This window comes from Staurois parvus, unplaced genomic scaffold, assembly GCF_062004578.1.
Source record: "Staurois parvus isolate SC_StPar_1 unplaced genomic scaffold, SC_StPar_1.0 ptg000511l, whole genome shotgun sequence".
Classification (NCBI taxonomy): Eukaryota; Metazoa; Chordata; class Amphibia; order Anura; family Ranidae; genus Staurois; species Staurois parvus.
This window is the reverse complement of record NW_028318307.1, coordinates 2,039,934-2,184,112: the sequence shown is the minus strand read 5'-3', so window position 1 is coordinate 2,184,112 and position 144,179 is coordinate 2,039,934. Positions and strand designations below refer to the sequence as shown.

General features: G+C 45.9%; 1 protein-coding gene and 1 pseudogene across 2 annotated transcripts; one reads left to right on the top strand and one right to left on the bottom strand.

Annotated features, from left to right (window-relative positions):
- Positions 1–10,899: 10,899 nt before the first annotated feature.
- On the bottom strand, positions 10,900–21,011 carry LOC149451897 (uncharacterized; annotated as a pseudogene).
- A 41,354-nt stretch (positions 21,012–62,365) lies between these two features.
- SOCS7 (suppressor of cytokine signaling 7) lies at positions 62,366–134,891 on the top strand. 2 transcript variants are annotated; one of them, XM_089690031.1, is made up of 10 exons: positions 62,366–63,071; positions 111,280–111,344; positions 111,438–111,542; positions 111,731–111,832; positions 117,230–117,360; positions 117,443–117,611; positions 118,554–118,682; positions 125,404–125,539; positions 128,254–128,405; positions 133,335–134,891. In XM_089690031.1, the coding sequence occupies exons 1-9, from the start codon at positions 62,494–62,496 to the stop codon at positions 128,372–128,374; spliced, it is 1,536 nt and encodes a 511-aa protein (XP_089546157.1). In that variant the 5' UTR covers positions 62,366–62,493; the 3' UTR covers positions 128,375–128,405; positions 133,335–134,891. The 2 variants fall into 2 exon arrangements, with proteins under 2 accessions (XP_089546157.1, XP_089546158.1); XM_089690032.1 differs by lacking the exon at positions 111,731–111,832.
- The last annotated feature ends 9,288 nt before the right edge of the window (positions 134,892–144,179 follow it).

Here is a 144,179-nt window from a genome sequence, read left to right as displayed (position 1 = left end):
GTACATAGCAGAGGTTCAAGGTTCTTCCTAACTATACAGGTGGCACAGACACAAGCATACACCCAGGGCCACTGTTAGATATCACGGGGCCCCGTACAACATACCTGACAGCCCCCCACCGCCAGAGAAAATATCCAAATTATATTTATGGTAAAAATATACTAAAAACATTATTAATTGACATAATCCCAACCATATTCCTGTGAAATCTAAATGATAAAACTGTACTGGGTTCATAAATAAAGCTGTGTGTGTAATTGAGGTGTAATGGAGGTCTTGGGGCTCATTCACACCCATGCTGTGGCCTGTAGAGTGGGAATCAGTGGTTTGTTTTTGTGGCTATTGCCGTTTGCAGGCAACCTATGTTACACAATGGAAATGCTGCAGGTTATAACTTGACAAGCATATGGGTGCAGGTGTACAGCCCTGAACACAGACAGTGAGCATTCAGGGCCACTTCCCCATGCCTTCACACCTGTCAGATGACAATCTGTGTTCATACAGCTGCTGTGTCCCCATAGTGTAACAGGTGGCTCCAGTCACATGAAAAACCCCCTCATTCATGCTGTACAGGCCAGAGGACCTGTGTGAATGGGCATTTTTTACTTTTTTTTCCTCAGCTCATTAATTTTAATGGGCTGCCTAACGTGTGGGAACATGCAAAAATACTGCAGGCATGTTATTGTAAAAGTGTGTTGCACCTAACCGCACAGTAGTAACGTGGTGCCATGCGTTTTGGTGGCTGTGAATGCATTTGTGTTTACTAGACATGTGAAGGTGCAATTAAGTTTTCATCATGGTACCTGCGCACATCTACAGAGGGCATTGCATTTCTTTGCTGTGCTGGACAATGCGTGCTCTTGCATGCGTTTCTGCACCACAAATGGTGTGAACAAGTCCTAAGGGCCAGTTCACACTATAGAAACAGTCTAGATGTGTTCCAGATGCGTTTTTGCATGTACTTTTTTGATGCATGTTTAGGGTGTTCCAGAGCATTTTGGATGCGTTTTTGATGTGTTACACTGCATTTTGGATGCGTTTTTTGTGTGTTCCAGTGCATTTTGGATGTATTTTTGGTGTGTTCCAGTGCAGTTTGGATGCGTTTTTGACGTGTTCCAGTGCATTTTTTTGTGCATTCCTGTTAATTTTTTTTCCCCTCTCTTTTTCTAAAATTTAATTAGGGACATGTGCGTTTTAGTGCGTTCCAGGGCGTTTTACCGCGTTCCAGTACAGTTCTATGCATAAACAATGCAGCCTGTTTGACTTTTTTGGCAGCACCTGCAACACACTGGAACTGCAAGCGCTGATGTGAACTATGACATTGACAACCATATAACCTTCTTTCTGTGCGTTTTGGATGAAAAAAAAGCAACTGAAACACATGTAGTGTGAACTGGCCCTAAAGGTTATTATAGGTCAGGGAACGGGACTGACCAGGAATTGTGAATTCAATCAGACTAGTGGTGAGATACAATCAGGAATCGTATAATAATGTGAGATTTGAGCTGTGGGTGATAGGAAATGAGACACATTAACAAGATCAATAAATAGTTAAATAAAAAGAGTGGGGTGTGATGCATAGATTTGCAGATGGAACAGGTGATGACAGGGAGGGTGGGGGAGGGGGTCACGTTGTATAAGGAGACAGGTTTAAGGGCTCGTTCACACTTGACTTTATTTCTAACTCTTGCCAAACGCCCCTATAGCATTTGACAGGTGTTTGGGAAGCGTTTTTTACGCTCCTCAAATGCTCCCCAAACGCCCTATGTGCGGTTTTGAGGCATGTGATAAGCATTTACCAAGCATTAAAACTGCACCACAAATGCCTGTAATGAAGTTAAATGGTATTGACGCTCCGAAAATGCCTCGCAACCACACCGCAAACATCTGCCAGGCATTTGAGGAGCAGCACCACAGACTTGATGTCAGGAATGGAGATTTTTATTTATGTATTAGTGGCATACATAAACCAACATCATCAATTTTAAATATAAAAGTACAAAAACATAAATAAATAAATAAATACATAACTCAACCAAAGAACCGAAAAGTCCCAAAAAGTCCCTGGGGGAAGAAAAACAAACCAATAATAAACTTAGCCTTTATAGCTATAACTTAAAGTCCATCTCCTGAAAAGGAAACACATAACTATACACTTATATACATATCCATAGGCCTTTATGGCCAGAAACCAATAAAGTCCCAAGTCTCTGGGGGAAAAAAAAAAACAATAAATGATAAATGTAGCCTTTACGGCTCATAAAGCAAATAAAAAGTTCCAATCTTGAAAGGGAACACTTAAACTTATATACACTATATACGATATGTACACAAGGGCCTTTATGGCCAAGACCCCTGCAAAGGAAGGCACAGGAGAAATCTCCCAAAGGAGCCTTTATGGCCCAGCACAGACACATAAACATTTTCCATACTAACTGCTGCTTGCAGCCTTTATGGCCTAAACCATACAGACTATCAACTGACTAACATAGCAGAATATATACACTGCAGGAGAAGGACTAAGGAACCCGCAAACCTTCCACGTCTGACCCCTACAACCTACCAGAAATGGCTACCAAAATAAAACTGAAATGCAAAATCTAGGGAGTGAACAGAGACTGAAACCAGGGACAGATCCCACCACCCGAGATCAACAGACCGCAGCAACAGGCTTGATGTTCCTCCAAGCCTCCATCCAAGTCCTGCACCGCAGCCTGTCTTTCTCAAGACCCCGAATTTTCCCAACCTCACCAAGGATGTCACTCACCACCACCTGAACAGGGAGGACCTTCTGCCAAATGGAGACCTGACACCGTGCCATCCAAGTGTAATAGCGGGTCACTAAACTGACTAAGAATAAGGTGTCCAAATCGAAGCCCATGCGACGCTCGAATGCTCCATACACCCACTCCGCATAAGACATGCGATGGAGGAAAGGAACACCTAGAGCCCCACCCACCTCTTTGTACACTTCCACGTTAAAGGGGCACTGAAGCAAGAAGTGGTCCATAGTCTCTACTTCACCCCCACACTCCGACCTCAGACAACCACGGTCATCCGGAGGACGGTACTTCAAGTTACCCCTCACGTAGAGCCTGCCGTGGAAGGCGAACCAGGCCTGGTCCCGCAACTTCAGGGGGATCCACTTCAGATTTATCAAATGCAATCCCTCCCCCAAAACATGGCCTGGGCAATCTCTCAAGGCCAGCGGTGCATGGAAAGCGGACACCACAATTCTCTCACCCAGGAGCCTCCTAGGGAGGGACTGGACCTCCTCCGCAGTCACATGCCACCGCCGGAGTAACTTCAGGCACGGGGCCACATAAGCTTACCATGCTTGACCCGCAGGCTTCTCACTGGCCCGCCACTCTCCCAACTGCGCAGAAAGGGTCCAAACCAGATCCGGAACAGTCCTACCCATGCAGGCGGTCTCTCTGCCAACATACTACCAAAGTTATGCTTCAAGAACATAAGAGAGAAAAAGACAACCGGGTTGACCATACCTAAGCCACCCTCCCTCCTGGATGAGTAGGTCACGTCCCTGTTAATGAGGTTCAGCCGATTCCCCCATAACATCTGGAAGAAACAACTGTAGATCCTCGTATAGAGTGAGGCAAACAAAGCTGACATACAAAAAGACAGGGAGCAGGAAAGTCTTGATCAAATCAACCCTTTCCCTCAAGGAGAGCCGCCACCCCTTCCAGCATCTCACTTTGATCTCGGCATCCGACAGTTTGGTCTCCCAATTTAGCTTCTGTAGTCAGCAGGGCCAAAAGTGATGCCCAAAACTTTGATGTTCGGTTGAGGCACCGGGAAGGTGTCCGGGAGTGAGAAGCTCTCACCCTCCCTACCCATCCAGAGGACTTCACATTTATCCTGGTTGACCTTGGAACCTGATGCCTCGGCATACTGATCCATCACTGAAACCACCTCCTGCGCCTCTTCTGGTCCAGAGATGAAAACAGAAACGTCATCAGCATAAGCCACAACTCTCAAAGGCGGATCTCCAGTGGCACCCACCGGCACCCCGCTCACTGCCCCACCATCTAACCTCCTGACAAAAGGGTCGATGGCAAAGGCATAGAGCAAGGGACTCAGCAGGCACCCCTGGCGCACCCCAGATCCAACCTCAAAGGGCTGCCCAACCTATTCACCAACATGAAGCTCTCAGCCCCTCTGTACAATGTCTTCAGCCAGCCGATGAACCTCCCCTCCAAACCATACCGGTCCAGGAGATGCCAGAGGTACTCATGATCGACTCTATCAAAGGCCTTTGCCTGATCCACTGCCAGCAAGAACTTTCCCCATCCTTCAGCCTTACACCGCTCCAGAGCCTCCCAGACAGCTAACACCGCTGTGAAGGTACTCCTGCCCTGGACTGAGCAATGCTGCTGACGAGAAAGCAAACCGTCTGCCACCGACAACAAGCACCAAAACAAGATCTTCGCCAGAACCTTTCTATCGACATTGAGAAGGCTGATGGGGTGCCAGTTCTCAATAGCCGAAGGATCCTTACCCTTTGACAAGAGGATGACTGCAGAGCACCTCATGGAAGGAGGGAGAGATCCCTCATCCAGACAGCTGTTATACACTTCCACGAGACGAGGTGCCAGGCAGGACTTAAAAGCCTTAAAGAATTTGGCTGTCAGGCCGTCTGGCACAGGAGTCTTTTTAATGGCCAGACTATCAATTGCTCTGGACACCTCTTCCACAGTAATCTCCCCAGTCAAACTCGCCAGAGGGACATCACTATCCAGACCAGGCGTGGATTCCAAAAAGCTCAACATCCTTGTCCGGTCAAGGTGCTTCTCACCCAGTAAATCCGCATAAAAGGACCTGGAGACTTCCAGAATCCCTGACCTGGATTTAGCCAGGGACCCCATACTATCCCTCAGAGCAGAGATTGCCTTAACCGCTGCACTCTGTTTGCAATTCTGGAAAGGGTTGGGTGAGTGGTATTTCCCATAATCCCTCTCCAGAACCAAAGAGGCACGCCGATCATACTGGAGTTTCCTAAGGAGAAGCTTTCCCTCTGAGATTGCCCCCAAATCTCCACCGCTAGAAACAAGGCGATCGAGCTTCCTCTGCAACCACTGGAAGGCGTTATACTGTTTAAACTGACGTCTCTTACTAATGGCCTTGAAAAACCTGCTGATCCACACTTTAGTGAGCTCCCACCACTCAGACTTACTGCCGCAGAAATCCAGCACCGTCTCCTGCGCCTGAAAGAACTCCTTGAAAGATCGTCTCACCTCCTCGTCCTCCAGCAGAGACAAAGTCATTCTCCAGCTGCCCTTTCCTCTCAGCGGCGTGTCTGAAATATTCAAGGTGACAGACAGCATAAGGTGATCGGAACACTCCACCGACAGACACTCAGATGCCGAGAAGGAAGAGTTCTCCTTCAAAAAAAAACCTGTCTATCCTACTCTGGCTATTACCTCTCCTATAGGTGAAACCCGTGCTGTCTGGGACACTTTGAATCCAAGCGTCAACCAGACCTGCCTCCCTGACTATAGTATTTAGAAAAACGCTGTCATATCCCAGCCTGTCAGTGAAGCCTCTCCTGTCCTTGGGCCTAGTGATGGTGTTAAAATCACCTCCAAAGACAACCAGCCGGGATGTAAAGAGGTAAGGTTTAATCCTCGCAAAGAGGTTCTTCCTGTCCCACTTGGACTGATATTGATGAGCCGTAGCTCCTGCCCCCTTACGAGAACATCCAGAATCAGACATCTTCCGACCTCTACCTCAATTATCCGCCAACACGTTACCATGCCGGTAAAAAGCACCGCAACTCCGCTGTAAGGCTCAGCCGCAAAAGACCAGTAGGAGTGCCCACGCCTCCACTCCTGCTTGGCCAGATGGATATCAGCCAAGCTTGACAACCTGGTCTCCTACAAAAAGAAAATATCGGCTTCCAACCCACTGATCAAAAATAAGGCTGTTTCCTTTCTTCTTACAGACCGTAGGCTGGCAACATTAATGGTTGCCACCTTTATCGGAGCAGGAACTGCCATTAAGATAATTGAGAGGGACGTTTCTTAACCCTCCTGCTGACTTTTTTAGTAGGGTCCCTTACTCTCTTCGGAGACCCTCCTGCCTCTTCATCCTCCATCGGGGAAGTGGGATCAGACTCGCCCCCCTCCCCCGACAAAGCCCCAAACTGGTTTTCCAGGGCCACCTCCCCCACCTCCAAAGAGGAAACTGACCCTACAGAAGAAAGCACCGGCCTATTACGCCTACCCCCGGCCACCAGGGACCACCCCTTCTCCACCTGGGCCCCCACCGGGACAGAACCCTGAGCCTCTTGGGGCTCCACACCAGACCCCTCCCTCCGCCGACGCGGCAAAAGCACGGGGGGAGAAGCCACCACAGAGCCAGACTGACTCTCCACCAAACCTGCCCCCTTGGCAGCCTCCCGCAGCTGCTTCTTATTCCTAGGGGGGGACAGGCACACTAGGGGGGGGAACCGGGGACTGGACCAGAACAGATGAAACAGAAGGGGCTGAAACAGAGAAAGCCACACAGCTCTCCAATTCCCTCGTAAGGGACGCCACCATAGCAGATGCTGCCTTTTCCAAAGCCACCCCTGAGTCCTCCGCATCCATGCAGGCAAATTCAGCCTCTAATTCCCCCAGCGGGAGGTTGTGGAGGGCCTCCAGGCACCGGTTGTAAGAGTGCCCCTCGGTACCACAAAGGTTTCACCGGATGGTGTTGCAGTCCCTTGCTAAATGGCCAATCTCTTGACACAGAGAACAGCGCACTACTGGGTAGGTGGCTGCGAAGTGCCCCTTTGCCCCACACCTGTGGCAGACCCACGGCTGACCAGGGTAAAAGACAATCAGGCGGTCTTTGTCCAAAAACGCCGAGGAGGGAACATGTTGAACCACATTCCCGACCACCCTCAGACGAACAGTAGTCGTCCACCCCCCTGTCCATATCCCCCGGTCATCCAATATCTTCCCCAGGAGTCCTAACACATCCCCATACCTCCCCAGCCAGACCTGGACATTGGAGGCAGGAATGGACTCATTACGGACCAATGTGGTAATCTTTTTAACCAGGGACTAATGAGAGAGGAGCCGGGGGGTCAGACCCACCCACCTAGGGCTGTACACAAAAGTGGCCTCATAACGCTGCCAAAATAAGTCCAGCTGATCAGGTCTCACAAACGAGACATCATACTCCCCGTTCCCAACCGGGGTGATAAAAGCGAAAATCTCGCTTGCCCGGAACCCCATTTCCAGGATCCAATCTATTACTTCCCTCCTACTAAGGTGGGGACCCTCCCCTGTCCACTTAATCTGGACCACATTGCGTCTGGCTGCAGATGTAGGCAAGTTATCTGCCCTTGCCCTAGCTGACCCCATGGGCCCAGGACCACCCCTAACCGCCGCGGAATAGTTCAAAGCGGGCTTAGGAGCACTTATAACAGGGGAGCCTGCTTCAGGAGGAACCACCGTACTGGCAACCAAGACAGGGGGCACAGGCTGTGAAGTAACGGGACCTCGGGGAGCTGAAAGGTGGGTATCACTCACCCAGGCAGGGGAGACCACCTGGACCTGACCCACAGAAGCCTGCACCAGGGACCCTGAAGTTGAAACCCCCTGAGGAGTACCACTAGGCTGCACTCCCGCGGCCTTCACAACCCCTGAGGGGGCAGGGCCCAGAGGGACTAATACCGGGGAGACCCCTGACACATCAGCAGATACAACACTCGTTACCCCCGTGCCCGAGGTCACCTCACCCGATTCATGAGCAGAGTCCTGTCTCTTCTGTCCAGCGGGTAGCTCCCCAGCCTTGGTGAACACATCCTGGGAAATGCGTTCCAGCCGCACAAACGCTGCTCGCTCTCTGGCCACCGGCTTGGCGGGCCTACGCGGGATGACGTCACTTCCGGCGTCCACTTCCTCCTCCTCGGAAGTGAACCGGAAGTCCATGTGACGCAGTTCCGGCACCTCCTCCACCGCAAACTGGAGCTCGCCCACTAGCTCCGCCTCCTCCATCTGCGACCCCCAATCCATTGGACGATGCTCAGGGGGGAGGGACTCCAATGATCCCTCATCCACAGACTCCTCCTTATTAAGCACTTCCACTTCCTCCACCGACACAGCGGACTCGACCAGCCCCTGTCTCCTCTCTACTTCCAGCAGCACCTCCGATAAATCCTACACAGAAGAGGCCTCCTCCACAGGACCCCGCACCGCCACCACCTTGCGGCCTTGAACCTCGCCTCATTGAGGTACCTCTCACTGAGGGCCCCACTTTTGCGCTGCAGCGCTGTCACATATCGTTCCTGCTGGGAAACCTGGAGCACCAAAGCCTCCAGGCCTGGCTTCATTGCCTGCCTCTTAGAGGACCACACACGGTCGTAAGAGGCCCGCATCTTCTTAAGCTCAAGAGACAGCTTCTTGAGTTTAGCCTCCTCATGCTCCACCAGCCGGATCCGAGCAGCCACTCGCTCCTGATATTGGGCATAGGTTTCCCCCTTCTTTGGGGCTGTTCCCAGGTCCTCCACTGCTGGAAAAGGGAGGCTGGTACTAGGCCTCTCTAGGGCCTTCTCCTCGCTGGACCCAGGCCCAGGACCCTCCATCCCGTCTGGGCCGGGTAGATCCCCTGAGGTCCCAGGCTTTGGGGTCTTCAGGCCAGCAGATCCAGACCCAGGGACCGACATCCCACCTGGGCTGGGTTGGGGCAGGCAAGCCCCAGGCTTTCTGGCCTTCCTGGAACTCTGCAGAGCTCTCCTCTGTGTGACCACACCCGTCAGAAATGGACTCACCACAGGTGGTGCTGGAGTTCACCTGCCTTGTGGGCTGCAGTACCAGTGCTGGCCAGCGGGTGCTCTCAGCACCCAGAATCTCACTCCTGCAATCAAGCCATCACCTGAGGCTGATTGCAGGAGGTGTATTTAAGCAATGGCCAGGCCTGCAGTCAGTGCCTTGGTGTATTGTGCCCATGAGTCCCTGTGCCTGATCCTGTCGTCTGCCTTCCTGATCCCTCTGCCTGACTCCTGACTTTGATAGAACTCTGCCTGCACCAACCCTGGCTATTCCTGACCACTCTCCAGCCTGCTCCTTTGGTACCTTGTCTGCCTGATTGTTCCTGCCCCGGCCCATCTGACTACACTCTGCCTGCTCCTTTGTGTCTTGTCTGCCCGATGGTTCTTGACCCGGCCTGCCCAACCACTCCACCTCACCAGCCCTGACTGCTCTTGTCTGTGTACATTCCGTTATCAGTTGGAGGTTTAGTTTTGTGTATATTGTGCATTTTATATTTGTGTATAGCCTTTAATAAATTATATTGTTACACCATACTTGAGCCTGCGTTTCCCTATGTCAGTTCACACATCTCTGGTCATACCGGGAGCCCTGCCACTTGAATGGGAGGCTTCAACTCCTCCTGGCTCGACAGGAGACGCTAGTTTTGCCGTGATGCAATGCTAACGCTTCAGTGTGAACAGCACTGTGTGCTGCCATGTGCAGAATTTTCATAGGCGTTTGAGAAGCATAAAAAATGCCTGTCTGATGCCTGCTGACAAAGCTAGTGTGAACGCAGCCTTAGAGAAAATAAAGTTGTAATGAAATATAAACAGAAGGAAAATTGAAAATTTCAAACTTGTCAGAAGAAAAGGACGCAGGTAAGATTCACTCCCTTTCCACTTTCTAGTCAGTAGCCAAAATCTTAATTAATTGATCTATATTCCTGGCACTGACAGAACCCTGGAAATTGATCTCCATATTTTGGGCATTCACAAATGTCAAGGAGCTTACAATCTAATGCAGGCCATAGATGGGTCGAAAGTCGCCCGAAAAAAAAAAATCGGCCAATTTTTGCACCGTTAGTGGGTTAATTGGTCGGCCGTTTAATCAGGGTTTTGGCACATTTTTTTTTTCTATTGGTAAAGTTGGGAAGAAGAAGAATTCCAGTCCACTATTATATTTTACATGAAAAGTCTTGCGGTTGCAACAATGTATCTATTTGTATCCAAATAAAAACATCTGTGTCCGACAATGTTGCAACTGCAATACTTTTCATGTAAAATATAATAGCAGAGCTCTCTGCAAGGGACAGAAGTAAAAATGCTGGCCATAGATGGGATGAAAATCAGACAATTTTTGTGCTGTTGGTGGTAACATCAGCTGATTGAACAACCAATTTTTTGTTTTCTTACATATACTAGGCCCAATTAACCTAACAGCATGTCTTTGGAGTATTGGCAGAAACACACCCATGCAGAGAAAGCATGCAAACTGAGATGCAGCCATGACTGGTATTAGAACTCATGACCCACATGCTGTAAGTTCTGAGTTCTAACCACTAAGCCACTGTAGGAGACAGAGTTTGAGCTGCAAAGTAGAATAGTTATATTGTTTAAAAATAATGATAAAGCGAGTGCTGGTCAAATTAAATAGACCACTAAAATGGTATTACAGAAGATCAATATAAATATAGGTATAGATATGAAGGTAGCAGCTAGCACTCAGGGTATTGGCAACAGTCCCAGAATAGAAATATGTTAAAATAATAGTGCAGTGCTATAAATACATGATATCAATCATCAACGCATGTAAAATCCAAAAAGTGCAATAATTTATTTATTTTAGGTACTTTTATAGTGCAGTCAATTTATGCAGTGCTTTACACATATATTGTACATTCACATCAGTCCTTAACCCTCAAGGGGTGTACAATCTAAGATCTCTAAATCACATTCATACACTAGGGCCAATTTGGACAGGAATCAATACACCTACCAGCATGTCTTTGGAGTGTGGGAGGAAACTGGAGTACTTGGAGGAAACCCATGCAAGCCCAGGGAGAACATGCAAACTCCATGCAGGAGGTGCCATGGTCAGGAATCAAGCCCATGACCCATTTACTGCAAGGCAGATGTGCTAACCATTAAGCCACTGTGCTGCCCATTAATGATGATTTAAACTGGTAAATGATGCACAAAAAAAGTTCATATAATCATTCCTGAATAATGGAATGTCCTTCGTGTCAGAGTACCAACTCAGAGAGTGCCTATGAATGGCACGTGTGGTTTATTCGTGACAAACAGTGGTGCATGAACTCGTGAAAGGTAAACCACCCTTGTGACGTGTGTATTACACTATTAAGCACCTTTCTGGCTCCTGTGGCTGAGCTAATTCCTCCCCTTACCATTTTGGCACCCACCCTGATGGATGGATGGATGGATGGATGGAGCTGGATGACTAACCCATAGCTACCAGCATACCGCTGCACCCCCAGATTTGTGATGTGTATAACCCATGCGCATTAATACCTTAACTAGTTGCCGACCGCAGATAGCCGAATGACGGCTGCACTGCAGCCGGCCAGTTCTGAGTGGACGTCATATGACGGCCTCCCAGAACGCGCTCTCCTGCACTCCCCAGGGGGCGTGCACCCGGCAATCTCCGTGATCGCTGTGTCCTACGGACACAGCTGATCACGTGATGTGGTAAAAGGCCAATCACAGCGGCCTGTTACCACGTGATCAGCGGTGTCCAATGACACGCTGATCAGAGGGAAATGCAAGTGCCGGTTCTCGGCTGCACTTTCCTCACACTGTCAGATTGTGAGGAAAGTACTGCCGAGAACCGGCAGCTGTCAGAGCGGGGATCGGCACCGATCATCAGGGCACTGATGACCAGTGCCCTGATGATCGGTGCCCAGCAGTACCACCCGAAAGTTTCGCCCACCTGTGCCCAGCAGTGCGCCCACTAGCTCCGCCCACCTGTGCCCAGCAGATCACCCACCTGTGCCCAGCAGATCACCCACCTGTGCCCAGCAGTGCACCCACCTGTGCCACTCTGCAGTGTCACACACCTGTGCCCAGAAGTGCCACCTACCTGTGCCCAGCAGTGCCACCCACCTGTGCCCACCAGTGCCACCCACCTGTGCCCACCCACCAGTGCTGCCCACCAGTGCCACCCACCAGTGCCACCCACCAGTGCTGCCAGTCAGTGCCACCAGTCAGTGCCCAGGGGTTGTGCCAGTCAGTGCCGCCAGTCAGTGCCCAGCAGTGATGCCAGTCAGTGCCGTCTATCAGTACCCATCATCAGTGTCACCTATCAGTGCCGCCTATCAGTGCTGCATATTAGTGCCGCCTATTCGTGACACCTCATTAGTGCTGTCTATCAGTGCCGCCTATCCGTGCCACCTCATTAGTACTGCCTATCAGTGCCCTTTAGTGCTGCCTATCAGTGCCCATCAGTGCCACCTATCAGTGCCCATCAGTGCTGCCTCATCAACGTACATCAGTGAAGGAGAAAAAATACCTGTTTGAAAAATTTTATAATAGAAACAAAGAAACTTTTTTTTTTTTCAAATTTTTTGCACTTTTTTTATTTATAGTGCAAAAAGTAAAGCGCCCAGCGGCAATTAAATACCACCAAAAGAAAGCTCTATTTGTGAGAAAAAAATGATCAAAATTTCATATGGGTACAATGTTGCATGACCGCGCAATTGTCAATCAAATTGCGGCAGCGCTGAAAGCTGAAAATTGGCCTGGTAAATAAGGGGGTATAAGTGCCTGGTAGGCAAGTGGTTAACATAGAATAGTTACATGATTAAAGAGAAGGAAGCTATATCTTTATATTGGGAACTTAGAACTAGACATTCCAAATTATTTGAGATATAAGTGTGAAAATGTTTAACATTTGAAAATAGAATGTATGACATTCATTAGTAAATGCATTAGTTGTGTGATCATTTTGGAGAAACAGCAAAAAAAAAAAAAGATATAATAGGTGTACTTTTTATGTTACATTCTAAGTATTCTCTTATGCAAACAGAAAAACACCAAAGGTACAAAGTCCGCGCTTGTGCGCCATCAAGCGAACATATCCGGTATTGCACCTAAAAATGTGCCAGACGCGAGTCCACATTTACTAATAGTAAAGTAGACGTTTGTCAATGAGATTGCTAGATGCCTCTCAGAAGACCGTCAGGTCTTGATTGATTTAACCACTTGCCTACCAGGCACTTATACCCCCTTCCTTACCAGGCCAATTTTCAGCTTTCAGCGCTGCCGCACTTTGATTGACAATTGCGCGGTCATGCAACATTGTACCCATATGAAATTTTGATCATTTTTTTCTCACAAATAGAGCTTTCTTTTGGTGGTATTTAATCGCCACTGGGCGCTTTACTTTTTGCGCTATAAATTAAAAAAAGTGCAAAAAATTTGAAAAAAAAAAAAAAGTTTATTTGTTTCTTTTATAAAATTTTTCAAACAGGTATTTTTTCTCCTTCACTGATTTGCGTTGATGAGGCGGCACTGATGGGCACTGATAGGTGGCACTGATGGGCACTGATAGGCAGCACTAAAGGGCACTGATAGGCAGTACTAATGAGGTGGCACGGATAGGCGGCACTGATAGACAGCACTAATTAGGGGTCACGGATAGGCGGCACTGATATGCAGCACTGATAGGCGGCACTGATAGGTGACACTGATGATGGGTACTGATAGACGGCACTGACTGGCATCACTTCTGGGCACTGACTGGCGGCACTGACTGGCACAACCCCTGGGCACTGACTGGTGGCACTGACTGGCAGCACTGGTGGGTGGCACTGGTGGGTGGCACTGGTGGACAGCACTGGTGGGTGGGCACAGGTGGGTGGCACTGGTGGGCACAGGTGGGTGGCGCTGGTGGGCACAGGTGGGTGGGCACAGGTGGGTGGCACTGCTGGGCACATGTAGGTGGCACTGCTGGGCACAGGTAGGTGGCACTGCAGAGTGGCACAGGTGGGGGCACTGCTGGGCACAGGTGGGGGCACTGCTGGGCACAGGTGGGGGCACTGCTGGGAATGGGTGGGCGGGGCTAGTGGGCGCACAGCTGATCGGAACTTGCGGGGGTCACTGCTGGGCACCGATCATCAGGGCACTGATCATCAGTGCCCTGATGATCGGTGCCGATCCCCGCTCTGACAACTGCCGGTTCTCGGCAGTACTTTCCTCACGATCTGACAGCGTGAGGAAAGTGCAGCCGAGAACCGGCACTTGCATTTTCCTGTGATCAGCGTGTCATTGGACACCGCTGATCACGTGGTAAAAGGCCGGTGGGATCGGCCTTTCACCACATCTCGTGATCAGCTGTGTCCGTAGGACACAGCGATCACGGAGATCGCCGGGTGCGCGCCCCCTGGGGCGCGCAGGAGAGCGCGTTCTGGGAGGACGTCATATGACGTCCACTCAGAACTGGCCGGCCGCGGTGAAGCCGTCATTCGGCTATGCGCGGTCGGCAAGTGGTTAATTGAGTCTGCCTGAATGTTCAGAGTCTGCTGGTAGACTCAAGTCAAGTAAATCAGGGCCTTTTTGTTCACAAGAAAAAAAGCTGTAGTTTTTGCTAGGAAATTATTTTAAACCCCAAACATTATATATTTTTTTAAAGCAAACACCCTAGTGAATAAAATGGTGGGTGCTGCAATTTTTTATGTCACATAGTACTCAGGCAGCGATTTTTTTTTTTAAATACACTTTTTTTTACTTTTAATGCACAAAAACAATATATTGGCCAATTATTTGGTAAAATATAAAAGATGATGGTATGCTGAGTAAATAGATACCAAACATGACATGCTTTAAAACTGTGCATGCCCCGTGCAATGGTGACACACTGCATACGTTTTTAATATCCATAGGCAATGTTTTAAAAGCCTTTACAAGCTACCATTTTAGATTTACAGAGGAGGTCTAGAGCTAGAATTACTACCCGTGATCTGACGTTCGTGGCGATACCTCACATGCATGGTGCACTGCTGTTTCCATACTGGCACAGGGTCAAGGCTCGTGTACGCAGGTGCGCGCATGCACGGGGGGGGGGTGAGGGTACTTTTTTTTTTCTATTTTGATTATTATTTTGATTTTTTTAATTATTTTTACACTGTCCCTCTATTTTATTTAATTTTTTTTAGCACTTTTAATGCTATCACAGGAAATGCAAATATCCCCTATAACTTCAATGGGCATTGTCATATATTCTTTTTTCAGAATGCTGGGTTCTATTAGACTCTAGATATCTCCTCTACCCTTACATTATCTAATCAAACCAGGATCGGTGTGATCAGATGCTTTCCCAATTTACAAATGGCGCTGTTTATATCCTGCGAAACTGAAGTGATGAAATGCTCGTAGCTTCTGATTTCTTAGGCTATAGAGATGATTGGCACCATTCTGGTCTCCAATCAGCTCTATTGTTAGCTGGCAGATACACCGGCTGCATTCTCAGGTTCCCCCGATGGCACAGGACTGCCCGAGAAGGCCGTGGAAGGCAGCGGGGGAGGGGGGGCATTGTCTCCTGCTGCTTGTAAAAGCAATCCTGCAGCTAAATAGCCACTAGGATTGCTTTTACATGAAAGCCGATCGCCAGCTGAAAAAAATGACACCAGGATGATGCCTGCAGCTGTAGGCATCATTCTGGTATAACCATTCAAATTCCAGTACCAGAATGTCACTGGTCCTGGTTGGGTATATATGCTCTATGCTCTATGTTCTATTTTTTTTTTTTTTTTTGTATGCAGCCTGTGGACTGAATGAAAAAAAGAGAAGACATCTCTGCCAAAAAAAAAAATTGTGTGGTATACCCACCATTAGAATATTCCTACCTCCATCCACCCACTTCTAATGGTGGGCACACATTAGGTCACACTGCCACATGCGCCAGTTCCAAGATTGTACAAATGTCTAAATAGTGGCACGCTTCAATAAAAATTGTCCACGTATAAGTGGTACCCCATATGGAAAAATGATGACACCAAGTCCCAAACTATCTTGTAGTGTAGTCTGGGCATCTGGGGGGGCTCTACGTGACTATCTATTCCCTCGTAAATCCGAAACTTATAAGTATAGCCTGTTGTCCTCTCACAGGTCTTCTACATCTTTACCCCATATCTGGCACACTTGCGGGGGAGAAATTGTTTGAATGCAAGGCAGACAGAAAAATTAATGAGGGACTCATTAACGCAGATTTTTTGCTGGGGAGTATAGACATCTGCAAATTTTTGGTTAAGTTGATTTGCGAGGGGCTGAATTTTGTGGAGCCGGTCAAATTCAGGGTCACCTCGAGGACGTGTATTGTTGTTGAAATGCATAAAACACATTATACTCTCATATCTATGCCTGGCAGCAGAAAACACAGGCATATGATGAATCGGGTCTGTGGACCAATACAAACGCAATTATTTTTTTTAGTAATGCCCATGTTGAGGGTTAGGCCCCAAAAAAATATAAATTCGAAGACCGTAATGGGTTTCCATGCGAATGGTCTGGCAAGGTTTGAATTTTGGTTGGCGGCGATACATTGTTGTGCATATAAAATGCTTTGATCCACAATCAATGCATACAGATCTTCCGTGAAAAACAGCTCCAAAAAAATCAAGGGGAGTAGTTAAATTTGCTATTTCCACCTGAATTCCGGGTTGGGCAGTGAATGGGGGAAGTACAAGTGCTGCAGAATTTGTGGGCTGCCAATCGGGATTTTCAAGCACATCCGGAAGGATACTTTGGGCTCTACGGCCTGTATGCGAATTCTTGGTGGTTGCGGGACAATACTTGTGCTCGCCACCGCACCAGCTTGTACTGTACTTATGGGACTCACCACGTCGCCAAGTGATACTGCAGTGCTGGGTATTATTATTAAGATTATTATACAGGATTTATACAGAGCCAACAGTTTGCTCAGCGCTTTACAATATAACGGGAGACAATACAGCAACGATACAGTTCAATACAAGAGGGTTAGGAGGGCCCTGCCCCTTGGAGCTTATAATCTAAGAGATATTTGAAACACCAGGATGTACTAGACCGCTGGTGTTCGCCAGTTCACTACAAGGTAGCGGGGCACTAGTACTGGCACTCTGCTGCATATGAGAGTCATCAAAATTTATTGGCAAGTGCTAACAGAATCAGGTCTGATTCTGCGAACACTGCAGTTTTGTGTGCAATAGATCAAGTGACAGTGACCTACTGGCACTGCACTTGCTGGGGGAGAAGGGGGGTAAGAGTAGGGGATAAATGCAGGTGCTGGCAGGTGCCGTAGCTGATCCCGCTAACGCTGCATTTTTGGGGACGCTTTACTAATGTGAACGCTGGTATAGTGCTGATCTGATCAAACATATTGATCCGTTCAGACACTATACTAGCAATGGAGGTTTATTGTGTATGAGCGTCTTCCTGGCAATCGAGGGGTTAAATGTGATGACTGGTGTACTGATGGGCAATCTGACGCTATCTGGGAGGGGCGTGAAAACCATGGGAGCGCAAATCACGTATATATATATGATTTTGTGCACCTGTGCCGCCCTGTAGCAGTATTTCTGCTATAGGGCGGTCAGGAATCGGTTACAGAAGCAGTTTGTGTTATGGCGCTGCATCGCTTTAACTGACAATTGCGCGGTAATGCAACACGAATTGGGCTTTCTTTTAGTGGTATCTGATCGCCAATGCGTTTTTTTTATTTGCACTATAAAAAAAAGACCGACAATTTTGAGAAATAAAACAATATTTTGGACTTTTTGCTATAAAACATGTTCAGCAAAAAAAATTTAAAATCAAATTTCATCATAAATTTCGGCCAAAATGTATTCTGCGACATGTCTTTGCTAAAAAAAAATCCCAATACGTGCAAATTAATTGGTTTGCATGAACGTTATAGCAGGGCTTAAAATTTCAAGTCCTGAGCTACTAGCCAGACCTTAAGAGTTACTTGCCACCAAACACACACAGAGACACCTGTACACACAGACATGTACATACACATACACACACAGAAACACGTACACATACAGACACATGTACTGTATATACACAGGCACGTACAGACACGCATACACACAGATACATGTACTTAAACAGAAATACACATGCACAGACATATGTACATACATACTCAGACACATGTACGTACATACGCACACATGTACATGCACACACACACACATGTACATGCATACACAGACACACACACATGTACACACACACTCGCACGCTGTTCAGTGTTCTCTCTTCTCCCCTGAAGCCACCACTAGCTGACATAGAGGATCATGTGACCAGAGTGAGCTGAAATTAGGTGAACACACACACGATTTAGATGAGGACTAAGTGTCCAGTGATTATCTGCTCCTGCCCTAATTAATCTTGCTGGCTAGCTCAGGAATGTGCGCACATAAAGAAACTCACACTGACACGTTTGGTCTGTCAAAACGTCTCTAATTTATTGAAATGAAAAAGTGAGTTTATATATGCAAAATGATGCAAACATCACGTGAGAACAGCATAAGCATTATATTAGTCTTTGATTGGTCACTCTACACGAAAACAATCTTCTTCAGAGTATAGGCGTGATCTTGGTCGATGTCTTATCTATAGAAAGAAAAATATTCCTTTGTCTTCAAGTTGGCTCGAAGGGAGGGGTTGCTGAGCAGACATTTCTTGAGCAAGAAGGACAATAAATATACACACAACACAAATATATATTCATACAAAGCATTTAGAAATATAGAAGTATAAAAGTAGATATACATAGAAAAAATTTATATATTCAACAAGAAACCAAATAGGCATTTTATCATATCCATCACAGTCCCCCTTTAAAATGACTATTTTACTCTGTCCCTATAAAACCTAGCTCATCTGTCCTTATGTACCTTGGAACTCTTTTATGCTGTACGTTAGACAGGTGATGACTATTTCATCACCCCCCTTGCCACAGATTTTGAACATAAGAAAGTCAGATGCTGTCATGTACCTGATGGGAGACTGAATTGACAAGGTCGGCCTCACTTGTGTCACTAGTCCTGACCCCGCTGAGGTCGAAATAGAGGGAGTCTAGGACCCAGGGGAACAAGAGTGCCAGTAGTTGTTTGCAGCTCTTGCAGATGAATACCTTGGAAGGCTGAAGATCCTCTGATTTTGGCACAGGAGTAGCAGGCAGAGCAGGTTTGGTAGATTGCCAGGTGTGCAGCAGAGCAAGTCAGCTAGTGAGGACAAGAGACAGGAGCAGTGTCATGGAATAGCCAAGGTCATCAACAGTCGGGCAGTGCGGTACAGAATCAGGAGGAAAAGCCAAGGTCAAGAGCAGAGCCGAAGTCAGGAACCAGTATCAGGAGAGCAATCAAAGTCAGGTGAGGAACAAGCCAGGTCAGCAATGGAAGAATCGTACAGAAACAAGCAGGACACGGGGGGAGCTGAAGACCAGTCAGCACTGAACATGATCAGAGACACTCCTTAAATAGGCCTTCTGGTGCCAATCTTCGCCGTGCGTGTGCACGTGCGCGATCCCGCATTTCCAATCGCGGTTCGTCTTGCCGGAAATCCCTTACAGATGCTATCCCTACAAAATTGTGAGATTACTGTTGGCAGGGAGGGACCGTAATGGGGTATAAGGTTTTTCTTCATCTATCATATGGAGATCCTCTTGCTCCTGGTTCAGGAAGGTAGGTGTACTGTTGTCTACAGCTTTGCTTATCAATTTCTTCACACATGGTATAACACAGCATACAGCCAGAGCCAAGAAAATCAGAACTATTAATACAGTTATCCCTATTTGGGCAAGTATCTTTTGCCACCCACTCATCCAACTGAAGTATTGATCCCATGGGTCTGTGATCCCTGAATTCTTCTTCAACTCAACTGACAGGTCTTCTAATTTCTTTATAGCCAGAGTAACCTTACCAGTCGGGCCAGTATTGTCAGGAATATATGTACAACATGTTCCGGTTCCTTCTATCATTTTACAGACACCTCCTTTTTCCGCTAAAATCATGTCCAGAGCCATCCTATTCTGGAATGTCATGTAGGATGTAGGGGCTAACTGGTCAACGATTCCTTGGAGGGCATCCCTGGTGTAATTCACAAACCTCTGTTGGTTGTAGCATATGTAATTTATCCAATCTACATTTTTATTAACAGTTACCATGGGAATCAGGGATTGGAAACCTGCTTTTATTTGGTCTCTGGCTTTAAATTCATTAGGCACCCCCCTTGGGACTCCAATGGCATCTATATACACATGTGGTCAAAACTACCAGAAGGAGCTTTTCGCTTCCTCCTACGGCCAGGCATTGGGTCATGGGTATTTTCTGCTAGGATGTGGAGAGGCATAATGGCCTTTGCAAGAGCACACTCACCAGTCCAATCCCTTCCAATCTGGTTCTAATCTTTTGGTCCCCACAGATCCAGTATATGTCACCGAGAGACTGGGTCTGATTCTGCACCTTAACCCCTGGAATGCTGCTGTAGGTGGAACAATAACCTTCTGTAAAATTACCCAGAAACCTCCCTTTGCCTTTGTAATTAGAGTAACAGGTGTAATTCCCTGGATAGATAGTAATACCCTCTCCAGGCTTTGAGCTTTTAGTAACCATCGGATATTCCTTCTTCCAGTTCTCACATGTGGAATGGTTGGTGAATGTGTTGGTGAACAGGCTGAGGAAGCATTCCTCATTATCCCATGGGATTGTGAGAGGGACTGTACCTAAATGTGGCCTAGCACTACCACAGAGATAACAATTACTTTTGTTATGCTGGCTGGCACTGAACCTCATCCACTCAAGCCACAGGTTGGTATCAGAAAAAACAGTTTCTGCGGCCATAGTGTCCTCAAAGGTGGGATTTGTTATTGCCACCATGTCACCTATGGTACGAATGGAGGGTCTGAGGGGATTGACCACTGGTTCTGATGAGCGATACATGTCCTTTAGGTAAAATTTTGCTAGAGGTATACCATACGGTGGGTACCTGCCTAACCAAGTCCTGCATCACCAGGGATGGGATTCTCAATGCTTAGGACGAGTCTTTCTCCGTCATCACTGCACCCTGACTTCCTGATGGACATGCGTTTAATGAGGGGCTTCCCCACCTTATCTTTCCTATCTAAGGCACTCTGTGGTTGATACCCCCAACCTGCTCCAGTACTCCATCCCACTGATCCCCAATGGTCACAGTTCTGTCCCCAAAAATCATCCGTTATACACACGTATATCTGATCCGGGCGGGGTGTCATGCATGCCCGCTGTGCCCAACCCGGTCGTCTTTTGCAATATATGGGTATCATACTACAAAAATCAAAGGTGAACGCAGCCACTTGTGTGTTGGATGAATTGTACCAAAATGTGGTGGTGCCATTCACTTTAGTGTTGGCCACCTGTTGAGCACCTGTTTTTGTGATAGCCACCTGCTGAGCTTTTATCAAACTTATTAAAAAAAGGATATACAACACAATTGTCATGGTGTACATGACGCCTTTTCCTCAGGGGTTGGGACTTTCTTGCAGTAAGAGGTGTGCATCCAAGTGTTCTTCCCGGCCACCTTGACAGAAGTGGCTGTGGTCAGCAGAACTTGGAATGGACCATCATATCTTGGCTCAGAGAATGTTTCCTCACAAATTTCTTTACTAATACCCAATCTCCGGGTAATAGGCTGTGAGTTCCTGTGTTAGGAATGGACTGGCCAGCAATGGTGGGACTCACCTGCCTTTTGATCTGCAGTACCAGGGCTGGCCAGCGGGTGCTCCCAGCAATCAGAGACTCAACCTTTCAGCCAGCTAACACCTGGAACTGATGATACTGGTGTATTTAAGGGATGGCCAGACTTGCAGACTCTGCCTTGGTGTAATGTCAGGGCTCCCAGGTATGACCAGAGGTGTGTGACTGAAGCAGGGAAACGCAGACCTCAGATATGTTATAAACAATATAATTTATTAACACTAACAGTACAAACATAAACGCAGTGCAATACTAAAAATAATACAGTGCAACCAAACCACCCACAGATAACAGTACATACAAGCAAGCGTCGTCAGGCAGGCCGGGTCAATATCAATTGGGCAGGTAGGTACAGGGGGAGCAAGCGGAGAATGGTCGGGGTCACAGGCCAGGTTCAGCAGGTAGCAAGCAGCATAGTACAGAGGGTCAGGCAGAGGGATGGTCCGGGTCACAAGCCAGGGATCAGAACAGGTAGCAAGCAGCGTAGTACAGAGGGTCAGACAGAGGGATGGTCAGGGTCACAAGCCAGGATCAGAGCAGGAGAAGTCAGCAAAGGAACAGAAACAGGATGCAGGACAGATACAGGGCCCAGGACAAACACAACACCAAGGCAGAGTCTGCAAGTCTGGCCATCCCTTAAATACACCAGTATCATCAGTTCCAGGTGTTAGCTGGCTGAAAGGTTGAGTCTCTGATTGCTGGGAGCACCCGCTGGCCAGCCCTGGTACTGCAGATCAAAAGGCAGGTGAGTCCCACCATTGCTGGCCAGTCCATTCCTAACATCCTGTATCTGACTCAGGATCTGGAATGGAAGAAAACACTTGGGCATGGATATGGGTTAATTCACGTGATAATGCAGTCACATAATTAGTTAACACATCAGATTGTAATTGCAACTGGTGTGGAAAATAACAATGAAGTCTGGGGGCTGAGCCAAACAAAATCTCATAAGGGATAGGGAGTGTTCTCCCCTTGGTGTGTATCTGACACTGAATAGGGCAATAGGCAGACTGTCTGGCCAACTCATGACAGTCTCTTGGGCCATTTTTAGCAGAGTTCCATTCATTCTTTCCACTTTTCCACTACTTTGGGGGGTGATAGGGGGTATGGAACGCCAGAGTGACTCCTAATGCCGCCCATATTTCTTTGGTTACTGAAGCTGTGAAAGTGGGGCCCTGGTCACTCTCTATCACTTTTGGAAGCCCAAATCTGCATACAGCCTCAGTGAGGAGTTTCTTCGCAGTTTTAGCAGTCATGTTAGTTACAGCAAAGGCCTCTGGCCAACTGGAAAACATGTCCACCACCACAAGGGTGTACTCGAACCGCCCACTCTTTGGCATCTGGATATGGTCAATTTGTATCCTTTGAAAGGAGTATAGGGGTTTGGCCAAGTGTTTCTGTGGTGTCTTCTCTGTGCGTCCCGGATTGCAATTTGCACAAATGGCACATGTTCTGCAAAAATTGTTCGTCAGTGTGGTGATTCCAGGCGCTATATAGTACTTGTTGATGAGAGAGTTCATGAGGTTCTTTGACAGATGGGCTGCTCTGTGTGCCCACTGGACTACAGCTGGAAACATATTCCTGGGTAAACAAAGCCTCTTGTTGCACTCAAACAGACCGTCTTTGAGAACAGCTCCTCTCCATCTCCAGCTTTCTTTTTCTTCTGGACTTGCTGCTTCTTGTAGTTCCTTGAGGTAGCTTCTATCCACAGGTAAGGTCTGTAGGGTGAATATTGGTTCCCACTCTCTGGTCACCTCTCCTTCCATTTCTGGTGGTCCCATGGCTGCTCGTTTTGCCGCCAAATCTGCCAAAATATTGCCTTTGGCTTCTGGGGATTTTAATTTCCCGTGAGCTTTTACCTTTAGAATAGCTACTTGAGTGGGTAGAAGGAGTGCTTCCATCAATCATCCAATGGCTGCTCCATGTCTTGTGGATGTACCTGCCGCAGTCATAAATCCTCTTACCTTCCATATAGGTCCGAAGTCATGGGCCACCGCAAAGGCCTATCTGGAGTCTGTGTAGATATTGGCCCTTTTTCCTTCCGCCATCTGGCATGCTGTTGTGAGTGCTTGAAGTTCAGCTCCCTGCGCACATATTGCTGGCGATAGGGCTCTTGCCTATAGGACTGTATCTGCAGTAGTGACCGCAAATCATGTATGATATTTGCCTCCATCATCTGCATATCTGGAACCATCAACAAAGAGGGTGAAATCTGGGTCCTGTAGAGGTGTTTCACTCACTGTGGGGAGGTGGAAGGTTTCCATTTTCATCACTTCAAAACAGTTATGAGGCTCAGTGGCTCCATTATCCTCTCCACTTTCTTCATTACCTTCATTACCCCCCTCAGCAATTGGGAGCAGAGTGGCCGGGTTCAGGGTTTGGCAACATAGGAGAGCGACGTTATCAGGAAGTTGGAGGGAACACTGTAGTCTAAGATGCCTCGCTGTGTACAAATGTTTAGGTTGGACTTGGTTTAAAATGGCAGCAATGTTATGCGGCACCAGGAGGACGAGTTCATGTCCCAGAACGATATCAGAGCTCTTATCCAGCAGAGCTTGAGCAGTGAAAACTGCACGTAGACACGAGGGTGCTCCTCTTGCCACTGGGTCTAAACGGCATGAGTAGTAGCCTACGGGTCGTAGGCGGTTGCCATGGGACTGGGCCAATACTCCTGTGGCATGGCCTTGGCATTCAGACACAAACAGTTTGAAAGGTTTCTCGTAGTCTGGTTGATCTAGGGCTGGGGCTGAAGAAAGTAAGCGTTTTAGAGCCAAAAAGTTGGAGACGGCCTCTTCGGACAGATGGAAGGGCTCAGAATTGAGAGCATCGTAGAGTGGTTGCATAAACCAAGAAGCATCAGGAATCCATGACCTCCAGTAGGATATGAGGCCAAGAAAGGCATGGAGTGGCTTCTGGCCCAGAGGCAGTGGCAAGTTTTGGATGGCCTTAACTCTCTTCTCCGTAAGAGGCCTTACATCCTTGGTGTGCCAAGTAGCATAGTAAACTCTCCGAGGCTTCATCAGCCGTGCGCAGGTCATCAGCACAGAGGACAAGGTCATCCACATATTGGAAAAAGCGAAGAGGTATCTGCAGGAAGGATGCAAGGGAACGCTGAAGAATGCATTTGCCAGGTCCACCACGGTGAAGTACTTTGTTGTTGGAGGTACCCCTGTGAGTAGAGTGTGGGGATTTGGGACGATAGTTGTCTCTAAGACAGTGGCTTCATTCACTGCACGGAGGTCCTGTACCATCCTGTACTTCTCTGGTTCTGCTTTGGGTGTCTTCTTTTTCACCGGGAACAAAGGTGTGTTGCATGGAGAGGTACAAGGTATGAGTGCACCATTTGCCACAAGGGACTTGACCTGCTTTGAAATGGCCTCAGATTGCGCTGGTTTCAGTGGGTACTATGGTTTCCTGGGTAGGGGAGCTCCAGGCTTCAGTTCCACCATAATTGGGGGTACCTTTAAATGTCCAATATCTTCAGGTCCTGTGGACCATAGGCAACTTGGGATTCTGCTCAGCACATCCCCTGGGATGGTGGTGGTACAGTTGCAAGAAAAAGTATGTGAACCCCTTGGGATTACGTGGAGTTTTGCATGAATTGGGCATAAAATGTGCTCTGAACGTCATCTAAGTCACAACAATAGAAGAACACAGTCTGCTGAACATAATACTACACAAACATTAGATGTTGCCATGGTTTAATTGCACATAACATGTAAACATTCACAGTGCAGGGAGGAAAAAGTATGTGAAGCCCTAGCTTAATGACTTCTCCCAGAGCTAATTGGAGCCAGGAGTGAGCCAACCTTGACTCCAATCAGTGGGATGATATTGGATGTGTTGCTGACAGCTGTCCTGCCCTTAAAAAACACACACCTATTTTGGGTTTACTGGTTTCAAGAAGCACTGTCTGATGTGAACCATGCCTCACAGAAAAGAGCTCTCAGAAGACCTACGATCAAGAATTGTTGACTTGCATGAAGCTGGAAAGGGTTACAAAAGTTTCTCCAAAAGCCTTGATGTTCATGTGTCCACGGTAAGACAGACTGTCTACAAATGGAGAAAGTTTAGCACTGTTGCTACTCTCCCTATGCGTGGTCGTCCTGTAAAAATGACTGCAAGAGCACATCGCAGAATGCTGCATGAGGTAAAGAAGAATCCCAGAGTGTCAGCTAAAGACCTACAGAAATCTCTGGCACATGCTAACATTTTTGTTGACACATCTACAATAAGGAAAACATTAAACAAGAATGGAGTACATGGGAGGACACCACGGAGGAAGCCATTGCTGTCCAAAAAGAATATTGCAGCACGTTTGAAGTTTGCAAAAGAGCACCTGGATGTTCCACAGCACTACTGGCAAAATATACTGTGGGCAGATGAAACCAAGATTGAGTTGTTTGGGAAGAACACACAACACTATGTGTGGAGAAAAAAAGGCACAGCACACCAACATCAAAACCTCATCCCCACTGTGAAACATGGCGGAGGGAGCATCATGGTTTGGGGCTGCTTTGCTGCCTCAATGCCTGGACAGATTGTTGTCATTGATGGGAAAATGAATTCCAGAGTTTATCAAGGCATTTTGCAGGAAAACGTACCACCATCTGTCCGCCAACTGAAGCTCCGCAGAGGATGGGTGATGCAACAGGGCAATGACCCAAAGCATACAAGTCATTCAACAAAACAATGGCTGCAACAGCACAGAATACGCCTTCTGGAGTGGCCCAGTCAGAGTCCTGACCTCAACCCGATTGAAATGCTGTGGCATGACCTTAAGAGAGCGATTCACACCAGACATCCCAAGAATACTGCTACACTGAAACAGTTTTGTGAAGAGGAGTGGTCCAAAATGACTCCAGATCGTTGTGCAGGTCTGATCTGCAACTACAGGAAACGTTTGGTTGAGGGTATTGCTGCCAAAGGAGGGTCAACCAGTTATTAAGTCCAAAGGTTCACATATTTTTTCCTCCCTGCACTGTGAATGTTTACATGTTATGTGCAATTAAACCATGGCAACATCTAATGTTTGTGTAGTATTATGTTCAGCAGACTGTGTTCTTCTATTGTTGTGACTTAGATGACGTTCAGAGCACATTTTATGCCCAATTCATGCAAAACTCCACGTAATCCCAAGGGGTTCACATACTTTTTCTTGCAACTGTATGGGTTTCTTGCAGTGCCATTGTCAGGAATGGACTCACCATTAGTGGTGGGACTCATCTGCCATGTGGGCTGCAGTACCAGGGCTGGCCAGCGGGTGCTCTCAGCAACCAGAAGCTCACTCCTGCAATCAGCCATCACCTGAGGCTGATTGCAGGAGGTGTATTTAAGGAATGGCCAGACCTGCAGTCAGTGCCTTGGTGTATGTTTCCCATGAGCCCCTGTACCTGCATCCTGTTTGCTTCCTGCCTGATCCTGACTCTGCTTTGATCCTGACTCTGAACGAACTCTGCCTGTCCTGACCTCAGCTATTCCTGACCACTCTTCCGCTCGCTCCTGGTACCGTTTGCCGTTTGCTACCAACCCGGCCTGCCCGACCACGTTTGATTTGTATATATGGTTATCTGTTGGAGGTTGGGTTGTTTGCACTGTGTTATGTTTACCTTGCACTGCATTTGTGTTGTTTATTCCTTAATAAATTGTCTTGTTTACACTATACCTGAAGCCTGTGATTCCCTGTGTCAGTCCACACACCTCTGGTCATACCTGGAGCCCTGACATTACACCAAGGCCATTCGTGACCAGAAGTGGCTGCACAGGGAAGCCATCTTGGCTTGTTGTTGGGGAAGGATGCATCTGGATGAAGTTGTATACTTATCTTTGCTAGCAATAGAAGACAGAGAGTACTGCTGTCAGATTTTGAGGAAGTATGCCAGGGATCAGCTGCTAGAGTGCATGCAAGTTGCTCATTCCCTGGTAGATCAGGGCATGGAGTTTTCTGAGGTGCAGCCATTGATCCAGGTTTGTGCTGAGTTGGCTCTGTCCTGTACCCCTGAAAGCAGGGATGACTTTTTTCCCCCATTCAGTGCAGATCAAGTGGAATCACTGGTATCGTTGAAGGATGATCCAGATTGCTTCCATGAGCATTATGCAGCTTGTCCATCACATGTGCTAGTGGATTGCATAAACGCAATGCAGTCTTTGGTCAGACAGGCTATGTGTAAGCTGAGTTTTGTTCAACCAATACTACAGTCCTGGTCAGACTTGTTACACCCAGCCTCAGGCAGCTTGCAACAAACCAGTCCTGCTTCTCATCATTCCTCTGCTCAAAGCTCTATTCCTGCATTCCCGACAGCACCCCCGGTTACAGCCCAATATACCCTGCTATCTACCACATGTCAGTCCCCTGCTCCCACTCGCTGCACCTATCCTGCCTTTAACCCTGTAAAGAAGTCCTCTGTAGCAACTGCTCCCTCTTCTGTTCCATACCCCAGCTCTTCTCTGTCTTCAGCTGCTCTATCCGTTTACAGACCTGCGTTTACTTACAGTGCTCCAGTAACTAAAACCAGGAAAAAGCGAAAATTCTTTCCAACCAGCACCATCCTGCCAGTGTCCAGGCCGGTCGGCCTGCGGTCTGAGAGCCCGCCTTCTGTTGTCCAGTCTGGTGCCCCGATGCCCGCTGTTCAGCCTGATGCCCGGATGTCCAACGATCCAGTGTACGCTATCCAGCCTGATGACCTGATCCAGCCTGATGACCCTACCCAGCCTGATCACCCGATCCAGCCTGATGATCCTACCCAGCCTGATGATCCTATCCAGGTTGATGATCTGGTGCCCGCTACCCAGCCTGATGGCCCGATCCAGCCTGATGACCCGGTGTTCGTGATCCAGCCTGATGACCCGATCCAGCCTGATGACCCGGTCCGGCCTAAAGACCCGATCCAGCCTGATGATCCTATCCAGCTTGATGATCTGGTGTACGCTACCCAGCCTGATGACCCGATCCAGCCTGATGACCCGATCCAGCCTGATGATCCTACCCAGCCTGATGATCTGGTGCCCGCTACCCAGCCTGATGGCCCGATCCAGCCTGATGGCCCAATGTGGCCTGATGGCCCGATCCAGCCTGATGACCCGATCCGGCCTGAAGACCCGGTGTTCGTGATCCAGCCTGATGACCCGGTCCAGCCTGATGACCTGGTCCGGCCTGGTGCCCGCTGTCATGTCAGATGACTCGGTGCCCGCTGTCATGCCAAATGACTCGGTGCCCCCTGTTGTGCCAGATGACTCGGTGCCCGCTGTCGTGCCAGATGCCTCGGTGCCCGCTGTCGTGCCAGATGACTCGGTGCCTGCTGTCATGCCAGATGACTCGGTGCCTGCTGTCGTGCCAGATGACTCGATGCCTGCTGTCATGCCAGATGACTCGGTGCCCGCTGTCGTGCCTGATGCCTCGGTGTCCGCTGTCGAGCTTGGTAAACCGGTGCCCGCTGTCGTGCCAGATGGCTCTGTGCCCGCTGTCGTGCCAGATGACTCGGTGCCCACTGTCTAGCTTGGTGAACCGGTGCCCGCTGTCGTGCCAGATGACTCGGTGCCCGCTGTCGTGCCAAATGACTCGGTGCCCGCTGTCTTGCCAGATGACTCGGTGCCCGCTGTCTTGCCAGATGACTCGGTGCCCGCTGCCTTGCCTGATGCCTCGGTGCCTGCTGTCATGCCTGATGCCTCGGTGCCCGCTGTCGAACTTGGTGAACCGGTGCCCGCTGTTGTGCCAGATGACTCGGTGCCCGCTGTCGTGCCAGATGACTGGGTGCCCGCTGTCGTGCCAGATGACTCGGTGCCCGCTGCCTCGCCTGATGGCCCGGTGCCCGCTGCCTCGCCTGATGGCCCGGTGCCTGCTGCCCAGCCTGACGGGCCTCTGTCGGCTGCCCAGCCTGACGTGCCTCTGTCGGCTGCCCAGCCTTACGTGCCTCTGTCGGCTGCCCAGCCTGACGTGCCTCTGTCGGCTGCCCAGCCTGACGTGCTTCTGTCGGCTTCCCAGCCTGACGTTCCTCCGCTCACTGCCCAGCCTGACGTGCCAGCCCCTGATGTCCAGCTAAACTGGCCAATAACTGATTCCCAGCCTGCTCCTGGAGATCCTGTGTCCAGTAACCTGCCTTCCTGGGTTCTCCTACACAAGGAGAAGTCTACCAGCAGGAAACCCAGCCAGCCGGTTGACTCCGGCAGTAGAATATCCAGCCAGTTACCTGACCTGGGCGGTGGAACATTTTGCCCACTAAGGACTGTTTGGAGCATCCTGAGGCCGCTCCTTGAGGGGGGGGTACTGTCAGGAATGGACTCACCATTAGTGGTGGGACTCATCTGCCATGTGGGCTGCAGTACCAGGGCTGGCCAGCGGGTGCTCTCAGCAACCAGAAGCTCACTCCTGCAATCAGCCATCACCTGAGGCTAATTGCAGGAGGTGTATTTAAGGAATGGCCAGACCTGCAGTCAGTGCCTTGGTGTATGTTTCCCATGAGCCCCTGTACCTGCATCCTGTCTGCTTCCTGCCTGATCCTGACTCTGCTTTGATCCTGACTCTGAACGAACTCCGCCTGTCCTGACCTCAGCTATTCCTGACCACTCTTCCGCTCGCTCCTGGTACCCTGTTTGCCCGTTTGCTACTGACCCGGCCTGCCCGACTATGTTTGATTTGTATATATGGTTATCTGTTGGAGGTTGGGTTGTTTGCACTGTGTTATGTTTACCTTGCACTGCGTTTGTGTTGTTTAGTCCTTAATAAATTGTCTTGTTTACACTATACCTGAAGCCTGTGATTCCCTGTGTCAGTCCACACACCTCTGGTCATACCTGGAGCCCTGACAGCCATCAGAAGGGGAATGGAGCACAGTGCAGATGTGTCCTCTTCTTCTAGTGGTGATGAGATGACCACCTTACCATCAGGAGTGAATGTGATAAAGGCCTAGAGCCTAGATAGCACATCAGCTCCCAGGAGATTCAGGGGACACGTCGAAGACACGACGAACCAGGCCAGCAAGTCTGGGAATGGACCAACCTGTAAAGGTCGGGTAATAGGATTAGACAGTGGGGTTCCATCTACCCCCACACAGGATATGTCTATGTCAGAAAGGTATGAGTGGTCTGGCAGGTCTTCTGATCTGATCACGCTCCTGGCTGCACTTGTGTCAATTAGAAATGTCGCTGGGTGCCCTTCAATAGGTAAGGTCACTTTTGCTAATGGACCCCCTGAACCCGCTGAAGACACTGCTGAGATAGGGGATGACACAGGCTTGCCCACTTCCTAGCGCAGAAGATCCAGGTGATCTGCGCTGGGCCCAGGGGCTTGATGTTGCTGTTGTGACTGTTGCTGGTTGTGTGTGTCCTGGTTCCACTGTGGCCGTCGATGTCTGGGAGGGGCTCTGCAGTTTTCTCTTGTAGTGCCCTGGGCAGCCACAATTGAAGCAAATGGGCTTATTTTCTTCTGAGGCTGTTGGCCAGGTGTGTGTCCAGGGGTCTGCTACCATAAAAGGGATGGACTTCTTGGTAGCTTGTGATGATTCAAGGCCTTTTGCCACCAACAGCAGAGTGTCTAAGGGCACCACACGATACTCAGGCCTGGCCATGATAAGACCCTTCCGTATTGGTTCCCTCAACCCTACAACAAAGGCTGATGACAGCATCTGATTATGGGCTTTGTTGTATGCGCTGAATCCCAGGTCTGAGAAGACCTGGGACAATCTGGTATAGAATTTTTCCACTGACTCTGCCTTATCTTGGGTAATATCTTGAAGGGTGGTGGCTTGATCAGCCAGTCTTTCTTTGGCCCAGTCATGCAGTTGCGTACAAAATTCCAGTCCAGAGGAGAAGGCTTTGTCATTGACAAGCCAGGTGTCGTTAAGGCTTTGTGCCATTGGCCAGTATGAGTCTCCTGCCTTTATCTCACACAGGCTGACTAGGTCTCTCCAGGCTGTGGAGTATGTCTTTTGGATCTGAGCCATTCTGCGATAAAAGGGCACGGGCTGCTTTTTCGGGGTCTGGCAATGTGGTCACCAGGGAAGAAGCCTGGGACGGAGTAAAGATGACATACAACACCGGTGCATGTGCCGGGGGGGAGTCTTCCTGCCTGAGGAGTCCTTCCTGTCACCTGTGGCCTAAGAGGGGCATCTGGAGAGGCATATGCGGATAGCGTAGGAAGTTCCGGACCTGCGGCCTCCTTATCCAAAGAAGATATGTCTGACCAGGTTCACTCTGAGTGCAAATGTTTGCTCCCTTTTGGTCTATTGGGGACAAAATTGTCTCTCGTGGGACCAGCGGTCGTGTCAGGTTCAAGGACTGGCATGGTGGGGACATGCAGCACATCTGGCGGTATGTAGAATGTACCATCGGCTTGTAAGACCAGACACACTGGGTAGAGGCGGCTCACTCGAGACATAGGCCCTCCGGATGTCTGATTTGGTGTACCAAAATGGCCTCCTCCAGGAAGTGTACTGGGCTGAACAGGAAGCGACAATACAGGTGCATCAAGATGGCAGCGTCAGGAAGTGCACTGGGCTGGGCAGGAAGTGACAATGCAGGTGCAGCAAAATGGCTTCCATCAGGAAGTGCATTGGGCTGGGCAGGAAGGGCAGGGGAGAGGGCGGTAGACGAAGGGCAGAGCCCAGTGTCTGCAGACCAAATATAGGGCGGTGGGTGTTCCTTTGCAATATTAACAAATTGGTGGTATACATAAACAGTTTTCCCTCCCCGTTGCAATACCTCTTCTGTCCACTGCTCTTTGTGGATAGCCTTGGCTACATTATACCAAGCCTCTGCTGTCCTCAGTAAATTGTTAACTAAGACACCTCTCTTTTCTTTTATTAGTTGCTGCCATTCTTCTGGCTGTAGACGACCCCCCTTATCTATAATTCCACATACTTTCGCTAACTTAACTAATCTCCTCACATACTGTTCCCCCTCTCTCTGTGCAACCAGTTCACGTGTTAACATTCCTTTCTCTTGTATTTTCACCTGGTGATCCTGCCAGTAAGTCTATTCTTTTTCCACTTCCTTTAACAGACCCAGTTGTCTAGCAAAAGTGGCAGTTGAGGATTGAGACAAACCATTTAACACTGACAGAGGTGATTACAATGATCAGCTTTATCTCAAAAGGAAACAGTATCACCTGGAGTTCAGCTTTCATTTGTTAATCAAGTCCATCTTAATCTGCTAATCTAATACTACCCTCTTTCCAGACTGACAATGCTGGTGTCCAACGGTGTTTCTGTTGCTCCTTTATCCAGATTAAAGGCACGCTAAGACTCCATATACACAAGCCTACCCTGACTGCAGGCTGAGGAAAAACATGAATCGTGGCAAAACCTCAGCAAAACCGTGGTGCCACGATTTTGCCACATTTTAAGTTTTTCCGCGGCCAGCAGTCAAAATGTTCTGCGTTCAGGAGAGGGATATTTAGCCTCCCCTAACCTAAGCTGCTAAACTCTGCTAAAAGTATATGTGTACATGGACACATAGGCTTTTATGGAGTTGAGTTTAGGAGCTTTGGCAAAAAAATGCCAAAAGCTCCTAAACTTGAGTTTAGCAGCTGCTTGTGTACATGAGCCCTAATACAGGAGGTATATTCCTAGCTGGATCACCAGGTAAAAACAGAAGGGAAAAAAGCCTACAAAAAAAAAAAAAAATACAGCCACCACATCTAAGGACTGTAAACTGTAATGTATACCATTTTTGTTTTATATTGCTTTTAGCCACCTAACCAAAAGATGGCTACAGTGCAGTTCTCTTGTGTAAGGAGGGTGTCCATGGATGTCCTTCCAGAATGCGCTTCATACGTGCCCCCTGGGGTGCGCTCTAAGACTTTTGGATACATCTGATCACAGATTGTGGTAAAGGGCCAGTCACAGTGGCCCTTTATCATGTGATCAGCTCTGTCCAATCACAGCTGATCACATGTAAACAGCTTTGCCAATTATCAGCAGTCTTTTCATCACACACTGTGTCTGTGTGAGGAAAGGACAGCCAATACCCTGCAAAACTGTTAGCATTATGTTTACACTGGTAATCAGGGCACTCATCATCAGTGCCCTGATCATCAGTGCAGCCCCATCAGTGCCCAGCAGTGCAGCTTATCAGTGCACTTCAGTGCAGCATATCAGTGCCCATCAGTGCCCCCTCATCAGTGTAGCCTTATCGGTGCCCATCAGTGTCCGTTATCAGTGCAGCCTCTCAGTGCCCATCAGTGCAGCCTCATCAGCGCACATCAGTGAAAGAGAAAAATTACTTATTTGCAAAATGTTATAACTGAAATATTAACCTTTTTTTCTGTCTTTTTTTGTTTGTTTAGCAAAAAATAAAAACCCCAGAGGTGCTTAAATACCACCAAAAGAAAGCTCTATTTATGTGATAAAATTATACAAATTTCATATGGGTACAGTGTTGCATGACTGCACAGTTGTCCTTCAAAGTGTGAGAGCGCTGAAAGCTGAAAATTGGCCTGGGCAGGTAGGAGGTGAAAGTGCCCAGTATTGAAGTGGTTTTTCATTTGTCTACTATTGCCATTTTTTATATTTTTGCGCACATGTTTAATTAAACATTTGCAGCCTGAAGAATAGTATTTGTTTTTAGGTTTTAAGCTTGTTGGGTAGGTACAGCGTGGTGCAGTAGCACTAGCAGTAGAGGGTCGGAGTGCAATAAGTGATGTGTTGAAGAACTTGCAAGCAGTACAAAACTGCTTGTCTGATGGGGAACTTACAGTCAATGCAGCAGAGTGTATGTGCCCAAACTGAAGACAGTGCTTGCCACGGAGGGTGGAATGCGGCTTGGCCAGTTCAACCCAAACAGAAGCTTACTGAAGTACAGACGTAGACCCAAAACTTTATCTACTCCTCCAGAACCTCTCCCTGCTGCTAGTGCTGTCCTGACAGATGAGTATGCTCTCCCTACACTAGCCACTTCGCACATGTATGACAAAACCTGGGGGCAGGGGCTTAAAAAGACTCTGTGTGACCCAAGAAGGCCACCAGCGTCACCTGGATGCAGCACAGCAAACTGGAAATCTGCTCCAGAGAACCGAAGAAAACACAGAGAAGAGACCGACTTTCCCTCCAGTTGCAGCACCAATCTGGACAAGTGCCACAGTGGAGAAATTAGACTGCACCTGCCTAGACTCCTCCCCTTTTAACAAATGCTGTCCCCGGCATCAAACAATACACAGATCAATATGAACAGTAATAATGCAAATATGCAAGAAAAATGTATACAATATAATCAGAATACTATGCAGGTAATTATCCACAATTGGACCTGATTGGACAGTGGACCCCACCGTCTTCTGTGGGGTCAAAGCCAGAGTCCTAGTTTTCTACCGGGGCCTCCATGGCTCCAAAGGGTTGTGGATCAGCAGAGCCAGCTGCATCTCCTCCTTCTGGGCTAGAGGCTAGTATACTGGCTGAGTTCATGGAATCAGCGGAACTTGCATTCAGTAGGGCTGAGGTTTCTGAATTGCCCATACATTTCAGGCTGGGGCCAGCCTCTTCCAAGCTCTCAGGAAACGGAGGTTCTAGATCAAGAGGCATCAAGTACCATTCCTATGGGACCTCATGCACAAGCGGAATATCCATAGAGCTGTTTTTTTCCTGAAGCTTGGTAGAGCAGTCTCCACTTAGCCCACAAGGTCTTAGCCGGTTGCGGTGGAGTGAACGCTTAACAGGTATGGGGCCCTCCAAGACCACGTCATACACCGGAGTCAGAGGGAAACGCTGTTTCTCCATGCTATACAGAGCGCAGTCTCACTTGGGCTCCAGCTTGTTGCCCCTTTTAGTACTTGGGATTCTTTACCAACACCCAGTGCAGGTGTTGTATATGATCTTTAAAGGACTTGGATAAGATGATAATGTTATTGAGGTAGACTAAAGTTGATGTCTCCCAGGCATCTTTCAGTTAGCTGCTGGAATGTGCCGGGAACATTGCTCAACCCAAATGGCATGTGGACAAATTCAAATAGACCCAGGGATACGATGAAGGCAGTTTTCTCATGGACCTGCTCCTGTACTGATACTTACCAGTAACCACTCACCAGATCGAGGGTCGAGATGGAATTAGCATGGCCCAGGGCCATGAGGGATTCCTCCAGAGTGGGTGTCAGGAATGGACTAGCCAGCAATGGTGGGACTCACCTGCCTTTTTGATCTGCAGTACCAGGGCTGGCCAGCGGAGGCTCCCAGCAATCAGAGACTCAACTTTGCAGCCAGCTAACACCTGGAACTGATTATGCTGGGGTATTTAAGGGATGGCCAGATTTTTAGACTCTGCCTTGGTGTTGTGTTTCTCTTGGGCCCTGTATCCTGTTCCTGCTCTCTGTTCCTGTCTGATTCTCTGCTACCTGTTCTGATCCCTGGCTTGTCTGACCATCCCTCTGCCTGACCCTCTGTACTACGCTGCCTGCTACCTGTTCTGATCCCTGGCTTGTGACCCTGACCATCCCTCTGCCTGACCCTCTGTACTACGCTGCTAGCTACCTGCTGAACCTGGCCTGTGACCCCGACCAATCTCCGCTTGCTCCCCCTGTACCTACCTGCCCTATTGATATTGACCCGGCCTGCCTGACGACGCTTGCTTGTATGTACTGTTATCTGTGGGTGGTTGGTTTGTTTGCACTGTATTATGTTTAGTATTGCACTGCGTTTATGTTTGTATTGTTAGTGTTAATAAATTATATTGTTTATCACATATCTGAAGTCTGCGTTTCCCTGCGTCAGTCACACACCTCTGGTCACATCTGGGAGCCCCGACATTACACCAAGGCCAATCCTGACCAGAAGTGGCTGCACAGGGAAGCCATCTTGGCTTGTTGCTGGGAAGGATGGATCTGGATGAGGTTGTGTATTTATATCTGCTAGTGTTTGATGACAGGGAGTATGCTTATCAAACTCTGAAGGAGTATCCCAGGGATCAACTACTAGAATGTATACGGCTCGCTCATGTTCTAGTAGATCAGGGCACAGAGTTCTCTGAGGTGCAGCCTTTGATTGAGGTTTGTGCTGAGTTGGTTTCATCTGGTTCCCCCGAATGCAGGGATGAATTTTTGCCACCATTTAGTGCAGACCAGGTAGAGTCCCTGGTGTGGTTATTAGAGGATGATGCGGGTTACTTTCTGGAGCGTTATTCCACATGTTCACCACAGACACTAAGAGATTGTATAAACGCAGTGCAGTCATTGACCAGACAGGCTTTGTGTAAGCTCAGCTTTGTTCAACCCATACTGCAGACATGGACAGACTTGTTGCACCCAGCCTCAGTCAGCTTACAAAAACCCAGTCCTGCTTCTAACTCTACTCCTGTATTCCCACCAGCTCCTCCAGTTACAGCCCAGTATACTTGGCTATCTACCGCATGTCAGTCCCCTGTTCCCACTCGCTGCACCTATCCTGCCTTTAACCCTGTAAAAAAGCCCTCTGTAGCAACTGCTCCCTCTCCTGTTCCATCCTCCAGTTTTTCTCTGTCTCCAGCTGCTCCATTCGTTTGCAGACCTGCGTTTACTTGCAGTGCTCCAGTAGTTAAAACCAGAAAAAAGCGAAAATTCTTTCCAACCAATACCATCCTGCCAGTATCCAAACCAGTGAACCTGCCTTCCGTGACTCAGCCTGAAGCCTCTACTCAGCCTGAAGCCTCTACTCAGCCTGAAGCCTCTCTTCAGCCGGATGCCTCTCTTCAGCCGGATGCCTCTCTTCAGCCGGATGCCTCTCTTCAGCCGGATGCCTCTACTCAGCCTGAAGCCTCTACTCAGCCTGAAGCCTCTACTCGGCCTGATGCCTGCATTCAGCCTGATGCCGCTACTCAGCATGATGAACTGATCCAGCCCGACGATCCTATTAGGCCAGTTGACTCGATGCCCGCTGTTGATCCAGATGATCCGGTACCTGATCCAGTGCCCGCTGTCGTGCCAATTGACTCAGAGCCCGCTGTCATACCTGGTGACCCGGTGCCCACTGCCTTGCCAGATGACGCGGTGCCTGCTGGCAAGCCAAATGACCTGATGCCTGGTGACCCAGTGCCCGCTGTCATACCTGGTGACCCGATGCCCGCTGTCGAGCCAGACAATCCGATACCAGATGACCCAGTGCCCACTGTCGTGCCTGTTGACTCGGAGCCCACTGTCTTGCCAGACGACTCGGTGCCCGCTGTTCCGCCAGTTGACTCGGTGCCCGCAGTCTTGCCAGACGACTCGGTGCCCGCAGTCTTGCCAGACGACTCGGTGCCCGCAGTCTTGCCAGACGACTCGGTGCCCGCAGTCTTGCCAGACGACTCGGTGCCCGCTGTTCCGCCAGTTGACTCGATGCCCGCTGTTCCGCCAGTTGACTCGATGCCCGCTGTTCCGCCAGAAGACTCGGTGCCCGCAGTCTTGCCAGACGACTCGGTGCCCGCAGTCTTGCCAGACGACTCGGTGCCCGCAGTCTTGCCAGACGACTCGGTGCCCGCAGTCTTGCCAGATGACTCGGTGCCCGCAGTCTTGCCAGACGACTCGGTGCCCGCTGTTCCGCCAGTTGACTCGGTGCCCGCAGTCTTGCCAGACGACTCGGTGTCCGCAGTCTTGCCAGACGACTCGGTGCCCGAAGTCTTGCCAGACGACTCGGTGCCCGCAGTCTTGCCAGACGACTCGGTGCCCACTGTCGTGCCTGGTGGCTCGGTGCCCGCCGCTTCGTCTGGGGGCCCGAGACCTGTCGCTCCGCCTGGGGGTCCGGCGCCCGCTGCTCCGCCTGGGGGCCCGAGACCTGTCGCTCCACCTGGGGGTCCGGCGCCCGCCGCTCCGCCTGGGGGCCCGAGACCTGTTGCTCCGCCTGGGGGTCCGGCGCCTGTCGCTCCGCCTGGGGGCCCGAGACCTGTCGCTCCGCCTGGGGGTCCGGCGCCCGCCGCTCCGCCTGGGGGCCCGAGACCTGTCGCTCCATCTGGGGGTCCGGCGCCTGTTGCTCCGCCTGGGGGCCCGAGACCTGTCGCTCCGCCTGGGGGCCCGAGACCTGTCGCTCCACCTGGGGGTCCGGCGCCCGCTGCTCCGCCTGGGGGCCCGAGACCTGTCGCTCCATCTGGGGGTCCGGCGCCCGTCGCTCCACCTGAGGGCCCGAGACCTGTCGCTCCGCCTGGGGGCCCGAGACCTGTCGCTCCATCTGGGGGTCCGGCACCCGCCGCTCCGCCTGAGGGCCCGAGACCTGTCGCTCCACTTGGGGGTCCGGCGCCCGCCGCTCCGCCTGGGGGCCCGAGACCTGTCACTCCATCTGGGGGTCCGGTGCCCGCCGCCCCGCCTGGGGGCCCGATGCCTGTCGCCCCACCTGGGGGCCCGATGCCTGTCGCCCCGCCTGGGGGCCCGCTGCCTGCTGCTCCGCCCGGGGGCCCGCTGCCTGCTGCTCCGCCCGGGGGCCCGCTGCCTGCTGCTCCGCCCGGGGGCCCGCTGCCTGCTGCCCCGCCCGGGGGCCCGGTGCCTGCTGCTCCGCCTGGTGGCCCGCTGCCTGCTGCTTCGCCTGGTAATCCGATGTGCCTCTGCCCGGAGTCCAGCCCAATGTGCCTCTGCCCGGAGTCCAGCCCGATGTGCCTCTGCCCGGAGTCCAGCCCGATGTGCCTCTGCCCGGAGTCCAGCCCGATGTGCCTCTGCCCGGAGTCCAGCCCGATGTGCCTCTGCCCGGTGTGCCGCTGCCCGGAGTCCTGCCCGGTGTGCCGCTGCCCGGAGTCCTGCCCGGTGTGCCAGTCTTTGATATCCCGCCAGTTACCAGACCCGGGCGTTGGAACATTTTGCCCAGCTAGGACTGTTTGGAGCGTCCTGAGGCCGCTCCTTGAGGGGGGGGTACTGTCAGGAATGGACTAGCCAGCAATGGTGGGACTCGCCTGCCTTTTTGATCTGCAGTACCAGGGCTGGCCAGCGGAGGCTCCCAGCAATCAGAGACTCAACTTTGCAGCCAGCTAACACCTGGAACTGATTATGCTGGGGTATTTAAGGGATGGCCAGATTTTTAGACTCTGCCTTGGTGTTGTGTTTCTCTTGGGCCCTGTATCCTGTTCCTGCTCTCTGTTCCTGTCTGATTCTCTGCTACCTGTTCTGATCCCTGGCTTGTCTGACCATCCCTCTGCCTGACCCTCTGTACTACGCTGCCTGCTACCTGTTCTGATCCCTGGCTTGTGACCCTGACCATCCCTCTGCCTGACCCTCTGTACTACGCTGCTAGCTACCTGCTGAACCTGGCCTGTGACCCCGACCAATCTCCGCTTGCTCCCCCTGTACCTACCTGCCCTATTGATATTGACCCGGCCTGCCTGACGACGCTTGCTTGTATGTACTGTTATCTGTGGGTGGTTGGTTTGTTTGCACTGTATTATGTTTAGTATTGCACTGCGTTTATGTTTGTATTGTTAGTGTTAATAAATTATATTGTTTATCACATATCTGAAGTCTGCGTTTCCCTGCGTCAGTCACACACCTCTGGTCACACCTGGGAGCCCCGACAGTGGGTAGCGGGTAGGCATCCCGGTAGATGCAGTAGTTTAGTTTGTGATAGTCCATGCAGAACCATAGGCTGCCATCTTTTTTTATACCAGCATAACTGGGGTGGCCCATGGGCTGTGGCTTTCCTGTATGTATGGCCCCACTCTGCAATGTGTTGTGGATCAGTTCCTGTCAGGGCAGGAACGATGGAATGGGCAGGCAGGCCTATGGTACGGTCACGCTGCGACTGACGACAGCCACTACCCACAGACCAGAGTCCCTCAGGGCGCGGAGTCTAAGCCCCAGGCTACCCTTCACCAGGGCCCCTGATGGTGGGGATGGACTTGACGCAGCCTGAGACCAGGTCGCGGCCCCCGAGTGACCCCAGCTGCGATAACGACTGCCGCCAATGGCGTACAGCTGGTGGGAGCTAGATGGGATCACGAGTAGAGTAGTCAGACAAGCCGGGTCAATAACAATGGAGCAGACAGTACTAGACGGTAGGCAAAGAATACTCAGGTCACGGGCCGGGTTCAACAACGGGAGGTCAGATAAAGGGTTAACACAGAGAGTAGTCTTGTCCAAGCCGAGTCGGTTACCAGGAGAGCAATGGAAACAACACAAGAGCTTGCAACAGGGCAACATACAGGACACAAGTGCAGAGCACACTTGCAGACAGCAGGTTTAAATGTGCTCAACCACACCCTTCTGAGGAGGAGCCGCAGAAGCCTGAAGGCATAAAGGTTCCCACCATGCTTTGCAGAAAACCAAGATGGAGGCCAGCTCATGGAGATGCACAAGCTCTGAAGAAAGGTAGGACCTTGACAGTTCCTTAATCTCTTGGCAGAGAGCTAAGGGAATGTGGCTCTCAGATGGATGAAGCGTTCCCTGTGTGGATGGGTTGGTCTTATGGCCTTGGTGTAGCCTTAATCTTCAGGGCCGCTGCTTCTGGTGGAGGAGTCGCCATTCTGGCAAGGGACAGAATGGAATGTCCTGTTCCAGTAACATTCTATATTGCTCCTCATCAGAGAGGACATAGTAGCCTGTAAATGGAGTGCAAGCAGGTTCCACGCCTGGTTGGGCCTAGGAGACACAATGACTGAGCACCATGTAGAGACCTGCAATGGTGGTCTGGTTAGGGAATGGAATCAGGGAGGTTCCCAAGTTGATCAGCTTGACTAGCACTTTCCCTTTATGCACTTTGGATAAAATATGGGCTGTCAGCCATTCCCCTGGTACCCCTGTGTCTTTGCATGGCTTCACCATTACCGTGGCCCCCTGCAGTTTTTTGTGAGCCCCGAGGGACAGGGACCAGATCACCTCTTGAAAGGGGTCTAGGAGCAGCTTGGGGAGCATGCGGACCACCCCCACCATTTCTGGCTGTCTCCTAATTGCCTGCTGGTGGGCCTCAAATGCTTAGATCACATTGAGCCAGACTGCTCTCAGGCCACAGCCCCGTGCCTGCCGGCCTTAATGCTCTAGCTTGGCCAGCAAGTGGAGGAAGCCCAAGTCCTCTAACATGTTCATACCCAGGACAATGGGTACTGCAGAGTGGGCAGCGAGCCACCACCACCCCCATGCTTTCAGTCACTTGATCCTCTATATAAATCTTCATCCATCAGGATAGTCAGGTTACTGTTCGCTTTGATAGCCAGGGGGTCCAGTTGGTCTCTAGTCCTGAATCTCTGTGTGTAGAAATCATATTCCATGACATTCACTTCAGATTCCGTGTCAATCAAGCAGGGGACCTCTTGACCATTGACCAAGGCAGTGATCACTGGACTGGGTGTGACCATGGCTTATGGTCTGGTGGGACCTTGGGTTGCTGGTTCCAGGAGTCATCCCTCAGCAGCGGGAGCTAATAGTTTAACAGCGGACTGTGGTTGCTTTTGGCTTCCAGCCTGCTGCAGTTCCTGGCTAGGTGCCTGAAGAGGCCATACCTCCAGCATTTCTGGTGTTTGTCCAGATTCCTACTTGGCAGATTCCCACCTTTGGAGAGGTGCACCAGTTCTTATTTAAAGGTGGACTGTGATGGGAGTCACTTTGGGTGGGAGGCTCATGGAACACAGCTCACTTTGGAGAGGTGGGGAGACCCCTGTCTCAGCTCCCCATATCCCTCTTATGTGTAAGTCACTGTCACAAGTTAGCCTGCAGCCTCCTGTTGCTTTGTCTTACCTCCTTGCTGTTTGTGTTTCCTTCATGTGTGTGTCTCTTTCTGCTCACCTATGGGCGTCGTCTGCTATTCCCTGGGTTTTATGTTCTTCCTTTTCATCACTTCCTGGCCCGCCTCCTTGTCTGCCTGTCTATTTACGACTTGCTCAGTCTGTCCCACATTGCCTGAGCAACGTTTGTTGTCTATGCTCCCCAGTGTTCTTCCAAGTATCCAGTCTAGTGTTCTGTGTACCGACCCTGGCTTTGTCCCTGACTTCTCTCCTACATCGTCCACCTGTGTACCGACCCTGGCTTAGTTCCTGACCTTGCTTGTCTTCCACCTGTCCCAACTTCGGCTTGTCTTCTGGATCTGCTAGTCTACTCCCATTGCACCCCGCTCCCGCTAACGGTCTCTTCTACCACAGCTGGGTGTACCTGGGGGCCGCGACCTGGTTCCAGCCTGCTCCAGGTCCATTCCCACCATCAGGGGCTCTGGTGAACAAGCAGGCTGGGGCTTAGACTCCGCGCCCTGGGGAACCCCAAGCTTTGGATTAAGAGCTCACCACCACAGGTGCTGATAGTCACCCTGTGCCTGTTAGGGGTACAGGGTGATCTGTCCTAATATTGTGTAGACATGTCTAGAAGATAGGTGGGGCAGGGGGGTTGTGGATTGTTTGGTGTTATGTGGTTGCATCCCATTGTTCTATTGTTTGTCTTGCTTGGGAGCAAACTATTATGGGATGTATGTGTTTATGTGTATTAGCTTAGTGGGGGTTGTCTCCAGCAGCCCTCCCTCCTGATGGGACTGTCTGCTGGAGTGAAGTTTGAATACCTGTGTGTCTCTTGTTACTAAATGTAGATTGCCCCGCCCTGTGACATTATGCAGGGAGGGGGGATTTGTCTCTTGAGTGTCTATATCTTGTATCTGTGTTCAAATAAACTAGTCTACTTTCTGGCTTACTTCAAATCTGTGGTGTCTGTGGTCGGTGTTCGGACGGGGAAGCGGTATTCTAACAGAAGTACTGAGCGCAGGCTGGGACGGTTCCATTACATTGGTGGCAAGCGGTGGGATTGTGCTTCCTGGCTGTGAACACGTCCAAACCACCACCGGGATTCAAGATCAGGAAAGAAGACGTCGGTCACCCCAGTGGAGATATGGACCTGGCATCAGAGTTCCCGAGGCTGCTGCGGATCGTTCTTGCAACATACCCCAGGACTGTGTCTGCAAATCAGTACCTGGAGCTCAGGCAGCGAATTCGGGTGGTGCTTTGGAGTGTAGCCCTTCAGGTTGCTGGTATGTACAAGGGCAAGTGCTATCCAGCACAGCGAAGCGAAACAAAACAGCGCACCAACCTTGCGCATTACCTCAGTAAACCAAATTTTATTGAATACAGAATAATATTCACAAACAGCGAAGCAAATCAAGCATGTAAGTCCTCAAGGGAACTTTTAGAATAGTAGAGCCTGCGTGAGTCCCATCATAGGGGTAGACACTCAGGGTACAGCTGACACCTTTTGAAGGGGGTCCCTTCTTCATCAGAGCTAACTGAACAATAAGTACTCTCTCCCATATATACTCTAAAACTAAAAATGGACCCTCCCTTCTGGGTTGGGCCATCTCAGGCTGGGAGGAGGGGCCACGGTGTCAACAAAATATCTCAATAGTATATATTGGTTATACAATTACAATGGTGATAGTACAATACATTTACAAGCTTGATAAAATTACAATTACAAAAACATGAAAAATGCATGAACAATCCATACCAAGGAAAAGTTAAAAGATCTTAATAATAATGTTCTTATACGAACATGCCCAGATATGAATGATGACTGATTAAAGATGGTATATGTATGTATATTTAGATTCGTATAAATCAATAAACATATTAAATAGATAAATAAAATTGTTAATTCAATAGAACGGTATACTATTAGGAGGGATATCTCTAGGTAAAAAAGAGAAAATGAACCGTTCATATAAAGCAATGTAAAATTAATGAATAATTGAATATATACATATATAAATCTAAATTGTGAGATGGTATGATCAGGTGTGATAGAAACTAAAAATTACCAGGCAACCAAGGTGTGCTTGCTTGTAAAATGATTCCACATCCATACTATTTGTTGAGGGTGATACATATAAGTAATAATTGCAGGCCAGCAACAGAGGGAGATCTTGTGTCTCCATACCAAATATGGCTTCAGGCAGTCTGTGTGGAACGCACGCCAATAGAGCGTGGTGGTAACTGCGCATGCACGGTCCATCATGAGCATGCGCAGTGAGAAGAATGTTGGTTCGTCGGAGTCATCTTGGAACGCACATCTGACGGATCACTGCGCATGCGTGGGGCGGTGCTGGACACCTCGGCCAGCCCCTAGATGACCTGCTACAACACCTGCAATGACGAGGCAAGGGCTGGGAGAGCGACCGAAGAATCCCCTCTGTCAGAAACAATATCCCACCCCTGAAACACTCCGTCAATAGTGGTGGCATGTTCAACAAAAGCGGGAATCCATAGAGCAATACAATTAACAATAAAATGAAATGAACTGAGGAATGAATTAGTTGATTAATTGATTAATTATATATACTCCAAGCCTGTTGCCGATATGGAATATTTGGATGGGGAATAGTGGTGATGTAAAAAAGATTATATAAAAAAAATATGATATAATATAATGATATACAAATGATATAAAAAATATATATATAATATATATAGTAATGAAACTAATAGATAATATGATGATACTAATAAAATAACTTAATAACAAAAATTTAACACATTACTAGAGTCAGCACTATCTGAAAAAATACTCACTAAAGATTAATTCCTTTTTTTATACACCAAACACCCTGTCACTCCATTCTTTTATCATATCTCTAAGAGCCACAAAAATATAGACAACCCTCCGGGCAGACCTATCATCTCAGGCATAGGCAGCCTCACAAGCAATTTAGGCTGCTATATTGGTCACTTTCTTAAAGAGATAGTAATCAATCTTTCATATGTGAAGGATTCCAGTCACATATTAGAAATTCTGGCAGGATATAAGTGGGAACAGGGGTATAGATGGCTGTCCTTGGATGTGGTATCACTATACACGTCCATCAAACATAATCATGGCCTTCGAGCCATTCAATATTTTTTAGCCAAAGACTCACCACTTTATCACACACAAACTCAATTCCTTTACAATTGCATAGAATTCGCCCTACAGCATAACCACTTTTCATTCTTGGACAAACACTATCGTCAGATCCAGGGCACTGTGATGCGTGCTAGATTTGCCCCCAGTTATGCAAATATTTTTATGGACTACTGGGAAAACAACTACATTTGGACCAACAACGCCTTCAGTGCAAACCTGATTCTACATGGGAGATATATAGATGACATTATTCTCATCTGGAACAGCACTGACTTTCAGCTAGAAGGATTCCTAGATCACTGTGGGAAGAATCCTTACAACATTTCATTCACCCACGTGATCGATGAAGATAAACTAGTGTTTTTAGATCTGGAATTGAGACATGATAGTAATTGTCAGATATGTTCTAAAACACATTTTAAACCTACAGCGGGCAACTCATATTTACATGCCAAAAACAACCATTATCCACAATGGATTAAAAACAGGGGCAGACTGACAACTCATGGGGCCCAATAATGGATCATGGGGCCCCTGAGTCCTCGCCCACACTCAAAGCACACCCAAAAAAGCCTATAAAAAAGGTACCAGGGGCATTTTATGGGGCCCCCTACTGACCCCGGGCCCTCGGGTAGTTCCCGAGTGCTCGAATGGTCAGTTCGCCCCTGATTAAAAACATTCCCTATGATCAGTTCTGTAGGTTGAAACGCACATGCACTTTAAAACAAGACTATATAGAACAGAGTCTGATTCTCAAAAATAAATTCAAGGAAAAGGGTTACAATGAAAATCATATTGAAACTGCTTTCAATAAGCATTTACTTTTATATGACCTTAACCCCACAGATTCCAATGACATGGCAACTCCAAGAGCCCGAGTGCTACTAGTAACCAAGTGGAGGTACGGTTTTGTACCAGATTTAGCAATAAATCCTGGGACATCAAGCACATTTTGTCCAAAAACTGGAACATCCTGAAAAATGATCCCACTCTAGGAAACGTACTTCCAGACAAGCCCACACTAATCTTTAGAAAACCGAGAGACCTTAGAAGCATAATAGTGCCAAAAAGGTTACACAAAACCACAAACCAGTTTAAATCCAACCCTAGCCCTTGGTCTGTTTTATTCTACCAAAAGGGCAGCTACAGATGTGGAGTTTCCAACTGTGGCACTTGTGAGGTTTTGTGGCATTGTAAACGGGACTTCATGGGCACTGATGGTAAAAAAGTTCCCATAAAACAGTTTATTAACTGCGGTACAGCCTTCGTCATTTAAAGCCTTCTTTGGCCATGCGGCCTACTATATGTACTTCCCATTGCCTGAGAACACGCATCAGTGAACACAAAAGTAACATCAAATTGGGTAAAGATAAATACTCAGTCCCTGCACCACTTTAACCACTAGCCTGCAGGGCACTTATACCCCTTTCCTTCCCAGGCCAATTTCCAGCTTTCAGCGCTGTTGCACTTTGAATGACAATTGCGCGGTCATGCAACACTGTACCCATACGACATTTTTATCATTTTTTTACAGATAGAGCTTTATTTTGGTGGTATTTAATCACCTCTGGATTTTTTTTTTTTTTAAACGAACCAAAAACCACTGAGAATTTAAAAAAAAAAGTTTTCTTTAGTTTTTGTTATAAAATTTTGTAAATAAGTGATTATTCTCCTTAACTGATGTGCGCTAATGAGGCTGCACTGATGAGCACTGATAGGTGGCACTGATGAGGAGGCACTGGTAGGTGGCACTGATGGGCACTGACAGGCATCATTGATAGGCAGCTCTCATATATGGCACTGATAGTCAGCACTGACTGGCACTGATAGGTGGCACTGACAGGCACTGATAGGTGGCACTGACTTGCACTGATAGGCGGCACTGACTGGCACTGATGGGTGACACTGAAAGGCAGCTCAGATGGGCACTGATGTGTAGCATTGATGTGGCACTGAAATGTGGCACTGATCTGACACTGATGGGCACTGGCAGGTGGCATGGATGAGCACTGAGAGCTGGCACTGATGGACACTGACAGGTGGCGCTGCTGGGGCTACACAGATCATCAGGGCACACTAATCATCAGTGCTCTGATGATCAGTGTACATGTCCCCTCTGAGGAATGGCAATTAAAGGCTCTCCTCTCCTCACCAGCTGTCAGCTCATGGGGAGAGAAATGCCAATAACCGGCATTTCCCTGTTTACATGTGATCAGCTGTGATTGGACACAGCTGATCACATGACCGAGCCGACATCTTCGGCTCTTTCCGTGGATCAGCGATCCGCTGTGTCCGAGGGACACAGCGCACCGCTGATAGCCACGCTGCACGCTCCGGGAGCCGCGCATGCGCGGCTAGAATGGAAAGACGTCATATGACATCCTCCCAGAACGAGAGAACCGCCTTGCGTCCGTCATTTTACTATATGGCGGGCAGGAGGCGGTTAAAGACATACATCTGAGCAATCATTGTGGAATGAGAGTCTTTGGAATTGAGGCTTTCTCTAAAGATTCAGATAACGGAAGGAGATATCAAGAGCTTTGTAGAAGAGAAAGTTTTTGGATTTTTACATTGGGTACTCTTTCTGCCAAAGGCTTGAACGATGATCTTGAGATACACACCCTTATATAGCCATCTTTCAGATGCAGATGTAGACCCTCTGCTTAGATGTTTACACTTTGGTTTCATTTTAGTCTTTTAGCGATTTTTATCATTGCTACCATATATATATATTTTTTTATTATTATATATTTTTTTATTATTATTAATATTGGCTTAATACCACACATGTACTCAAAAATATATGTGTAGTTCGTCTTATTACTTCTTACTTATTGATTATTCAGATATTTTGACTATATGTATACCCTAGATACCGGTTATTGTGGTTTACTGTATTTATTCTATCAATTACTATTTATTTGATGTTATTGTATTTTAGTACATGATATTCATATTGTTGGAATTCATCTTTTTTATATAATGGATGGCATTTATTCGGAGACAATTCATTTTAGTCACATTTTATTGATCATGATAGAAATCGTACGCCAGGTATCACCCACAGACCATGGTGCAAATACACTGAGATGGACTCTTTGTTTCATATATATATATATATATATATATATATATATATATATATATATATATTTATAAATATATATATATATATAATTTTTCAGATAGATTTTACACATATAATAATAATTTTTCAGATAGATTTTATATATGTAATGATAATTTTTCAGATATATTTTATACATATATTTTTATACACATATAGTATATATATATATATATATTGTGGCAGTGCGGTATCCTGCCATGGTGGAAATCATCATGGAGACCCAGGATTCTCAACTATACAGGTTGAGGGGCTCCAGGCAGTTCTCACAATGCAGAGGAAACTGATTTATAAGTTTCCTCTTTGGTTTGTAAAGCCTGTTTTGGGACCTGTAGCCTGGAGATTTCTTAGAGATTTGGGAGGGATGAAATCTCCAATCCTGGGCCCATATTTTGGGAGCAGCCAGCGTGCTGATTGCACAGGTGTGTGCAGGCCTTTTAGTGGAGGCCAGGCCATGATTCTGGGCTCCACCCCGGCAAACGGAGTCAGGAGGGCTCCACCCCGGCAGTTAGGAGGACTCCACCCAGGCAGACGGGAGGTCTCTGCCGTGGAGTCAGGTGGGCTACACCTAGGAGAGGTGGAAGCCAGACTAGCTGTGTGCTAGTGCCATACTTTGGGGAAGAGTCTGCAGGAGGCAGACTTAAAACTGCGTACGAGCCAGGAGGCTGAATACTGTTCATTTGAATTCGTGTGATGGTGGATACCCCTGCGTGGGAAGAATTTTGGTTGTTTGAACTTTCTTAAATAAAAGTGGGTAAAAAAGCCCTGAAAAGAAAGCGAGTTGCTGTGTGTTTAACAAGAAGAGCTCTACCACTTGAAGCGAGGTCCCACATATGGTGGAGGATGCAGTGGGCATAATTGGAGATCCCTGCAAAAGTAAGTTCATCAGTTATATGAACTGTGTTTATGTGCATTGGACAGCACAATTTGTGTGTGCAGGTGAGAACCTGCCTTAAAGAGACAGTGCTTCATTTCTTGGTTGTTGGACTGTGCAAAAGTGTTGTGAAGTGACTGTGAAGATGAGGCGGTCAAAGCAAAGAAAAGAAGAAAGATTTGCTGATATGAGAGACCGAGCCCTGTGGCTGGAGGGGTTGTTATCCCCAGAACAAGCCCCATACATAAATGAACAAAGTTTGCCAAAATGGGAAGTGCATGTTGTTGCTGCTGGCAACACTGGTGAAAGGAGACCAGCTATGAATGTGCAGAGTCCTAAGCTGGAAAAAGGCTGCAATGTGGGGAGCCTGGACAAGACACGTTGGCAAGAGCGATGCTTGCGGTGCAGGGAGTGGGGGCACACTGTCTCTAAATGCCCTTTGTGTCAGCCTCCATTGCAAAGTTGCATATCAAAGCAAAGGACTGCATCTATGTTAGGCAAGCCGGCTCTGAGTGCAAGGAAGGAGCGACAGCCTGACCACAAGTTTGAGAAGAATGTGGTTGCCCATAGCAACACATGTGACTTCAGGCCTGCGGACCCTGTAAGAGGAGTGTCGTCTGCAGAGGATTGTGACAACGCAGAAATGAGAGTTCAGCGCATCTGGAGGAACCCACAAAGTTCAGCTGGGAGAGTGCCATCTCCCATAGCAACAGGAGAAAGCCTGCCAACCAGGAGAAGGGGCTACAAGGGAGATGTCGTTCCGTATCCCAAGAAGGTAATACCCTGCCTGGAATGTGGTCAGTTTGGGCATGGTATCTTTTCCTGCCCCAGATTATGGAATACCACTGATGAGGGTGCTACTGAGCAAAAGTCTTCATCTGCAAGCCCAGATTCGTTTTTAAAAATGTTGGCAGCCACCTATGGCAACAGTGAAAAAGTACCTGTTGTGCCTGCAGGGGGTGCCAAGGAGTCAGAAGTGCCTGCCACGGTATCATCCTATAGCTGCATGGATGAACTGGGTGGCCAAAGCCAAGCAGAGGTGAGACTAGGCACTCAAGTGAAGGCTATGACACCTGCTTCAGGAAATGGTAAGACTGTTTGTGGGACTGAGTCCAAGGAAGTGAGGGTGTGTCCTTCAGGGAGTTCCACAATACAGATGGACATGGACTGGCTGCTGTGTGCTACCCTGAGTAGTGGGGAGGCACAGGGAACAGCCCAACGATTAGCAGGACTAAATATGGAAAAGGACATGGGGACTCTGCAGGTGCCTGCTATAATCCAGCAGAAGGCTGGGGATGGTAACCTAGGGGTGACCAAAACTGCCATGGCACCGTGTTCCCTAGTGATAGGTGCTGCAGAGATGCCCAGGGAAACCTCCCAGGAGCCCGCAGTGACGGAGCAGAGGATTTCCCAGGTCAGCTATGGAGCTACAGTGATGTCTATATGCAATGAGAATGCTGATGGTCATGCCGACAAAAGTGTTACTGTTGGTAAATATAATGTTATGGTTGGTGATGAGCTAGCACAGCTCACTAAAGATAATAGTGTTTATATGAATATGATTGAAGATATGTTGTTGCCCTTGGCAACAGTATCCAAGGCTGCAAAGGTGTCCATGGAAACCTCCTGGGAGCTCTGTGTGTTGGAGCCAGAGGTTGCCTTGGACAACTATGGTGCTGCTCTGGACAAGAGAGTACTTGATAATTTAAATGCTAAAACTGGAATTTTTGAAAATGCTCCTGGTGATAATGGGTTAATGGAGTCTGTCAGTAATGACCATAGGTATGGAAGTGTTCATGAGGTGAATGAAGCGCCATCAGAGTACGGTGGTGAGGGTGTGGTATTGCAACCTGTTGAGGTTAAAAATTTAGTGCCACAGTTTTGGTTGAACAAAAGTGATATATGTGATGTGTCTGCTGAGCCACTCTGTCCTGTGTCTCCTCCGGCAGTTGGTGCGGTACTGCGTAGTACCTCTGATTGGAGCGCAGAGAAAGTAGACTGGGACAGATGGGCTGAAAACCTGTTGGCTTTGTTGAAAGGGACCTCTGCTTCCAACAGTGGAGTGGACATGACTTCTGCTGTGCTAAATGGAGGGACGGCAGATCAGCTTATAGACAAGGGCACACTTGCTGTTGCTGCAGATGGTCTCCCTCCCAATATGGGCGGGCCAAGTGAGATTGAGCACATAGCAGAGATCGTGCCCACAACCCACAAAGGATCCAATGGTGTAGGATCAAATAGTGTGATACCAAATGAGCCAGTGTTGGTGGAAGTGTCAGATGGCACAAATCAAGTGATTGGGGTCAGTAAACCAAATGTGGAATTGTGTTATGACCGTCAGGTGTCAGGACAGTTGCTGGAAGACGTACATGTGCCAGTGGAGCTGGTGGATAGCGACGTTGCCATGGGAGACAACCACTCCACGCTGTGCACTTGGTCTCCAGACACTGCCCTGCCAAACTTTGAAATTAATTCTGACAAAGGTGTGGATGTTTCTGGCCAGGAGGAAAAATGCAAGACCCGTGTAAATGTTGATGAGGAAAAGTGCGATGCACTGGTAAATTGTAAATATAATGATGTGGTAGACACAGCTGAGGAAAAAGCTGCAGTTGAATTAGGCCCCCTACAGGTTCAGGAGGGTAGTCTGGGAAGGGAAACTTTAAATAGCTTATCTGCCCAGAGGGAAAACTTTAAGGAAGTGGATAATTTAAAGCGGTCCCCTGACATAAAAACATCTGAAGAGCAAGACAATCGGTCTGTCCTTCAGAAGGATAGTAGGACATTGCTGTCATCTGAGACTGTCAGTGACCAAAGGAAGCATGCAGTGTACGGGGGGAAACCAACCGAGCTAGGTTTTGTCAGTAAGAAGATGCCTGTACATAGAATGCAGCGAGGGTCTAAGGTAACCCCAATAAAAGAGCCCACACTTTTTGTATTTAAAAGCGTGACCCCTTCAAAGGTAAAGGGAAACCAGCGGTTGAGAGTGCAGCGTAGCTGTAATGTTATCCAACACCTAAAACTCAGGCGTCAACCTCATCCTCAGAAATGTACCAAGTTTTGGAAGTTCCTTAATGGGAAGGTGACTTGGGTGGCCCCAAGGAAAATAGAGAGGCAACGCTTTTGGAAGCGTACCCGTAAAAAGGCACGGAGTCTTTATAGGGCCCAAGTCCATGTAATAGAACACAGGGAAAGTCGTCTCATAAGACAGGAAGGAAAGTTTCCCTTAGAAAGCAAGGTCAGTCAGGAATGGGCTCATATAGGTGAAAGCTGGCACAGAGGTGCCAAATTAAAGAGGTTGAGCTTGTGTGTTCTGCCCCCTACGGGATCAAAACAAAGGGGGGGGATATGTGGCAGTGCGGTATCCTGCCATGGTGGAAATCATCATGGAGACCCAGGATTCTCAACTATACAGGTTGAGGGGCTCCAGGCAGTTCTCACAATGCAGAGGAAACTGATTTATAAGTTTCCTCTTTGGTTTGTAAAGCCTGTTTTGGGACCTGTAGCCTGGAGATTTCTTAGAGATTTGGGAGGGATGAAATCTCCAATCCTGGGCCCATATTTTGGGAGCAGCCAGCGTGCTGATTGCACAGGTGTGTGCAGGCCTTTTAGTGGAGGCCAGGCCATGATTCTGGGCTCCACCCCGGCAAACGGAGTCAGGAGGGCTCCACCCCGGCAGTTAGGAGGACTCCACCCAGGCAGACGGGAGGTCTCTGCCGTGGAGTCAGGTGGGCTACACCTAGGAGAGGTGGAAGCCAGACTAGCTGTGTGCTAGTGCCATACTTTGGGGAAGAGTCTGCAGGAGGCAGACTTAAAACTGCGTACGAGCCAGGAGGCTGAATACTGTTCATTTGAATTCGTGTGATGGTGGATACCCCTGCGTGGGAAGAATTTTGGTTGTTTGAACTTTCTTAAATAAAAGTGGGTAAAAAAGCCCTGAAAAGAAAGCGAGTTGCTGTGTGTTTAACAAGAAGAGCTCTACCACTTGAAGCGAGGTCCCACAATATATATATATATATATATATATATATATATATATAACATAATTATAATAACAATAATAATTTTTTAATACTTAATTATATTTGTGTATTTTCCAATTCATATACGTTTCATTTTATTACATTTGTACATACATATTTACACACATATATGCTGGTTTTTTTCGGTACTTTATCTAGTCGATCCCTTCGCTTCCATATGCAATCACATATATACACACAAATCTGTCATCCCGGGTATTACATTGGAAATCAGCCACCTTCTAGTGGTATCCCTCTGTATTAAGTTATTTTATCAGTATCGTCATATTAACTATTAGTATCATTACTATATATATTATATATATATTTTTTATATCATTTGTACCGTATTTGCCGGCATATAAGAAGATTGGGCGCCCCATGAACGATCACATAGTTACAGCAAGGCAAGGTTTCGGAGTCTCGCAGGACCCCTTCATCAGGCATCATCACATGCCTGATGAAGGGGTCCTGCGAGACTCCGAAATGTTGCCTTGCTGTAACTATGTGATCGTTCATTAAAACCTTTGGAACCATATTGGTGATCCTGGGTGTGCTGGTGACATTTTTCCTTGCTGATTTTGTTCGGTTCCAGCCAACGGTCGCTGCAGCACCCACTTATACACACAGCCATTTTTAACGCAGGACCATGTGCGTTTGGATTGTACACTTACCCCTATGATGGGACTCATGCAGGCTCTACTATTCTAAAAGTTCCCTTGAGGACTTACATGCTTGATTTGCTTCGCTGAGTATTATTCTGTATTCAATAAAATTTGGTTTACTGAGGTAATGCGCAAGGTTGGTGTGCTGTTTTGCTTCGCTTCGCAGTACTGGTCGGGGTTCCCCAGCCTTGTTTGGAGCAGTACAACCTCATATGCACTGGTGGTAAAATTTTTCAAGTTCTGGTTCCATCTATCCACCCCTTCTTGGGTCTCAGAGCGCAGGAGAGTTTGTTTTAAGTGCTATCCAGCCCCAGGGAAACAGGCCAGGGACCATAGGAAGTTACGGATGCTATTCCTGGGAGAGCGACCCCCAGGAGCAATGGGTGACTGAGTTGGACTGGCTGGTCCAGCAGGAGATAGAGCTGGACAACCGATATCGGGCTCTGCAATGGTAGGCAGAGCAGAAATATTTAGGGGTGTCAACAGAATGCTCTCCGGAGGGATATGACTTTGGTGGTCCTGGTTTGCTATAGGAAAGCCTTAAAGATCATTTTGTGTTTGGCGATGAAGGAGAACCTACCCTTGAGGACCTGCGAGAAGACAGAGAGGCTATGTTTGGTCTCATAGGGGTCTCAGAGCTTGAACCAGATCTGGAATACCTGCTGATGAAAGAACAGGATCTGGAAAAGGCATACAGGTAATTGCTAAAACATGTTCAGCAGCATGCCCAAGAATCAGCAGTGGAAATTCCAGAGACTGGGGATTTGATAGACTTCCCTGTTGAGGAAAAACAACCTGGTGTGCCTCCAGCAGAAGAGATGGCAACAGGGCCAAATATTGCTGAACTCTGCCCAGCACTGGTAACATCTTCTGGGTTCCATGGACAGGAGATGGTGAACCCCTATCCCCAGACTCCAGTTCCAGAGACTGGGGATTTGATTGACTTTTCTGCTGAGGAGGAACCAGCCGGTGCGCCTCCAGCAGAAGAGCTGGCATCAGGGCATGGCATTGTTGACCTCTGCCCACAACAATCAGTACTGCAGGAACTACAGAAAGAGGATGCAATCGGCACCTCACAACTGCACCTTGAGCTTATGTCTGTGGATGGGACTTCAGTCTCCACTGACACAACCCCAGAAAAGGGTCTGGCATTGGGACAGGAGGATGTCAGCCTTACTTTGCAAACACAGGGGGATGTTCATCAAGTCAAATTGGATGAGACTACAGTCACCCCCTGGGTACCCCAGGGATGCTAGGCAATCGGTCCAGATCCCCAACAGCATAATGGAGTCGGCCCAGCCACCGTTTTCTCTCCAGCGGCTGACAGGACTTCAGGGAGAAGGACCAGTCTGTACTTCTTCGCAGCAGCGGGTATGTTCTACGAGAGAGGCAGAGGTTGGCTGGGTGAGTAATGCTTTGTGTGGGACAATTTGCTTGGGGAACTGTGTGGGTACTGGCATTGGGGGACTGGAAGTACAGACCAACTTTGGAGTCCACCTGTCTGGGGTTTCCTCCTGTTAGTCTCCTGCCAAAAGGCGAGATATGTGACGGGAATCACTTTGGGTGGGGGGCCCATGGAACACAGCTCACTTTGGAGAGGTGGGGAGACCCCTGTCTCAGCTCCCCATATCCCTCTTATGTGTAAGTCACCCTGTGCCTGTTAGGGGTACAGGGTGATCTGTCCTAATATTGTGTAGACATGTCTAGGAGATAGGTGGGGTGGGGGGGTTGAGGATTGTTTGGTGTTATGTGGTTGCATCCTATTGTTCTATTGTCTTGCTTGGGAGCAAACTATTATGGGATGTATGTGTGTTTGTGTATTAGCTTAGTGGGGGGTTGTCTCCAGCAGCCTTCCATCCTGATGGGACTGTCTGCTGGAGTGAAGTTTGAATACCTGTGTGTTTCTTGTTACTAAATGTAGATTGCCCCACCCTGTGACATTATGCAGGGAGGGGGGATTTGTCCCTTGAGTGTCTATATTATGTATCTGTGTTCAAATAAACTAGTCTACTTTCTGGCTTACTTCAAATATGTGGTGTCTGTGGTCGGTGTTCGGACGGGGAAGCGGTATTCTAACAGAAGCACTCAGCGCAGGCTGGGACGGTTCCGTTACATGGACATCTCATGCTTCATGGAGGCCAGGCTCTGGGTAAGCTCCCTGAGGGTGGTCTGCATGGTCGTAAGGGGAGATGGGGCCAGTGCTGCCTCTCATTGTCTCTGTCTCTTGGTGTCACGATCAGGGGTCAAGCTCAAAGACCAGTTGCTATAGCAGTGGAAAGGCTTACCTGAAACCAGCAGGATAGGTACACAGGCAGGTCACCGTGGCGGAGGAGTGGGATCACCCGAGGTGCGGAGTCTAAGTACCAACCGGTGTTCACCAGAGCTCCTAATGGTGGAGATGGATTTAGCTGCGTGTTAGCACCAGGTCGCGGTCCTCGGGATCACCCCCCTAGGAGGTGAGCAAGCGGAGGTCCGGAAGCGTATAAACAGGTAAGGATCAAAGGGAAGCGTGGTCAGTAAACAAGCCAAGGTCGGTAAGGAGCAGTCGCAGGTTGGGATCAGACAGAGGCGTAGTCGAGAACAAGCCAAGGGTCAATAACGAGTGTAGCAAAATACGAATAACAGCAGAGATGATAAGGAGCACAATATTGGGGGACTCTTCCCCCCACCCCTCTGAGGATCGCAGTAATCTATCGGCCTCCTGGACCCGTATCCCGCTTCCTTGATGATTTTTCCACCTGGCTACCCTTCTTCCTCTCCTCTGAGCTACCCACCATCATCCTTGGAGACTTCAATATCCCTATCAATGTCAACAACCCGGCTACATCCCAACTCCTCCACTTAACCTCTTCTTTTGCACTCACACAGTACACATAGTCCTCCACCCACACCGATGGGAACACCCTGGACCTCGTTTTCTCCCATCTCTGCACCCTCCACAACCTCACAAACACCCCTTTCCCTTTCTCTGACCACAACCTCATTATGTTCTCCATCTCCCCATCCTCAAACACCTCCCCCCCAAACGTCAAACCATCACCAGCCATAACCTCCACAACCTGAACCCGGCCCCTCTCCACTCTGCAGCTGACCGTCTTTACGACAGTATCCTTCCACTGTCCTGCCCTGACCTGGCCACTACTGCGTATAACAACTCGCTGTCAGCTGCCTTAGACTCCTTAGCACAACTAACCACACGCAGCATTAGACCCCGACCGCTTCAACCCTGACAGAACGACGCAGTCGTGCGCTGGAACGATTATGGCGCAAAACCAAATCCACTCGAGTGTTCTCCCTCTACAAATCCGCCTTCCTCACCTACTCCTCCTCCCCCCACGCTGCCAAATGAGCCTACTTTGTAACCCTCATCAACACCCTCTCCACCTGTCCTCGCCGGCTCTTCTCCACTTTCAACTCCCTACTCTCTCCCCCCACACCCCCACCCAGTACCTCACTCACCACCCACGAGATTGCCAATCACTTCCAAAATAAGATCTATGCAATGCTCAACCTACCTCCCCACCTAGCCTCCCTCCCACTATAACCCCATCAACTCTCTCCTCCTCTGACCTCGCAACCGCCCTACCCCCCACCACACCTAACATCCCGCACACTATAACCTCCCCAACACTCCGCTCCTTCAGCCTTGCTACCACTGAGGAGGTCACTAAGGTCTTCTCAGAAGCCCGCCTCACCACTTGCCCCCTTGACCCTGTCCCCACACAACTCCTCCGGTCACCCTCCTCCTCCATCCTACACTCCCTCACCCACATCTTCAATCTCTCCCTCTCTACTGGCGCATTCCCCTCCCCCCTAAAGCACGCGCACATCACCCCCATACTCAAAAAACCCTCCCTGGACCCCACCGACCTGAACAACCTTAGAATCATCTCCCTGGTGCCATTTATTTCCAAGCTCCTTGAGCGCTTAGTCTACAATCGCCTAAGCACCCACCTCACTGACAACAACCTCCTCGATCCACTACAGTCTGGCTTCCGTCCCCTACACTCCACCGAAACCGCCCTACTCAAAATCATTAATGATCTGCTAACCGCCAAAGCTAATGGCCACTACTCAGTCCTCTTACTCCTCGACCTTCCCGTGGCCTTCGACACAGTTGACCACCCCCTCCTCCTTAATAAACTACACTACCTCGGCATCAGAGACTCCGCTCTCTCCTGGCTCTCCTCCTATCTATCCCAACGCTCCTTCAGCCTTACCTATAACGCTACCACCTCCCCCTCTCTCCCCCTCTCTGTTGGGGTCCCCCAAGGCTCTGTCCTCGGGCCCCTTCTCTTCTCCATCTACACCTCCTCCCTCGGCAAACTGATACACTCCCACGGCTTCAACTATCACCTCTATGCTGATGACACGCAAATTTACCTCTCCACCCCTCGCCTCACCCCTTAAGTCTCTGTCCGTATCACCCACCTACTGAACGCCATATCAGACTGGATGTCGCTCCATTTCCTCAAATTGAACCTTTCCAAAACCAAGCTCCTGATTTTCCCCCCAGCCCGCGCCCCCCCCCCCCCTCCATCATGACCAACAACGCCACCATCAGTCCAACCCCGCAAGCCAAAGTCCTAGGTGTCACCTTAGACTCAAACCTGTTCTTCCAACTCCATGTCCAATCGTTGGCAAACTCATGCAGGCTCCACCTCCGCAACATCTCCAAAATACGTACGTTCCTAACCCCAGACACTACTAAACAACTCGTTCACTCCCTTATTATCTCACGTCTGCACTACTGCAAACCCTCTTCTCACCGGCCAACCTCATCACAGACTATCCCCGCTTCAGTCTATCCTGAACTCAGCGGCAAGACTCATCCACCTTACCAACCGCTCTGCTTCTGCCACCCCCCCTCTGTCATTCCCTCCACTGGCTCCCGATTGCCCAACGCATTAAATTCAAACTACTAACACAGACATACAAAGCCATTCATAACGCTGTCCCAAACTACCTCACCGACCTGATACCCAAATACCACCATACCCGTAATCTTCGCTCCTCACAAGACCTCCTACTTTCTAGCTCCCTGGTCTCCACCTCCCACGCACGACTGCAGGACTTCTCCAGGACTTCCCCCATTCTCTGGAACTCACTACCCCAATCTATCAGACTGTCACCTACCCTCCTCACCTTTAGGCGCACCCTGAAAACCCATCTCTTCAGGGAAGCCTACCCCGCCCTCACCTAACAGCCGATGTCCTCCACTCCTCCTACCACTCCATCCCCCACAGCCACTTCCTCCTGTACCACTATCCCCTCCCTCCTAGATTGTAAGCTCGAAAGAGCAGGGCCCTTGACCCCTTCATGTTTTGTTTTGTTACTGTATTGTCTCATGTTCTGTCCCCCACTATAATGTACAGCGCTGAGCAAACCTTTTAGCGCTATATAAATACTGTATAATAATAATAATATTGGCTGGAGAGCACAATAATCTGGCAAACAGGAAGTGCAGACATGGTTTATATCAGGAAGTTCATGGGCGGAGCAAGGGGTTCAAGGTTCATGATAAACAAGGTCAAGGTAGGGTCATCCAAATACTTGTCAAGGGAGCTGTCCAGCATTCCAGGTGGCTCAGCAAGAAGAAACATTGCCACTCACCGCAGAAGGCCCAAGTTCAGACCCAGGCTCTGACACTTGGTCATTGCTACCTTTGCTTCTACATCCTCCTGCTCTCAAGCTGAAGTAATTGAAGGAAAGAGTGGATAGCTTTTTTTTCACTCCTGCGGGGCTCTCCTCATGGGCCATCTTTCATTCCCACCAAAACTTGTCTCTCAGCAGCTTATCTGAGGCAGCGATGTCGGCACAGCTGTGCACATCCTTCTTTTTCAGGAGCTTCCACAGGTTCTGGAGGGCTATTGGAAACTAGGTGAGGCTTCATCTTCTTGTCTGAAAACAAAGAATTTCTGCCTCAGCTCAGGGAATGTCACATTTTCCCCAAACACACCCTATAGGCACACCACGATCTCTTCCAGGCTAGACCGGGCATCCTCTGGCAGCACTATCACCCCTTTATGGGCGTCATCCTCCAGGGAGTTGATAGTCAGCTCTGTAATCAATCAGGCCAGAAACTGGTATAGGCAGGTGGTACTGTCTAGTCTCTCCTCCCACTCTGATAGGGAAATTTCGGACCTTCTGAACATAGGCACAAGGCCAAGGCTGCTTCTAATAGTGCCATAAAGGTCCTCACGCAGGTTTGAATCCTGATGAATATGTAAAGTGTTGGGTAGGTGCAGCATGGTGCTGCGGCAGTAAACACACAGAGGCCCAGAGTGCAGTAACCAATGTATTCAAGAGCTTGCAAACAGTACAATATCCTGGTGGGGGAGCTGACCCGACTGGGAACTTATATTCAATGCAGTGGAGAGTCAGCAGTAGTAGGCCCAAACAGCGCTTGTCAAGGTGGAGTGGAATGCAGCCTGGCTGGTCCAACTCAAACAGGAGCTTAATGAAGCACAGATGTAGGCCCTGAGCTTTCCCTACTCTTCTCTACTCCCTGCTGCTAGTGCTGTCCCTGAAAGATGGGTTTGCTCTCCCTATACTAGCCACTTTGCAAATACGCACCAAAACCTGGGGGCAGGAACTTAAAAAGATGTGACCTAAGATAGCCACCAGGGTCACCTGGATATAGTATAGCCAACAGAAACGCTGTTCCAGGGAAACATAGAGAAACCGAGTTTTCTTTGACTTCCCCTCCAGCTGCAGACAAACACCACCTGCAGTGAAGAAAATAAACTGTACAAATATGTAGGCATAGAACATGCCCTATTCCATGACCCCTTAAAGAAGAATTATACAAAAAATATGGTTAAACCTACAAGTGCTTTTTTTTTTACCACTACTACTACAGTAATGCTTTATAAGGGTTTTGGAGATTTTTAAATGCAGCAATTTAGACATTAAATGAAAGGTTTAGCATTGGAAAACATTTTAAGATAGATATATAAATAGTGCATTTTATATACAACTACATAGATCAAACCAAAATGAGGGACAGACAAGGAGGAAAGAGGGACAGAGGGACTTTGTTCAAAATGAGGGAAAGGCCTGGTGTCACTATAGGGGTGAGGACTGCATCTGGGTGACACCCACCAAAGGGGTGACCCCACTGGCGTAGTTAGAGGGGTCGTAATTGCGATCCTGCTCTTGCTCCAGGGGGCCCTGTCACATTATTCTCCATCACGCCCACCCTATGGCTCCTTTCAGTCTCCAGTCCTGGTCGTGGCTCAGCTGGTGATTGGTGGGATCAGCTGAGGTGGGGCTGGGTATCTACTGTGCCTCATGACACTGCTGGACTGTCCCCTTCTGCGTGGCTTATCTCCAGGTTATTGAAGGATAAGGGCAATGTGGTGGTGAATGAAGTGAATGGAGAGAGACACCCAGTAGCACAAGAATGATTTTGGTCACATCTGGTGTATGTGCAGCAACACCATGTCTGCACCCTTGCCTACCCTAGTGCCCACTGCCAGAAAGGCCACAGCCACTGTGAGTTCTCCTATAGAAGTCTATCTGCTGACTGTTCTGGGCCGAGTCAGATTCCTCAGTGTCATCGCACACTGCTTGTACTCAGCAACTTCTGTGTGCTTGTCAGCAGACCCCGACCGTTATGTCCCTGGACTTCCCACACCTGTCCCAGGGTCTTCTCTCCCAGTAGCCTCTGCTTTGTCTCCCAATACACATGTTCTAACTGCCCAGAACAGCCCAGCTCTGCTCATAACCCCCCTTCACCAACTCTGCTCACCCCCTCTTCTCCATCACCCCAACTCTGCTCACCCCCTTCTTCATCACTCCCAACTAAGTTCCCCCTTCTCCATTCCCAACTCTGCTCACCCCCCCTCTTCTCCATCCCCCCAACTCTGCTCACCACCAAGTCAGGTCACCCCTTCTCCATTCCCAACTCTGCTTACCCCCTCTTCTTCATCACCCCCAACTCAGCTCACCCCTTCTCCATTCCCAACTCTGCTCACCCCCCTTCCATCCCCCCAACTCTGCTCACCCCCTCTTCTGCACCCCAACTCTGCTCACCCACCTCTTCTTCTCCATCCCCACTCTGTTACTCCCCCTCCCAAGAGAGACTTCTGGAGATCTGTACAGTTCTATGGTGGGGAACTAAGGTGTGGGCTAAAGGAAGGGTGGTCTGTTCTAAGAGGGAGCCTGTATTTAGGGTGGTCTATTCGGATGATATGGGCTGGCAGGAAGAGGGGGTCTGTACTGAGGGATGTGGGTGTGTAGTTTGTGGAGAGGGGAAGAACACCAATCCTAGTCCCTCGAAATCAGAGACAGTTGGGAGCTATGCAGTTACTTTATGTGGAATAAAGGTAAAACTTGATAACCTCCAATAATATGGCCTTTCCCTGAGGCCGGACACTTTTGCGGTAGCTGCCTCTTCCGAGAACATGTGACCGGTCGGAGGGCGGAGCTTACATCTCCTGCTCAGAATTGGGTTCCGCAGCTGTCCGTCTGCTAGCCGGAAGTGAGGCCTCTGAGTATCGGAAACAGGGGAGGGCTCCGATGAGGGAGCTGCTGGAGCTCGGTGGGCGAAGTTGGGAGAGGCCGAGGCTGGGGCCGAGGCCTGTGAGACTACCGGGAATATGCGAGGGGCAGCGGCAGAAGAGGAGGCCGCGTCCTACCGGGTGCTAAGCCGGCTGCTGGGCTGCGGAGCAGAAACAGGCGAAGAGGCCGCCCGGCCAAGGCTCATGGTGTTCCGGAATACACTCCGGGGGGAGGAGGAGGAGGCTGCCTTAGACCCGGGGCCCGGGGAAAAAGCCGTGCCTGAAGAGGGGGCCCCTCAGCCGGCTGAACTGTGCCGCCACCGGAAGGCCGCGCATCCCGGGGACGAAGGCTTGGAGCTGCAGCTGGGAGCGCTGGGGCTGCGGGGAGCCGGCTGTCCGTGTGAGGAGACCAGCGATGCGCTGCTGGTGCTGGAGGCACCCGAGGCCAGGAGGCTGGAGGAGGAGGAGGAGGCCGGGGAGAGCGGGCAGGCCGGGGCCTCCGCCAGGAAAGGGGCACCCAGGAAGGGATCGTTCAGGATCCGCCTGTCCAGGATCTTCCGCACCAAGAGCTGCGCGGGGGCTGGAGGAGCCACTGACAGGAGAGGAGCCGGAGAGCTGGGAGGATCAGGGGGCAGCCTGACTGACATGTCCAGGGACAGGGAGCTGGAGCTGGCCAGGTGAGAGCGTACAGTCCTACTGGATGTCATCACAGTCTGCAGAAGGGGCTCATTCACATGGAACAGCAAACTTGTCTGCTGGATGATGCCCACATGTCCACCTTGGTGCTGCAACCCATACAAGAGGATACGTGCGCTGCGCCTGCATGGACACAAGCTTTGACATGCAGGCAGCAGCAGGTGTACAGATCGACACTGCGTTCAGATCCATGCACCCGCTCCTGCCTGCATGTCAATCTTTGGCAGGTTATTGTGTCCGAGCACGTGCTGCATGTGCAACTGCTTCTCTTGTATGCAGCTCCAAGGTGGAGGCACACACATCTGCCAGCAGCTCTACACATACTGCACTGGACAGGAGTGCCAACTATGCCTGCCTTTCCTGTCACCCCCGCCTCCATTCATAGCTCCCATGAATGAAAAGTGAACCATGAATAGAGGAGGCTCATGCATCCTTCATCGATTTTCATTTGTGGAAGCTATAGTATGGCTATGTACTGACGCGGGCAGATTTCAGTGCACAGTGTCAGTGTATGGATCCATGCACCCGCTCCTGCCTGCATGTCATTCTTTGCCGGCTTATTGTATTCGCGCACGTGCTGCATGTGCATCTGCTTCTGTATGCAGCTCCAAGGTGGAGGCTCACGCATCAGCCAGCAGCTCTGCATATACTGCACTGGACAGGAGTGCCACTATGCCCGCCCTTTCTGTCACCCCCTTCTTCATTCAGGGCTCCCATGAATGAAAAGTAAAAGTGATCCGTGAATAGAGGAGGCTCATGCATCCTCCCTTCCTCCATTCATAAATCGCTTTTCATTTGTGGAAGCTATAGTATGGTTATAGATTGTTGAGGGCAGGAGCAGATGTCAATGCACAGTGTCGGCGTTTGGATCTGTGCACAACCCCCCCACCGCCTGCATGTCAGTCTTTGGCAGGTTATTGTGTCTGTACAGGCACTGCATGTGCATCCACGTCTATCGGCTGTCTGTGTGCAGCCTCGAGGTGGATGCACACACATCCGTCAGTAGTGCTACACAGGACAAGCTTGGTCACCAATGTGCATGAGCTCCTAATGCCCTAGTTTAGTAATACAAAAAAAAAATCAGCACAAGGGACAGTACTTACAATTACTGTGAAAGCAGTATTAAAACCAAAAATGTATTAATTTGCAACTTTCCAGCTATTGGATGTGCTGGCTGCTTCAGTTCTCTTTTCTTTGGCTTTTTCACTCTGTTTTCACTTGGTGATCTTCTTAGATGTGATGGCTGCATTTGGTTTCTTTTTTAGGCTTTCTTTATTTTATTTTCACCTGGGGATCCTGCCAGTAAGTTTATTTTTTTCAACAGAACAAGCTCTTACAAATGTAGCAGTTAGAGGGTTGAGACAAATCATTTACCACTTACAGTTGGGATTTCAATGGTCATTGTTTCCATTGTGAAAAAACTTTATCCTAAAAGGAAAAACTTTCTTTAACTGCCTAAAAAGTATTAGCTGGAGTTTGGCTTCAGTTTGTTTTTCTAAATCTGCTAGTACCCCTGATACTCCCCCCACCCGCTTAAACTGACAATGCTGCTGTCCAAAGTTGTCTCTGTTGCTCCTTCAGTCAGTGTAGGCACTCTAATACAGGAGGCCAGATCACCAGGTGGAAACAGAGGGGAAAAAACTTAAAAAAAAACAAAAAAAAAAACTAATGCAGCCACTACATCTAATGATTAGTAAACTGCAATATGTTGCATTTTTTGGGGGGTTTAATACTGGTTTAATGTTCTTGCCATACATACCTCCTGAAGCCTGCCTTAAAAACTCCCAGAGATGGTATCCATCCTGCTGTGGTGCTAGGAGGCTGCTAAGACACTTGCAGACAATTCAAACCTCATCGCTTGCACACTGTCTCCCACAGTAGCTCTGAGCTCGGTGATGCTGCGATGAAGAGGATAGTGGACCACACGTGTACAGAAATTTGAGAGCTCACTCCTATTATGGTGGGATGAGCAGTAATGGCTGAAAATGTTTAAGCAACGTCCTAGCAACAGGGCAGGACGGGCTGATGTCATATGTGGGAGTTTTTTTTTCTAGGCTTTGCGATGTATCAGGGATGTTGAATTCATATTGCCCGACACCCAGGATATGTACAGTGCCTGGAAAAAGTATTCATACGCCTTGACATTTCCCACATTTTGTCATGTTACAACCAAAACATAAATGTATTTTATTGGGATTTGATGTGATAGACCAACACAAAGTGGCACATAATTGTGAAGTGGAAGGAGAATGATAAATGGTTTTCCAATTTTTTTACAAATATCTAAAAAGTGTGGTGTGCATTTGTATTCAGCCCCCTTTACTCCAATACCCCTAAGGCCTCTTTCACACGGGTGTTCTGTATGTCCGTTTTTCATCTGTCCATTTACAGGTAAAAAACAGACATGCATATATTTCTATCTGGTAATGTCCACATCTGTTAATGTTTTTTTGAATGGAAGAAAACCTTATTTTTCTTCTGAAAGAAAACAGATGTCAATGAACTGTATGCAGCCCAGCTGGTCAGCGAAGGGGGCGATGAGCGAGCAACCCCCCAAGCCATACCAAGCCACTTGCCCTCAACATGGGGGGGTGCTTTGGGGTGGGGGGCTCCCCCCACCCCCTCAAAGTACCTTGTCCCCATGTTGATGGGGACAAGGGCTTCTTCCCCACAACCCTGGGCTGTGGTTGTGTGTGACTGCAGACAGAGGGCTTATCGGAACCCCGTTGACAACTGATGACTTATAGGTTGTTAGGGACTCGGCAGCCACCCATTCCTTAACACCCCATGACAGTACTGACAGATACAGTACATACCGCATGCCTGGACCATTACTTAATTACCGCATGAATTTATTTATTTCCTTTTGTGAATTGACTTCAGATGTCTTGAAAATCACACCTGAGATCGACATGTCATCTGACTTTGAAATCGTGCCACTTCAAAGTTGCATGCTTTCAAAGTCGGGCTTGATGTGAACGGTATTAACGGACCAAAAACGGATGTAAACTCAATGATTTTTTCTTTGAAAAACAGTGACTGAACTGATGAAAAAAACTGACCGCCCACGTGAAAGGACCTTAATTAAAATCTAGTGGAACCAATTGCCTTCAGAAGTCACCTCAGTAAATAGAGTCCACCTGTGTGGAATTTGAATCTCAGTATAAATACAGCTGTGGTGTGAAGCCCTCAGAGGTTTGTTAGAAAACGTTACCTCCCGGTCACATCAAGCCCAACTTTGAAATCGTGCGACTTACAGTGAAGTCACACAATTTCAAAGTCAGGTGAGATGCTGATTTCAGGGGCGATTGGCAAGATATCCGACACAGATGTCTATGCAAATTGCACCAAAAGTAGAACCACAGCTCAGGTGGGAGAATCTGTCCACAGGACAACTATTAGTCACGCACTCTACAAATCTGACCTTTATGGAAGAGTGACATGAAGAAAGCCATAAGAAGTTCTGTTTGCAGTTTGCGAGAAGCCATGTGGGGGACACAGCAAACGTGGAAGAAGATGCTCTGGTCAGATGAGATCAAAATTGAAGTTTTTGGCCAAAAAGCAAAACACTTTGTGTGGCGAAAAGGAATACTGCACATCACCCTGAACACAACATCCCCACTGTGAAACCTGGTGGCAGCATCATGTTGTGGGGATGCTTTTCTTCAGCACGGACAGGGAAGCTGGTCAGAGTTGATGGGAAGATGGATGGAGCCAAATACAGGGCAATCTTAGAAGAAAACCTGTTAGAGTCTACAAAAGACTTGAGACTGGGACGGAGGTTCACCTTCCAGCAGGACAACGACCCTAAACATACAGCCAGAGCTACAATGGAATGGTTTAGACCAAAGCATATTCATGTGTTAGAATGGTCCAGTCAAAGTCCAGACCTAAATCCAATTGAGAATCTGTGGCAAGACTTGAAAATTGCTGTTCAGATGCTCTCCATCCAATCTGACAGAGCTTGAGCTATTCTGCAAAGAAGAATGGACAAAAATGTCACTCTCTCTAGATGTGCAAAGCTGGTAGAGACATCCCCAAAAAGACTTGCAGCTGTATTTGCAGTGATAGGTGGTACAAAGTATTGACTCGGGGGCTGAATACAAATGCACGCCACACTTTTCACATATTTATTTGTAAAAGAATTTTGAAAACCATTTATAATTTTTCTTCCACTTCACAATTATGTGCCGCTTTGTGTCGGTCTATCAAATCAAATCCCAATAAAATACATTTACGTTTTTGGTCATAACATAATAAAATGTGGAAAAAATTTTAAGGAGTATGAATACTTCCAGGCACCATAGTATCGGTCAGGTAGTTTTGTTTTTATTTTTTTTTTAACCTTTAGCTTTGCTGCGGGCAAGCAGCAGGGCTCATCTGTCAGGTGGATGCATTTGGGCTGCCGCCCGATTGCTTCCACACAGCCCACTATGGTGCCAGCCTTCTCCCTCCTCCCTGCCTGCCATATGTCCTGGGCTCCCCATGCCCATCTGCGGGCCCAGGACTGGCTCAGTGTGCGCCGGTGGGATATGGTATAGGGGAGAGAGGAGAGCGGTCACATTCTCCTGACCTGGAAGTGATGTGACGTCACTTTCGGGTTCCCGTTGACATATTCCCGGCCATCGATGTGCACTGCATTACATTCAGTGGAGCACAGGGGAGACATCCAGGGTCATTTAGACCTTGGATGTCTCAATAAAGAGAACCTGTCACCAAAAAATCAGTACATAGGGGACTTTTTGTCCCCTCTTGATGAAAAAAAAGTTTAATTAAAAAAAAAATTATATAAATAAAAAATTAAAGGTACACCCAAGCAATATAATTCTAGCACCAGACCACCTCCGTAACACTCTACTGATGACCTATGAGCGGCTTTAAAAGCATTACCTATAGAAAATATAGGGTATTAAGTTTGTTGCCATTTCACAAGCGTACGCAAATTTAAGGTTTGACATGTTGGATATCTATTTACTCAATGCAACCTCATCTTTTATATTTTACAAAAAATTGGATAATTTATTGATTTTTGTTTCCTAAAATTAAAAGTGTATTTTTTACTAAAATTTAGCATTTTCTAGACCTTGATAATATTGTGTGACATAAAAAATTGTAACTACCACTATTATTCTCTAGGGTCTCTGCTTTCAGAAAATATATAATAATTGGGGGTTTTGTGTCGTCTTCAGGCCTGAAATTATTTTTTAACCATTAGCCGCCCGGCCAATGGCCGTTTGGCGGCCAACATAAACCTTCAGCGTTCCGGGTGGACACCATATGGCGTCGTCCTGGGCATGCGCAGTTTGTGCTCCTGCAGAGCCGTGCAGTGGCGCGATCTGTCACTGGCCGTGTACCTCGGACACGGCCGATGACAGATCTGAGTACCGGCACTGTTGCCAGTACCATGTGACCTGCTGTGACCAATCACAGCAGGTCACATGACAGTTGTATACAATGGATGGTTTCATTCATGCCATCCATTGTATACTAGTGTCTAGCTGTGAATGGTCACAGCGATCACATGCACAAGCTGGGCCAATCACAGCCCAGCTGTGTCATGTAATTAGCCGTGGCCAAATCACCGCTAAGCACAAAAAAAAAAAAAAAAAACCCTGAATGAATCGATGTCATTCAGGTAAATGCTTGCTTATAGCAAAGTAATTCTTTACTATAAGCAAATCGTGTGAAAAAAAAAAAAATACTGATCACTTCCCCAAAGTAGTACAATGTTACTATGGTAACATTATATTACTTTGGTCATAGTGAAATATGAAAAAAAATCTTAAAAAAAAGAAAAAAAATTTAATAAATTTAAAAATAAAAAAAATTAAATAAAATTATATATATATTTTTCCCCTTTCGTCTTTCAGGACAGCACCTTGAGAGACCTCGGCTCCTCCCCACCTGAGGAAACACCTCCACCCAAAATAAAAAGTTCTCCACTCCCCTCCAACCTCAGTTCAGGTGTTTCCTCCGGTGGGGAGACACGTGAGGAGGCGCAAGGTGCTGTCAGGTAGACAGGCAGGGGAGCCGAGGGGCGGAGAGCCGGCTGAGAGGCTTTGGGCAGCCGGGAATGAAGGCCGGAGTGTCCGGCTGCGATCCTCCCTGGGCAGGCTGCCGTGCAGTGAGCGTGCACCCTAGGGGACAGTACGTACCTGCTCTCGCCCCCCGACCCACTCCGGCGAGTTGGGGCGGCCGTGGTGAGGTCTGGAGAGGAGTCCCACTCCTTCCCATGCTGGCAGGCAGTGGACCTTGCTGGGCTGGACGTCGGGGGACAGCGGTTTCCGGCGGAAGGGGCGGGGCTTCTCCCAGAGCCACGGCTTCCGGTCATGGCCCTAGAACCACGACGCGAAATTTAAAAGGCGGTGCGGTGCGGAACAGCTTGGGGGACAGGCCAGCACGAGGCGACCACCCTCCTGAGAAGGATGTCGGAGGCACCGGGACCAGGGGATGCCAGCACCAGCCATTCTCAGGTAAGGTGACTCTGAGGAGTCCTCCCCTACCTGGTGGCCCCTAGCTCCTGGGGTATTCCCAGACCCTCTGGTGGTGAGGGTCTTCATGGGCAGGATAGGGGGTCTGTGGAGGGGTCAGGCCCTTAAGCCCTGCTGGGAAGGGGGGGGGGGAGAGTTAGGTGATAGCAGTGGGTGTTAGGCTTCCTTTCTGCCCTCTGCGTCTTTCAGGACAAGGCCCGGGCAAAACTGAAGCACCAGGAGCCTAAGCGCAGATGCCCATCCTGCAAAGAAATTCTAAAAGAATCCTGGATGAAGGTTCTTTGCGGCCTGTGTATAGAGGAGTTGGTAAAGGAAGAGAGGCCAGAGCATGGTGACTTGGTCAGGTCAGTGAAGGAACTGACCAGTACCTTCGACTCTTCTAAAAATCTTATGGAAAGGTTAGCCGTTCCCCAACCACACCATGCGACCCCCCCTGGTGGCCGCAGTAGGTCGGAGCAGGGAGCTCCTCATAGCAGGAGAGGATGAGGGGCCCTTGGGGGATTCCCAGTCGGAGGAGGAGTCTGCTGGGGAGGGCCCCTCAGGTGAAGGCAGGGGTCCTTCTCGTTACAAATGGTCCCTAGAGGAGGTTGATGACCTCTTAGGGGCTAAATACGAGACCCTAGACATCAAGGAGGAGGTTAAGACCTTGTCCTTGCACGATCAAATGTATCGGGTTGGAGGAACAAAGGCACAGAGTGTTTCCTGTACACGATATTTTAGTGGATACCATCAAAAAAGAGTGGCAGGATTCGGAAAGGAAGCCCTTCTTTTCTAGAGCTTTGAAAAGGAGATTCCCATTTAGTGAGGATCCGGAGACTGTGTGGAATAAAAACCCCAAACTTGACGCAGCATTTTCTCAAACAGCGAGGAGGACAGACCTAGCATTTGAGGATACGGGGGTCTTGTCGGATTTACTGGACGGGAGGTCAGAATCTCTCCTCAAGAAGGTTTGGGATTCAACCCTGTCCAACTTGAAGCCTGCCATGGCCACAACTGTTGTGGCCAGGAACCTAGAATACTGGCTGACACAGTTGCTGGCCCATATTGTAGCAGACTCCCCCAAAGAAAAAATTTTGGCTTCTTTTGAGACCCTGTTACAGGGTGTGGGATTTATCGCGAATGCGTCCGCAGAATCAGTAAGGCTGGGGGCCAGGTCAGCAGCCCTGACGAACTCTGCTAGGAGAGCTCTATGGTTGAAGACTTGGCAGGGCGATATTACTTCAAAGGTGAGGTTGTGTGGCATCCCCTTTACGGGATATTTCCTGTTCGGGCTGCAGTTGGAGGAGATTCTAGACCAGACGGCAGACAGGAAAAAGTCCTTCCCCCTAAAAAGGAAGTTGAAGGAGGGAGGGACGCGAAAGGCTCGCCCAGTCAAGAGACAGAACCTCAGGCCAGAAGGACAGAGTAGGTCGTGGGGGCAGAGAGGTAGGGGCAGGGGAGGGGCGATTTTTGCCCTCCTGAGCTGCCCCAGAAGCCACGGTGACTTGGTTCCTCCTGTGGGAGGAAGATTGGCGGCCTTTCTCCCACAGTGGGAAGTAGCGGTCGCTAGCCCCTTTATTCTAGATATCGTGAGAAGGGGTTATCGGCTGGAGTTTTTGGAGCCGCCACCAGGAAGGTTCTTTGTGACTGCCCGGCCAAGGGGCCCAGCGAGGGCCTCTGCCCTAAGGGGCGCACTAAGGGATCTGGGGGACCAGAGAGTCATCAGCAAGGTCCCAGAGGGGGAAAAGGGGAAAGGATTTTATTCCCACGTGTTCATGGTTCAGAAGCAGTCGGGGGCAATCAGGCTGATTCTGAACCTGAAGCCCCTGAACAGATTGGTGCGATACAGGAGGTTCCGTATGGACTCCATTTTCACGATCAAAGCCCTACTCCCACCAGGGACATTTATGGCCTCCATAGATTTAAGGGACGCATACCTTCACATGCCCATCGCGGAACCCTCACAACATTTTCTCAGGTTGGCGGTACAGGGGGAAGCGGGAATACGGCATTGGCAGTTCAGGGTTCTGCCGTTCGGACTATCTTCCTCGCCAAGGGTGTTCACGAAAATTCTGACAGAGGCACTGGTTCCCATCCGCATGAAAGGGATTGCGGTTATAGCCTACTTGGATGACCTGCTGCTCTTCGCAGACTCAGAGTTCCAGCTACAGCAGAACATTGCCACAGTAAGGGGTCATCTAGAAAACCTGGGGTGGCTTTTGAACCTGGGGAAGTCCTGTCTGGTGCCCTCCCAAAGAGCGGTTTACTTGGGGTACATTCTGGATTCTGTAAGGCAGAGGACCATCTTAACTTCAGAAAAGGTTACCAAATTAGAAGCAGGGGTCAGATTGTTACAGGGGAGCAGGTCAGTAACAGTGAGGCAGGCCATGTCGGTACTGGGGTTATTAACGTCTTCCATCCCAGCAGTGCAGTGGGCAGGCTTCCATCTGCGTCCCCTACAGCTGTGGGTTCTGAGGATTTGGGACAGAAGGATTCAATCCTTGGAGGACCAGGTCCTTGTTCCCCCCAGTGTGAAGAGGTCTCTGTGGTGGTGGAGGAGGTCGTCCAACGTGACCCAGGGGCTGTTGTGTTTCCTCGTGACCAGGGAAGTCACGACGGACGCCAGCGCTCTTGGGTGGGGAGCCCACCTGGGAGACTTAGTGGTTCAGGGGGAGTGGTCCTTAGTAGAGAGGAGAGAATCCTCGAATTGGAGAGAGTTGAGGGCAGTAGGGGAGGCTCTCCGCTCCTTCCAAGACAGGATCAAGGGCCAGCACGTGCAGGTTCTGACGGACAATGCTACGGCAGTAGCGTACATAAACAGACGGGGGAACAAGGAGCAGGGCTCTCGGATCCCTAGCAGCAGTGGTTTTATCCTGTGCAGAGAGGAACCTAGCTTCCCTGTCTGCGGTACACCTGAAGGGAGAACTAAATCGCAAGGCAGACTTCCTGTGCAGGACTTTTCTCAGAGAATCAGAGTGGACCCTGAACACGGAGGGTTTTCAGGCGATCGTAAAGAGATGGGGGTCCCCGGACATAAATCTCTTTGCCTCAGAGAAGAACAACAGGGTCCCGAGGTTCTTCTCCCTGAGCCGCGGGGACGGGTCAGAAGCGGTGGATGCGCTAGGACAGAGGTGGGACTACCCGCTGTGCTACGCTTTTCCCCCGGTCCCCTTACTCCCCCTGGTGTTAATAAAATTCAGGACAGAAAAAACCTCGCTCATCTTGATCGCCCCTTTCTGGCCGCGGCGAGCGTGGTTTGCTACCCTAAAAAGCTTAGCCACACACCCGCCCTGGGAGTTACCGCCAAGGAAGGATCTGCTGACGCAAGGGCCAGTCCTATGCCCCAGGTTGGAGAGACTGAGGCTATCGGCCTGGTTTCTGAACGGCAGCTCCTTTTAGCGAAGGGGTTTTCAACCAGGCTGGTGACGACGTTGCTGGCTAGTAGAAAGGAGGAGACTCAGGCCATTTATAGCAGGGTTTGGGGTTGCTTTACGGTCTGGTGCGATAGGGCGTCAGTACCGACCCATAGCATGGTCTCGGTATTGGAGTTCCTGCAAGCAGGGGCGGACAAGGAGCTGTCAGTCAGCACGCTCAAGGGCCAGGTTTTGGCCCTCAGCGTGTTCTTAGAGACGCCCTTAGCCAGGGAAGCACTGGTAGGGAGATTTTTTAAGGCCCTGGCGAGGCAGAGGCCTCCGAGGTCCGGGCCTTTTCCAAGGTGGGACTTAGCCAAGGTGCTAGGGGTACTGATTAAGGCCCCGTTCGAGCCCCTGAAGTCCTGCCCGATAAGGGACCTTACTATTAAGACAGCCTTTTTAGTGGTGATTACCACAGCAAGGAGGGTGTGTGAGCTGGAGGCCCTTACAGTCAGAGCCCCCTAGCTACAGATTTTTCCGGATAGAGTGGTGTTAAGGCCGGACCCATCCTTCATTCCGAAGGTGGCCCAGAGATTCCAGAGGGAGCAGGATATAGTGCTACCCTCATTTTTTCCTGACCCGGTTGGGAAAGATCAGGAGAAACTACATTTTTTTGGATGTTAGAAGGTGCGTGCTCCTGTACCTTGAAAAGACAAAAGGGTTTAGGAGCACAGAATCTTTTTTTGTTTCTTTCGCAGGGGCCAGGAGGGGCAAGAAAGCTTCTAGAAGGACACTGGTCAGATGGTTAAAACTGGCAATTACAGGGGCATACCGAGCAGAAGGCCTAGAGGCCTCGGAGGGAATCAGGGCACATTCCACCCGAGCGGTAGCAACTACCCAGGCGGAGCTGGCAGGGGCTTCCCCAGGACAAATCTGCAGGGTAGCTACCTGGTCCAGCTATGACACTTTAGTAAGGCATTACAGACTTGACCTGGTCTCGGTGCAGGATCAGGCCTTTCGGCGTAAGGTCTTGCAAGCAGTTAGCCCGCCCGATGGGTGAGTACTCGCTTATCCTCTCAAGGTGCTGTCCTGAAAGACGAAAGGGGAAAAATCAAGTTACACTTACGGTAACGTCTTTTCCAGTAGTCTTTCAGGACAGCACCGATTGCCCACCCAGTGTTGATATTTGGTTACATGAGAATGTCTTATTGCGGTCATGTTGTCTCATGTGTCTCCCCAGGTGACCGGAGGTACGATCTAAGAACTGAGGTCGGAGGGGAGTGGAGAACTTTTTATTTTGGGTGGAGGTGTTTCCTCAGCTGGGGAGGAGCTGAGGTCTCTCAAGGTGCTGTCCTGAAAGAGTACTGGAAAAGACATTACCGTAAGTGTAACTTGATTTTTTTCATACTGTCACCAGTCAGTGTCCCTGATCACCGCAATGTCAGTTATATGATGACGCTGTACTGCACTGGTGACAGTATGTAAAAAAAAAAAAAAAAAATAGTGAAAATAATTTTTTTAATTTTCCGAAAAATTATGACAAAAAAAATACAACGTCAAAAACTTGCCATGCCTCTTATGAAATACGTTGGACTGTCTACTTTGCAAATAGGGGTCATTTGGGGGATATCTGTCCTGTTCTGACATTCTAGGACCTCAAGAAATTAGATTGGCTGTCAGTACCTAAGGATTCCTCAATATTCAGATATATACCATAGTTTGTGAACTCTATAACTTTCCTACAAACTAAAAAATACATCCTAATTTGGGTTATTTTCACCAAAGACATGTAGCAGAATACATTTTGGCCTAAATTTATGAAAAAAAATTATTTATTTGCAAACTTTTATAACAGAAACAAAGAAAAACGTGGTTTTTTTTTCAACATTTTTGGTCTTTTTTTGTTAATTTAGCAAGAAATAAAAACCCCAGTGGTGATTAAATACCACCAAAAGAAAGCTCTAGTTGTGTGAAGAAAATGATAAAATTTTAGTTTGGGTACAATGTTGTATGACCACGCAATTGTCATTCAAAGTGTGAGAGCGCTGACCAAACTTAGGGCTTTAGGGCTGCTGGCTTGGGGGAGAGGGGGTACTTTTCGACAATATTTATGCTCAATTGAAAACAGTGAAGTTTGTACTCAGTTCTACTCTCAGCTGTTTTAGGATAAAGCTGCTAAACTATGTATAGCAGAACTCCTATTTACAGACCCATCAAATGAGTTATTAGGGGACACGTCGTTTTACCACAAATTTGCTAGGCCTTTCAAATTCTCCTGCCATAATCCATATGGCTAAGGCAGGCCATAAATTTGTAAATTTTCAACCTGTGGTGGCAGGAAAGAAAAATGCTCAATATCCCCATCAATACAATCAGTGTTGATAGGTGTTCCCTCCCGCAGCACTATTGTGTTTTGCTGGCAAGGAGCCTTCCCTGCTGTCAGAACACAATGATTACTGTTGGAGGCGACAGCCACCAGCAGCGTTTGCATGGCAAGAAACCCAACAGGCTGGTTGTACTGAAGTCAATCGATGTTGTGGTGACCCCCAACTATAAAATTATTTTTGTTGCTACTTCATAACTGTAATTTTGCTACTATTATAAATCGTAATGTAAATATGATATGCAGGGTGTATTTTCATTGTTACGCACTGATTGAAAACAATTGGGAAATCATTATCTTTGTAGGAACTGTTACACCCTAGCCTGACCCTACTACACACACACACACACCACCAGCTCATATCATATTATATACCCATCTCCATGGTAACTGTGTAGTATTTGCATTCAGAAATGATCAGATTATATACCAGAAAGTTATTTTGGAAGTGACTTTTGCTTTCTGTTCCCTTCATGCATACAGAAGCCCCTGGACCTCAAGCAGCACTGTTTCTGTCCTCTGCCCTATACACAATATTACATTTTTGTCACTCATACCTGCTCCAGGAGCCTTGCCACAGTCCAGGAACACACAATAGGCAGAGCAGGGCACTCAAGCAGTTCAACTCTTTCTCTGTTTGTAAAATTTCCTGTTGGGCCACAACAAAATAGCCGCTCTTTTATGGCTTTCTCGCCTCCCTCGCTACGAGAAAATGGCTGCGTTGGTCCCGCTCTATCCATGGGTCCTGAAGGATACAGTTGGAAGGGCGAGCACATCATGTGGAATGTGCAGATCCGCCAGCAGAGGGCACGGGTCGGCCGTTTTTTTCCCCCTCTTGTTCTCTGCGGTTTACTCTGTCGTGCTTGGATATGATAGGGGCGGGGCTTGATGTAGGAGGCTTTGTGATAATATGCTCATGAATATTAATGAGGATTTAGACTCGTATGTGGGCGTATCTGCATGTGGGCGAACCCGCCTGGAGACGGATAGAGGAGCGGTGTCTCGGTTCCTAAGACCATCGGAAATATGTGTTTTCCGATGGTCTTAGGCAACCCCTGTGAAAGGGTCATGCGACCCACAGGTTGAGAACTGCTGCCATAGAGGGATCAAATCTAGGATGGTCCCTGCTGAACCGGCTAAGATTTAATCCATCTATGGCCGACTTAAGTGATAGGTTCTTATATCTTGGTCCTCTTCAGCTGGCTGCACCTTCCTGGTGCAGGAAGCCAGCTCTGATGATGTGCAGAACCTGCACCCTGGCCTGCCCACCACTGGCCACTCTGTGTGCCGATCCTGCAGGCTTCTGGGAGATGTGCTCTAAGTATCTAGGGAGGCTTCAGGACCAAATACACATCCTTCTGGCCTAGGCCCGAATGGTGTCAGGGCCGAAAAAAAAAAATTAAAACATGTTTAATCAATTCTGCTTTGGAAGTTTGGTGTTTAAAATGGAACTAACTCCCTTTTGGAAGTTAAGTTCCATTCTGAATTATTTACATAAAAACTTAAAAAGAAAAGCCATCCCTGACCTATTGTACACAAATCATACCACGTGATTGGGGCCACACCACAACCACCCTGCAACCGAATGCAATGCACGTGGTTGCAGCATGGTGGCACAGGCTTTTCAGGGATAAAATGGGCAATGAGGATGCAGGGTATTTCCTCCCAGATGCCAGTCACCTGCCCTTTGAAGAGCTATTCACCGCGGAAAGCTTTTTTTTTTTAGAGGGCTGACTGTCACAATCCCACGATCGCTGCCACCAATATGTCACGATCGTGGCGTCAGTCCCCAGACCTTCTCACCAAACTCGTGACCAAAGGACTAGCCAACCTGAAACCGCGATGTGACGTGCGTAACAATGCCACACCCAGCTGCACCCTGCACAACGATTTTCCAGCTAACGGACCACAATCGATGTACCGGCAGCCTGGGAGATTGTTACTGGGTCAGGTTAATTATGCAGTTAACCCTTCACACTGCCACCACCTCCTTTTTGTACAGAGAAAGAGGAAACTCGGCGTTATCAGCTATAACACTATAATGATTGAAATAATCGACTGCATAACACCGGCCCATTATACAGAGGGTTAAACAAACAGTAGTGTTCTCTTTAGAGGCAGGGATTCGTAAATTGCAATACAGAGCTATAGAAACAGTTCAAAACTTTCAGAAAGAAAGATTTATTACTAAAAGGTCAAACGGGTGAAATAAAAATATTTACAGAAAAAAGATGTAACTAGGATACAGTTGCAAGAAAATGTATGTGAAACCCTTGGGATTACGTGGAGTTTTGCATGAATTGGGCATAAAATGTGCTCTGAACGTCATCTAAGTCACAACAATAGAAGAACACAGTTTGCTGAACATAATACTACACAAACATTAGATGTTGCCATGGTTTAATTGCACAAAACATGTAAACATTCACAGTGCAGGGAGGAAAAAGTATGTGAGGCCCTAGCTTAATGACTTCTCCCAGAGCTAATTGGAGCCAGGAGTGAGCCAACCTTGACTCCAATCAGTGTGATGATATTGGATGTGTTGCTGACAGCTGTCCTGCCCTTAAAAAACACACACCTGTTTTGGGTTTACTGGTTTCAAGAAGCACTGTCTGATGTGAACCATGCCTCGCAGAAAAGAGCTCTCAGAAGACCTACGATCAAGAATTGTTGACTTGCATGAAGCTGGAAAGGGTTACAAAAGTATCTCCAAAAGCCTTGATGTTCATGTGTCCACGGTAAGACAGACTGTCTACAAATGGAGAAATTTTAGCACTGTTGCTACTCTCCCTAGGCGTGGTCATCCTGTAAAAATGACTGCAAGAGCACAGTGCAGAATGCTGCATGAGGTAAAGAAGAATCCCAGAGTGTCAGCTAAAGACCTACAGAAATCTCTGGCACATGTCAACATTTTTGTTGACACATCTACAATAAGGAAAACATTAAACAAGAATGGAGTACATGGGAGGACACCACGGAGGAAGCCATTGCTGTCCAAAAAGAATATTGCAGCACGTTTGAAGTTTGCAAAAGAGCACCTGGATGTTCCACAGCACTATTGGCAAAATATACTGTGGACAGATGAAACCAAGACTGAGTTGTGGGAAGAACACACAACACTATGTGTGGAGAAAAAAAGGCACAGCACACCAACATCAAAACCTCATCCCCACTGTAAAACATGGCGGAAGGAGCATCATGGTTTGGGGCTGCTTTGCTGCCTCGGGGCCTGGACAGATTGTTGTCATTGATGGGAAAATGAATTCCAGAGTTTATCAAGACATTTTTCAGGAAAACGTACGACCATCTGTCCGCCAACTGAAGCTCCGCAGAGGATGGGTGGTGCAACAGGACAATGACCCAAAGCATGCAAGTAATTCAACAAAACAATGGCTGCAACAGCACAGAATACGCCTTCTGGAGTGGCCCAGTCAGAGCCCTGACCTCAACCCGATTGAAATGCTGTGGCATGACCTTAAGAGAGCGATTCACACCAAACATCCCAAGAATATTGCTACACTGAAACAGTTTTGTGAAGAGGAGTGGTCCAAAATTACTCCAGATCGTCGTGCAGGTCTGATCTGCAACTACAGGAAACGTTTGGTTGAGGTTATTGCTGCCAAAGGAGGGTCAACCAGTTATTAAGTCCAAAGGTTCACATACTTTTTCCTCAGTGCACTGTGAATGTTTACATGTTATGTGCAATTAAACCATGGCAACATCTAATGTTTGTGTAGTATTATGTTCAGCAGACTGTGTTCTTCTATTGTTGTGACTTAGATAACGTTCAGAGCACATTTTATGCCCAATTCATGCAAAACTCCACGTAATCCCAAGGGGTTCACATTCTTTTTCTTACAACTGTGTGTGTATGTATATATATATATATATATATATATATATATATATAAAGGAACCATAGCACAGCAAAGAGAAATCAGAGAGAGGTGAAAGGGTTAAGGTACTTGCCAAAGTCCTGGGTTAGCAGATCCAAGTTTCAGAGCAAGAGGGCACATGTCTCCCCAGGTGGTATTGATGTTAAAAATGGGAGAGGTCTTCAACTTCTTATCTTAGGCCTGACAGCTGGTTTTGTACTCCCCAGCAGGGGGTGGCTCTGCAGTCAAGGACCAATCTCCGCTTAGGGCGGGGAGAGATGGGTGGATGCTTCAACTAGAGCAAAAATCTCCCATAACTCATATTTGGCCTATAACTTTTCCTATGCACAAGTGACATCCCACCCGCGGGTAGATTAATATGCAGACAAGTCTGAGGATTGATTAGATATGAATTATGAGAGTGTATGCTAAATGGTTCGCGAGATCTATTTTTCTGCTTTCCTGTGCGTCCGAGACAAGGTTAGTGACCCATCAATTTGTTCATCTGCTCATCGTCCATCTGATGATATGTTCGGTTTTTATGTAAGTCTCTCATATGCCAAGATATGAGACATAGGGGAAAAATGGTTTTAACCGAGGTTATCTGATTCTGTCACCTACGCTGAGTTAAGTTTTATGAGGTTGGAATCTCTCTCAACTCCAGAGAAAGCTTACCTTATCTCTTCCGAGGTGTGAAATGGTACAGCTTTCCGAGACAGCTAGGCACCTAGCTCAGAGATGCCTTGGCCTGCCAGTGACCCACAACCAGCACTCACACTCTGGCCAAATGTCTCCTCTCGGAGGGGGAGGGAAGAATAAGGGAGAAATGGATACTCTAAACAAAATGGAGTCTGCGTCCTTCACTGTGTGTTGCCACGCTTGCGACACTGCCACAGATGTGATCGAGCCCTCTGCGTCTGGAGGAATAGAGGTTTAACCAGGTGGTGGAACAGATATGGACTGAGCATATCATCAGTTAGTAGGATGTTCTTTTTTTTTTTCTTTTTTTTATACACACAAACACCAACAGTGTAACATCAGATTGAAAAAATGACCATCTAGTTCAGCCAAAAGAAAAACAAGTGAATGTATAAACTGAAAACCTCCATATACCAATCCATACACTGGATATAAAAGGTACCCCTGTTAAAATGGCAGATTTCTGTGATGTAAAAAAATGAGACAAAGATAAATAATTTCAGAACTTTTTCCACCTTTTAATGTAACCTTTAAACTGTACAACTCAATTGAAAAACAAATTTTTTTTGGGGGGTGGGAAGTAAACATAAAACACTAAAATAATGTGGTTGCATAAGTGTGCGCACCCTCTATTAACTAGGGATATAGCTGTGTTCATGATGAAGCAATCACATTCAAAATCATGTTCGATAGGAGTCAGTACACACCTGCCATCATTCAAAGTGCCTCAGATTAACCCCAAATAAAGTTCAGCTGTTCTAGTAGGTCTTTCCTGACATTTTCTTAGTTGTACCCTACAGCAAAAGCCATGGTCTGCAGAGAGCTTTCAAAGCATCAGAGGAATCCCATTGTTAAAAGGTATCAGGAGAAGGGTACAAAAGAATTTCCAAGGCAGTAGATATACCATGGAACACAGTGAAGACCGTCATCAGGTGGAGAAAATCTGGCGCAAGAGTGACATTACCACGAACTGGACGTCCCTCCAAAATTGGTGAAAAGGCGAGAAGAAAGCTAGTCTGGGAGGCTGCCAAGAGGCCTACAGCAACATTAAAGGAGCTACAGGAATATCTGGCAAGTACTACATGTGACAACAATCTCTTGTATTCTTCATATGTCTGGGCTATGGAGTAGAGTGGCAAGATAGAAGACTTTTCTTACGAAGAAAAGCATCCAAACGCGGCTAAGTTCTGCAAAAACACATCTGAAGTCTCCCAAAAGCATGTGGAAAAATGTGTTATGGTCTGATGAAACCAAGGTTGAACTTTTTGACCATAATTCCAAAAGATATGTTTGGCGCAAAAACAACACTGCATATCACCAAAAGAACACCATACCCACAGTGAAGCATGGTGGTGGCAGCATCATGCTTTGGGACTGCTTTTCTTCAGCCGGAACTGGGGCCATAGTCAAGGTAGAGGGAATTATGAACATACCCGAATACCAGTCAATATTGACACAAAACCTTTAGGCTTCTGCTAGAAAGCTGAACATGAAGAGGAACTTCATCTTTCAGCATGGCAACGACCCAAAGCATACATCCGAATCAACAAAGGAATGTCTTTACCAGAGGAAGATGAAAGTTTTGGAACGGCCAAGCCAGAGCCCAGACCTGAATCCAATCGTAAATCTGTGGGGTGATCTGAAGAGGGCTGTGCACAGGTGATGCCCTCTAAATCTGACAGATTTGGAGTGTTTTTGCAAGGAAGAGTGAGCAAATGTTGCCAAGTCAAGATGTGCCATGCTGATGGACTCATACCCAAAAAGACTGAGTGCTGAAATAAAATCAAAAGGTGCTTCAACAAAGTATTTGTTTAAGGGTGTGCACACTTATGCAACCATATTATTTTAGTTTTTTATTTTTACTTCCCTCTACCTAAAAGAGTTCAGTTTGTTGTTCAACTGAGTTGTATAGTTTATAGGTTGCATTAAAGGTGGGAAAAGTTCTGAAATGATTTATCTTTGTCTCATTTTTTTTTACATCACACAAACCTGACATTTTAACGGGTGTGTAGACTTTTTATATCCACTGTATACCAAAATTTGATCTAGAGTAAGCCTAAAGCCCACTGTCAGCTGACATCATTGAGTCGCTGCAGGCTCTGGAAAGATCCCGACCATATTGTCAGAATCTACCCAGTGACAGCTAGCTATGGCTTTCAGCAAGCGGCTAAAAGCCGAAGCCAGCTGTGCCTGCCCCCTCCCCAGCCTGGCGCTCCAGTGAGTACTGGAGGGACAGAGCAGTGGCTGACATTCACTGCTCTCTCCTCCAAGAAGACCGAGAGTGGTCATGCGATCGCTCAGTTCTTGGTCTTAAAGCTGATGTAGGATAGCTTCACCATCGCACTGATGCTGTGAGGTGAGTGTGTATGTTTATTTTTTGTTAACCCCATACATCTCCTTTAAAGTGTTACTAAATCCACAACAGTAAAATCAGTCTGTATATGCAGTAAAAGCATGCTTGATATACTCACTGTAGAACCTAAGGGGTTAATCCTCTGCATTGTTTGATCCTGACTTCTCTGATCCTCCCCTTCTTCCAGTGCCCCCTCTTATTTCCTGATAAGACATATGTGGAGACACTCTGCATATGCTCAGTTTGGTGTGTATTGCTAGAGAGGTGTTTCTTTTTTTTTTTTTTGTCTTGAGAGAGTGCTTGTGATCAGCACAGGGCCAATCAGCACTGTCCAGACAGAATTCAGGGGTTCTGCATCTACCTAGAGCAGAATGAAATCTCCGCCTACCAGCTGTAACCAGTGCTCTGCTGGACACTGACAGAAGTCACAAGACTGCTCTAACTGTTGATGAGAAAAGGTATTTAGCAGTTTATATTTACTAAAATAATAGCATTTCCATATTCTGTGTACTGTGGGAGACCAGACAGAGTGAATTCAGGGTTCGGGGTTTAGTAGAACTTTAACAAGATGAATGTAGTTCAGTAATCCTCTTGTTCATGTACTCACATGCTTTCCATGGTGCTGAAAATGTGTCTTTACACAGTTTTAGCATTAGGAGAGTTGAAATGTGTATTTTTTTTCAATACAAAATGTAAATAAAACATTGAGGTCCTTCTTCCAGGATGAACCAGCCTGGCATGCCAGTCTTAAGAGCTGGTATCTCTCTTAGCAGGTATTTTCAGGTTCCAGTGATGTCTAAGTCTAGATTCATACCTATGCAGGTTGCGTTTGAGCCGTTTCTGCATTGCGTTTTGCGTTGACGCATTTTTTTTCTTGTTGCTAGGCAGATTTAAAATAAACGCAGCACATGCTTTTCTGCAGTGTTTCCATTGAAGTCTATAGAACCAAAAACGCAATGTTTTGGTTCAAAAAGTCCCTGACCCTTTCCAAAAAAACGCACTGGGTGAAAACGCTCAGATGTGAACATGTCCTATAGGAAATCATGTTAAATGGACTGCACTGCGTTTCTGCAAAAAGCTGCAGAAAACACTTAGATGTGAACCTACGGTAAAGGTGTCATATACACTGCCTGCACCAGTGATGGTAGTTTAGCGTTCAGGGGAGCACGGGTCCCCTCCTTCACTGCACAAACAAAATTTGTACACTGAAGGTTTTTGCCACTGGTACAGTTTTAAGTGCCTAGGGAACTCTAGGGAATGGTTTCCCCTAGCATAATTGGCCATATTTGGACTTGGCCCAAATATGGTGGCTGCATGCTTTTTACATTTTATATTTGTAAAGATGAATATATGTATTAGATTTAGGGATGCACCGAAACGTTTCAGCCAAAAACACTCCTTTCGGCCGTCGGCTGAAATGAAAAAAAAAAAGCGCCGATGCAGGTGCCGAAAAAACCTCGCCCCTCTTCGCTGGCCATCCGCTGTCGCTGCCACCCAGCCGCTGTCGCCACCAGCCGCCGCTTGGTAGTTCAGCCTTACCTGAGAAACCATGGATCCCGGCGCAGGCCATGGAGATGAGTGAAGGAAAGATGGCCGCCACACATCTCTATGCCTTTGGAGGAGTGATGTCACTTCCTGTTCCAGCCATTTTTTTTTGTTTTAGTTTTTTTTAAAGCACTAGATCAATGCTTTTTTTTTTTTTTGATCCAATGCTTTACATTGCAGAGGAGAGATATGGGGTTTTATTGACCCCATATCTCTCTATAAAAAGGATCTGTCACTAATTATTTCTATCACAAGGGATGCATGCATTTCTTGTGATAATAAAAGTGATTCCAATTTTTATGAAAGGGACAGTGCAAAAAAAAAACCAAAACCATTAAGTAAATTTAGAAGAAAAAAAAAAGTTTAAGTGCCCCCGTCACCCCGTGCGCTCACGTATTGGTGAACGCGAACATAGGCCATGCCCACATATGTAAATGGTGTTCAAACCACACACGTGAGGTATTGCCACGAAAGTCAGAAAAAGAACAATAATTCTCGCACTAGACCTCCTCTGTAACTTTACACTGCTAACCTGAAGAAATTTTTAAAGCATCACCCATGGATATTTTTAAGTACATGCCATTCCATGAGCGTGCACAATTTTAAACGTGACATGTTTGGTATCTTATTTACTCGCCGTAACATCCTCTTTCATATTTTACAAAAAAATTGGGGTATATATTTTTTTTTCACAAAATATATATTCAATTTTAAAAACTGCATTTCGGTTTCTGTTTTCGGCCAAGTGCATTTTGAATTTTCGGTTTCGGCACCAGAATTTTCATTTAATTAGTTTATGTACTAAAAATTGTAAGTTGTAAACCTGTGTTTTTGTTAGGGAACTTTTTAAAAAACACAAATTAAAAAAAAAAGATATTGCGAAACAAACCAGCCTGGCTAGGCATGTGTGCATTTAATTTTGAGACTGGAAGTCAAGGTAGAGCTCCCCAATGATACACAGACCGCAGAAAAAATATACTGACAAAAAATATACTTAACCCTTCCCTACTCCATCCAAAACATATTAAAAAAAAAAACTTTTTGCTATGCATGCATTTTATCCGAATATCTTGCAGTATGACGTGTCCATTGGCGTAGTATCTGTAATTCCTCTCTTGTGGGTGTAGGGATCTCCAGGTATCTACTAGTAGTAATTAATGCAGTTGCTTTTTGAGATGATAGTTGTTTGTAAGATATGGTAGAGTGGCTAGAAAAGGAACCTATGTTGAGGTCTGCAGCTGGAACTAAAATTCCTTCTTTGAAGTTCGTAGGTTTGTAAAGTGGTATGGTTAATTAATGAACTTGAGTGATTTCAAAAGCAGATATTTGCAAAAGTAAGGCTGGCCATAGATGGTTTGAGTCTCCGCTAGTTCAGCAGGAACTGGCTGAGATACGTACCCTGTATGGGCAGGCTGAATGTACCAAGTTGGTCAGTCGATCAGCTTGGGTACAACTAGCCTGCTGGATTTACTTGCGAATATCATCACTGTCTTCTCCCGTTCCTCCCCCCCCCTCTGTGAAGAGAAGACAGGTGGGATTCCCCTGTCAGCACTGTTTGTGTTGATGGGGGAATCGTGTAAATACCATGGGTTGCAGGAAAGAAATTTGCACCGCCTATGGCTGGCCGAAAGGAAAAGGTAAACGCAGTGTTGTGTATGGTACCTTTCAGGACCAAATATCTTCCATTTGTATCTAATATCAAGTCTATCAAAACAAAGGGGAATGTTTCTTTTGAATCTTTTATCTCTGTTGGAGAGTAAGCTGCTACAGTAACATAGTTGGGGATATTGTGAGCTTAGGCTTAGTTGTACATGTGATGGGTTTTTTGAAAGTCACATCACTTGCATATAATAAAGTTCCTGTAGAAGTTGGTACCTCTTGACTGGGGTGTTGACACCCCTCAGGTATAGAGCAGTGTTTTTGTTTCTGTAGGTACATTCAGAATCACATCTACATGACAGCTAGTTTAATTTTGCTGAAAATGCAGGGAGAGTAGAAACACAAGGGAAAGGCTTTAGGGTTGGGGTCAGCATTGTATCGTGCAAGGAACTCAAGATGCAACAAAATTGTGTTAGTAGCACCAACTTATGTCTGTCAGTTACCCAACCAGGTAGAAAATGTCACTGTCCAAGGGTGAATTTTTGAACTGTGTACAGCAACTTAAATTGGTGTTAAAGAATATTAAAGGATAAGTTCACCTTTTAGAAAAAAATAATAAATGCGCATTATTATTGTCTGCAGGAGCGATGCAGGTCTCCTGCAGATTTTGTCAGTAGACCATTAATGTAGTTCGCTGATGCCATGTAGGTCTACTGCAGATCTGTCAGTATGTTTGCTTGCTTGTACAGGATGTATGAGCAAGCAGATATACTGACAGGAAGATCGAATGAACTACCACGGCACTTCACAGCGCGGTGGTAGTTCATTGAGGACTACAAGCTGACAGCTGCAAATGACTGTGAATGAGTGACACGGCCATGTGGGCGGAGCCCCACACTGCCACGTTTTTTTTAAATTTAACAGCGAGGGGTGAGAAGATCCCTGGCTAGCTGTCAAAGCGGGGATCAGGGGGGCTGGTCTGATTGTAACATGTTACACCCTGAATATGGTTGTAACATGTTAGGAAAGTTGACTTGGGGGGGACTATGTGCTATCTCTCAGAGATCTTTTTTTCCTGTTACATTAAAGTAACCATTGAGGTTACCTTTTTACATGCATAATCTGAAAGAGATGCAAGTCCATCCAGTTCAGCCAGTACTTAAGCTCATCTGTCTAAGTATAAACTCGGGATGCAGTGGAGTATTCAGAAGATGGAGAGAGGGGACATGAAAAATAAAGGAAAATGGTTGTGTATGTCTCATTTAACAGGTTGGCCTGTTGAAGTGCTGAAGTGCATTTGCAAACTTTCTGCCACATTTGGTCCTTGGGGGTGGGGGGTTCAGTGGTGAGTTGATTTCAGGTTTGAAGACCCTGTAGTGTAGAGCAGAAGCTCTCCAGGTCTTCTGAGAGTCTTGAGCATGTGATGTAATTGCCATCCCTGTGGGTGATAACACACTCTGGGATCCCCCTGCTAGTGCCAAAAGCAATATGTTTTTATCTGGAACGGTAAGATATGTCATATTTGGTGTCTGGACGTTCAGAATATGATTCTGCATATTATTCTACCAGTGGATACGATGCTACATGTACCTATGGAAGGTTATTGACCATGGTATAAACTTGCGAGGGATTTGGGTCACAGCCTGGGTCTCCGCCTAACACCCCTCCCCAAATGAGGAGATTGGCCCTTGGCTTCAGTAGCCACCCCCTGCTGGGACACGAGAAAAGACTGTCATGCCTGGAGTGATTCTCCCTTTTAACATCAGGAACCATCTTTGGGAGAAAAGGTACCCTTTTGTTCAGTACACTTGAGCTCTGCTTAAACCAAGGACTTCTGCAGGTATCCTACCTTTTGAAACCTCTTTCTTTATCTCTGTTGTGTTATTGCTCTCTCTCTCTCTCTCCCTCTCCCTCTCTCTCTCTATATATATATATTTGTTACATCTTTTTCTGTAAATATTTTTATTGCACCATTTTGACCTTTTTAGTAATAAATCCTATTTTCTGAAAAGTGTTGAACTGTTTCTAAAGCTCTTTAATGCAAACTAAGAATCCCTGTCTCTGAAGAGTGCTGCCCTGTGTTTTAACACTCTGCCTACATCTGTCTGAGGTGGCAGTGTTTATACAGACGCTTGTTCAAACATCATAGTGTTACTAAGATTTGTGAGTTTCCTCCTTCTCTGCAAAAAGGTGGTGGTAGCAGTATGAAGGGTTAATTGCGTAATTAACCTGACCCAGTAACAATCCCCCTCAGGCTGCTGGCACATAGATTGTGGTCCCGTGAGCTGGAAAATCTTTGTACAGGGTGCAGCTGAGAGTGGCATTGTTACGCAAGTGGCAGCACGGTTTTAGATTGGCTGGTCCTTCGGTCACAAGTTGGTGAGAAGGGCTGGGGTCTGACGCCGCCGTCGCATTTTGGCTGGCAGCGTACGTGGGATAGTTCTGCATTAGAGCATTCAGTGCATTGTTAGGAATTAGCTCTGCACTGAAGGATTGCAACCATTGTGGAAACAGTCCTTAGAGACAAGTGGTGCAAATTTGTTTTTTATATATGTATAGAGAGATATACAACAACAGCTCCTTCCTTTTTCTGCTTTCTATTCTACCTTTTCTTGCAATGCCTTGTTTAGCAGAATACAAGAAAATGAACAAACGTGATTTAAGTACTGAATGTGAAGCACGAGGAATTGACGTCGGTGGCAAAACTCGTGAAAATTTGATTCATGACCTACAGGAGAATGATATCCGGGCAGACCAGAACGCGGGGGAACTTGAAAATGAAGGGGTTCCCACCACCTCCGATCCCAGTGGCTCAGATATGGCCTCGCAGGATGGGCATACTGAGACTGACACTGGAGTATCACCGATGTTATCTTCACACCACAGCCTGAGCAGGCCAGCACCAGAGTGCCTGTAACCAGCAGAGACTCTCCTCAGATGCAGGAAGCCATGGAACGCATCAAGGAGACGGAGCCTCTGGCATACCTGCAGTTCCTTGAACGCCAAGCAGCAGGTGCCAGAGAGGAACGCCAGGCAGCAGCTGACAGAGCGGCTGCCAGAGAGGAACGCCAGGCAGCAGCTGACAGAGCGGCTGCCAGAGAGGAACGCCAGGCAGCAGCTGACAGAGCGGCTGCCAGAGAGGAACGCCAGGCAGCAGCTGACAGAGCGGCTGCCAGAGAGGAACGCCAGGCAGCAGCTGACAGAGCGGCTGCCAGAGAGGAACGCCAGGCAGCAGCTGACAGAGCGGCTGCCAGAGAGGAACGCCAGGCAGCAGCTGACAGAGCGGCTGCCAGAGAGGAACGCCAGGCAGCAGCTGACAGAGCGGCTGCCAGAGAGGAACGCCAGGCAGCAGCTGACAGAGCGGCTGCCAGAGAGGAACGCCAGGCAGCAGCTGACAGAGCGGCTGCCAGAGAGGAACGCCAGGCAGCAGCTGACAGAGCGGCTGCCAGAGAGGAACGCCAGGCAGCAGCTGACAGAGCGGCTGCCAGAGAGGAACGCCAGGCAGCAGCTGACAGAGCGTCTGCCAGAGAGGAACGCCAGGCAGCAGCTGACAGAGCGTCTGCCAGAGAGGAACGCCAGGCAGCAGCTGACAGAGCGTCTGCCAGAGAGGAACGCCAGGCAGCAGCTGACAGAGCGTCTGCCAGAGAGGAACGCCAGGCAGCAGCTGACAGAGCGTCTGCCAGAGAGGAACGCCAGGCAGCAGCTGACAGAGCGTCTGCCAGAGAGGAACGCCAGGCAGCAGCTGACAGAGCGTCTGCCAGAGAGGAACGCCAGGCAGCAGCTGACAGAGAGGAACGCCGGGCTGAGAGAGAGAGGCAGTGAAGAGGGAAGCTGATCGTCGGCACAAACTAGAGATGGCTAGGCTCCAGCAGCAGCAACATGCTCAGAACCTCGGGTCCCTAGAGCACAGGGACGCCTCTCCGGCCGTGGGCACAGCAGCCAAGTTTCCAGTGATGGAAAAAGACAGCGATATTGACATGTATTTACTGTCATTCGAAAAAACATGCCGTCAGTACCATCTGCCCCAAGCACAGTGGGTTCGGTACCTGACACCAGGGCTACGAGGCAAGGCCCTGGGTGCGTTTGTTGAATTGCCAGAGGAGCAGGACGACAATTATGGAGCTCTAAAGGAAGCGATTGTCTGAAAATACCAGCTGACCCCGGAAGTGTACCGGAAGCGGTTTAGGTCCTTGCTAAAGGGACCTGGGGCTCTTACACGGATGTGGTAAGTCGCTTACACACCACATTCCGGCACTGGACCAGAGGACTGAAAGCTAACACCTACGAGTCCCTGGAGGATCTCATGATACGAGATCAGCTACTGCATCTCTGCCTGTCAGACGTCAGACAATTTGTATTGGAGAGAGAACCCGCATCTGCCAAAGCTGCAGCAGACCTGGCCGACACCTATGTCTACACACGGGTGTCTGACCATGGCAAGGCTCCTCCAAATGGCTGGAAAGCAGGGAAATCACCCATAACAACCCCTCCTACGCCGGTAGTGAAGCTTCCCGGCACCTGCAGTACTTGGGGCCAAGCCATTCCTGACTGACAACCGCAGATGTTACACCTGTGGGAAACCCCGACATCTCAGGACGCAGTGCCCTGAGCAGAAGAAGATATCACTTGGCCAGCCGGCCAGCAACTCTTCAGTGCTGTTTGTCCGCAGGAAGACTCGGATAACTCCTGCCAACTTGCAGCCAGTCACCGTGGGCAACCAGACTGTAATTGGTTTCCGTGACCCTGGGGCAAAAGTCACCTTGATCCGACCAGAGTTGATTGAACAAGAGAACATCATCCCAGGAAAGTTTGTTACCCTCACTGGAGATGGGGATACACCGTGCTTAGGTATTCATTGATTGGTGTGCGGGAAGGGGTTGAGGGAGGTGGGAGTATCGGATGAAATTCAACTGTTCTGTTGGGTGCCGATTTGGGTACTCGTTTCCTATTATGCCCCTGCCAAGAACACCCTGGAGGCCCCCCTGGAACTCTCTGGACATACCAAGGTACTGTGTGCAGATGTTGGGTTAATATCTGGGCAACCTGTGGATGGACAGAGGGAGGAGGCCGGGAATAGAGTGGGGTTGCAGAGTTCTCCATAACCTGGAGAAGGAGAGGAGATCCCCTTGCATGGGGAGGTAAAGGACTCCTGTGTCATTGATGGTACAAATGATGATGATCATGATGATAATAATGATGCATTTTCATTGTTGGAGGTCACCCACAGTGCTGTGAAGTGGGCAGAGGTACAATCTCTGGGTGCTGAGCAAAGGGATGGTCTGGATAGGCCCTTTCCTTGCTCTAACCCATAGGATTCTACTTTGATAACCTCCCAGCAGTTGTCTTTTTATGGTACTGGACAGCTGGTTGGTATTTGTAGTTCCACGGCCAAGGCAGCACTGGTGAGTGACCAAAATGTGGCATCCATTAGCATGCAAGCTGTGAGCTTCCTTGCTGAGAAAGATAAACAACAGCTTGACTGGGACAGTGAAAAGCTGGGAATCAATAATCTACCAGCAGGGGGCTTGGGGACTGAAAGAGTTAACCAGCTGCTCATTGTGTTGAGTCAGCCTAGGAGACATGTAGTGAGAGTGTCACCTTATATGGCCTGTCAAGGTGTATGGGGAAATCTGAAGCCAGGGAGGAAGTCACCTCCAACTATTTCTGTCTTAGATTCACCCCCCAAAAACTAACCATGACAATGTATGTCATAGGCCGTGGCAGCACACCTGGATTGGAGGTGCCAGGGGCCCTATTGGAGTTGATAGGTCCTCAGAGAGGGAACTTTGGCCTCCAACTCCAATCACCCTTCCTTTCCATTCAGGTACAGCAGCTGCTGGCAAGGCTTATGGTAAATGTCTGGGTTTAGGGAAACCCTGGGAGAGCACACCGTGCTGTTCATGAGTTGGACGGCAGGGTGTATCCTTCCCTCATGCCTTCGGCCCACCTCATCTCACAGGAGGTGCAGACAGAATGGGCCAAAGAGACAGAGGGAATACCGCAGTCAGGGATCCAGAAGCTCCGCAGGGTCTGGGCATCAGCAGTAGTCTCGGTCCCCAAACAAGATCAGATGACCAGGCTTTGTGAGGACCTTGGAAAACTGAGCGCCAACCCTGTGGTTATGATCTACCCCATGCCCAGGAACCATGTGGTAATGGAGCAGCCGGCATGTGCCCGCTGTCTAACCGTCGTGGACCTGAACAGAGGATATAGGCCAACGTCTCTAACCCAGGAGGCTCAGGACAAGTCAGCCTTTACCACCCCATGTGGCTTGCCTGAATTCACCGGAAAGCTAGTTGGGGTGGAGAACGCACCAACCACCTCCCCAGGGGTCAGGAATGACCTACAGTGTGGAGTGGAACTGTGTGCAGTTGCCCACTTTAGGGGCCTTGCAGTGTTCGACCTTGTTTGGGAAGAGCAACTTGGACCCCTGTCACCTGTCATGGACAAACTGCCCGTGCCTAGTCTGACATTCAAAAATGGTAACTGTCAGAGGGGCATGTCAGTGGTTCAGCACTGGGAACCACCGGTAGGAAGAGACCCCCAGAGGTCTGGAAATGGGGAGACTGAGGCAATTACGGCTTGGCCTACTCACTAGGCCAAAAATCAGGTTACATCAGTCTTGGGTACAGCTGGCTGCGGTAGAACGCCTGGGTGCAACTATCATGGCTCAGCTGAACCTGTGATTGACCTAACAGACAGGAAACTGATGAAAATGGTATCCTGGATGCTAGTAAGTAAAGAGGACTGTTCAACCTGGGCGAAGGTACCTTCGGACACACCTGGAAGGCAAGTTCCAGAATTCACCTGTCCGGTTTTGGTGCACACAGGCACCACTACCATCGGGTCAGATGTAGTCCTGGGCCTGAGGAATGAGACTGGAGAGGGAAATCTCATTCTCTACCTCGTCAAGAAGCTACATCTCAATATGTTAGCATATGACACCCCTGAACAGAAGTGTTTTGTGAACAGGTGGGCACCACGGCAGTTGCCACGATATCCGGGTAGTCACAGCAGACTGGTGCTCATCCCTAACAACTCACTTTGTTGGCACAACAGTGTTGCTAGGGAGAACAGCACCCTTCTCAGAAGGAACCTGGTTCTCCAACAGTGCAGTTGTACCAGATCACACTAAGGTGAACATCTGGGCATAATGGATCTGTGTCCTGCTCAGCCAAACCAGCAGCAGGTGTTGGTTGCGACAGGAGGGAAATTGCAGTTCCCTCCCATGCAACCACCTGAGAGGGGAGGTGTGGCGATTGGACGCGGACAACCATTTCGTTAAGATCTACCATCTTGTATCATACTCTGCAAATGTCATTCTCACACCGTTCAGTCTTCCCCCTCCCTTTTTTGAATGGCATGGGGTGTGTGTGTATGCTGGGGTCACAAGTGCATCAGGCACAGCTGGATGCGCTTCATGGTTGTAAACCCAATTAGCTGGTCCCATGATGTCTGTCAGACTCTTGCCTTGGCCTGGTCGTAAAGCTATAAATCAGTCAGTCACTGGACATGAAAAGCATTCCAGAGTGGCAGTAAAATGTACATCCCACTTGAATCACTTTTACATACAAATTCATAAATCCCGACAGGAACAAGGCCCATTAAAAGAAAGTATATATTCAGATAGGTCATTTTAATACAAGTCACCTGACACCTTACACCCCTATGTGGCACCTACACGAGAGTAGAAAGCAATATGTTTTTATCTGGAACGATAAGATATGTCATATTTGGTGTCTGGACGTTCAGAATATGATTCTGCATATTCTACCAGTGGATAGGATGCTACATGTACCTATGGAAGGTTGATCATGGTATAAACCTGAGAGGGATTTGGGTCACAGCATGGGTCTCCGCCTAACACCCCTCCTCAATTGAGGCGATTGGCCCTTGGCTTCAGTAGACACCCCCTGCTGGGACGCTAGAAAAGGCTGTCATGCCTGGAGAGAACTTGGAGATTCTCCTTTTTAACATCAGGAACATATAGGATGTGTGTGTATATATATATATATATATATATATATATATATATATATATATATATATATATATATATATATATATATAGGATGTGTGTATATATATATATATATATATATATATATATATATATATAGGATGTGTATATATATATGTATATATATATATATATATTTGTTACATCTTTTTCTGTAAATATTTTTATTGCACCATTTTGACCTTTTTAGTAATAAATCCTATTTTCTGAAAAGTGTTGAACTGTTTCTAAAGCTCTTTAATGCAAACTAAGAATCCCTGTCTCTGAAGAGTGCTGCTGTGTGTTTTAACCCTCCTGCATACATCTGTCTGCGGTAGCAGTGTGTATACAGACGCTTATTCAAACATCATAGTGTTACTGCTAAGATTTGTGAGTTTCCTCCTTCTCTGTAAAAAGGTGGTGGTAGCAGTGTGAAGGGTTGTGTAATTAACCTGACCCAGTAACAATTGCTCTCAGGCTGCTGGCACATAGATTGTGGTCCCGTGAGCTGGAAAATCTTTGTACAGGGTGCAGCTGAAAGTGGCCTTGTTACGCAAGTGGCAGCACGGTTTTAGATTGGCTGGTCCTTCGGTCACAAGTTGGTGAGAAGGGCTGCGGTCTGATGCTGCGCCCGTCACAGGGAGTTGTGTAGGAGGTAGAGTAACTGGGGCTTAACTTTCATATAAACTTAGTCGGCCCGGCCTATTAAAGAGATAGTTTAAGCAATGGATTAATATTGAGCAGTAACTCTGTGACTGTTCTGGATATCACTATACTCAAGTATTTAAAACTAGACACAATAGGTACCGGACATCCTGGAGGAAAGGTAGGAGCTAGTTGGCCATCCAGGGCCATCAGGGCTGACTTGGACCAATTAATAGTTAAACCTGAGTGTAAATTCCCAGGCTAAATTCCCTTATAACATCCATTACGGTTTGTAAGGAGAAAGAAGAATCCTCTAGCAAAAGCAACATGTCATCTGCTTATAACAGCAATTTCTCGCACACCTCACCATATTGAAGCCCCAGATAGATGCAGAGGCCCAAATACTGGCAGCCAGTGGCTCTCTTGCCAGGGCAAACAATAAGGAAAATAGGGGGCAACCTTGATGAGTGCCCCGACCCAGGGAGAACAAATTGGACACCAGACTATCCATATGCATTACAGCCTTAGGGGCATAGTAGAGCATCTGCACCCATGAAATAAAGGTATCTCCAAAGCAAAAACATGTCAGCCTTCCAAAGGTACCGCTATTCAACACTATCAAATGCCTTGTTGGCACCCAGTGATAATAAGACTCTGGATCCTATGTTGTCAGAGGGAGTTTGCATGTTCAGAAAGAGTGCGGAGATTGGTGGCGGTAGATTTGTGAGGCATGAAGCCTGCCTGATCAGAATGTATGACGTTGGCAATAACTTTGGTCAGTCTTCTGGCTAATATTATAGCAAGAATTTCTGTGTCTGTCTGCAGTAAAGAAATTGGCCTGTACGAATTGGGATCAGTTGGGGGGTTTACCTGGTTTTAGTAGCAAAATAATAGTGGCTTGAGCCATAGAGTCAGGCAATCTACCAAGACGGAACGCTTTATTGTAAGTTGTAAGCAAATGGGGCAACACAGAGTCTGCATATTGTGAGTACACTTTTATAGGAAGTCCATCTGCCCCAGAGGCTTTTGAGGTAGGAAAAGAAACCACCGCCTCCTGAACTTCCTCAAAAGTAAGAGTTGAATAAAGCAGTGCCCTTTGGGTATTAGATAATTGTGCCAGGCGCACTGTTCTCAGATAGGTCCTTAGATTGTTTATAAGGTAGAGTAAAACAAGACCAATTCCACCATCACCCCATCCATCAAGAATATTTAATAGAGTACCAGTTTGGAAGTGTAGGCTGGTGATGGCTGGGGTGGTAGATTGTGCCCTGTGACAAGTTTTTAGCTAGAAGGCATCCAGTTTTCTCTCCCTCCTCATAAAATGCCTTTTTAGCAAAAATAAAAATAAACTTTTTTTTTTTTTCTCCTCCACCGAGTATGTCATACTCAGGTAGGCTTCTTGTACTGAGATTCAAGATGCCCTAGAGGCATCTGAAGCGTCTGAGATATAGGTGTCCTTTTATGAAACAGATCAGCGGCAATCCTGAGGATCATTGCTGATCTCAGATCATTAGTAGTTTAGGAAACAGATGATCAGCGGAGAACATGTTCTCCGCTGAGCATCTCAGCACACAGACTGCCAGTGCATGAAGGAGCGATGTCAGCCCTTCACTGGCTATCTGTGTTCTCCCTCCAGATTCTCCAGCCCAGAGCTGGAGAATCGGAGGAACTGCAATTTACCGCTGCTTAGTAAACTGTTTGATCTCTTACTGTAATCTCGCGAGCCATTTTCTAGCATTCAAAGCATTTGTAGATTGCTTCTCTCCTCATTAGGAAAAGCAATCTACACCGCTTCATAAAAAGGCATTCAGAGAAGAACTGATCCTCTGAGAATGCCAGAGAACTGAGCAGTGGTCGTTTATCGCTGCATGATAAAAGGTCGCAATATTCCTGTTCCTTTCTCTCCGCAAGGTGCGACAATTCTGCTCATTTGTATTTTTAGTCCAGCATTCACTTTTGCTTGTTTGTCAAGGTGGTTTTATGCAGTGGTGCACCGAAATAAAAATTCTTGGACCTAAGTCAAAAATTCAGGATGCATTGGCCAAATAAATATATATATATATATATATATATATATATATATATATATATATATATATATAGACTTTTTAATTAATATCATGAATTTAAATGAATATGAATTTATTTTCATCACCTTTTAGCCAATAGGCCGCCCAGCAACAAATTGGCCAAAAAATTTCAAAAACCGCTCATGCAAAACAGACAAAACACAAAGTGCATAGGTGAGAACCAGGCCTGAAATTCATTGAAAATGCATCAAAAAACTTTGTTTTTTATGTGTTTTGTGTTTTTAATCTGCCCAGCAACAACTTGGCTAAAAAATAAAAAAAATTTAAAAAAGCACTGCAATACGGACAAAATGCAAACTCAATTTGTATGAAATTGACACGAAATGCATTAAAAATCCCGCAAAAACACGTGTTGCTTTTTTTATGCGTTTTGCATTTTTAATCTGCCCAGCAACAAGCCAAAGAAAAAAAATCAAAAACGGCAAAACGCGCATACAAAAACGCACTGCAAAATGGACAAAAGGCAAACTGCATTGTTGTGAACCAGGCCTGAAATGCATTAAAAACCCGTCAAACACACAGACATGTTACGTTTTGATGCTTTTTTTTTTTAGTCACATGACCTATGAAAAACACACCCTAAACGTGGTAAAATTAAGGAAAAATTGCAGCAAAATCTTGCGTTTTGTCAGCCATTAACGGCAAATTGTTCCCTATCGGCAAAATGCAGAAAACAGTATTTTAGTGCGATACATTTCAGCTGCCGATTTACTGGTGCATCCCTAGTTTTCAGTATCTTTACCCTTGTCACAAGGTGTTCAAATTCCTGAGAGTATGTCATTGCCTTCACTGAGATTTCAAATGAGAGATGTCCGGGAAGTCTTGTTTAGTTGGGAGGGTTTTTGCTATTTAAAGTATAATTAAAGGCAACACTTTTTTTTTTTTTTCTTTTAAGAGGAGCTCCAGGCTCCCCTTCAAAAAAATTTAGTCAACAGCTTCAAATACTGCAGCTGTTGACTTTTAATATAAGGACACTTGTCCCAGGATCCCGTGATGTACGCACTTGAGCTGACTCTTCAGTCTTGGGTAAGGGAAACCCAAGGGTTTCCTACTGCGCACGTGCATGCTGCGCTGCGCCGTGCCTTGTGAATGCTCCCGCAGTCTTCTGGAACCTTTGACGTGTCCCGGAAGGAGGATGGGCTGAACATCTCTGAGATGATCTGACCTGAAGTGGGAATGGATACCTGTCAAAACCAGCCCCCCCCCCCCCAAAAAAAGTGCCAAATGTGGCAGTGGGGGGGGGGGGGGGATGATGCAAATAAGTGGAATTTTTCCCTTTTGGGTGAAGTTCCGCTTTAATTTTGGAAAGAGTGGAGAGGATTAGAAAACTTCTGTTTATATTGCTGTCTGTTCACTCTCTCTGTTAGTTCTGTTTACCGTTATCAAAAGTAGAAGCAAGAAAAAAAAGAAAATCCCAAATTTAGGGTTGACAGCAGAATATTAATGTGGTGGTAAACTTATATTTTTAACTTACCTACAGGTAAGCTTATAATAAAGCTTACCTGTAGGTAAAATGAGTATCTCCTAAACGTGCACTGTTTAGGAAATATTCTCTATTTGTTAGAGCCAGCGCATGCGCTCCGAAGGAACGGCATACCTGTGCCGTTCTTTCAGAGTACTGTGCCATGGTCAGGAGTGATGGCCCAGTCTGTCACACGTCCAGAGCTTGCGAACCGGAAGCCTCTGCAGCGGTGACAGCACACCGCTGGAGAGCTTAGTTTTAAGGTAAGTCCTACATAATGTGCTAGTATGTGTACTAGCACATTATGACATTACATTGCAAGGGACTTTTTTTTTTCTGCAGTTTACTACCCCTTTAATAGAGGAGAAATCTTTAATGAGGACCTATTTTGGCTGACACCCTGTGATTCCCTCACTTGTTTTGGCTTTGGGACAGGAAGTGAAGAGAAATCTCCCCAATGGGATGCAAATGGCAAAAAAAAACAGGCAAAATAACAAACCGCATAAAAATGTAAACACAAAAAAAGATAAAATGCTTCCAATGCATCTTTTATGCTAATCTGAGTAAAAGCCGTTATTACAAGACGATAAAGGAATGGGAAAGAAGAGAAACAAATCATGTGCATGCACACTGTATTATAAATGCATACGCATTTGTGCACACATGTACGTACACGTGTCTCACATTCTTCATTTAGAGGGATACTATATTAAGAATTCAAAACCTCCCCCACACACAGAAATATAAAGCATTTGCCCTTCAGGAGACTATTTATAATTTCAATCGCAAACACTGTGATTTAACTTGTGATATTCCAGGAAATGGCATGGGACACTGGTCCACGAATATTTGTAGCTCACAAAATGCGGTCCTGAGGGTAAGAATCATGTAGCCTAGGTAATTGAGACTACGAGAACATGTAAGGCAATAAACCACATTAGAAGAAGTCAATAAATTGATTAAAGTGGTTCTAAATGTTGTGGGGTTTTTTTTTCTTTTTTTTAAATAACATAAAAAAACCATAATAAACATGTCTATACTTACCTACTGTCTGCAATGGTTTTGCACAGAGCAGCCTGGATCCTCCTCTTCTCGGGTCCCCTGCAGGCTCTCCTGGCTCCTCCTGTCGGGTGCCCCCACAACAAGCAGCATGCTGTGGGGGCACCCGCTGCTTCATATGTCCATTCACACACAGAGCCACAGCTTGGCCCTGCCCCTTTCTCTCCTCATTGGCTGACTGGCTGTGATTGATAGTAGCAGGAGCCAATGGCTCCCGCTTGCTGTCTCAGCCAATGAGGATGCAGAGACCCAAGACATGAGAGGCTGTCTTTTACATCGCTGGATCGTGATGAGGCTCAGGCAAGTATTGAGGGGGCTGGGGGGCACTGCAGCACACAGAAGGCCTTTACAACCACTTTAACCTCTTCCCGTCCGCTCATTGTACATAGACGGCGGACGGAAAGCAGCACCCATGCGGGCTAATGTTCCTGTATGTCAGCCGGCATTGATGGCTCACAGAGCGTGGAGCCCGGTGATCGCGGTTTCGCCTGGACACGGCTGTGTTCGGGCAATCACGTGGTGTTTTACCCTGTGACCGGTGTGACCAATCACAGCACTCACATAGTAAACACTGGAAACAAAGTAAAGATCGGTTCTCTCTGCTCTTGTGAGAGCAGAGAGAAGCACCCCTGCAGTGTGTGAGTGTACACCAGCCTACCAGGCTGCTTGTACACTCACTGCAGTGCCAGCCGCCCCAGTTTCCCTGATCACTGCCCCTCAATAACAATAAATAATGCAGGGAATCCCTGTCCCAGTGCACACTAAACACCCCCATACACCATACCAATGTTCTGATCACCGCCATACCCCAAACTATTACCCTGATCATCGCCATGCCAGCGCCCTAATCACCGCCATACTCCATACCAGCGCCCTGATCACCGCCATACCAGCGCCCTGATCACCGCCATACCAGCATATGCCATACCAGTGTCCTGATCACTGCCATATCCAATACCAGTGTCCTGATCACCGCTATACCCCATACCATCATCCTGATCACCGCCATACCCTATAACAGCGTCCTGGCTACTGCCATACCAGCATCCTGATCACTGCAATACCAGTGTCTTGACTACTACCATATGCCATACCAGCGTCCAGCATTTTAGGATCTCAACTGATCAATTTTCAAATATATATCCCATAGTTTGTAGACTCTATAGTTTTCACACAAACTAAATAAAAACTGTTTTGGGTTATTTTTACCCCAAAAATTTAGCATAATACATTTTGGCCCAAATTTCTGAAGAAAAAGCATAGATTAGCAAAGTTTTTTAACAAAAACGAAGAAAAATATTTTTTTGTCTCAAACTTTTCGGTATTTTTTCATTCATATAGCAAAAAATAAAAAACCCAGTGATAATCAAATACCACCAAAAGAAAGCTCTATCTGTCTCAAAAAAGGATAAAAATTTCATATGGGTACAGTATTGCATGACTGAGTAATTGTCACTCAAAGTGTGATAGCGCTGAAAGCTGAAAATTGGCCTGGACTGGAAGGGGGTGAAAGTTTCTGGACTTGAAGTGGCTAATGTGAAATTCTCCCCTCCTATTATTTATGGAGTGTTTCCTATACATCATAAGAGCACATGTGCCATAGTTGAATTTACAAATTTTAGAGAATGTAGCTGTAAAAGATAATAGAGAATCAGATGTTTTAAAGCCTAACTCTAGGTTTATATTTAATGTTAAATAGTTTAGAACAAATTGGTGTAAATGAACTATTCATTCAGAAATACATGTGGCTGCTGTCTGTGGTGTATAAACTGTATGTAGCCTCGGCTACAAAAAGTATATATTGCTGTGTTCCAGCAGTGGTACAGGGACTTTCCATCCCGTTCCTGGAACAAAATCGAGTTGGGCTGAGCGCTGCTCAACCATTCAAGACAAGTCTTGTATTTTATGATTGAATACAAGGCTTCTTTTGAATGGCGGTAGAGGTTGTGACCCACCCATCTCTGCCCTCTCTTATCTGCATTAGTGTCTTCTGACAGGTTATCCGGACCCCACAGATTCTCAGCAAATGAGATCTGAAATCAAGTATAGGCGGAAATCCTGAGATCTTTAAACCTGTGGACTAATGCCCATCATAGTCACAAAACCCCATAACTTTCCAAACTGGGGGTGGAGGGTTGGCAAACATTTTGCATGGAATCCAACAGGTCAGTTATTGCCTCCCTTTTATCATGGACACTTTCTAATCTCTGTACACATCAAGGCGTCATACTTTCACATCATCTTTTTCCAGTGCATCAGTGCTACTTCTATTTTACTGTGGGCACACAGCACCATCAGTGTATGGTCCTTCCTTTGATCTGTCTTCTGTAGCTCAAGTGTTAACCAAGGTCGTAATTCCAGTGCCTGGACAATTGCCTAGTAATAGAACACTCTGCACAGGCCTTGTTGGACAATGTTAGCCAAGCTATTTAGACTTTGCTAAAGGTTAATTGAATCCTGAATTAAGCCCCACAGGCTTTCCCAGATCATCCAGATCTTTTGCCCTAAGAAGCGATGTATCACGTTGCTACATGGTTGTTGTCTTTGATGACCTAACTTTTGAAGCCTACATCCAAAAGCTAGGGGTGCTTCTGACTCAGTCATTCCAACACTCCTGAAAGATAGGAAGTGCTTGTCACACAAGGTCTACCATCGCACATGGAAAGAATAATTTGCCCTGTGTGAGGCAAGAATCTTTCATCCCAGGAAATATTCCATGGGATCATCCTTGCTCTTCTGCTCATAGGACTCATTTCAACTTTCGGTTTTGCTTCAAAGATTGATTGCTTTGTATTCCTTTGTATAAGGTGTAGCACAAATAGTTTCACCTGTACAGCCTCCATTGATTCAATTCTATCTCAAGTTGGTTTTCTAAATTCTTCAAAGGTCACCCTTCAAACCTGTCTGAGATATTCCATTGTCTGCTCTGACACACAAAGTGGTGTTCCTCCTTGCCATCACCTCTACTAGGTGAGTGTCTGAGCTAGCAGCCTTATATTGTAAAAGACCATTTTTCATCCTTCACATGGGCAAGATTGTTTGAAGCCCAGAGCCTCTTTTTCTTCCTAAGGACGTTTTTACCTTCCATCTTAAACAGGGCTCTCTGTCCTCCTTTTTATATCCCTCGATTGCTTGGATGTGATTAGAACTGTTCATGTCTACTTCTCAGCTATGTCTTCTCTCAGACAGTCAATTTGATTCCGGAAGGACCTTGTAAGGGACAACCTGCATTTTTGTTCTACCATTTCTTGATGGCTCAGGCAGGTCATTGTTCAAGCCTAATGGCTTAAACGCAAACCGCTAAATGTACAGATGAAATACAGGTGAAACTAAAAAAATTAGAATATCGTGCAAAAGTTCATTTTTATTCAGTAATGCAACTTAAAAGGTGAAACTAATATATGCAATAGACTCATTACATGCAAAGCAAGATAGTTCAAGCCATGATTTGTCATAATTGTGATGATTATGGCTTACAGCTCATGAAAACCCCAAATCCACAATCTCAGAAAATTAGAAAAGTGTGAAAAGGTACAATATTCTAGACTCAGTGTCCCACTCTAATCAGCTAATTAAGCCATAACACCTGCAAAGGGATCCTGAGCCTTTAAATGGTCTCTCAGTCTGGTTCAGTAGGAATCACAATCATGGGAAAGACTGCTGACCTGACAGTTGTGCAGAAAACCATCATTGACACCCTCCATAAGGAGGGAAAGCCTGAAAAGGTAATTGCAAAAGAAGTTGGATGTTCCCAAAGTGCTGTATCAAAGCACATTAATAGAAAGTTATGTGGAAGGGAAAAGTGTGGAAGAAAAAGGTGCACAAGCAGCAGGAATGACCGCAGTCTGGAGAGGATTGTCAGGAAAAGGCCATTCAAAAGTGTTGGGGACTTTCACAAGGAGTGGACTGAGACTGGAGTCAGTGCATCAAGAGGCACCACACACAGACGGATCCTGGACATGGGCTTCAAATGTCGTATTCCTCTTGTCAAGCCACTCCTGAACAACAAACGTCAGAAGTGTCTTACCTGGGCTAAAGAAAAACAGACCTGGTCTGTTGCTCAGTGGTCCAAAGTCCTCTTTTCTGATGAGAGCAACTTTTGCATCTCATTTGGAAACCAAGGACCCAGAGGAAGAATGGAGAGGCACACACTGCAAGATGCTTGAAGTCCAGTGTGACTTTTCCACAGTCTGTTGATTTGGGGAGCCATTTCATCTGCTGGTGTTGGTGCACTGTGGTTCATTAAGTCCAGGGTCAACGCAGCCGTCTACCAGGAGATTTTGGAGCACTTCATGCTTCCTTCCGCAGATGAGCTTTATGGGGATGCTGATTTCATTTTTCAGCAGGACTTGGCACCTGCCCACACTGCCAAAAGCACTAAAACCTGGTATTTCTATTTCCTGAGGGATTTCAGGGTGGGGTCCGTGGATGGGGTTCGGACAGTGGAAGCTGTGGTATAACGGAATATACCCAAGTGCAGTCGGGTACCGGTTCCGTTACAGGCCCCTTCTCTTCTCCATCTACACCTCCTCCCTTGGCAAACTGATACACTCCCACGGCTTCAAGTATCACTTCTACGCCCATGACACGCAAATCTACCTCTCCACCCCTTGCCTCACCCCTTCATTCTCCACCCGTATCACCCACCTACTGGAACGACATATCAGACTGGATGTCACTCCATTTCCTCAAATTGAACCTTTCCAAAACCGAGCTCCTGATTTTCCCCCAGCCTGTGTCGCCCCCCCCCCCCCCCCTCTCCATCACGACCAACAACGCCACCATCAGTCCCAGCCCGCAAGCTACAGTCCTAGGTGTCACTCTAGACTCAGACCTGTCCTTCCAACCCCATGTCCAATCATTGGCAAACTCATGCAGGCTCCACCTCCGCAACATCTCCAAAATACGTACGTTCCTAACCCCAGAAACTACTAAACAACTCGTATACTCCCTTATTATCTCACGTCTGGACTACTGCAACTCCCTTCTCACTGGCCTACCTCATCACAGACTATCCCCGCTTCAGTCTATCCTGAATTCAGCTGCCAGACTCATCCACCTTACCAACCACTCCGCTTCTGCCATCCCCCTCTGTCATTCCCTCCACTGGCTCCCGATTGCCCAACGCATTAAATTCAAACTACTAACACAGACATACAAAGCCATTCATAATGCTGCCCCAAACTACCTCACCGACCTGATACCCAAATACCACCCTACCCGTAATCTTTGCTCCTCACAAGACCACCTACTTTCTAGCTCCCTGGTCTCCACCTCCCACGCCCGACTGCAGGACTTCTCCAGGACTTCCCCCATCCTCTGGAACTCACTACCCCAATCCATCAGACTGTCACCTACCCTCCTCACCTTTAGGCGCACCCTGAAAACCCATCTCTTCAGGGAAGCCTACCCTGCCCTCACCTAACAGCCAAACTCCTCCTACCACTCCATCCCCCACAGCCACTTCCTCCTGTACCACTATCCCCTCCCTCCTAGATTGTAAGCTCGAAAGAGCAGGGCCCTTTAACCCCTTGTGTTTTGTTTTGTTACTGTATTTTCTCATGTTCTGTCCCTCACTATAATGTACAGCGCTGAGCAAACCTTTTAGCTCTATATAAATACTGTATAATAATAATAATAATAATCTAATTTTCTGAGATTGTGGATTTGGGGTTTTCATGAGCTGTAAGCCATAATCATCACAATTATGACAAATCACGGCTTCAACTATCTTGCTTTGCATGCAATGAGTCTATCTCATATATTTCCCCTTTCAAGCTGCATTACTGAAATAAATGAACTTTTGCACGATATTCTAATTTTTTTAGTTTTACCTGTACATATGAGAGCTGTTTTACCTGCCAAGGATTTGTATTTCTGTTCTTTCAGTCCTGATTTTTACACAGCTCTGCCACACAACACATCCCTGTCTAGCAAGATGGGAGACCTGATTTTTTTTTTCTGTTGCAGGTAAGTAACACATACAGATCTTATGCCTCCCCCAGCATGCAACTTGACCGTGAAAAAGGAGCAGCACACTCATGAGCTTGTCACTTTTCACTCTGCTCTCTACTCCCTATCAGCATGCTTCTTGCATTGTAGCACAGCTGATTGGCTCATTTTTTTGCTTCTACCTCCCTCAGTCTGAGCTGTGCAGAACCTGCAAGAGGCTGATGCCAGGGAAAATTCAGGTACTTGTACAGCCTGAATTAACAAAAATAAATGTTATGATGTGTTAATGAATACAGAGCTGCAACAGTGTATGTCTAATATCCTGGAGTTCAGTTCTTAAAGAATATACTTTGAATTCAAGGTGCACTTTGAGAACTGTGAGTGCTTCCTAAGCTTATAGTTACCAAGCGTCTGTTTTTCAGATTTGCAAGACTGTCACTGGGTCTTCTTTTCACTTGTTCTCTAAATTTTACCAAGTTGATATTCAAGCATTTTCAGTGGTAATTGGTGCCAAATACAGTGAGAGCTTTGTTCTTCCGGCTTTGCTGCAGCAACATTCTGTCTCTTACAGGGAGGAATGGGATTGCACACTTGGCTCCTCTTTTATTCCAAAAATGTTTCTTATTTTCATTGGATAAAAAGTGCCCTACCCTTGACCAATAATAGAACACCTTATATTCATTGAAAAGAGTAAGACATTTTCTAAATAGAGGAGGTGGCAAGTGAGCACTTCTTCCAAACAAAGGGACACCCTTTAAGGGAATTCTGAGCTGAGGATTCACATGTACAAAGTCTAAGAGCACCAACAAAGGGCCCAGCAGTTTAATATTGGTATTGGTAAAGAATTGAATAATACAAAATGATTACTTTTTCAGCAACTCAAAAAACACCTTATTTTTCAGGTTTACTAAACAGAGATAGAAAAGGTATAAACAATAAATTAGTATCAACTCACATAATTTTATAAACACAAAATCATAACAAATATAAGCAGAAGAAAATTCTTATTCACGTCAAGTTGACCATGGAATCTCTTCTTGAAAAATAATGGATGTAATAATAAAAATGTACTGGGATGAATAAAAACCAGTGCAAGAATACAAATGTAATGTGAACACACAGCGCTGCAGCATGTCAGCAGCCACCTCCAGCTGTATTGTAGACTTTAGGTGGGTGGCAGCAAAAACGCAGCTCTACCACCTGTTTTCACCTACCCATCCCTGTCTTGCATCATTTTAAATTTTGAAGTACTACAGTAAAAGAGCCTTTTGGGTTAACAAAGAGCATGTTTGTTTTCAACATGGTGTGAATGGACCCTACTGCTTTCTAGGTCAGCTGTATGCTCATTTGACAGAAGTGATTATGCTGATTATCTGTTTAATGATGAGGCTTTATGTGGATAAGTGGTACAGGAAACCGAATTGTTCAGCTAGGAAGTTGCATTTCTTATATAACCTGACCAACTTTGAAGTGTAGCATCAAAGGTGAGTACAAGATATAGTACAAATCCTGGCAGATAAAGTGTATATATACAGAATATTCCAATTTATCTGTTTAGCTTTTTGCTGCAACCCTTTTCCTGTCATTGCTGTAAGTATTATGAAAGGGCAGTAACAGGATGTAGACAAGGTCACAGCTGCAGTAGCATCTGTGAGCTTGTTTAACTTCCTGAAACAGATTGGGGGGCAACGTAGAACCTCTGTAGGGTGGCAAGGTGCACCCCTGTCATGGTTTCCCAGACCGGGGCCCGATAAAAGCTGCCAGGATTGTAAAGCAAGATTGGGAAACATCCTACTCATATTATGAAATAAGAGTCATTCAGCACCAAGCACATCCAGGTTTATCGGATAAACAGCAGATCAGGGACTCTCTGCCCCTTATCTAGTTGTGCAGAGCACTAGGGAGACAGTGGGACTAATAGAACCCAGACATCTCCTCAAGTATTGCCTGTTTATCAGTTAGGTGGGGAAAAAATAAATTGTTACATAGTCTGGCTGAAAAAAGACAAAAGCCCATCCAGTTCAACCATTAAAGAAAAAAAAAAAAAAAAGTTATCCTATTCCCACAGTTGATCCAGATGAAGGCAAAAAATCCAGCAAAGCATGATCCAATTTGCTCCTGCAGGGAAAACAATTCCTTTCTGATCCCCCGAGAGGCAATCAGACCAATTGTGATTTGAAAAAAAAATTAAAATTTAGTAAAAAAAAAAGTTAAAAGCCCTTTCCTTAAGTACACTTAAGGAACACAAAACTGACAGACCCCGGCATCAACACAAACAGTGTTAGTGAAGCGATCTCTCCTACTGTGCTATTGTATTATGATAGGGGTTCCATTCTCCCCCTCCAGAATACACTGATGCTGGTTGTCCAGCATGACAGAAGCTCAAGTCTTTTTTTTTCTTCTTTAAAGTGGTTGTAAAGGCTGAAGGGTTTTTTTTCTTCATATATTCTATGCATGAAGGTAAAAAAACCACCTGTGTGCTGCTCCCCCCCCCCCCCCCCCAGCTGCCCCTAATACTCACCTGAGCCCTCTCTCAATCCAGCCATTTGAACAGGAGCCTCAGCTGTACTAGGTCTCTCGCTCCTCATTGGCAGAGACAGTGGCTGATACAATGGCTCCCACTGCTGTCAATCACAGCCAGTGAGCCAATGAGGAGAGAGCTAGTGTGGGGCCCAGCCACATAGAGCGGGGCTCAGGAATGAGCATGCACTCACCATGCCCCCATGGCAAGCAGCTTGCTATTAGGGGCACTGGTCAAGGGGGAGCAGCTAGCAGCAGTGGACTCAGAAAGAGGATAGTGGATTCAAAGCCATTACACAGAGCAGGTAAGTGTGACATGTTATTTACTAAAACTAAAAATGAACTTTTAATATCACTGAGAACTGGGCAATCATATGACTGCTGATCACTCAGTTCTCAGTCTGTTCTGAGCAGTGTGGTGATTGTCAGTCACCTCTCTCTGCACTGCCCCTCCAGCGCTCACTGGAGCTTTGGAGGGGGACAGCTAACTTGGTCTCTCAGCAGCACGGAGAGGCTGAGGTAGTTGCTGATCAGGCATCTGGGAGGATCCTGACACTATTATCAGGATTATTCCAGAGCCTGTGATGGCTCTGTAACATCATCCGACAGCAGACTTTAGGCAGCTGTTGGCTGATTTTTGGTCACAGGAGTGCAAACATAAGTGCACTCCTGTGACCCAGAAAAGAAGTATAGCCAAAAAACCTTTGACCATAGCTCTCTTTTAAAGATTTTGCTGCCAGGATTAGTTTCGGCACGCTGAGGTCTTTTTGATGGGAAATTGATTTTGGTCTGGGCAGGGGACCCAGGGTTGACTGTGTCTCTGGCATTCATAATGGAATAAGGGGGGTTAAATATAGGTTAAGAATAGGGGTGGTTGAAGGGAAAGGAGGGTGAGTTGGTGAATGGTTAGAGGTATGGCGAGCATGGCATTGCCTTGTTCAAAGTGGAGGGGAAAGCAAGAAAGAAAACAGGTTGGAGAAGGAAAGGATAAAACAAGGAAGGGACTATATGTCTTATCTAGGGCTAAGTGTGTTTATATTCACTAAGTAACCCAATGGGAATGGGATGGTCCTACTTGGTATGCCTTAAGGGGCCAGATTGCTATATTGAATTACATCAGCCAGTGCATAAACCTGTGCAGGTCTGTATGCAGTTAAGAGGGGTGTTTTTAATCGATTTTAGGGGCTGCACCCTGGACAAAGCTAATGCAAATTGTTACAGTATGCTAATCCGCATAACTATGCCATTACTGTGTATCAAGCTCTGTAGAGTGAAGGGTTGACAGAGGTCTGTGGGATCTTTCTCATTTAGTCTTTGTTGGTGATTAGGGCAGCTAGTTGGGGCAGGATGGTCTGTCTGGAATTCCAGCCAGTCGGGTACAGAGATTGATGCAAAGACAGGCCATAGACCGTGCGATTTGTGGTTGCAGGAAAGAAAATGAATACTGCAGAGCTATTGTATTCTTTTGGCAGGGCGGGGGGAGAACACAGTGATTATTACTAGCAGTTATAGCCGCTCGCAATGATTGCATGAAAAATCAGACAGGCTGGTTGCACCCATCCCTGCCAGGAGAACACAGTGATAATTGCTAGTGGTTATAGCTGCTGGCAATAATCACATGAAAATTTTGACAGACTGGTTTTACCCAAGTCATCGAATTGTGTACAGTCAGCCTTCCCATAGATGGTTCAAACCTCGGCTGGTTCAGAAGGGTCTGGCCGAGATTTCAACCATCTATGGCCAACTTAAGTGGAAGAGATCTTCTAATTGAGATGCAGTGTGTAGGATGAAGGTCCTGTTGTTAAGGTGTGCTTGGAGATGAAATGGGTAATCCAATCTATATGTTGCTCCCACTGTCTGGATTACATCCAGCAATGAATACAAGGCTTCCTCAGGCTAAGGTAGAGTTTGTGATGTTATCCTCAACCCCCCCCCCCCCAATCCACCTGAGCCAATCAGGATCATCTTTATTGAAACAAATACAAGAGTTTCTTTGTCTGAGCAGTGCTCAACCCAACTTGATTTTGTTTTGGCAGTGTACAAGAAATCTCATGTACCGCTGGCGGAGCACAGTGCTCTATGGTATACGTAACTGATGCTACATACAGTATATACAGCACAAACCGTGGCCACATTAGTAAAGGAAACAGTTCATTTGGACCAGCTTGGCCTAAACAAACTAAAGTGAACAAGAAGTTAAGCTTTAAAACCTGTCTGGACTGACCTCTGAGGCTGCATTACTTCACAGTGCCTGTAGCTACAGTGTAACAACTTGCCCTCCAGACACCAGGCCATTTTTTTGTAATACGGCACTGAGTTACTTTAACTGACAATTGTGCGGTCATGCAACGTTGTTCATAAATTAAATTTGTAATTTTTTCCCACAAATAGCTTTCTTTTGGTGGTATTTGATCACCTCTGCGTTTTTTGGGGTTTTTTTTTTTTTTTTGCGCTATAAACACCGAAAAAAAGACAATTTTGAAAAAAAAATGTTTGACTTTTTGCTATCCAATGAAAAAATTTAAAAAATCTAATTTCTTAATAAATTTGGGCCAAAATGTATTCTGCTACATATCTTTGCTTAAAAAAAAAAATCCCAATATGTGTAAATTAATTGGTTTACGTGAAAGTTATAGCATCTAGAAATGGCAGTATATATACTGGGATTTTTATTTACTTGTAATGGCGGCTATCAGCGATTTATAGCGGGACTGCGGCGTGCATTCAAACACTGGGTGGGAACTAACTGCCACTGACATCCCCAGTGATACTAATACAGTGATCAGTGCTAATAAAAAGCACTGACACTGTACTAATGACACTGGGCAAGGAAGGGTTCACATCTGGGGCGATCAAAGGGTTAATTGTATGCTTTGTGTGTGTTTTACTAGGGAGACATGCTGTTTTCTATCACTGTGCTGTGCAGAGAGATACAAAACAGCATGCCCGTGCTGAAAGGAGAGAGACCTGTTGTTTACACACAAGTCTCTCCCCTGCCAGCTTTCCTTGACAATCGCTGAGTGCCAGCCGACCCAGTGATTGACATCTCTAGCCTCTAATAGTGGCGCGCCTGCATGCCCCTTACCCGGAAATTCAAATCTCGTATATATTAGTGATCTTGCGCAGCCCTGCTGCTCTGTAGTAGTACTATACTATACAATACTATAGGAAGGAGGGCAAGCTGTTAAAGCAACACGGTCTCTAGAATAAAACTGATAAAACAGGCACTCTGTGAATAAACTAAGTTGAATTGTCACCTGACAGTAACAAATCTTTGCTTGCTTAAAGTATAACTAAAGACAATACATTTTTTTTTAAGTTTGGGTAGAGTGGAAATGGATTGGAACACCAGATAGGTATTTAGTGCAGTGTGCACCCCCATTAGGGCGATTTACCCTCTCAATTTGTCCTGTTTATCATAATCAATAGTGAAAGTAAAAGAAACCCCTCATTTTGGGTTGTCACAAAAAAAGTAATAGAAGGGACATTTTCTAATTGGGGCATTAGTCCTGTGACCTGGGGGTCCTCAAGGAATTTCCTTACTTTGCAGGTATTTTCTCTCACTTCCTGTTTTGGCCATGGGACAGGAAGTGAAGGGAAATCTCTGCAATGGGCATATACCGTTGGCAAAAAATAAACTGACAGGGACTATAACCCTCCCTTACTCTATCTAAAAATGGGAAAAAAGTTGTCTATAGTTCTACTTTAGAGACGCCAGTATCCTAAGGTTTCCTAGTGTGTCAGATACCTGGTCAACTGCTCGGGACTGTTCCTCCTTCTGGCTGCTTCTTCACTACTGTGTCCTGTATTGGCAGTGTTTTGTTCATTATTCTTTTTTTTAAACTAGTGACAGGGATATTTTGACTCTGATTGTTAAGAATACATTTGTTTTGTCTGTGTGGCCACTGCTACTAGAAAAAAGAAATTTCAGAAATATTCACCTGTGTCTTTTTTTTATTCTTTATAGATATATAGTATATTGATCAGCCTAGTCAGTGAGGCCTTTTTGATCATCCACTCTGCTTGCTGCAAAATTGGTATCACTTGCCTTGGTTGATCAGCCTTATAGCTGAGCCATGGTGAATACATGTTCAACTTGTTCTCTGCAAATATTTAATGGTCTATACCTAAATGGATAAAATGGCATTTTTTATTTGTTACTTAGTAGTATGGTTCTGTTTACAGGAAACCCCGTTTAACCAGAACTCAAAGTGCCTTCTCTCCAGTTTCTTTCAGTCCCCTCTTCACTGGTAAGTGGGAACTTAGCAATTCTTGAAGCAGCAAAATGATTGAAATGTACACAGGGTTAATGTTAAACACAACATGCAATTCCTCTCTTACAGGTGAAACAGTGTCACTCGTGGATGTGGACATTTCCCACCGGGGATCATGCTCTACCCACCCACCAACTCCACCTCCACCTCCTCGCAGGAGTCTCAGCCTTTTAGGTAATGCATTTCCTCACCTCTGTAAGGGAAGGTTATCTACTGGGATAAAAAAAAGTTTCCAGATAGGAATATACGTCGGGTTATCTAATTTTAAATGCTTCCATGTTGACTATAATGCTAAACGCTGCATGTTGTGTACGGTACAGCATGTTATTTTTGCTATTTAAAATAAAGGGTTCTTATTCCAGATGACATTGGAGGCATACAGCCAGCATCTGTTCTAGTGGGTCCCATGACCTCCTCTCTGCAGTCCTTCCCACTGCCCCCACCACCACCCCCACACGCTTCAGGTCAGTACTTCACATACACTCAAAATAAAAATTGTTTAAAAATTATGCAAACCATTTTGGCCCTATTGATTTTAAATAAAGTAGACTTAAACCACAAATGAATGACATTAAATGTGTTAAATCACTGTACATCATAAACAACTGCTGTTGTTTTCACTTTTTTTTTTTTAAATCCTTTTTGCTTCTCCACTGTGCTGATCTCCTGCTCTCTGTTGCTGCTCCATCCCCAAATGCAGCCATCTTCGCCACGGATTCTTCTTGGACCTATTCTGTCTATTTATGATGTTACACCATACCTGACTGTATTTTGAGCATGCTGTGAAAGTGCTGGGGTGTAGGCTTCATTTACAGTAAACACAGAAATGAAATAAAATGCTTGGAACCAGGGGAAGAAGTTGTTTTAACAAAATATACTTTGCATATTTTTGAAGTTACAATTCTGGGCTGAAACTGAAAATTTAGGATGCGAAAACCGAAATGGAAAAAAAAAACTTATACTGTATGTGTGTGTGTATGTGTGTATATATCTATATATATAGATATATATATATATAGATATATATATATATATATATATATATACACAGGTGAAACTCGAAAAATTAGAATATCATGCAAAAATTTATTTATTTCAGTAATGCAACTTGAAATGTGAAACTAATATATAAGATAGACTCATTACATGCAAAGCAAGATAGTTCAAGCCGTGATTTGTCATAATTGTGATGATTATGGCTTACAGCTCATGAAAACCCCAAATCCACAATCTCAGAAAATTAGAATATTGTGAAATGGTGCAATATTCTAGGCTCAAAGTGTCCCACTCTAATCAGCTAATTAAGCTATAACACCTGCAAAGGGTTCCTGAGCCTTTAAATGGTCTCTCAGTCTGGTTCAGTAGGAATCACAATCATGGGAAAGACTGCTGACCTGACAGTTGTGCAGAAAACCATCATTGATACCTTCCATAAGGAGGGAAAGCCTCAAAAGGTAATTGCAAAAGAAGTTGGATGTTCCCAAAGTGCTTTATCAAAGCAGATTAATAGAAAGTTATGTGGAAAGGGAAAGTGTGGAAGAAAAAGGTGCACAAGCAGCAGGGATGACCACAGCCTGGAGAGGATTGCCAGGAAAAGGCCATTCAAAAGTGTTGGGGACTTTCACAAGGAGTGGACTGAGGCTTGAGTCAGTGCATCAAGAGCCACCACACACAGACGGATCCTGGACATGGGCTTCAAATGTCGTATTCCTCTTGTCAAGCTGCTCCTGAACAACAAACAACGTCAGAAGCGTCTTACCTGGGCTAAAGAAAAACAGACCTGGTCTGTTGTTCTGTGGTCCAAAGTCCTCTTTTCTGATGAGAGCAACTTTTGCATCTCATTTGGAAACCAAGGACCCAGAGTATGGAGAAGGAGTGGAGAGGCACACACTACAAGGTGCTTGAAGTCCAGTGTGACTTTTCCACAGTCTGTTGATTTGGGGAGCCATGCCATCTGCAGGTGTTCGTGCACTGCGCTTCATTAAGTCCAGGGTCAACGCAGCCGTCTACTAGGAGATTTTGGAGTACTTCATGCTTCCTTCCGCAGACGAGTTTTATGGGGATGCTGACTTCATTTTCCAGCAGGACTTGGCACCTGCCCACACTGCCAAAAGCACCAAAACCTGGTTCAATGACCATGGGATTACTGTGCTTGATTGGCCAGCAAACTCGCCTGACCTAAACCCCATAGAGAATCTGTGGGGCATTGCCAAGAGAAAGATGAGAGACATGAGACCAAACAATGCAGAAGAGCTGAAGGCCACTATTGAAGCATCCTGGTCTTCCATAACACCTCAGCAGTGCCACAGGCTGATAGCTTCCATGCCACGACGCATTGAGGCAGTAATTGCTGCAAAAGGGGCCTAAACCAAGTACTGAGTACATATGCATGCTTATACTTTTCAGAGGTCTGATATTGTTCTATGTACAATCCTTGTTTTATTGATTGCGTGTAATATTCTAATTTTCCGACATCGTGGATTTGGGGTTTTCATTAGCTGTAAGACATAATCATAAGAATTATGACAAATCACGGCTTGAACTATCTTGTTTTGCATGTAATGAGTTTATCTCATATATTACTTTAACCTTTTAAGTTGCTTTACTGAAATAAATGGACTTTTGCACGATATTCTAATTTTTCGAGTTTCATTTGTGTGTGTGTGTGTGTGTGTGTGTATATGTATGTATGTATGTATGTGTATATATATATATATATATATATATACACACACACACACACACACACACACACACACACACACACACACACACACACACTTGCAAGAAAAAGTATGTGAACCCCTTGGGATTACGTGGAGTATTGCATGAATTGGGCATAAAATGTGCTCTGAACGTCATCTAAGTCACAACAATAGAAGAACACAGTCTGCTGAACATAATACTACACAAACATTAGATGTTGCCTTGGTTTAATTGCACATAACATGTAAACATTCACAGTGCAGGGAGGAAAAAGTATGTGAGGCCCTAGCTTAATGACTTCTCCCAGAGCTAATTGGAGCCAGGAGTGAGCCAACCTTGACTCCAATCAGTGTGATGATATTGGATGTGTTGCTGACAGCTGTCCTGCCCTTAAAAAACACACACCTGTTTTGGGTTTACTGGTTTCAAGAAGCACTGTCTGATGTGAACCATGCCTCGCAGAAAAGAGCTCTCAGAAGACCTACGATCAAGAATTGTTGACTTGCATGAAGCTGGAAAGGGTTACAAAAGTATCTCCAAAAGCCTTGATGTTCATGTGTCCACGGTAAGACAGACTGTCTACAAATGGAGAAAGTTTAGCACTGTTGTTACTCTCCCTAGGAGTGGTCGTCCTGTAAAAATGACAGCAAGAGCACAGTGCAGAATTTTGCATGAGGTAAAGAAGAATCCCAGAGTGTCAGCTAAAGACCTACAGAAATCTCTGGCACATGCTAACATTTTTGTAGACACATCTACAATAAGGAAAACATTAAACAAGAATGGAGTACATGGGAGGACACCACGGAGGAAGCCATTGCTGTCCAAAAAGAATATTGCAGCACGTTTGAAGTTTGCAAAAGAGCACCTGGATGTTCCACAGCACTACTGCCAAAATATACTGTGGACAGATGAAACCAAGATTGCGTTGTTTGGGAAGAACACACAACACTATGTGTGGAGAAAAAAAGGCACAGCACACCAACATCAAAACCTCATCCCCACTGTAAAACATGGCGGAGGGAACATCATGGTTTGGGGCTGCTTTGCTGCCTCAGGGCCTGGACAGATTGTTGTCATTGATGGGAAAATGAATTCCAGAGTTTATCAAGACATTTTGCAGGAAAACGTATGACCATCTGTCCGCCAACTGAAGCTCCGCAGAGGATGGGTGATGCAACAGGACAATGACCCAAAGCATGCAAGTAATTCAACAAAACAATGGCTGCAACAGCACAGAATACGCCTTCTGGAGTGGCCCAGTCAGAGTCCTGACCTCAACCCGATTGAAATGCTGTGGCATGACCTTAAGAGAGCGATTCACACCAGACATCCCAAGAATATTGCTACACTGAAACAGTTTTGTGAAGAGGAGTGGTCCAAAATTACTCCAGATCGATGTGCAGGTCTGATCTGCAACTACAGGAAACGTTTGGTTGAGGTTATTGCTGCCAAAGGAGGGTCAACCAGTTATTAAGTCCAAAGGTTCACATACTTTTTCCTCCCTGCACTGTGAATGTTTACATGTGATGTGCAATTAAACCATGGCAACATCTAATGTTTGTGTAGTATTATGTTCAGCAGGCTGTGTTCTTTTATTGTTGTGACTTAGATGACGTTCAGAGCACATTTTATGCCCAATTCATGCAAAACTCCACATAATCCCAAGGGGTTCACATACTTTTTCTTGCAACTGTGTGTGTGTGTATGTGTATATATATATATATATATATATATATTTATATTTATTCATTCTACTTTTTAATTAATATCCTGAATTTAAATGAATATGAATTCATTTTTCAACACCAATTTTTTTGACCAAAAGGCACACTGAACAGTTTTTGAAGCACAAGAACAGCTCAAGAAAAATGCATCCCTTTAAATTCAATGTATTTGCATCTGCATTTTTCGTGCAAAAAAAGAAAAAAAAAACCCGCTAAAAACGCACTTCCCCGTTGAGGCCTAGTTCACACCAGTGTGGGTTTTTTTGTGCTTTTTGCAGAAACGCACTACAGTCCATTTAACATGGTTTCCTATGGGACACGTTCACATCTATGCTTTTTTGAGCTGCTGCATTTTTGGAAAAGGTCAGGGACTTTTTTAAATGTAAAACGTTGGGTTTTTGCTTCAATAGACTTCAATGGAGATGCTGCAGTTAATGCATGTAGTGCGTTTTTGACACCTTTATGCGTTTTTGACCCGTTTTGATGCTTTTTTAAATCTGCCCAGCAACAAGTTGGCCCAAAAAAAGAAAACCACAAAAAAAAGCCTGAAAAAGGTAAAAAAACGTGTGTGCAAAAATTACTGCAAAACAAACAAAATGCACACTGCATTGGTGTGAACCAGGCCTGAAATGTATTAAAAATGGTCATGCAACCTATGATAAACGCGCTACAAATGTGATAAAATCGTGGGTGTAATCTTGGGTAAAATCGCATATTTTGCGGCGCCATTATCAGCACCTCTTTTCTATTGTCAAAATGCAGATAACACTTTTTTCGTCCAATACATTTCAGCCGATACAATTCGGCCACCGATATATCAATGAATCCCTAGTAAAAATCTTACCATATTTCTCCTTCAGGAATTTTTGAGTTTCACTTTAATAAGAACTAAATATATGTGGGCCTTTAAATTACTTGTGCTAAAAAAACCTAATTAATGTATATATTGCTTTTAAATATACTTTTTCAAAATTTAGCTTCTGCACTATGCCAAGAGGGCTGGCAAAGTCTTTATGTAAGAGTACATATAAAGTAACATGCACTCATGGGAAAATCAGGGTTCTGCTCTTGAGCTGCCTACAGCTCATGCAGGAACAGAGTAGCTTGCTGCTGCCACTTAAATTCTGACTGCTCTGAACCTGCACATGCTCAGAGCTCACAGCTTCCGTCAGCCTAGAGATCGGTGAGTGGGAGCTCACCAGTCTTTCCTGCTTTCCATCCTAATTCAGATGGGCCAGGAGAGCCTGAGCTTCATGAGGGGGGATTTCAAAGAGGTAGATTTGTTTGCCTACAATATAACCCTAGTGAAAACATTTTCAATGATGAATTGTCCCCTTTGTTGACAGGACATGACCTTTTTATATCATCACACAAAATGCTGCAAGTTTGATGATATTGATCAAGAATATGCTTGTGTTTTCTCCATTTCAGAACCACTGCCACAAGTGGTTCCCATTCGGCCAACTGAGTGCACACCTGTTCCTCTTGTGCAACCCTTACAGTGCCCCATCTTACGCCAGGATCACAGTAGCTTTGCTGCTAGTTTACGAGAGCTGGAGAAGGTAAAGCGTGTTTCTGGCCAGCTTTTAACATGCCCTTTGCATTAAATGTTGGGTATAACTAATTATTTCTCTCTCCCTGCAGTGTGGCTGGTATTGGGGACCCATGAACTGGGAGGACGCAGAGATGAAGCTGAAGGGGAAACCTGATGGCTCATTCCTAGTAAGAGACAGCTCTGATCCCCGCTATATCCTGAGCTTAAGCTTTCGCTCACAGGGCATCACTCACCACACACGCATGGAGCACTATCGAGGTGAGGATATGCATTTTAAAACTCTGTTCATAGAAGCAGCAGGAAAGCATTGTTTTAGAATGTCATATGTTTAAAAAAATTACTTTGTTTTAAATAGTTGTTACTTGGTAAACACCTAAGCTCCGGAAGATTTTACCCCCTACGTAACCAGGCCATTTTTTGCTATATGGGACTTTGCTAATTTAACTGGCAATTGCACAGTCATACAACACTGTACACAGATGAAATTTGTCATTTTTTTCACACAAATAGAGCTTTCTTTTGGTGGTATTTTGTCAACACTGTTTTTTTTTTATTCATTATATGAACAAATAGCGTAGCTTTTGAAAAAAAAAATATTTTTACTTTGTTATAAAACATTCAATAAAAACTTTTTTTTAAAAATCGAATTTCTTCATAAATTCGTGCCACAATGTATTCTGCTACATGTCTTTGGTAAAAAAAAATCCCAATAAGTGTATATTGGTTTGTGTGAAAACTACAGCATCTACAAACTATGGGATTTATGCTAGAATTTTAGTTCTTTTATACTAGTAATGGCAGTGATTGGCGACTTATAGTGGGACTCTGATAGTGGGCATTCTGACACTAACTGACACTTTGTGGGTGCTGACTAACTGACACTGACATCATTAGTGACACTTTTTACAGTGATCATTGATAATACTATACACTGTCACTGTACTAATGACACTGGCTGGGAAGGGGTTAACAATTAAGGGGAATCAAAGTTTTCTGTGAATTAATAGACTACAAGTACAGTCAGCCCTGTTTGATTGCAAACATTGCAGTGACGCGTATGTTGCCGCAAGTGTGAAGCAGACCTTTTAATTTACACCTTTTTCCCAAGTGAAGGGGTAAAGATGTTTCTTGAAGCTGAGAGTTTACTTTACAATGTAAGCTTTGACCAGAGTGATGCATATCATGTCTCTCCCTTCTCAGGTACGTTCAGTCTCTGGTGTCATCCCAAGTTTGAAGATCGCTGCCAGTCTGTAGTGGAATTTATTAAACGAGCAATTATGCACTCAAAAAATGGAAAGTTCCTGTATTTTCTACGCTCACGAGTACCAGGTCAGTGCTTTGAAAGCTTTTTTTTTTTTTTTTTTTTTTTTTTTGAAGATGCCTTTAGACACAAGCAGGCTGTCGGCTATCTGCATTGTTTTTATATGTTCTTATTTAAAGTAGCTCAAAATCTTTTACCTTGTCATTTTATGCCATCTTATGTTATTTCCTCAGATCTACTATTACTTGTCAGACATCCCTCTCTTTTATATTCACTTGTGGTTTAAATGGAGCTATTCTGGAAATAATGAACATATAGAAAACTACCGTATTTGCCGGCGTATAAGACGACTTTTTGACCCTTGAAAATCTTCTCAAAAGTCGGGGGTCGTCTTATACGCCGGTACACATGTTATTGGGACTGCGGCATTAAGTACAGGGGTTTGCAGGGGCTGATGTCTCTCTTACCTGGATCCAGTCCCACGACGATCCGGTCCAGGAAGCGCGGCGTCTCCTTCAGTTCGGCCACTGGATGTTCGTGCGGCTGCTCGGCTCCGCCTCCTCACCGGTGATTGGCCGCCAGAACTGTAGCTCAGGAAAGGCACACAGGCGGCCAATCACCGGCGAGGGGGCGGAGCCGAGCGGCCCCGCGAAAATTGAGTGCCGGAGCAGCAGGTAAGTGTGCTGTGTAGAGGTGCTGCTGCAACCACATATGCTGGCTGCAGCAGCACCATACGAGAACAGGGTCAGCAAGTCTCAGTGGGAGGTATAGTGCCCCATCATTGGTGTCACTGATACCAATGATGGGGCACTATTCCTCCCACTGATACCAACGATGGGGCACTATTCCTCCCACTGACACCAATGATGGGGCACTATTCCTCCCCCCCACTGACACCAACGATGGGGCACTATTCCACCCCCCACTGACACCAATGATGGGGCACTATTCCACCCCCCACTGACACCAATGATGGGACACCATTCCTCCCACTGACATCAATGATGGGACACCATTCCTCCCACTGACACCAATGATGGGGCACTATTCCTCCCACTGACACCAATGATGGGGCACTATTCCTGCCACTGATACCAATGATGGGGCACCATTCCTGCCACTGATACCAATGATGGGGCACCTATTCCCCCCACTGATACCAATGATGGGGCACTATTCCTGCCACTGATACCAATGATGGGGCACTATTCCTCCCACTGACACCAATGATGGAGCACTATTCCTCCACTGATACTAATGATAGGGCACTATTCCTGCCACTAATGCCAATGATGGGGCACTATTCCTGCCACTAATACCAATGATGGGGCACTATTCCTCCCACTGACATCAATGATGGGGCACTATTCCTCCCACTGATACCAATGATGGGGCACTATTCCTCCCACTGATACCAATAATGGGGCACTATTCCTTCCACTGATACCAATGATGGGGCACTATTCCTCCCACTGACACCAATGATGGGGCACTATTCCTCCCACTGACATCAATGATGGGGCACTATTCCTCCCACTGGTGTGCATTGGAAGAGGGGTAGTCTTATACGGCGAGTATAGCCCAAACACTACATTTTAGCAGGAAAAGTAGGGGGGTCGTCTTATACGCCCAGTCGTCTTATACGCCGGCAAATACGGTAACCAAATATCTAACAGTAAAGGTTGCTTTAAATTTAAAGGAAGTTTTTAAACTTGTACTCTAGCATCTTATTTGTACAGTAAAGGTTGAGTACTCATAAACCGTGGGTTATAGGCTGGTACTGTCAGGTGGTTGGACACTGGCAAAGAGTTTGAACATTTCCCCTATAACCCTATCCCACTCCATGTCCTAAAGTGATGGTCCACCTCTTCCTTGCGTAGAGATCACTCCTTAATTTAAACACGCAGAGCTTAGTCTTGGGTGGCTGACCAGGTGTTACATCACACCACAGGTTGCACACTTTACCCTGTTCGATAGTCTCAGATATCGAACTAGATATATACTTATTATAGATGTTTAATACAAAGATACAATATTATAATTTAAATATATATATCACAGTAATAGGTGCAGCGCTAATAAATATATGGATATATTATATATACTGTATAATACAATATCAGCAAGTGCAAAATGAATATCACTTAATGGTGATTATTAGTGACTGAACAGTTCAAAGTGATAAAATCGTGTGGATCCTGAGTGATCACAATTTCAGGTGCACGGATGTCTTGGTCCAAAAGTGATAGGTGATGTGACTCAAATGAATGAAATACGCACTCACCAGAAGTGCGTTTAAAATACGCAATATGAAATCCTGCGTCAAGCAATAAGAAGGTCATCTGCTTCCAGGTCAGATCACATCATAAATCACCATCCAGGTACATCAGCGTGTAGGATTCCCTGATCCGTTAGCATGTATCACCCTCTAGGATCATCTTTTGTTGTTGACCTGGAAGCAGATGACCTTCTTATTGCTTGACGCAGGATTTCATATTGCGTATTTTAAACGCACTTCTGGTGAAGATCCTGGTACACAGATATACTCGGACTACTAGGAGAAGACCCCTGGCTTCTTCCTAACACACCAGACCTGCTGTATCTGATGGACAAAGGAATCTCTGAGTTTGTCATTCATACTTTGCTGAAAACAAGGAAAGCCACTTCCAGAAAGATTTACTATTGTACCTGTAAATCCTTATCTGACTGGTGTGGACACAGGCCCTTAATCCCAGAGATTGCTCTGTGCCTTGCATTCTGACCTTCCTACAATCAGGTCTTGACCAAATCTTAGCCTTGAAGTGGTATAAACGCAATTTAAAAAAACGCTGACATGCAGGGTTTTTATGACAGAAGAGACCCTTTCATAAATGCTCTCCCCACCTGTCAACGGTTATGTACACTGAGCCATGCATGTGCAGCTCATAATACATTTACGCCATCCACTTTTTTGCCATGATGAAGTGACTTTTGTGTGCAATCACAGGAGCAATGTCATAAAGGCCAATTGTTGGGAGTCACTGGAAGATCACTACCAATTTGTGGCACTGTTTTTTGCCCTGGCATCAGCCTTGCGAGTGTACACTCTCCACAAAAGTGTATGCATGGTTCTGGCCATTTTTATTGCTCAGAGACACAGCATTTGCGATATAACTGGATCATATCTTTTGAACAGACTGAAATTTGAAATTATATACATAACGCAATGCTACCTTCAGGAGTTTGGGTGGCCTCTAAATTTTTTGAAAGTTGTCTTTGGTTTCTTCTCCACAGCGTGAGTATCTGGTCCTAGCTCTGGACACCAGGCAAGTAGAAGTTTAGTTACCTTCAGATGCTGCAGGAATATGGAAGACTTCTATGGACTTGTAACTGATCTTCTCTATGTTCCCATAGCAAGGTGTTGGGTCTTATGGCCATTCCTTGGTACATATTTTCATTCAAGGGATGACTTGCCTAGTCCTGCCTATTTGTCCATCCTTTGCTCTGAAGGATCTCAATTGTATACTTTGCGTTTTGCAGAGGCCCTTTTTCGAAAATATTCAGGAGATTCCTTTGTCAACATTGTCTGAAAAGGGGACCACTACCACAGCATGATACAGTTTGCAGCATTGTCTCGCAACATCCTTTTCCTATCCATCACAAGGATAAGGTGGCTGCATTCTAATGTTTTCCTCAGGAGCTGCTTCCTCACTTTCTCTGCACGATCTGGATAGAAAGCATTTAGGTGATCTTCAAAGCCCAGGAGGGGGGTGGTACACCAGCTTAGTACTTCTACTTCTAGACATGCTGTAGGCCCTCCCAGTCTGTATAGATTTACTGCGGCAGGGACCTATCTTCCACCCTTCTCGTTTTTTTATTAAATGGCATGATTGTTGAAATCTGAGGGTCTGAAAGACAGAGGCATTGTTGAGTCTGTCATTCCTAGGATTCAGAAGGTTTGCAAGCCACTTCCTGTAAGGTGTATTATTGTACTTGGAAAGCATATTTTTGGTGCTAAGATTCCAGGGGCTTCACCCCCAGGAGATTTTTCTTTTACAATTATTTTAATATAGACAGCACAACAAAGAAACAGTCAGAGACAAGTTCATTGATACAAAAACGTAAAGTGTACAATTCTGTTAATGAAAGACATAACAAATGCACTGCAATATTGACACGGAGAGAAGCGGAGTACAAAAACACAATCTCAAAAGGGATGGAATGGGACCCTATAAATTGCGTTAACAGCAAATAGTAACCAATGAGTCCCAGGAGATTTTTCATGTAACAGATTCTCTTTTCTGTGTGGACTAGTATTTGACACTATCATAGGCCAGCTTTCTTGCAGGCAGCCCTGTGGAAGTTGCACATTGATCTTTCTTGTTGAGCCTATTCGTCTGTACCACTTGGTTATCCACACTTTGTTGGACGTCCCTGTTGTTTGCTAAGAATTCTCAATGGAGGGCAGGGAAAATTTGATTTTTGTACTTACCAGACCCTTTTGAGGCACACATTTCTTACCATTCATATGGGGATTTGCTTTTGGTACTACTAGCTACAAACTGAGCATGGTGCCAGTAAGAGGGGTTATAGCCCTTAGGGCTGGCCTACAGTTTTTCATTCTAGTGTTAAGTCTTCATGTGGGTGGCAGTATAACTCATCTTGTCTAAGAATCCTATCTCCTTCCTGATTTTTCTCTGCTGCTAAAGTAACACCTCCAGTCTCCTCTCTCCACCAGCCTGTGACTGGAGAGTGAAAGAACAGTAATGCAGACTGATGAGCCTCTCGCTCTGCTCTCTGCACCTATCAGTATATTCCTTTATTAGCATATGACCACTACAGTACAGCTGTTTGGATCCTTGCGCTGCCTCTTCTTTTCCCTGTTTATTGGGGAGCGCAAGAGGCTAATGCCTAGTTAAATTCAGGGACTTACACTACTTGCAAAAAAATAAAGAAATCCTATTACTAAATGGAATAGCCCACAAAAATTTGCATGCAAAAGTTGAGAGCTGATCATTACCTCTTGAACTGATCAACACCACTTGGAGAAATCTTCCTATGAAGTCTTCTTAGAAGCCAATATTCCTTTAAGTGTCGTTCTCCTTGTGTGGATCTGTGTCTTCCCGCTGCCCTTGGTGTTTTTCCTGCCCATTGCTGCATCTGTTGTGTTTATACAGGATACAGAATGGAAGTTGGTGCAAGGATGTGTTAAGTGGACCAGAGAGAAACAGGAGATTTACACTCCTGGAACAGTTGTTGTCTACCTAATTGGTTCTTTGTGTTTTTGATACACTATATTGCCAAAAGTATTGGGACAGCCCTTCAAATTATTGGATTTAAGTGTTCCAATCACCTCCATGGTCACAGATGTATAAAATTAGGCACCTAGGCATGCAGACTGCTTCTACAAATATTTGTGAAAGAATAGGTCGCTATCAGGAGCTCAGTGAATTCACGTGTGGTACCGTGATAGGTTGCCACCTAGTCCATCTGTGAAATTTCCTTGCTACTAGATATTCCACAGTCAGCTGTTAGTGGTATTGTAACAAAGCGGAAGCAACTGGGAACAGCAGCAACTCAGATACGAAGTGGTAGGCCATGTAATGACAGAGCGGGGTCAGCACATACTGAAGCGCACAGTGCACCGAAGTTGCCAACTGTCTGCAGCGTCAATGGCCTTCAGATTAGCACAACAACAGTGCATAGCGAGCTTCATGGAATGGGTGTCACCAAATGCAATGCAAAGCGTTGGATGCAGTGGTGTAAAGCACGCCACCACTGGACTCTAGAGCAGTGGAGATGTGTTCTCTGTTTGGCAATCTGATGGACGTGTCCGGGTTTGGCGGTTGCCATGAGAAAGGTACTTGCCTGACTGCTTTGTGCCAAGTGTAAAGTTTGGTGGAGGGGGAATTATGGTGTGAGGTTGTTTTTCAGGGATTGGGCTTGACCCATAAGTTCCAGTGAAGGGAAACTCTGTCTATGTCTGTCTAGCTTTGATGTTGGCCACGCTCAATCATCTCCTGCTGTGAATACAACCTTCTTGTAGTTATTAGTTGTGAATGATTGAAGTATGAAAATATCACTAGCTACTATGCACCTTTTAACATTACAGTGTAAAAGTGTCCAAATTATTTGTTAGGGTGTCTTAGCCTGTTTGAATCAAGCTTTGGATTATCAACCCCTTCTGCCATCAGACTGCATCTGCATTGTCACACCATGATGTCCCAACCTGGTTTCTGAGACCAATATGTTTTTTAAATCCAAGACTATAGTCCTGTAAAATATAATATCTCAACTCCCATACATTGCAGTTCAGTGTTTTAAATAACTCCTGCAAAAGCCTGGTTCAGCAGAGAGGTTCAAGTAGAATGCCAACACCTCAGACAAATCCTGTATTATAGGGGAGTTATTATAAGCTCCATAAGAATTGGTATTGATTTCATTAAGCTTAAATGTTTGTTCTCTAAGCAAATGACACCTGACATCACTAACCATAGTTTCGGATTTAAAACGTAACCAGTCATGTGTAGAACGCTTTGGCCAAGTTGAAATGTGCCTGAATATTGAGAATATAGCTGCTTTAATCTCAGACAGTATGTAGTTCAGATCTAAATCTGTGGGGACCAGTTACTGATTGGCAGTTTGTTTGAACTTTTGTCCAAACCCCTGGTGCAGGAAAAATTAAACGTTTAAATGAAAGTTGTGTCCTGAGTAGTATGTAGTAAAATATGTTGCTGTTTTTCTAGTGCAGCTTTAAAATTAAGCAGTAGTTTAATTCAAGAAAGCCATTCTGTGCGTTTTTTCTTTCAGGCCTCCCTCCTACCCCAGTACAGCTGTTATATCCAGTGTCTCGATTCAGCAATGTGAAGTCCCTGCAGCATTTGTGCCGGTTTCGTATTCGGCAGATGGTTCGGATAGACCACATCCCAGAACTCCCTCTTCCCAAGTGAGTTTATATATATTATCTGGAGTCACAAATGATCCACAGACTATTTTACAGTTACGGCTATACTAGTACAAAAAAAAAACTAAATCACTAAACATTGCTACAATATTAAACACATTGACATGCTGTTTTCTTTTACATCAAGTTTAGTAGATGGCTTTTTTTTAATCAATTTATTCTGGTTGCTGCACTATGAGCAATTCTCCCTTTCTCTTTTATATGCCATCCCTTCTGTGGCTGAGCAATGGATTACCTGTTTAGTCTGCTGAGAATGATAGCTCTCAATTGTGAGCTGAGTGGAGATCCACACCCCTATCCATTCATCCAGGCAGCAGGGTGTGGGAAAGGAGACTGATCCATCCATCAGGATGGCTTATTGTAGATGTGGAGGCTGACTTACATTCTTTTATCCATTGAGGCGAGTGCATGCTTACTTTCTTTCATCCATCTATCTAGTTTACTAGTGGTGTGACCGGAGGCTGCTGATCCTATCCATCCATCCATTAGTGGGATCTGTCACCCAAAAGTGCTGTTAGACCTCCTATGCTTTGGGGTCTAACCTTCTGGTAAGCCAAATTTGTCACGGTTTGGTGCACCGTGGTGAATTGGAAGATTTTAATTCATGACATTTGGAACACAAATTTTGTTTGGATGCACTTTTCAATGAAAGATTTTCAAATTTATTTGCACTGAATTTTTTTGCTATTTAAAAAAAAAAAAAAGTTTTATGTCTTTTCAGCACATTTGTCTTGATATGACAGAACAACACATGGTTTTGTATGGCTGTACTAGTGCTAGTGTCAGGTTAAGATGGTAATGGTCAATTCAGTCTGCTTCAGTGTGAGATGTTGACTTATTAATTAATGTTGAAAGTTCACCACACCACCAAAGAATGAGTTCTAAAGCAGAATTAAACCCTCCTTTACAACATAAGAAGAAGCAAGCTTATTCTCTGTTTGATCTACAGTTGTCATGGTGCTGCACATGTGCTCAATTATGACAATAGCCATTTTATGGCTTGACAGTTTGGATGAAAGCCCAAGCAACTGTGACAGCTAGCATTCATGGCATGCCTTGAATTTCACTGTGAGATATATATATATATATATATATATATATATATATATATATATATATATATATATATATATATATATATATATATATATATATCTTTTTGTCATACTTTACAAACAAATCAGACTGGTGATTTTAGAAACTCGAGGAAATTGGCTGCTGTGTTTCTATTCAAGGGTTATCTGCTGTTTTATTATACGCCCTAAAAAAACAGCATTTAAAACCTGGTTTTCAATTAATAGCAGCATCCCTTTGCTCTAGGTTTTGGCAATCCTATGTTGCATTTTTCCATGTTCATATGATAGCTGCACACACAGCCTTACTACTTGTTTGGTCACACTGTTCATTCTTTTTCTTACGAGTTTTTGCAGTCCGTATGCTTAATGTAATCATTTTATTCTAGCCTCCTCCCCTTTCCCTACTACTGTGGAGATTGGCATGTGTGTAAATACATTTCCTCTCCCTTTATAATTATCATTTCTAGCATCAACACTAATTTATTAGTCAGAGCCATGCAGAATCCTAGCTAAGTACTGTTTTTATTGCTTGGGGAGGTTTTCCTGTGTCTTCTGTCTCATAGCTTGCTCCCCCCTCACCACAGCACAGAATTCATGGTTTGTAACTAGCCTTGGCTGACACACACAATGTAGCTTGTAGGTTTGTTTTTTGTTTTTTTTAATTTGTTCAAAATAAAAAAGAGTCTGCCGTTGTTGGTCCTTCTTCTGAAAATGCTATTTCCTAATTGTGCAGTACAAGACACAGACTCCTTTTAAGTTTTGACCATGGGTTAAATGCTGCCGCATTCAAGTGAGGGCACTGGCAAACAAAATTGTTAGGACAGCCCATATGACCCCCTACCTTTCCTAGCAATATGCCATTTTTTGCTAGTGTCCTTGAGTGATAAACAACTTCTCTCAACTGAGAAAAGGTTCTAGCTTGTGTGACCCCAGCCTGAAGCTTGGTTTAAATTTACATTAGAAGACTGGCAGGCTGCCAAGTTTCTGTTCTCCAAAAGAAAGTATAGCTGTGATTTCAATGCTTCTGTTACATTTGAAGTTTAATTTCGCTAATGCTTGCAGTACAGAATTTTCAAGCGCTTTTACTGATTGTTCAGCAAATGTTAGTATTTTAATGTGTATAGTTTGTGCACAGGTTCATTTTATATGTTGATGTCTGTACATGCACCAATTAATAGTAAGCAAGAGGCAAACCTCTAACTGTAACTGGATGAAATACAGAGGTGGTATATTTTTATTTTTGGTTGGGCCAGACTTACCAATGTATGATATGCATGGTTGTTTGTTGTGTGATTTAAAGGTGTAAGTGTGCTTTTAGTGCTCTTACATTTACTCAGTTCTGATGCTCGTCCCCAACAGCCCTTAAAAGCCTTGCTTAGTCCATTTTGTTTTTTGTAATTTGGCCTCCTCGCTGCCACACAGGCTCTCTAAAAATCACACACTCTTTGTTTCAGTCCTCCCACACATGCATCTAATTCATTCCCCTCTTTTCAGTGGAGTGAAAACCTAAATGCATTCTAGTCTCCTCTGCCCTTAATTTGTCAGAATGTGAATCTTAGGATTTATTGCAATGGTATAAAACTGTTCCACTAATGAATCATTTTACTTTTACTTTTACAGACCTCTCATCTCATACCTGCGCAAGTTTTATTACTATGATCCACAGGAGGAAATTTATCTTTGTTTAAAGGAGGCACGACATGTTCCCAAAATGGAATCTGGTTCTGAGAATTCCACGTAGCAAAGCTCTTGAGTTTGTGTGTTGGATGCAGGTAATTGTATACTCTGCCAAATCCTATTGTACACTATATATAATTAGACTTTTCTTTTCCCTTCACTTTACTTAATTTTCTCTTGCAAAATATCTTATGGAGTTTTTATTTCATATATTGTCTAAAATTACTTCTAAAAAGGACATTGGGAAGAATGTTCTCTCTGATGTTCACTTGACAACCTTTTTTGTGTTTTTTTTTTGCATGCCGAGTTGTCCATTGATTCCTTGTTGAAGTCAGTGAAACGGATATGGGTTTGCTATGCTTACATAAGAGTTGTAAAACTGAAAATATCCAAAAGTAGGCACCTACTATGCCTGTGCAAAGGTTTAGATTCTGTCCTGAGTGAAACCTGCATCTCCAAAGTCCAGATCTGATCCACTTACTAGGGACAGATAATGAAGTACTATGTACTTCACTATTTATCCCTATAAGGGATGTGTGGCTTGATGAGCAATGGTGATATTCAGGGGGAAGCAAACCTGAAGGAGGTGACTTCAGGTTCAAGCTCCAGGTTTGCATTACTGAAATACCACACATGCTCAGGAAGAGATCAGAAAGCTCATGTAGGCTCTTGATACCGGTTTCTAAATCCTGCTACCAGATTTGGAAAATTTTATATAAATGCAGGTACATTTTAATAAGGTAGTACAAAAATCCATGGCTCATAGCAGCTAATGAGATGACAATCAAACTCTAGTGAAGAGGGAAAAAGCTAAAACCTGGCTGCTGTAGGTTTCTCCCCTTCTCCACTTTTCACATAGTTATTGTATTTTAATTATTCTGCAAATATGGTTGCCATATGACTACTGTTGTCTGTCTGTGCATCACCCACACAAACCGCTTTTACAAGGGTGCACACTGGTACTCAGGCTGGCTTAAAAGGTCTCTTCTCTTATAACAAATTATAATTTGAGGTTGTTGCTGAAGTTTGTAATTGAAAGTGCTGATAAACACAGAGATGACAGTGCTCCTTAATTATCCCCTTGTTTTCTTCCCAGAAGCAGATGGCAAGTCCCATCCAAATGCAATCTTTTAAAAGTTCTGTTACTGCTCATACACAATGTACCTGTCAGTCACAGGCCAGATCTGCTGGCTAAAGGACTGCTTTCCATTAGCCAGGCTTGATGTTTGATATGACCAGACACAGTTCATACTGATTCTGCAGTTTCAGAGATGGAAGAGCACTGTTAGTGTTGATAGAATTAAAGCGCAGAATTTCACCTTAAAGTAGTTCTGCTCGTTCTCCTACTCCCCCTCCTCTCAACTTTTGGCTTTTTTTTTCTGGAGCGGGTAACTATTTTTAGCAGCTACCCACCACTCCTTCTGCTTGGATCTCCTAGGTCAGTGGTGGGCAACCTTTTTTTTCAACTGAGCCAAATCTCGCCGAAACCACGATTGAAATTTATTTTGAGAGCCACATTTTTAAAACTGAAAATACATAGGATGGTACACTGTTTTTAGTTTCAATAAGTTTTTATAGTAATTCATCCCCCATAGTAATTCATCCCCCATAGTAATTCCTCCCCCATAGTAATTCCTCCCCCATAGTAATTCCTCCCCCATATAGTAATTCATCCCCCATATAGTAATTCATCCCCCATATAGTAATTCATCCCCCTATAGTAATTCATCCCCCATATAGTAATTCATCCCCCATAGTAATTCCTCCCCCATATAGTAATTCCTCCCCCATATAGTAATTCATCCCCCATATAGTAATTCATCCCCCATAGTAATTCATGCCCCATAGTAATTCATACCCCATAGTAATTCATCCCCCATAGTAATTCATCCCCCATATAGTAATTCATCCCCCATATAGTAATTCATCCCCCATATAGTAATTCATCCCCCATATAGTAATTCATCCCCCATATAGTAATTCATCCCCCATAGTAATTCATCCCCCATATAGTAATTCATCCCCCCTATGGTAATTCATCCCCCCTATGGTAATTCATCCCCCCTATAGTAATTCATCCCCCCTATGGTAATTCATCCCCCCTATAGTAATTCATCCCCCCTATAGTAATTCATCCCCCCTATAGTAATTCATCCCCCCTATAGTAATTCATCCCCCCTATAGTAATTCATCCCCCATATAGTAATTCATCCCCCATAGTAATTCATCCCCCATATAGTAATTCATCCCCCATATAGTAATTCATCCCCCATATAGTAATTCATCCCCCATATTAATTCATCCCCCATATAGTAATTCATCCCCCATAGTAATTCATCTCCCCTATAGTAATTCATCCCCCCATAGTAATTCATCCCCCATATAGTAATTCATCCCCCATATAGTAATTCCTCCCCCATATAGTAATTCCTCCCCCATATAGTAATTCCTCCCCCATATAGTAATTCCTCCCCCATATAGTAATTCCTCCCCCATATAGTAATTCCTCCCCCATATAGTAATTCCTCCCCCATATAGTAATTCCTCCCCCATATAGTAATTCCTCCCCCATATAGTAATTCCTCCCCCATATAGTAATTCCTCCCCCATATAGTAATTCACCCCCCATATAGTAATTCACCCCCCATATAGTAATTCATCCCCCATATTAATTCATCCCCCATATAGTAATTCATCCCCCCTATAGTAGTAGTAAGTAAGTAGCAAGTAGTAAGCCAAGTCCCCCCTGTGTCAATTCACTTACGTTTGCTCCGCGCGTTCCTCTCGCCGTGTTCCCCGCGCCGTTCCGGTCTTCAGGGCGGACTGTGAGAGGAGCCTAGCTCCCCTCACGTTCGTCACGCTGCCCCGCCTACACACATCCTGACAGCCAATCACTAGCTATCAGGATGTGAGTGGCAGCGAGACTGGCCAATCATTGCTGGGCTAGCTGCAGAGTCCTCGGCCGCCCGAGAGGAGGGAGGGGAGCGGGCGCCCGGCACACAGAAGAGCCGCATTAAAATGTGTACAGAGCCGCATGTGGCTCGCGAGCCGCGGATTGCCGACCACTGTCCTAGGTGATCCCAGCAGAAGTTCTCCCCCTCTCTCTGCTAGCAACATCATGGGACATGTCCTAGGCGGCTGTGGAACCATTCACAGAGCTTAGCGCACTGTGGGGAGCCAGCTATGAAGCCGCAGGGAGTCACAGCTGGCTTCCCACAGTAAACATAGTGGCACCGCGGACACAAAGACCAGCAAACAGCTGTCCCGGGTCAGGACAGTGCTTGGACCCTGGACTGGTAAAGATCTCTTTATTAAAAGTCAACAACTACAGTATTTGTAGCTGATGACTTTTATTTATTTTAATTGACTGAAGATCCTCTTTAAAGAGGATATTCACAATTGTACAAGTCAATACATAATACACAATATAGGCGAATACTGTAGCTGCTGACTTTTAAATAACAGGCAGTTACCTGTCCCAGGATCCAGCGATGTCCTCACCTGACCCAGCTGGTCTTCGGGTCCATGCACTGGCATCTTAACTGTAGGGAGTCGAATGTGATTGATTGCAGCTTCACAGCTGGCTGCCCACTGCACATGCACAAACCAGGCTGTGCCCTGTAAATGGTCCCGCAGTCTCCAAGAGGCTGCAGGGAGAGGTGAATTTCTGCTCCCCTTGCCTAGGCAGTCAGATCAGAAGTGGGAGCGGGTACCTGTCAAAATCGGATATCTGTTCCCCCTTCCTAAAAAAAAAAAAAAAAAAGACATCTCAAATATGAGAGAGGAGGAGGAAAACTGGAATGTCCCCTTTTGGGTTAAGTTCTGCTTTTACAGCAGACTTCTTGTGTTTTCCAAGCCTCCTGATTTCCTCTTCCTGCTGCAAGTATCCAGACAGCCAAGCCTCACTGCCCGTTCCAGTCTGCACTGACTTGCCTCTTCAGTAGCTGCAGCAACTTGCCGGTCCTTCTGCCCTCACTCCAAGGCAACCCCTCTAAAGTAGGGGTGTCCAACCCGTGGCCCGGGAGAGTTCAACATGCAGCCTGGGGCATGTCTGGAAGAACCCCATGCAAGAAAAGCCACAGCAGCTAGCACATATGAAAGGTTGCAGGGGATGCCGTGAATCCCTATTTGCATAGAAGCCACAGCTGCACAGAGAATGCAGGAATGAGCACAGCTAATGGGATGCTGGGGATGCAATCTTTGTAAAAGCACCTGCAACAGCTAAAGCAGGATTCTACATAGCGCCAGGCAAGTAACTGCCACTTGGCTGTATGGATTGGGGGAAGGGTGGTGTTGAAGAACCTTCTCACACAGTTGCTAACTGTGATTAAATTCAAGGACAGTGTGTAAAATCCTGGATTATTACATCTGTCCATGAATGTATGATATGGACATGCACTCTGCATGTCCATATCAGATATTAACAGACAGATCACAAATTTTACAAACTCCATGAATTTATATTCACTACGGTTGGTGGTTGCGGGTGTGGTAACAGCTATGATTCCCGCAACTGCACCCAGGGCAAAGTGTCCAAGCAAATATGGCCCAAGACAATTCCTCTTTTTCCAATGTGACCCAGGAAGGTCAAAAGTTTGAACACCCCTGCTCTAAAGCGAACTACAAAGAAGCTTCTCCTTGTGCAGTAAAAACAACAATGAACTTTATTAACAGTAAAAATGATACTCGCAAACACAGTATAAAAGTGCATTTAGAAGGGGCCAGTAAACCACTGATACCATCTCATCTCATCTCCAAAACCAAGTTACAAAGGTTTCACTTTCCTGTGCTATTGTTTGATTTATTTGTTTTTTTTTATATTAATCAGGTTAGACCAATATGCAAAATGTATCATATAGGTAATCTGTTAATAATTGTAGCATTACAGGCACACAACATTTCTTTTGATATGATTTTGGTAAAGTTTATTCAGTGTGATAGCAGCAATTTTAGTTTTGAGGTAGGAGTGCGGAATACCGCATTAATAGTATTGACTTGTAATAGATTTTCTTTTTTTTTTTAAGGAATTGTTGGCATTAGAACACTGAACAACCCTGTGAATGGAAGAAATTAAGGGCAAAGCTTCAGTGGACCTCCTTCCCAACCCTCCTTACTGCTCTCAGTTAAAACCGAAGAGGGAGAATGTGCAAGATGTGTTGTAACAGCTAGTATCATTCCTTTCCTTGATTCCCAAGAAATCCTACCGAGGGTTACAAGGAGCTTCTTGATCCCTTATTCCAGCATCCATAGTGTCTTACTGTTGTGTTTTTTCTTTTCATTTTCTGTGAAGAAGCCAGACATGGATACTGCACCCATCCATGTTCCAACTACTGAACCGGAGGTCATCTCATGCTGTTGGTTTTCAAGCCTTTCTATGTGTGTAATGGAAACACTTGAAAGTCCCTTTATGTTGGATGGGCTAAAGTCCTCCTTCAGAAATGACTGTAAACTGCTGCAGTCAGTAATGTTCTCCTGGGTTTTTACATATAATGAACCTATGACCTCTCTGGAGGTCAAATTCCACAAACAGATTATACTACTGACTATTTTGCTTGCAGTCTGCCAATTGGCTGAAGTGTGGCAGCACTACTATGGAACAGTGTAAATATTCTTTTTTTTTTTTTTTTTTTTTTTTTGGGAGGTCACTGTCCTTCTGTGATGTAATGTGAGATCCCTTATTTTGCTGTCTTGAAACCATACCTTTCTAACACTGGAATATAATAACCTTCTGTCCACTGCAAGACAAATCTTAAAGTTAAGAATGGTTATAAATGGCAAATTAAACATGTGACAAATACCGGAGTGGATACACATTCAGTATGAGAAATATGCCCTAATTGCTGAAACCACCCCTTATACATGTAAGAAATTGGTCATTGTGACCAATGTGGTTTTTTTTTTTTTTTTTTCTTGCGGTGGGGGGGAAGCCTCTCTGAAAACATACTGCCCTTAAAGGGACAGCAATGTAAATTAATTTCTTGGAGGAAAGAAAAAAAAAACTCCAGCACAATCCTAACCCCATCCCATAGTCCCCTTTTTATAATTTTTTTTTTTTTTTGCGCTTAATTTATTGAAGAAGAGTTTGTGTGTGTGTGTGTAATTTATTTTTCCACTGTCTTATGTCCCTTCCCCTTAAACAAGCTACTTTTGCTGGATTTTAATCTAAGAAGTTTACTGCGGGACTGACCCTGTATGAATGTTTTTGGTTGACAAGAAAAAGATGGATGTGTCCTACAAAGCTCTGTTTGTATATATTGTGTTATAGGCATGAGAAGGACACATTCTTCTTGGTTTTAATTTTTATTTTTGAAAGATATTTTGGACTCTTGCAATTTTTCTTTGTAAATGTTGAATAGGAAGTTCCAGAAAAAATTGTTTCTGTGTCAGTGATGAGTCTTTCTACTTTGTCTCTCCTGTCCCTCCCCACTCCATGAGAAAGAAGCACTTGCTTAATTCTTGATCTCATTTGCAATCTCCTATGGATTTTTTTATTTTTTTTTTTTTTGCTGCCATTTTGTCATTAAATAATTCAAGAGGGGTGGAGAGCAGGTTAAAAAATAAACAATTTAGATATACTGGCATTTCAAGTGTATTTGTCTCCTTTGCTTCTGTCATGGTATGAGTGTTTTGCCCTGATGTTCAGTGCCAATCAAAAGTAAGACTTGGTTTTATGGAGATCATTTTGATTGTCCATTGCACACCAAACTGCAACATGTTAAAGCAGAACTTTAGGTAGATGTTTGAAAATAATAAAAGATCAATAAAAAGAAACCTTTATTGCATTTCTAACGACAACTTTTGTAAGCACCTTAATTTCTTTCAGTTCCTGTAATCCACTACACAGCCGGACTCAGCCTGGAAAGGGTATGGATATCACTACTGTCCAGTCAGACAGCAAGCGTTTTGGGCCAAGTGGAGGTTCAGGTCTGCGGTGCCAGTTAAGAACTGTTGTTAGAGTTTCTAGGTCACATAACTGAAACAAAGAAACTTTAGGTGCAGCCTGGAAGTAGCAGATAAAAAGCAGATGCTAGATGGTAGAGTTATAGGCTGTTTGCTTCAATGAGTAGAGTAGTACATTCCTATTTATTGGGTGGAATAGACGTATAGAAGTTGTAGAATGCTTACCATTCAAAATAGTACAATCTTAAAATATGCTTTTTCTCAATTGTTCATTGGAAGATACAGAGCTATGCCAATAGATCTTTCAACCTGTGGATTTAGAGTGCCACCTAGTGGTCAAACCCCCAACACTGCTAGGTCAGTATTTCCCTGGTATCAATGGAGGAAAGGAACTTTAACACCAAGCTCTTTAGATTTAACACTGTTATAAAAGTGTTGTTTCCTGCAGTGTATAACATTTTTTTTTTCCTTCCATCAAGTGCTGACTGGATGTCAACCTGGATATCCCCAATCAGCCTTTCTCAACATTTTCGTTACTGTGAAGGAACCTTTGAAATTATTTTATTATTATTATACAGGATTTATATAAAGCCAACAATTTCCGCAGCACTTTAAATATTTTTCAGTTCTTGAAGGATAAGTTCACCTTTTGATAAAAAATAATAAATGCACCTTTTTTCTTTTTTTTTTTGCAGGTAAAAAAATGTGCATTTATTATTTTTTGCTGCAAGATCCTATAAAGCATTGCACCAGCGACCAGCAGATTGCTGGTGCCATGCAGGTCTCCTGCAGATCTGTCAGTTTATCCGTTTGCCATATGGGATGTACGAGCAAGCAGATATACTGACGGGAAGAGTCAATGAACTACCATGGTGCTTCACAGCGCTGTGGTAGTTTATTGAGAACTACAAGCCAACAGCCGCTAAGGCTGTCAGAACTTATAGTTTCTCATTCACAGAGGAGTGACACAGCCAGACGGGCCACGGTTTTTAACATGATCCCCCCACTAGCTGTCAAATTGGGGGATTGTTGGGGAGCGGGGCCAGTGATTTAATATGTTGCACCCTGAATATGGGTGTAACGTTATGAAAGGTGAACTTATCCTTTAAGGAACTCCTTCTCAAATGTGGTTAATTACAGCTCAAGGTACATTAGTATAAATCAATAAGTTGTGCATATAAAATGACAAAATAATGTGCCATTTATAGAGTATTTGTTATTTAGAAAAGATATTAAGACCATGTATTCAGTAACAATCCTAAAATTAAACTAATAATAATGTTAGAAAATAAAAATACACAAAGGAGTGCAAGACCAACCTGTGTGCATGTGCTTACGTCATATGTCATAGTTGTTCATAAATTGCGCATATAAAATGAGGGGGCCAAAATGCTCTGGTTTTTATATGAGTACAGGGGCCTGGAAATTTTTTTTAAAAAACTGCTTGTCTAAGGGACCAAATTGGGGTCCCAATCTACTTGTCCATCATGACAATCTACTTGTCCTGAAAAAAAAAAAAAAATTTTTTTTTTTCTCCGGATAGGCTTATAAAAATGAATGGGGCATTATGGCGACTTAAACTTTGTTTTTTATTTTATGCTAGAAAATGTCTTAGAACTGCCAAGCATTTCTTTAATTTTTAAAACCGAGGCCCTAGAGAATACATTGGTGGGTTTTGCAATTTTTTTTTATGTCACACGGTATTTGCGCAGCAGTTTATCAAACACAATTTAAAAAAAAAATACCCTTTTTTGAATTTTAATATAAAAAACACAATGCATAACCCAATTTGTGCCAGCCCATGCAATGACAACAATGTAAATTTTACTATCCATAGGTGGCACTTTGAAAGCCTCTACAGGTTACCACTTTAGATTTATATATGAGGTCTGGTGCTAGAATTACTGCCCATGATCTGATGTTCGTAGTGATAGTTCTCGTATGCGATGCTCTCTGTTTGCATGCGTGGGGCTCTGTCTCTCCTCCCAGTGGATGGGACTTGGATGGTACAAGGCTGTGAATAACAATAAAAATGTCAATAAAATAAAATGAAAAATGTATAATAATCTGCACATAACAATAATCAGATATTACCAACAAAAATTAAAAAGATATAAAAAAGTAAATAAAATATATATCTACAGATAATAATCAGATTAAAAACAAAAATAAACACAAATATAAATAGAAAATATCAAAATAAATACAAATAAAAATGAATATTTTTATAAAAATTAAATAAAAAATAAAAATCTAATAAATAACAATAAATACATATAATAATCTGCAGATAACAAATAATAAACAATGAAAAAAACTGAATAAAATACAAAATTAAAACTAAAATTAGATCTATAAATTTTATATATATATATATATTAGAATACCCTCGCTTTAAAATAATCACTCACATTTTGTTGCTTTGCAGCCTGATATGAAAACACACGGTCTTTGTTTTATCTAACTGTATTTACTGTATTTATAAGTGCAACTTATAACATTCAAGTGAAAGATATAACACCAACATGTCAGGGAGAAAAAAAAATTCAAAAACAGAATCACTGAGTTGGAAAAAGGATCACCCTCTGGTCAATATTTTGTTGAACCACCTTTTGCTTTAATTCCAGCCTTTGGTCTGTTGGGATATGTTTCTACTAACTTTGCATATCTAAACTTTGCAATATTTGCCCACTCTTCTTTGCAGAACTGCTCATGTTGTGAACATTTGTGGACTGCAGTCTTCAAATCATTCCACAGATTTTCGCTGGGGTTTAAAGTGGTGCTCCAGTCAGTGGTGAAAAAAATGTCAGCAGCTACAAAAACTCACCTATCCTAGGATCCACCGGTGTCCTCATTGTAGTTGGGTTCACCATTGGCTCCTGCTGCTGTCAATCACATTCAGTCAAGCCAATAAGAAGGGGGGCAAGCCATGGCTCCATGTGTGAATAAATACATGGAGCAGAGGGTGTGCCCCCTATAGCATGCTGCTTGCTGTGGGGGCACTCAACAGAAAGGAGAAGCCAGGAGAGCCTGCAGGTAACCCGAGAAGAGGAGGATCCAGGCTGCACATACTAAGGTAAGTATAACATGTTTGTTCTACGAAAAAAATGAAGCTTTAGAATGGCTTTAACAGGGAGTGGGGGTAGAGGCCTTAAAGCAGAACTTCCTCTTTTGGGAGGAGCTGTGCTTGAAGTCTGGGCTCCAGCTAGACCATGTAAAGACATTAATCTTCTCCTTCAACCACTGTGGTCATTTTTGCAGTGTGCTTTGGGTCAGTGTGCCATGTATTGTTATAAGAGGGGTGATTCTTTTCTATACCCACTGTGTGTGTGTGTGTGTGTGTGTGTGTGTGTGTGTGTGTGTGTGTGTATATATATGGTAAAAAATATATAGCCTATATCACCGTGCCAAAAATGTGAGATAATTTATATCAATAACATAATATAACTCAAACTGTGACTGGAGCTGCTATTTTAAATAGATTCAAAAAGAACATAAATAAGTAAAGCCCACCATAAATAGCTCTCACTAGTGAGATGCCATACAATCCCCAAAATTGTGTGGAATAAAAAATAATAAAAAATTTCATAAATATAAAAAATACATAAACAAAAAGTAATTAAATAAATAATAAATAACACTTCCACCAAACAGTGCAAAAGTGAAAAAAATATCAGCTCATAATATAAAATAAAGTCCAAATCTTTCTTTCAAAACGTATCCACCATAACCGTGATCTTCGATGTGCTCAACACCCCATCAAAGTGCAAATTCACCAGATGCTGGTGATTAATCAACATTAAATCAGATACCAATAGATGTGGAAATTCATTAAACCAGATCGACTCAGATGTAATAATGGTCACTCATCAGATGGTTAATCCAGCTCAAACTCTGTCAAGGTAAGTCTAATTCAAATTCCATATGTGGGTAAATAAAAAACACTCGCCATGGCATAATACCGTTTATAAGTTTATTGCCAACAAATACCCCCCTTAGACTAAAACTCACATTGTATAAAATACAAAAAGCATTCAATGATAGCTATAGCTGCAGGAAAACTGCTAGCTATTTCAGTGTGCGTCTCGCCACCTGCTCTGTAGATAACAAATCTCATAGTAGCGGTCACATGGTCCAGCCATGTGGTCGCTGCGTACGCGGTGATGTCACTGCTGATCGCGCCCTCAGAGTTTTAGTCTGAGGGGGGTATTTATAAACGGTATTATGCCATGGCGAGTGTCTTTTATTCACCCACATATGGAATTGTAATTATACGTACCTTTTTTTACAGTACAATTACTATTTTTTGTTTTGGCAGCCTGGAAAGCATTGCACCAGCGATCAGTAGATACCTAATGCCATGCTATGCAGGACTCTTGCAGACCTGTCAGTGTAGTTGTCTGCTGGTACCTCGTACAGGCAAGCAGATACACACTGATAGAATCAATGAACTACTGCAGTGTATCAAAAAGAGTAATCAGATGGGACCTTTGAGGCACACCATTCTTCATAAAACACATTTTCATTTCATCCATTACATCTAAAAGAATAAATAAAAGAATATTTCACCCATGATATATCAGATTCAAGAAGTAATGTGTAGAAAAATGTCCCAATGCTTTTCTTGGACACAGTTCACTTCTTCAGGAGCCAATTTATACATCAATATTCTAGAACAATAACAGTAATCAAAATGAGTACAAATAATATAAGTTCATAATCTAGTAATCAACACCCCACTATCAAAGATGGAAAGCAGAGACCTGAGAGACACCCCAAATGTAGGGGGGCAGGAGGGGAAAGGGGACAGGGCACCTAGGGAGAGCCCACAGTGCTAGAAGGCCCCATTCTCCACCCCGCCCAAACATCCCCACATCCTCTGCGGGACTGGTGTATCACACATTAATCAAGGCTCAAATTTCCTCTAAGACTAAATAATGAATGCAAAAATATTCACATTAACAGGAAGGCTAATAAAACTCATTACGTGTGAAAACAACCATCAACCTGCCAGTGGAGTGGAAACAGTGGCTATCATGAATGTGTGTTCTCCAAAAAAAAAAAAAATCAAAAGGGACAAATAGTAGAGTATCATCCTATCCTAGTAGAAATTAAAAATGTAAGAAACACAATAGTGAATTCTATGATCTCATGTCCTTTAGGGTGCATTATATGAAAAAGTATCTAAACCAAACCTACCTCAAAGGCAAAAAATCCACCCGAGGATCCAAGGCTATATTTATCATTATGTCTTGGTCCCAAGCAGTTAATTTCCAACTAAAAGAGTAGTTTTCCCTTTCAAAGGGTCTACAATATAAGTACATCAGAGTAATTTCAAAATGACTCCACAGAATATGGACCAATAAGAAACTTTTACAATAAAACCCACCTTGAATTATCAGGGAAATCCTATCATAAGGGAATATACCATTCACTTCTCTTGGTTTCTATAGGAGTATCCAAGATCTGTTAGGAAGGATCCTCAATGAAATCACAGCATTGTCCTAGAAACACACAAATCCAAAGAGCTAGAATCAGAGCATCTGAAAGCAAATAGTCCATCCATCTGGTAAAGTAGGGTCTGAATGCTCACCTTGTCTATAATATAGTCAACAATACAGAGCAGTGTTGTTCAACCTTTTTCCAGTTGGGCACCCTTGAAAAGTATTTTCAGTCACGAGGTACCCCTGTCCAAGGCTTGGTTCACGTTACTGTTTGTCACGGAACGCGCGTGAAATCATGCTAATTCCTGACACACAGACAAATGCTCTGCTCTTTAGGGGCACCCCCATACATTGGCAAACCAAGGCCCTGTGAGGTTGGATAAACCACCCCCAACTGCTCCCCCTTTAGCTGCAGAACCAGCAGCTGGGGGTATAAACATGCTGTGGCCGCAGCTGGAAGTATACCTCCAGGTGAATGTGCTGTGGTGATGCTGCTTTTTATGGGGTTAAAACAGGTGCTGAGGAGGCAACATATGCCTCTTTACCACTTGTCAAATGCCTCTGTAAAGTGATCTGAGCATGGATTGCTTTTCAGAGGAGCAGCAGTCCTTGCTGCTATTATGACCAAGTCCTAAAAAAGCAGTTCTGAAAGGACAGAAATAGCGGGTCAAGATTAAAAGTAACATATACACACACAAACACATGTAGACACATGGACACACACTAACGTATGGATACACACACACATGTGTGCGGCTCTATAAAAAGTTACAGTATCTTCCCGCAGACAGCCAGGTACTGCACTCTAGGGGGAGGCAGAGAGCACAGAAGACACTCCCCCTCTCTGCTTTCACTTTGCTCAGCGGTCTGATGGCTCCCAGTGCCGATGTACAGTGTGGCTTGGGCTCAACTGACAGCCTTTCTCTACCAGGTTGCCATGGCCAGATTGAAAAAGGCTGATATAGAGATACAACGGCCACTGCCAGACAGTCCAGGAAGAGGAAGGAGCAGAGGGAGAGGGCCCTGCACTAAATAGGCCCACTAATGGGCCACAGGTGATGCACCTAATTGCCCAGACCGATGGAGTGTCCGGGCGATTCCAAGATGGCCACCGTCACCTCAAGGGAAGCCCACACACGCACAGTAAGTGGGAACAAAGCCCGGAAATAGGGCAACTTCACCAGCCATCGCACAACCGTGTGCAAACCCATGCATACCCAGAAGCTGGCAATGGACCACCAAGGAATAAGAGCACCATAGCGTCCCCTGGGTGCCAGAGGAGTGCATGCCCCGGATATCCAGGGAAAACACTCAAATGCCGCCATATGGAGACCCAAAGGAGCAATCTTGCTGTGTCCCTGCACCAGAAAAACTGTAGCTGGCTCTGGCGCCTGATGTGCCCCGACATAAGCCACCCCATTGAGGTCGGGTTATTGCAGGTCAGCTCGATGACTTAACAGGTTGTGGCTCTATTGCCTTTTCCTGACTCTGGAGGACCATAGAATCTTCCAGAAGTCGATAAGCAGAAAGGGAGGAAGACCTAATCTGCATGTTTATGGTAGTCTGGCCAATCCCAGGTTTGGAGGCCCTGGTAGAGTGGTAGACTGGCCCATAAATATGGAAGAGTCAGGCTGACAGAGGAGTCGGGTGGAAGATGAAGTGCTGAGGAGCTGCTTGTTGCCTTGGAGGGGTCCCCTAGGTCTAGGAGGGTTTGGCCCCCAAGCTGGGCTTGGGAGGATACATTCAGAGACCTGGAGCAGCAGGGATCAAAGAGGAAAGTGAGTACAGCAGCACTCTCTGGGATCTACAAGGGGAAAGACTGCCACATGTTGCAAGCTTTCTAAGGACAGCGCTGGGCTCAATCCTTATCCTGTCCCGGGACATCTTCCCAGCACCCAGGAGGCTGGTAGTGTTTGCAGGCCAGGGAGCTGGGAGAAGCTCTACAGGGAGAGAGAAGATATCCCCGCATTTAGTTACAAGAATTTAAGCTGATTTTTGAGGGCCTGCTAGTTCCTAGGCCATAAAGGGCTGTTGCTACTGATCTGCTAAAACTAATGGCTTTCATGAAAAAAGCAGTCTAGGATCTGCCTTTGTACATAGGAAGGAAGTTGTCCCCCTTTCATTGATTCAAACCAAACTGGGCATCCCATAATCCCTATTCCCTATCCAAGTTATTTCCCCTAATAAAATAACAAAACCAAGCCCATGGACTGGTCACTGTCTCTTAGATGCAAGTCTGTGTGAGGAATACCTGTTGACTGGCTGTGCAGAGAGAAGCTTAGGGGTACCCACAATACATCGGCCCTCATGACGGTAGCACAAAATGAGTTTTCAGGAAGTCTTTTTTGTAATTCAAAAGATATCCTCTCCTCTCTCTCTCTGCAGTAAAAGGAAACTACAGTTCCCATCTAGCACAGGGAATGGCATTGAATGTGGATAGGTACACTGGGCCTGTACATGGTGAATGTGTACTTGCCCACTTCAACATAAATCACACCTCCCACATTCTCCGGCACCACACAGTTTTCTGACAATCTTATACATGTAAAGCATGCATGTGCAAAATGATTAGTTCATTTTATGTAGTCTACTTTAATTACATATTGAATTCTCCCTCCTCTAGGTCACAAAAACAAGAAATCTCCCTCCAGTGGTGCCACAGGGTCAGGAAGTGAGGGGAATTCTCCCCCAGTGGTGTCACAGGGATAGGAAATTAGGGGGAATCTCCCTTTAGTGGGGTCACAAAAACAGGAAGCCTCCCTCCAGTGGGGTCATAGGGTCAGGAAGTGAGAAAAGACTCTCTCCAGTGGGGTCACAGAAACAGGAAGACTCCCTCCAGAGGGGTTACTAAAGACTTGTAGGTATCAGTAGTTTTGGTAACTGAACATTGTTTAGCATGGGTTGGCATGTATGGTGGCATGGTATAAATTGGCAGGGTCAGCTTGACTATAGTTCTACAGTAGCTGGAGAGACGCTATATCACTTATACATTTAAAAACAGTTCTTTTACCCCACAGGAACCCATAAAATAATTTTCAGGTCTCAGGGTAACCCTTACTAAAACCAATTTATTGAGTGTCAGTTATTGTCGGTGGCCAGTAAAATGTTGGTGGTCAGTGAGAAGAATGTTCCTGTTCCACCAGCACTGCACCCTCCCTGCACACATGTTCCACTGCCACTTTAAACCTGTTTTGCTACCACTACCCCCTCTGCACACATGTTCCATCCCTGTAACCCCTCTGCACACATGTTCCACCACTTTACCCCCTCTGCACACATGATCCACTGCCACTGTAAACCTGTTTTGCTACCACTACCCCCTCTGCACACATGTTCCATCCCTATAACCCCTCTGCACACATGTTCCACCACTGTACTCCCTCTGCACACGTTCCATCGCTGTACTCTCTCTGCACACATGTTCCATCCCTGTAACCCCTCTGCACACATGTTCCACCACTTTACCCCCTTTGCACACATGCTCCATTCTTGTACCCCCTCTGCACACATGTTCCACCACTTTAC

Excerpts from the sequence above, each read along its gene's own strand:
- SOCS7 (XM_089690031.1), top strand. The coding sequence starts at position 62,494 with ATGCGAGGGGCAGCGGCAGAAGAGGAGGCCGCGTCCTACCGGGTGCTA. Across the intron at positions 111,543-111,730 it reads CAGGAGTCTCAGCCTTTTAG|ATGACATTGGAGGCATACAG; the intron begins GTAATGCATTTC and ends TTCTTATTCCAG. Across the intron at positions 118,683-125,403 it reads TCTACGCTCACGAGTACCAG|GCCTCCCTCCTACCCCAGTA; the intron begins GTCAGTGCTTTG and ends TTTTTCTTTCAG.